The sequence below is a fragment of the Ochlerotatus camptorhynchus genome, unplaced genomic scaffold, assembly GCF_037179485.1.
Source record: "Ochlerotatus camptorhynchus isolate MF236.1 unplaced genomic scaffold, CSIRO-AGI_Acam_v1.1 ptg000432l, whole genome shotgun sequence".
In the NCBI taxonomy this organism is placed as follows: Eukaryota; Metazoa; Arthropoda; class Insecta; order Diptera; family Culicidae; genus Ochlerotatus; species Ochlerotatus camptorhynchus.
The window spans coordinates 534,360-678,538 of NW_027040918.1; positions in this window are offsets into that span (position 1 = coordinate 534,360).

The window sequence follows — 144,179 nt, forward strand, 5'->3', positions numbered from 1 at the left end:
CTATGGCGGTGGTTCCCCACCTATTTACGACCTGTGAGGGCCTTTAGCTGAGGGCACCATCAGAAGTTTTTTCTGTTCATTTGGAAAGGCAGACATATATCAATGCTTTTGAGGTAGGATTCTGCTCTAAATCCGCACAGCCGCTAATATCGTGGGTTTGGCAACAAACTACGACTGTTTTGTGATGTGTATCGATTTTGTTAAAATTACTACAAACGTTCGAGTACCGTACTTACCTTGCCAATCAGACTAAGGCCTTGTTGTCCTCTGCTGTCCGAAGAAGTCGTCTCCACTCTACTTGATCCATGGCAACAGTTCGCCAGCCTCGTAGTCTGCGAAGGGTCCGCAGGTCACCTTCTACTTGGTCGATCCACCTTGCCCGCTGCGCGCCTCTTCTTCTTGTTCCTGTATTTTGTCTTTGATGCGTTGATGGCAAGTCCAATCCGTCTAGCTTCAGCTTTCAGTCTGATGTACGTTTCCGCCATCGTCTCAAAGCTCCATGCCATGATGTCAATGTCATCGGCGAAGCCAAGAAGCTGGATGGACTTCCTGAAGATCGTGCCACTCCTGTCTATACCAGCTCTTCTGATCACACCTTCTAACGCGATGTTGAATAGCAGACACGAAATCCGTACTCTTGCATAATCTGCCATAGTTGATCTCGATCGATTGTGTCGTATGCGGATTTGAAATCGATGAAAAAATGATGTGTGGGCACGTTGTATTCGCGGCATTTCTGCAGAACCTGCCGAATCGCGAAAATTTGGTACGTGGTAGCGCGGGCACCCATGAATTCTGCCTGGTATTGCCCCACGAACTCTCTTGCAAATGGTGACAGGTGGCGGCATAGAATTTGGAAGTGTACCTTGTAGGCGGCGCTCAGCAGTGTGATCGCGCCGGAGTTGCAGCAATCCAACTTGTCGCCCTTTTTGTAGATTGTGCATACTACACCTTCCATCCACTCCTCCGGTAATATCTCCTCCAACCAAATCTTGGCAATTACCCAGTGCAGCGCTCTAGCCAGTGCTTCACCACCGCATTTTAGTAGCTCACTTGGTAGTTGATCTATACCAGTTGCTTTGTTGTTCTTCAGCCGACCGATATCCTCCTCAACTTCTTGAAGTTCAGGGGCCGGTAGCCTGTCGTCTTCTGCGCGTGCTCCAAGGTCTGTTGCCGGGCCACCTTCGTTTTCTGCTGCTTCACCGTTGAGGTGTTCGTCATAGTACTGCTTCCACCTCTCAATCACCTCACACTCGTTCGTGAGAAGGTTACCGTCCAAGTCCTTGCACATATCGGCTTGCGGCACGTACTATTTAGCTTCTCATAGAACTTCCGTGTGTCTCGCCCGTGCTGCATTCTTATCCTCTACTAACAGTTTGCATTCGCCGTCAAACCAGTCATTTCTTTGGTTCGGGATTGCAGTACCTAGTGCCGCTGCAGCAGTACTACCTATAACTGAACGGATGTCCCTCCAGCCATCTTGAAGAGAAGCTGCGCCAAGCTGCTCTTCCGTGGGTAGTGCAACTTCCAGCTGCTACGCGTAGTCCTGGGCAACTCCGGCGTCCCGTAGTTGCTCAATGTTGGGTTGCGGCGTTCGACTTCGACGGGTGTTATGCACCGTCGAGAGTTTTGAGCGCATGCATACTGCAACTAGGTAGTGGTCCGAATCTATGTTCGCACTGCGGTACGTGCGGGCGTTGATAATGTCGGAGAAGAATTTCCCGTCGATTAGAACGTGATCGATTTGGTTTTCTGTGTGTTGGTCAGGTGATCTCCAGGTGGCTTTGTGGATATCCTTGCGGGGGAAACCACCGAGTACCGAGTCGCATCGCTGAAGCCGTGAACTTCCAGCCTTGCGTAACCTGGATTGAGAACGTGTCGAGGAATACGTAGTTGAGTGGGAACGGTGAGGTTTTGCTTGAATTCCTGCCAATTGCTTACAAATACTGGTGGGACTGCCGCGTCCCAGTCGAGTTGGAGTTTCCATAATCCTTGGAGCAAAATCTTTGCCTTCGAAATGGTCGGTCCGATGAGACCTAGTGGGTCGAACAAACTGCTGATTTGTGACAGGATTGCACGTTTCGTTAACGTGGCAAACTCCGTCCACTTCGGTTGCTTGAAGGAAAGGAGATCGGTAGCAGGCTCCCATCGTAAACCCAACGTTGTGACGGAGGCTTCATGGTCCAAGTCGAGTAAAGTTTCAGTTTCCCGAAGCTCCTGTGGAATGGCATCAAGAACGGTTTGGCTGTTAGAAAACCATTTCCGGAGTGGAAGTCCTGCAGAAGCAAGCAGTGCGATAAGCTCTTTGCAGGTAATGGCGAGAGATTCCGCGTCGTTAGAGCCAGTTAGTAGATTATCGACGTAGAAGTCACGACGAAGCACTGGAGCTGCTAATGGAAATTGCTGTTCTTCGTCATCAGCAAGCTTCTTTAATACTCTGATCGCCAGAAATGGAGCACAGCTGGTACCATAGGTGACAGTGAGTAGCTGGAAGATCTGCAGCGGAAGATCGGGATGATCGCGCCAGACAATGCTCGTGAGCGGTTGGTCAAGTAAGAACACAAGGATCTGCCGGTACATTTTCTCGATATCGGCAGAAGCGACGAATTCGAATATTCGGAAGCGCATAACGATCGTGACCAGGGTATCTTGAATGGTGGGACCAGCAAGCAGAACATCGTTCAACGAAAGGCCAGATTTCGATTGACATGAGGCGTCAAAGACTGTTCGAAGCCTGGTCGTTGTGCTGTCCATCTTGATAACTGCATGGTGGGGAAGGAAGTAACGATGCTTGAAATTACGCTCATCGGGACTGATTTCCCGCATGTGTCCTAACGCCAAGTACTCGTGGATGAACTTTTGATACATTGCCTTCTTCTCTGGATCTCGGGTTGTTGGGTTTCATGCTTGAATCGAAAGTACCTGATGATGTCCAACTCCGACGGCAAACGGTTTCTGGGCAAATGCTTTCTCGCAATACCGGTTATGAGATCCGACTAGAGCTTGGTTTTTGGTGACATGATTTTCTTTTTTGGTTCAGCTTGCTACGGCAATCAAATGGAAACTAATAAATTGTGTGATCCCTCTCCGCTCATATATCCTCCTATTGAATTGTAGAAACTTCGAAAAAAATGTTATCAAGTGATTTGCAACAAAGTAGGTGATTTGTATTTAACGATTTCAATGATAGTTTGATTTGCTGGTGGACATACTGCAAGTATTGAAATTCTGAACTTTTCTTTCCACAGTAAATCACAAATAACTTTTTAACGGTTTAAAATAAGGTTAAAGTATCCTGAGCAAAGTTTTTGCTTATAAAATATCCCATATTTCTGTTGCATTTGATTGATAATAGCGCAATTTTTGATACCCACTTTTGATGATTGAATGCAGTGATGTACAACAAAAAACATAACTTTAGAGGATTTGAAAAATTGTAACTAACAAATTGGACACAGAACATGCCGTAGCAATTTTTTCTTTTATAGTTTTGACCCTTGGAAATTTAAAGAACTAAAAATATTTATTGGATAATAGCAATGAAAAATTGACTTTTTTCGAAAATCTCGTCGGGGCGACCTCTAAACAACATTTCCCAGAGTTGCTGCCATACAAAAGTTTGTTTGTAACACCCTTAGCTATCATTTGGAGGGTGAGCCCTCAGATTTCCAGACGTAGTGCAATTTTGTGACACCCTAGTGACCATGCTACAACATCGAGAGGATAAGAAATAAATAGTTAAATAATACAACACTAGTTTTTCTGACAACATCCTCTGACCTGGCTGCAAGATCACCTGAGAGTAGCACTCCAGAAGAGTTGATTGATATCCCCGAGCAAAACACTCATTCCTCCCAATGGCTTCTAGCGTGAGCGGCACCCGTTTCCTTTACTGTCTTGTCAGGACACGTCCATTCCTGCCACAAGAGAGCTAGCAAGTCCTGGTACCGATCTGTCAATTAGTGTTCTATGTGGACTCGAGTTGCAGTGAAAATTTAGTGAATTGTGAAGAGTATCTACAGTCGCTAAGGAAGATGAATGAGCCATTTGTAGTGGATGATGTATCATTGGTCGTTGAATATGAAGGACAAAATGAAAAATGTAATCTACCTTCCGGCCTGCGTGGAAACTTGCTGTCAGTGAAAATCCGTTATTAGTTATCCGAGTCAGGAATCTAGTTGCAGTCTTTTTTGAAACAGAACCGAAGACACGTTGAAGCATGAAGGCCAAGTCATAGAAAATTCGTATCTGAGGGGTAATTTTTATTAGCTTGAGCTGGTTGCGGACCCTGTTACACTAACAATCAACCTGTGTACGCCGGAGGTAAGTTCTATTTGGCATAGTCGTCTTGGTCACGCGAAACAGCAAGCAATTGTAGGATCCTGAGGGAACTCTTTGAAGACGCTTCACAAACGGAATATTAAAAACTCACACTTACTGTACACTTTACTAAGGGTTCTTTATTTGCAGCCGATCGTAGCTATAGTTCATTCTCGACTGACCTGTTGTCGGCCTCCTCGTTTCGTCATAACCTCTCTTAGACATATCCTCTCACTCTCTCATGATTCCTCACTATTCACAACTCTACATCCTTCTCCTACTCTAACCAAAATAAAACATCTCAATAGCAATAATAAGAAAAAAAAATCAAGTGTATCGTTTCGGTGTTCTCTTTGTTCGAGTAGGACGTTTCTGAGTTGGGCCCCTATGTTCCTTGAAATCGTCATCGTCATCTGGTTTCTTCAATCGCTTCAATGGCTGGCGCCGTTGCTCAAGGCCCACTGCATCCTCCATGTTTCTTGGTTGTTTTCCTTCCGTGGACAAGTGGGTGGGTTGCTGTTCCGAGGGTTGACGGGAATCTGTAGATGAATCTGAGAAAGTATTTGATGGGGAAGATGGCCACTTTTTTAAGTGGGCCACTGGTCGACGGTACTTCACTCCGTCTTCGTTGGCAATAAGCGTATCATTTCCGGATCGTGCGAGGACCATGAACTTCTCCATTTTGAAATTCGGCTCGAGTTTACCGGATTCGTAGTTCTTCAGCATCACTGTATCTCCGGTCGTAATCTCGGACTCCCTGGCATGCCTACGCTCATCAGCATACAGCTTCCCTTGCATTTTTCTAATTGCATCATTATCTCGAACCTGTTCGTCTCGTCTCCAGTTAGGGTCTGTCCGCAATGACGGCAAGAGATCCTTAACTGGGCGTCCTGTTAACAATTCCAGAGGGGCTTTTCCCGTAACCGAGTGAGGAGTAGTATTGTACATATACACGTATTCCTCAAGAGCCTTCCTCCAATCCGATTTAGTAACTTTGGCAATCCGTAGTGCCTTCAGGATCCCCTGGTTCTGCCGCTCGACTAACCCATTCATCTGGGGCCAATACGGTATGGTTTTAACCAATTCGATGTTTCTGCTACCACAAAAGCTAGAAAATTCTTCACTTGCAAACGGTGGCCCGTTATCTGAACGAATTTTTTCTGGTTAAGTGTGGTCTTTGAAAATTTTCTGAAGTGCGTCAGCTGTTTTGGACGCAGTTGCACCCTTCTTCTCTACTACTTGAAGAAACCGACTATAGTAGACTACTACAACAAGAAATGTACCGCAATCTTGAGCTGACAGAAAGTCGATGGCAATTTCCTGCCAAGCTCGGTCGGGCATTTCCATACATGGCTACCACACGTACTGTCGAAGATTCCTACGCATAGCAACAATCCCAGGATGTCCGCGGTGAGCAATATCCAGTGCTCGCCGTCTTAGTTTTAATGGCAAGATTATTCTATCCTCACGTACAACGATGCCGTCTATGAAACCTAACTCTTTGCTGAAAGCTTGGTACCGAAACAGATCTTTTGGCCAATTTTGCGACTTCAAGGCTTGAATTACAGTACCCAGTATTAAGTCCCGAGCAGTCTCGTTCCGAATTTTCTCCAAAGTAATAGCCACTGGGGATTCTCCGATTGCACAAAGGAAGTGTTGTGTATTTTCATCAAATGCTGGATCTTGTTTACTACACAAGCGAGATAATACATCAGATATATTTCTCACCCCACGAATGTGCTTTATTTGAAAATCGTAAGGTTGAAGGCGTAGAACCCAACCTTGGGCTATTGAGCAGGCGCGTCGTCCGTCTCTGTACTTTCCTTGGAAAATATATTCGAGTGTTTTGTGGTCCGTAAAGATCGTAAATCGAAGTCCAAACAAATACAAATAATACCTCTCCACTGCCCATACAACGGCTAACGCCTCGCGCTGTGTCTGTGGATACATTCGTTCGGCATTCGTCAGCCCCTTGGAAGCGAAGCTGATGATTCTAGGTCTGTTTGCATTATCACGTTGAATTAACACTGCCCCTAAACCTACTGGAGAAGCGTCCACGTACAGCTCCGTGATGTCTGTAGGATCATAGAATCCCAACTTTCGTACTTTGTTTGTTAGCTCATGTCGAAGGTTTTCAAACGCTGCACGCTGGCTTTCCTCAAAAGCATTAGTTTCCCCGCGAATCAACTTACGTAGTGGTTCTGTATGAGTTGACAAATCTGGTATAAAGTGTCCGCAAAAATTAACAAGTCCTAAGAAGCTTCAAACTTCCTCTTTCGTTTCTGGAATTCGGAAGTTTTTGATTGCTGCAACCTTCTCCTCGGATGGACATATTCCCAGGGCGCTCACTTTAAACCCTAGTATTTCCAGCTCTCTTACGCCAAAAACGCACTTTTCAAGATTCAGCTTAGCATTGTTGTTCCTCAAGACGGTTAGGACTTTGTTTAACCTGATGTCATGTTCTTTTTGGGTTCTTCCGGCCACAACAACATCATCTATATATATACTACCACTCCACCGATATCAGCCAACAACTCTGCCATCACCTGTTGGAAAATATCCGGTGCGCAGTTTATTCCAAACATAAGTCGTTTAAAACGCATCAAGCCTCGATTTGTCATAAACGTTGTTACGTTACGCGAATCCGGATGAAGCTCCAGGTGATAGTAAGCTGAGGTCATGTCTAAACGTGAGAAGTACGTGGCTCCACGGAGTTCGTTTAGGAAGGTTTCGATTACTGGCATCGGATAATGTTCCCGTTGAATTGCCTCATTCGGGTACTTCATGTTTACACAGAGTCGGACGTCATCTTTGCCTTTGGGCACGACAACCATCGGTGAAATCCAATCAGATGGACCTCTAACTGGCTCAATAATATCTTGGCGCAGCATCTCCATAATTTTATCGTCAACCTTATTCTTCATAGGCTCCGGAATCCTAAGATATGCAATCTTCCTGGGAGGAATTGGCGGGTCAACGGAAAGCTTCTCCACAACATTTGGGAATTTAGGAAAAGGTTCAACAGTTTGCTCTACATGTTGAACATCCAAGCCAACTTTCAACACATTCAACTCTTCAGCAGTTTTTTTGCTTAAGAGCGACTTATTGGCTCCCTCCATTACGAAAAATTCTGCGTAAGTGGTAGGCTTTGAAGGATTGATGGAAATTCGTGATTCAAAAATGGCCACAACGCGAAGAGGTTTCTCGTTGGCGTATGAAGTGAATGTACGGTCACACATAGCATTCCGTTTGAAAACAATGACTTTGTTCTTCTTTAACTTCTTCCAAACCTCTTCGGTGATTGTATTGATTGCCGCCCCAGAGTCAATCAGGAACTCGACGGCTAAATTGTCTAACATGCACGTTATGATTCCATTGCTGTTGGAGTGTAATTCAACCTAATAAAACAAGGATCGAAGTTAATATTTCTTTATTGAGTTCACAACTATGTTTATCTTCTTCACCAGGATCCTACAAACCCTCATCGTAAAAAATAAGCAACTAGTTTACCTATTGGATGTCCTCCGGAATCGGGCGACGTGGCAGCTCCTCGTTCCACTCCTCCAACGGGTCAACGGCATTAGCTTCTTCTTTCGGACGCTTCCAAGTATTCCGAGAACCATAACGCTTGTTCATGCCACCTCGACACTTGCGACTGAAGTGGCCGATCTTTCCGCATCTGTTGCAACGTGCCTTGTATGCTGGGCAGTTTGGAGTATCACCCCAGGGGCGATACGATCCGCATCGATCACATTCATTGTTCACCCGCCTTGTACCGGATTGGAAAGCTCGATCTCTGACTTGACCTGGCGGTGGTCTACGAAACGCTGCTCTTCCACTCCACTCTTCCTTCACAGCTGCAATAACGGGGGACTCATCCATTGATACCTTGGCCTTCTCCTTCTGCTGAACGAGCATCTCCTTGTTCATGGCATAGTTTGTTAGCTCATCAAGGTTGAATGTTCCTTCTATCTCTTTATCGCGAACACGTTCGTCAGACGCCCCCATCGTCACCTGCTGCAAGATCTCAATTTCTTCCGCAACCTCAATAAAAATTGATTAATCGGTTCTAGCTCAGCTTGTTTGAGAGTGCGGATCTTTTCGAGCTCGACCCGAATATTCCGTTTTCCAATGAAACATTTCATCAGTTTAAGCACGGCGTTATCATACTCAGGTGTTTCCACCGGCATCAGTGGTATCATCACCGGTGCCGGATGTATCTCTTCTGGGACTGGGCGCAAATTATAGGAAATGCGCTGTAGTCCACGACCTCCACGAGCTAGTAGCAACACTAGCTTTTCGTGCTGCGATTTAATTCCTTTCATCTCCAGAATCAGCTCGAAAGAACGATGCCACTCTTCCCATTTCCTTCTGAGGTCCGATGAGTCGACTGCCTCGTTGAAGGAATGAAGTGGCCAGACCTTATCCTCCATGATTCTGCACAACGAAGAAAGCAAAACAAAAGAATTAAGTTAGTAGTACCCATCTATTGATAACTCGGAAACGATTGACGACACTTCAATGCTTTATTGTGAACAATAACATAATATTCCTATACAACAATTTGAACACACACACTAACGTTTTGATTTTGTTTGCTATATGCTTGGCTGCGGATTTACCCAAAATGCTACTTCCAGCGAACTTTAGACGAAATATTGATAACATCCGTTTGACATGCAGCTGCTTGTTGCAGTAGCCACAGTGCAGGAAAATTTTCAAAGGTGCACAATATCACTTACTAGTTGTTTCTCAGGAGAGTGCCAGGTTATATCGACTTAAAAGAATTCTGTCTAACTAGGCTCGTGGTATTTGTGCTACACTGGTTTGTGAACTCACTCTTCTCTCTGTCAAGCGTGCTGTGGTATTATTCGGATTCAATTTCATTCGATTTCACTCTTACAGCAGCACAGGTTTTCTGCGAGGGGGGCGACACATCTAAATCTTAATTCTAGGTGCTCAAAAAATCTCACACTAGCGAATACATCTTCGAAGAATCTTCTTTCATTTCTCGCATCTACTGCATCTTTTTGCAGGAAATCTTCAGAATCTTCATCAATCTTCTTTCTATCTACTCAGCATGCGCACAGCTAGCCATAGCAAAACACAATTTTTCCTGCATCATAGATAGAGTCGTCCCCCTCGGTTTTCTGTTGGGCTCTATATATACTTTTGCATCGACGATCAGTTGGCTCCTATTTCCCCTCACTGCAGACTTTTGCCAAGCTCAATAATGACTTTCAAGCTTTGATGTATAGGTACACCGATGTCAATCATATAAGGTCTGGAACAACAAGCAGCTTGCTGGTGTTAGAAGCAAAAATGTTGTAAACATTGCTGAGCAAGCGAATGCCGATGTCACGGCAGCACAACATTCCATACTGCAAATAGCAGACGTGTCGTCACATAAAATAGCTGTTTCGTGTAAAAATATAAACATTGCGATGAAATACGACCACCACTAGACATTTTCACATTTCACTAATACCAATAAGCCGGTTGGGCCAGACCTTGTATAATTGACATCGTAGGTACACAACTACACTCAAGTTCTCTCCCCTTGTATAGTTTCATCGGACTCGTTGCGTGTGTGCTGCACATTTCTTGTGGACTCACTTCATCTTTCTCTCTCATCTCTCTCTGACATGCTTCGATTTAATCGGGTTCACTTTTCAGATTCGGTTTCTGCCGGTCTCAAAATTGCTATACGCTACGGTGTGTGTGTCAGGCCGATGACATAGTAACGCGGAGCGTCGAGCAACGCTTGTTGTTCGCGTTTGCTGAATTTCAATAAAGCGTCGAGTGATGCGTGCTATGACATACTCAACGCGTTTTTGAAAGCGCAGCTCGCATTATTGTCAGTCAAAACCGCTGGTTTCCACGCTAATTCTAAATTACCCAATTTTGAGTACAATCTACAAAAATACCGTGTAAACTAGGGAACTCAAAATTGATTGCTAAAAGTTGGTACTAACAAGATGGCAAATGAACAACATCGGTCAGATAAGCGTCGATGTTGTCCATTTGTTAATCCATTTTATATTTAAAATTTATTATTTAGCATTTAACATTTAGCATTTATCATTTACCATCTTACATTTAATATTTAACATTTAAAATTTGCCATTTAACATTTAAATCTTAATATTTAGCTTTTAACATTTAACGTTTATCATTTTACATGTTAAAGGTAACCTGTAACAATAAACATTTTACATTTCGCATGATACATTTTACATTTAACATGCTCCATTTAACAATTAATATTAAGCATTTAACATTCCACATTCATATTCAGCTTTTAACATCTAACATTTAACATTCTCATTTAACATTCTCATTTAACATTTACCAATTAACATTTAACAATTTACAGGTAACATGTAACATTAAACATTTAGCATAAATCATTTAGTATTAAACATTAAGCGTTTTATATTTTACAATTCACATCTAGCATTTATTATCATTTAACATTTATTATTTAACATATTACATGTAACATGTATCAATTAACAATTTACATTTAACATGTAACATTTAAAATTCAGCATTTAGCATTTGACATACACATTCATCTAATATTTAACATTAGTAATTATCATTTAACATGCACATTTATCATGCACATTTAACATTTAACAATTAACATTTAACAATTAACATCTAAAATTTTTACAATTACCATCTAACATTTGGCATTTAACATTTAACATTCAGCATTTCACATATAACATTTAACATTTGGCATTTGAAATTAACCAATTTAATATTTAACACTTAAATTTATCATTTAAAATTTAAATTTTAAAATTTCAAATTTATAATTTAGCATTTAACATTTAACATTGACAATTTACATTCAACATCAAACATATTACATTTAACATTTAGCATTTATCCTTTAGCATTAAGCATTCAACATTAAGCATACAACAATTAACAAATAATATTTAAAATTTAACATTTAACATTAAACAATAAACATTTAACATGTAACATTTAACATTTAAAATGTAACATATAACATTTAAGATGTAGCATTTAACATGTAACATTTAACATGTAACATTTAACATGTAACATTTAACATATAACATTTAACATGTAACATTTAACATGTAACATTTAACATTCAGCATTTAGCATTCATCATTAGGTAATGAACATTAAGCATTATAAATTTAACATTTGAAATTTAGAATTTATTATGTAGTATTTAACATATAACAATTAACATTTAACAATAACAATATAACACAGTTTGTTTAACATTTAATATGTAACATTTAACAAAACAAAAATGCCGGCTAAATTTAAAATGTACTTAAACTTCTAGACTTCCGATCTACCGATATTCATATTCAGTTTATAGAATTCGACCGAAATCGCAATTATCTAGTCGATCACCATTTAATTTCAATGGCACTACAACAGTCTTTTGCGTGCACGCGCGTGAAAACACTCCAAGGAGTGCTTTGACGCTACTGCAGACGCATCGCAACGCGTTTACTATGACAGGTGGAAGCGTTTCACCAAGCATTTTGCATGGACGCTCATCAAAGTAGCTCAGACGCACACGCACACGCGCACGCGCACGCTTCGCGAAACGCGTTACTATGTCATCGGCCTCAGACTCAAACAGAAAACTATGTTTGCTGTGATCTCACCGGGCTTGTTGTATGTGTGCTGCACTGTTCAAGTAGACTCATTTCACCTCTCTCTCTGACGTACTTCGATTCTATCAGACCCTCATTTGTTGTAATGTGGACCGTACACGATGGCTTTTATTGACAATAATCGTATTGTCAATACATTTTATATTGACGTCAATACATCGGTATTGACAATATTTCTGTATTCACAACAGTCAATCGGACTTATTATTTTTTTTTCGCTTCGGCCTCTACCGGTCTCAAGCTAATCCATGCTACCGTTGTGTGTATCAGACTCAAACAGAAAGCTCTATTAGCTATGATTTCACCGTGCTCGTTGTGTGTATATGGTATATCGGTCCGATTTTTTTTACCTCGCTTCGGCCTCTACCGGTCTCAAGCTAATTCACGCTGAGGTTGTGTGTGTTTGTGTGTGCTGCACTGTTTTTTGTGGACTCACTTTCATTTACCTCTGGTGTGCTTCGGTTCGATCGGACTCTTACTTACTACGACGGTGAATCGGACTCTCTTTCCCCATGCGCTTCGGCCTCTACCGGTCTCAAGATTGCTTCACACTCAAACTACAATGCATAAGTACTAGACCTTTCATTGTTCCTATATTATCAGGATCCGTCGGTCTCGTGGAGTGTGTGCGTGTGCTACACTGTCTAGTGGACTTAGTTATTCTCTTGCCAGGAGTACTGCGAAGAAAAATACCGGGTTGAATACTCCTGTGTGCGTGAACATGTCAGTGCCTCTATCCAACTCTACGTGTGTAAATGTATACACAATCGGATGTTCACCTCTATGCCCAACACACTGGATAAATAAAATGGCGGCATGGTTGTAAATGTACCATGACTCAAAACATATTACTTATTAAAATGCACTCTGATTTCAAATTAAATAGCGCAAACATCATTAACGCCACACCAATGACAAATTAAACAAATGGCTTCACAAACGGAATATTAAAACTCACACTTACTGTACACTTTACTAAGGATTCTTTATTTGCAACCGATCGTAGCTATAGTTCATTCTCGACTGACCTGTTGTCGGCCTCCTCGTTTCATCATAACCTCTCTTAGACATATCCTCTCACTCTCTCATGATTCCTCACTATTCACAACTCTACAGCAATGAACATTCTAGTCCGAGACGGCTAATACATAGGTGTAACAGTCGGAAGAAGTGTTAGTTTGTTTACTTAAATGAACCATGCCCATTTTTTTATGGCATGTTTGCTATACGAAATGCGCCTCGTGTTTATTGGCGAATTTCACATCAAAGATTGATTAATTGAGTAGGAAATCAGTTTGGCACGGCATTTGTGACCAGCATACACCTTCCGGTAGTATGAAACAGGTCAAAAACTGTTCAAATCCGCAGATAAAATTTTTGTTTTGAATTTCTGTATAGCAAAATAGTGAACTTTTCGTGAACATTAACGGCAAAGAACTCACCAACACTGGGAGACTGTGAGTTCCTGCCCACCTGTTCATTTTCCATCGTGATTCTAGTCAAGCATGAAATGGTTACTGGTATCAAAGGGAAGCTGAAGGACATCGGTTTTTGAGACACGTGTGTAAAAGAAAAGCAGTACAGAGATCCGTTTAACAGCAGCCATGAACGAGCAACCAGTCCCCGGGAAAGAGTTCATTCCGACGTCTGTGAACCGATTGATCCTCTAGGCTGGGATGGTTTCCGGTATTTCGTGTCCTTTATAAACGACTATAATCAAGAACAAGTCAAAGGTATTTGAATGTTTCAAAGATTATGAAGCCCTCGTGTCGTCTTACTGGAATCTGAAATTAGGCAAACTAACTGTGGATCAAGGAAGACCGTATTGCTCAAATGGCCAAAAGGAGTTCTACCAACAATCAATACGAAACTAACGATTTTAAATTGGCTCACCACTTTAGTAGCCTATTGGTCCCAAGCAAACGATTAACGTACCCTATTCTAGTTGAAATTCTATTACTACACTATGTTTGTTTTGATTCGCTATGAAAGTTTGACAGATAACATCAGGGGTGTGTGGATTCATGCAGAACATGCAGGGGTGAGTGAAATAGCTTGGGACTGCTTGGGACCGTTGTTCTGGTACTGAGTGAGCCAAAAATAATAATGATTTTCTTCGGGACCCAGTGGTCTTAGAGTTACCTCTATGGTTCTACTGACTGCTACCTGATCAACAGAAGTTCAACAGCTGCCATTCCAGAGAAGATAACACCAGCCGAATGTTGGACGAAAGTCAAAACAGACATTGGTAAGCTATGAATTTTTGGGTGCAAGGTCCTTTCCTGGGTGCCTTATCAGCAGCGTTGCCAGGTCATTTTCAGAAAAATCTGGACCTGTTGAAATATAAAATCTGGAAAATCTGGAATGCTCTAAAAAATCCTGTTTTCAACATAATGCTACTGAAATCAAAGTGATGTGTCAATCTCCCGTAAAAATCGGTTAGTATGATCATCTAAAATTTATTTAAAGTACTAGAATGGTTATGAATTACATATTTAAATAAATTATTTAAAGCAAATAACTTGTTAACATTGCTAAATCATCCAAAAGTTGAAAAGTATTGACACAGTGTGCTCAAAAAGTTTAAATATCCATTACGCAGTAGTTCAAAAATTCAATTAAATGTGGGTAAAAACTGCAGAAAATATTTTTGTTCTTTAAACTGTAATTAAAAAAAAAAAGAATGAGAAGTAAAGAAGTAAACAAATTTTATGGGATGGATTTTTTAACTATTCGTTGATGAAGTCCTTACTATTTGATGCAGTACTAGAATATAAAATTTTCAGTTCTTAATGATTCTAATATTACCCTGAGGTTGATCAGATTAACAATTTAATTCTTGACATCATACAACACACAACACCCAATAGACCCAGTAGGCAATTTTATTTTGAAGCAAAATTCACCTGGCTGAAGTGGGAATGTGGGGCCTCGTAGCCTAGTTAGTAAAGGCACGGTATTACCAAGCCGGAGGCGATAGGTTCGATTCCCGGTCCAGTCGAGGGAATCTTTCGGGTTGGATATTTTCTCGACTTCCCTGGACATAGAGTATCATTATGGTTGCCACACAATAAACAAATTCATGCATTGGTATTGGCATCAAAAGCTCTCAATCAATAACTGAGGAAGTGCATTTAGAACACTAAGCTGAGAGCACGCAATAAGCTTGAAATACGAATAAGAAGAAGAAGCGAAGCGGGAATCAAAGCCTAACATCGTGGTACTCACACAAAGTTTACCTAAACTACGGGTAATTCCATTATTCGCATGACCATTACGAATAATTTTATGCCAAATAATAATTTTATTATATTACTAAAATGAAAGTCTGATAGCGTCATTTTTGAAGTTTCAGGATCTTGAAATGATTATAAATTCCGGAATTTCTATTTTTCCTGGGTCCCAGATCTTGAAATCTTTTGTTAGACTGAATTTACTTGGAAATCTTCACAGGTTATCTTCACCTTTTTTTTAGTTCCACTTGAATGATCCTAGAATTTTTTTTCTCCTTTATTTAACGTCGGTCTCTGTTACGCAATCTAGTGCCAATCACCGACGGACATCGATTGCCATCCATTGATGGCAACCGAATATGCAGGAAGGCAGCTTCCACACCTGCGTAGGATATCGCACCCATTCAACACACATGGGCTGGGGCCAACGGCTTTACTTCCCTTCCAAAGGAAGACGTGACCAGAGATTTTTATACCTCAGAAAAATCCCACCGACCTCGGCTGGGGATTGAACCCAGACCCATTGGGGTGTTAAAAAGCAGTCACGCTTAATCCTAGAATTTCATCATACTTATTTTCTTGATTCCCGTAACATAATCTTGATAATATCCAACCTTTTCCAGTAACAGTTCATAGCATTACCTCTTGTAATCTCTTATACATCACTCTCCAATTCCACAATTTCCTCAAACTGGTAATAATTCCCAAGAATTGGCATAATGTTGTGTCCAGTTTTCCCTATAAAATTCTTAAAATATTCTTAATAATTTCCTTGGTGCACTCTTCAGAATAACCGTCACACTCTTCTCAGATATATCCGATAATTACCTTTGAACTGCTTTGTAGGTAATTATTTTGAATTATGTTGAAATCTTCTTCAGCATTTCCTAATTACTCAATAACCTTGCCAAAATGGCCTTGAAAGTCTTCCAGAAACTGCGCATAATTCCGTTAAAATGTCTTAAAATTTTATTAAAATGAATCTCCATAGAAACATTGAAGAGAATTCCATTGAAATTATTCTCACGATTCGTATTAGCATACTCCTTAAGTTTCATCATAAGAAATTTCTATGATTTCTCTTTCGGATTGTAGGGAAAATGGCTCTAATGTTGGCCTATGGATCTAGGATTGGGCCCATCGCTAAAAATCTGCTATTTATCAATTTAATCTAGATGAACGCGTCATTGAGACGGTACTCATGGATATTTTTGGTCGCTATTGAAAATTTAGTCGATTGCTGAATGTATGCATGGGCCCAAATTTGGGGCATGTAGCCCTACATTATATCCATTTCCCTTACATTCGCAAAATCTCCATGCAATTGTCATCACAGTTGACAAGACAATTGACACCGTCTTCAACCGGACAACACTAGACAACGGACAACACACAACACCCAGTAAACCAGTTGGGAATTTTCCAGGTTGCCAAAATTTGCACCGGCTGGAGCGGGAATCGAACCCTCACTTCGTGGCACTCACAATACGCCTGAAAGACGGGTGACGCCGCACGACTACGAAGCCCAAAAAGATGGATGGAACTCTTCTCAGAATTAGCTTGAAGTTCTTCTTTTGATTTCACAAGGAATTTGTCTCACACTTCACTGTGAACTTTTTCGGAATTACCTTAAAATTCCAATAATGTCCAATGTTGATGGCCTTCAATAATTAAAGTAGCAAATTTGGATTTTCTTTTATTAGATGGTAAATTAATTATAGTGATATTTTTAAAGCAACATGTTTAAAAATCTGGAAATATACGTGGTCTGCCTGTGTATCTGGCAAGGCGACTAAAAATCTGGAAAATCCAGATAAATCTGGAATACTGGCAACGCTGATCTCCATTACGTTGTCCGATCATCCGGTCGCAGTGCCTGCAAGAATGTTAAGCATGACGGTAGAAAGATAGGGAGAAAATCCACCTCTTGTTCCTGCTTGCCGCTAGCCACGCCGGATGACAGCAGTGCTATTTTATAACTTTACAGATTCAGACAGAACGATGTACAACCAAGCGGTACTCGATTATGACGACTGCGTTTGGGGAAAACGTTTATTTCATGAAAACAATGATCAAAATTATCACTTTTAATTTGTATAGTTTTCAAAAGTTTCTTTATGGAAAATTGTAAAAGTATTTAATTTGGCAGATTCTTAGAGCTATTTCCTATCAATTGGTGTATATGGATTATAATTTTATCTATAAATGACAAAGTTACAAGCTTTCAAAACCTAACACTATTTCCCCACACATTTTATTTTATTTGCAATCCAGTATAGTCCACAAAGACGCAGTTCTACGTAAAAACAAACGTTTAAAATTACAGCAGTGTATGGTTAAACATACAAAAAAAAAAGAAGAATAATCTCGCTAACAAAATCTTGTTTCAGCAAGTTCCATCCTTTAGCCCTCACACCCCACAAACCACACGATGACAAATTATGCCTTCTGTTTCGCGCTAGAAAAAGCCAAAATCACAAATCACATAAAAACTCACTTTCCTCACCCAGCATCGTGCGATGAACGAAAGTCAACATCGTCACGCCAGAATGCCACTCGCGACTACACATTACCATTCAAGTTGTTCATGGTTTCAATATGAATGATACATATACGAAATACATATTCCACTCTGGTTCCGAAATGTACGCAAAAACCACCCATTAACCACCACCCAAACCTCAGCACCTCGCACGCCATTATTCTGACGATGCTGCTCCCTCTGCTGCTGCTGCTCGGTCTGTACCGCGAATCGACAGTAGGCGAAATCCTATTAGCATAAATCGCGGTTTTTTTTTTCTCGGAGATAACAGAGAAAAAATCTCGCAGTGGTTTTCCTTTCAAATGTTGCAATCCATCTTCCAACCCGCATCATCATCGGCGGGGGCTGCGGTAGACGTGTAATTGTGTGAGTGTGAGTGTGTATGAGATGTTCAACAGCCGAGAATGGCTTTCAATTTATGAGGAATGCTCTTTGGTTGGGTTTATTGGCTTAGAGCTCACATTCACTTTATTTATTCAGTTGGGAATCGTCTGTTTAGCTGAGTTTTCGCGGAAAATCAAAATGTTGACCTTTAAATCATTCAACATTTTGTGCAATTATGTTTGCTCCAAAAGAATTCCAATAAATTCGGCTCCCTCTAGTTTGGGTGGATTGAAAATTCAGATGGCATTCCTCCCTCCCTTCTAATAGCGGAAAATGAGGGTGAACCCTAGGATTAACTCCGAATCCCGGCCAGACAGATAGAGGTTTCTGCCTGGGGTGGGATCCCAGCATTGGAAGTTGTTTAAAAATTCAATTTTTGCCCCTCGCTTGCCCCATCCCTTCCGCAATCGATCGAACATAAATCAAATTGGTTCGCCACGATTCGAACAGAAAAAGGCGCGTGTACTTCCCGACCAAAAATTGCGATTCTATGCGAAATAAATTAGCGCTAAATCCCCTTCCCTCCCCCGGTCGGTTCGCGCGGGTGATGAGGGTACTATTGGGGAATGTGGCTTAGTTATCGATTTGGATGTCTCTCTTTCTCGTTCCTTGTTGGCCTCTGAGCACAGCCCAACGATGTCGATAAAGTTGTTGGAGTAATTGGTATTTGAAGTGTTGCTAGCATCCGACACCTCCCATTCCTCCTATTCATTTATTGATCTTGGTGGCACAAACACCTACCTACTGTTGCTTTTCGGCTGTGTGAGTATGCGGAAGCTGTGATCAAACTGTAGTACGCGAAGACTTTTAATTGGAAAATTCGGATGGTGATTACACCTGCTATCGAGTGGGATTCCTTGGCAGCTCGTTTTGGCTTCGCGGAATTCGTTTGCTTTCTTGCAGAAGTCTGTTTTAATGAGAAAATTTGATTTAAATATTATCCCAAGGAGATGAATAATGAAGTGGAAGCGGTGTGTAGGAAGCCTTCTGAGGCGTTGCGTTTGGTGGATAAGTTCGATGGAATATCCACCGAGGAGGAAATCAAACAAGAACTAATGGCATTGATTTAATGCAGTATGAGTGCTTTCGCTTGATTCGCACTAAGCCATTACTCCGAGAATGCAAGGATGCAGGTGAACAACAATTTAAAAGCAAATTTTCATTATGTCGAAAGTAACATTCGCACCGATCCGAGAAAAAATAAATTTTTGTTTTGATGACCGAAAAGTTATTCCTATTTCCAATTAAACAAATAGGGGAAATGACGGCTTCGGCATAACAGACTATTTCCGGCAACCCAAATTGAAACACTATTTTCACTGGATTTTTTTACGAAAACACTTCGCTGAATGCATGCAAACGATTATTTATGCTTTCAGCTTCAATTTGACTATCTTTTTACCACTGAGAAAAAGCAATCTAGCAGGGTTTTCTTGAAATGAAACACACGCTCTACAAATTGTAGCTGATTTCAAGTTGCCGATAATAGAACAGCAGATTTACATGCAGTTCAAATGGAACGGTTGCCAAAGAAAAACTGGTTGCCGACAATACTCGCTCACTAGAGAAGATTGGAGCTTTGTAAAAGCGTTTCAAAACAGTTTTTGACAATTCTTTCGACTGAAATTGTTAGAGCAGCTGGTAGCAAAATATTGTAAACAAACCAATACTGCATATGTGTGCGTTCCATAGAGAAAAAGGCTATAGAAAGAAGGTCGCTGCTTAGGTTGCCGAGAATACGTAAATTCCCCTATATAATCTCATAGTGGTTAGTAGTTTTTACACTTTAAGCAGGATTTTAATCATACAAATGCTAGCGATCTTCTTGCTAAAAAATCCTGTTTTTTTTTGTTAAAAGTTATTATACGTCGTTTGCAATTGTAATTGTAATTGTAATTGTTCAGTGTATAGACTGTACCAACCGCTAAGTTGGCTTATCTAGGGACCCACCCCCTAGTCTATACACCTACTGTCCTTCCCGCTGCACTCGTCAGCTCGTGCGATACTCTTGACACACATGGGTGGTCGTATCCGGGTCCTTCCCTGGGTAGGCTCGTGTCCGTCCAGGTTCTGGTACATTAACGTATATCTAAGCATGGTAATTATAATTTACAACTCACCTTTTGATTATAAATGTCGGTCATGCTGTAACAATATGAATGTTAGTGATCATTATTAGGTGTGTGCTGCAATGGAGTAGTAATTGAAGGAAATGAGGTTCTCATGTGGCTTATAGGTAATTCTAAGATAGGTAAATCATGCAAGCACACACCTATTAAAATTCTTATTCTACTTACCAGTTCCGTCCAGTATAAATTGGCTGTTTCCAAATGGCCTAATCCTTTCTGACTGCTTACTCTCTTACGTTTTCTCGCTTTTTTCCTTCTTCCTATTGAAAATCTGGCCTTGTTCCCATTTGTTCTCAGGTAGGTAATATTGGTACATGAGAGGAAGAAAGAAATATAACAAGTTAAGTGTGAGCCGCATGCGTTGGTTAGTCGTTTGTGTCATGGTGTTGTGTTCCCTATTTTATTTGCCTCTATTCAGCTCTCAGATCGACTATTGTGGATGAGAAAAAGAACCTGTTCTCTCGAATGGTATTGAAGACACTCTGATTCCTGATAGCGGTATAAAACAGCTTCAAGCTGCAAATTTATTAATCATAAATTGATTATCTTAAAGCGGGGTTATGAGCAGTACTTCAAATTCAGTGCGCTAATACTATGAACAACAATTCAATTTCGATTAGAATTTCCCCTCAATGTTCAGCCTGTGCGCCACTAATTAGGAAGTTATATTAATAAACTTAGCAAACTAATAAATTAATACAATTACATCATGGAAGGTATTCTCTGCCAGACAATTTTAGGTTAACAACCCTAGAGTAGAATGAAGCTTACCTATAGGTAAGCAATTTGTTTAGGTAAATATTTTTACAATTAATATAGTGTAGCGTAATTAATTACCTCAAGTTAGTTGGATAAATTGTTGATCAGTAGGTGGATTGCAAATCTCCGTTTAAATTAATTTAATTAATTTACTCTAGCCAATAAACGTGAATATAAATTATTCGGAACGCACTTGTATTCTTGTATACTTGTATTCTTCTCTGAATGCTATTGATTCTATGACAATACAAAGCTATCTTACGTTATCTCTCCACTGAACTCGTTTCGCCCGTCAGATCAGGGTTGCCGATCTGCTGGCGGTGTCAACATCCTCCCCCCGATGGAACCTGTGTTGGTTCTGGTTCCATCAACGCCGGTTGCATCCAGCACAGCCAGTTTAGACACTGGTCGCCTAAATATGCCACTCGATGTTTGAACAACTGCTTGTCTAACATTCCCATCTTTGCCAGTTATGACCTCCAGTATCCGACCTCGTATCCACTTGTTTTTTTCTGGTTTCATCCAACACCAGTACCAGGTCACCTACTTGGATAGTCTTCGTCTCACCAAACCATTTCGTCCGCTTCGTGAGTACTGGAAAGTACTCTTTAATCCATCGTGACCAAAATCGATCCAACTGCGCTTGAATCATGTTCCGTGACTGCTTCAGCATCACACTATCGCTTGTAGTTACACTGGATTCCTGCTTCGATCCAGATGAACTCCCGAGCAGGAAGTGGTTAGGAGTAAGGGCTTCTTGTTCCTCGGAGTCCAATGGTAGATATGTTAAGGGTCTGCTGTTCACTAAAGCTTCTGCTTCTACCAGCAACGTATGCAGAGATTCGTCATCCACCCGTTCATCATTATACGCTGAGGTGATGGCAGTTTTGATCGACCGTACCATCCGCTCCCATGCTCCTCCCATGTGTGGAGCACCAGGAGGGATGAAACGCCACGTAGTTGTGGTACTCGTGAAGGTTCTGGTCAGTCCAGCGTTGATTTGTTCCCGCAAAACTCTTTCAGCACCCTGAAAATTTGTGGCATTATCGCTATGAATTTCTAAAGGTGCACCACGTCGACAAACAAAACGGCGAACACTTCTGATACATGCCCCAGTGGTCAAGTTGTAGACCACCTCCACGTGGACAGCACGAATCGTCAAGCACGTGAATAGTGCTACCCAACGTTTGGCATTGCTCCTACCGATCTTGACGAGGAGAGGTCCAAAATAGTCCAGCCCTACATAACTGAAAGGGCGTATGTACGGAGATAATCTGGCTGATGGCAAGGCTGCCATTTGCGGAATTTGAGGGGTTGCTTTCTTCATCCTGCAATATTGACACTCTCTGGCTACCTTTCTCACCTGTGCTCGTAGGTTCGGAACATGGAAGCGTTGGCGAACTTCATTAACTACTGTCTCGTTATTCGCATGCAACAGATTGCGGTGCTGTTGATCGATGATCAGGTGGGTTAGGCGATGCGATTTTGGCAATATTATGGGGAACTTAAGGTCCCTTGAAACCCAAGTAGCTGCCCCGATTCTACCATCCATTCGTAGAACGCCGACCTCGTCCAAGGCTGGTGTCAGTTGATAGATTTTGCTGGTCTTGTCCAGCGCATGCCGTTTGGTATCAGCTACATGTTGATTCCTTGCTAACGTTGCCATCTCTTCCGGGAAACACTCCCACTGTACCAAACGCATCAATGTTCCTTCAGCCTTTTTAAGCTCGCTTTGTGTAATATCACCAGTTTGGCGATTGGCGTTCCGTTTTGAATTGCTGATGAATCGATGAACGTACGCCATGGAGCGATGCAAGCGATTCCAGCATGAAAACCGACTGACATCGATGATCAGTTCTGGGATGAACACCTCATGATGCAAGCAGCACGATCGAAGCTCCTCTTTGTCAGGTTGCACCAGATGATGCGGTATCTCCCAGTCGATCCATTCATCCTCGGGTTTACGAAGGAATGCTGGTCTACTAAACCAGATACTACCGGAGTTGAAGAAAGGACCAACTCCCCATTTCGATGCTTCGTCAGCGGGATTCTTCTCTGATGGCACCCATTGCCATTCCATTTGTTGTGTGCATTCCTGGATTTCACTCACACGATGTGCCACGAACGGGTGAAATTTCCAGGCATCCGCTTTGATCCAACTTAACGCCACTGTCGAATCAGTCCACAGGAACCGCTCGAAAACCTTGACTGTATGACCTTCTACGACGAATTTCATAAGGCGAGCGCCTTGCACGCAGGCTTGTAGCTCGAGTCTAGGGATGGTCATTGGCTTTAAGGGTGCAACCTTCGTTTTTGCTGCAACCAAAGTAACTTCTGCTTCCCCATAGGAATTGACGATGCGCAAATATGAAACGCATGCGTAAGCAGCAGGACTTGCATCGATGAAAGTGTGGATCTGAATGTCATGCAAGCATTCTCCAGAGATATTCCGGAAGTAGCTGCGTGGGATGCGTACCTCATCAATACTCTTGAACATTGCGGTCCATTCTTGCCAACGCTCGAATGACGATTCAATGATTTGCTCGTCCCAACCTGATCCTGAACGCCATATGTCTTGAAGGAGAATTTTACCGTGTACTACATACGGTGCTGCCAAACCAAGTGGATCAAACAGTGTCATCAAGCATCTGAGCACCTGTCGTTTGGTTGGTACCGCGCCGCTTACAATCAGTCCAGTGATATCCGCTCTCATCTCGGTAGAGTATTTAAGCTCGTCTTTCTCCGTAAGCCACCGCATGCCAAGAACTCGCTCTGTTTCTTCGCCCTTCAACACAAGATTCTTCACCACTTTCTCCTTGGGTTCTCCAAGATGCAGTGGAATATCTGGAACGTTCGATCCCCATGCTCGAATTTCGAATCCGCCACTTTTGTGGATGGCTTTCACCTGTGACGCCACCTTTTTTGCTTCTTCGACAGTCAGGAAGCTATCCAGATAGTCGTCCACATAATGGCACTGGATAATTCCTTCTACGGCCATCGGGAAGTCCTGGATAAACCTCCTCGCATTCACGTTTTTAACGTACTGAGCCATTGCCGGTGAGCATGTCGCACCAAATATTGCGACGTCCATAACGTAGACCTCCGGTTGTTTGCTGGGATCATCGCGCCATAGAAAAAGTTGGGCGCACTTATCCAGTTCTCTAATCCCCAACTGGTGAAACATTTCCTTGATGTCTGCTGTTACCGCCACTGGAAATTGCCGGAAACGGAACAAAACATTCAGCAGCGAGGCGAGTTCGTCGGGGCCCTTAAGGAGAAGTGTGTTCAATGAGATGCCATCTACTTTAGCTGAAGCGTCCCATATCAAGCGAACTTTTCCTGGTTTCTTAGGGTTCACCACTGCCCCAAGCGGCAAGAACCAGGTGCGACGGGGATCAAAGTTGGCCAATTCTTCATCTGAAGCACGATGCGCGTACCCTTTCGCCTGGTATTCCTGGATCTGGCGCATAATGTTTTCCCGCAGGATAGCATCCTTCGCCATTCTTCTCTCCAAGCACTCCAATCTTTTCACCGCCATACCGTAGCTGTCCGGAAATTCCACGTTGTTATGTTTCCACAACAAACCCGTCTGGTATCGCTCTCCGTTCCATTGAGTGGTTTCTTGCATGATGTGCTTTGCTCGTTTGTCATCTTCCGTTTTCTCCTCAGCTTGCTTACCTCCGATCTCGTCCAATGCAAAGTATGCTTTAACAGTGTTGCTCAAGGCATCGTCACCTCCGCATTCGCAGATGTGGTAGCTGTATGTTCGAACATCTTCTTCTTTTCGACCGCCATAAACACTCCATCCTAGTCGGGTTTTCACGGCCGTGGGACCACCGTTTTCGCCTTCCCGTGTCTTCAATGGTACTGTCAGTTTTAAGTTATCGATGCCGATCAGTAGCTGAGGTTTAGCGTCGCGATAACCTTCTAAAGGAAGACCTTGAAGGTGGGGAAAGTGCTGCTTCATCGCCTCCACCGGAAAGCTCTGTGTAGGTAGATCCAGTGATTCAATTGTGCCAACGTCAGCTACATGATATCTTTTATTCTTCTTCAGTCCGGAAATTTCGAAAGCGACGCGTCTCGAGTTCCGTTCTTCCCTTGTTACGTTGCCTGTCCATTTTAGGCACAAGGGTTTTCCGTAGCCAGTTACCCCTAACTCCTTTGCCAAGCTGTTTTCTAACATGGTGAGTGAAGAACCCTCGTCCAAAAATGCGAAGGTGCTGACGGACTTAGATCCACTGTGCAGGACAACAGGTACAATCCGAAACAACAACGATGGAAGGTCTTGTTGATGAACGTGATGTTGCTCAGTCGAGGTCGACACATTCTGCGCCGTCTGTGGCCTCACGTTCGAATGAAGAAGCGGATGATGACGTAGCTGACAACCGTTGATGCCACATCTCTTATTGCTGCGACAGGATCTCCGTCCATGCCCAAATAAGCAGGTTCTGCATAAACTTTGGTTGTGAACCCTTTTCCAGCGCTCGTCAATCGATAGCGCCTGGAACTCCTTACACTCCCTGGCTCGATGTCCCACCTTCCTGCATACAGTACACTCGATACTCGTAAAAGCATCAGCTACGTTTCGATCTTGTCCCTGTTCATTTGGATTCGAAGTTCTTGATTCCGTATCAGCATGAACGAAGCTACGATCTGATTGTTTTGGTTTCTCGCGCCGTTGTGTTTTGTCATTGCCACCACTGTACGATGATACGCTACACGCATCCGCAACAATGTCCTCCATAAATATTCCGAAGGTTTGCAAGTTGTCCACACCATGCTGTTTCCTGAAGCCTGCCCACTTCATTCTGTACTCTGCTGGTAATTTGTAGACGAGATCCTTTAACAACGTTGGGTTGGAGAGATGGTCCAACAGTTCTGCCGCCACAATATGCCACATAGGGCCTGGACAACCATTCCATATTCGATGATTGAGTCGAGCTTGTCAACCATTGGGTAATTTGTAATTAGCTTTAGTAGCTTTAATTTTTTCGACAAGCGATTCTATCAACAAATCGGATCGCCCATACCGCAATCGAAGTGTTTCAATCACGTTAGGCACAGATGCAGGAAGAATCAACCGACTCCTCACGGATTCCCATGCTGCACCTTTTAGACAGCGTTGAAGACGGATCATATTTTCTCCTACGCTGTAACCGCATGCATCCGTGGTGTAATTATAATTACTTGTGGAGACAGGCCAATCGGCTGGATTGCCTGCAAAGATAGGCAAATCTCGTGGAAGTATCTGACGGGCTGCTAATTGCTGGGGTGTTGGTCCTGCATCACCCAGATTCGGTAGGTATGAACTCGGTGGGTCTCGTACCGGACGTGGTGGTACCGGATATGATGATTTTCGTATCAGGCGTGGTGGGTCTAGAAGATCTTCACCTGCAGGATCTGGTTCACTAGGTCTTTGATTGGGCGTTGACGATGGATTCCGTCGTGGCTGTTCAGGCACTGGTACAGTACGACGTCGTGAGTTCAACCCGGGTGGATCCTCTCTTTTTTCCCGTGGCTCAGGGGGTTGTGTATTTGGTAACGGTACCTGTTTTGTTGTTGGATCAGGCTGTTTCTGGTTCTGTTGGTTATCAGCCGGCAACGTTTCCACTGGTGTATCGTCTTTATGATTCTTTGCAGGAACTTTCGGTTTTGTTCCCGTCGGTCGAGTCTCTGAGGGACCCTTTGATTGACGATTTAACTGCTCTATACATAATCTCAACTTCTCCTGCAGATCTTGTATGTGTTGCATAGTCGGTTGCGTTTGGTACCGATCTGATAACCGTTTATCCTTAAGTTGGGAATTGACAGGTTTCGGGTTTGATGGATGATCCTTTTCACATTGATGCTTCGTTGGAGCGTCTTGCTGGGACTCGGGCTTATCGTTTCCCGTTCCTCCCACTGCGCCTTCCTCTTCGATGTCATCGTTCACTGGATCCTTCACATCCGAATGTTTATCCACCCAATCATTGGTTTGTTTCACTTGGTCCCGGGTCGATACGCCAGTTTTCCTACTAACCAAACTGCGATCGTCATCGTCTTCCCCGATGGTGCTCTCCAGAAGCTTATATTTCCTTCGCAGGTACTTCTGCTCCGCTCTCAAAGCGATCTGCTTCTTTTCAAGTTCGTGTTCTTCAGCCAACCGTTGTAACTCTAGCTGCAAACGAGCCTTGCAACTGGATGTTGTCGACTGTGCCACCTCTGATTTGGCAGGTACGGGCAAACACTTTGAACATACCCAGTCACGGTGTGCTACTGATCCAGAGACTCCAGCACAAGAGTAGTGCCACCAACTATCGCAATTATCGCACTGCACAAAGTCGTCAGCGGTGTAGAGTTTGTCGCAGGCTACACAGCCGGTGGTTTCATCCAGATCTGGCGTTCCATCGGAATTGGTCATAATGAATTTCTTGAAGAAATGTTCTCTCGAATGGTATTGAAGACACTCTGATTCCTGATAGCGGTATAAAACAGCTTCAAGCTGCAAATTTATTAATCATAAATTGATTATCTTAAAGCGGGGTTATGAGCAGTACTTCAAATTCAGTGCGCTAATACTATGAACAACAATTCAATTTCGATTAGAATTTCCCCTCAATGTTCAGCCTGTGTGCCACTAATTAGGAAGTTATATTAATAAACTTAGCAAACTAATAAATTAATACAATTACCTCATGGAAGGTATTCTCTGCCAGACAATTTTAGGTTAACAACCCTAGAGTAGAATGAGGCTTACCTATAGGTAAGCAATTTGTTTAGGTAAATATTTTTACAATTAAGGGGGTATTCCCGATCTTTTTTTTCAAAAAATCAAATTTTTTTTTTTCACGTTTTTTTGTACTTTAGACTATATACTTTCATCCCCCCAAGCCGTTTTCAGATCAGCGAATTCGGTGTCCAGGCATAGCTGACTAATGGTAAGAACCCCCAAATGGTTTTAACTAAAGTCAAAACTTTAAACGCGTTTTTCTCGAAACCACATTTTTTTTATCGGGCGAAGATTTTTCTCAGAAACTATAAGAGATATTGACTTGAATATTTGCGCATTTTGTTCCTTATTAAATTCTTTGGAGCTTCTCCCACTTTCAGCCAAAAATATTAACATTTAACATTGTTTGAAGCACCTTAAAGCTGAAAAAAGCGGGCTAAAAATCGCCTGTTTTTTCATCTGGCCGCCATTTTGTTAATTTGCAAGATTTTTTGCTGCCAACGGGAGAAGCTCCAGAGAATCTTATGCAGATTATTAATTTCATCACGAAATCTGTTTCAGATGAAGCCGTTCCGAGAAAAGTCTTCGCCCGTCCAGGCGTTTGCGGCGAACAGGGGTCTGTTTGCCGCCATTTTGTGACGTCAATAATGTCTTTTTTTATGTCGAAAAATTTTTATTTGTAAACTTTAATGTTCAATAAACAAGAATCCCAAAGAGTTAGGCGCATTACTATTCATTTTCCTTGAAAAAAATTAATTGAAAAACAGGCCGAAAAAAGGCAAAAGATTGGGAATACCCCCTTAATATAGTGTAGCGTAATTAATTACCTCAAGTTAGTTGGATAAATTGTTGATCAGTAGGTGGATTGCAAATCTCCGTTTAAATTAATTTAATTAATTTATTCTAGCCAATAAACGTGAATATAAATTATTCGGAACGCACTTGTATTCTTGTATACTTGTATTCTTCTCTGAATGCTATTGATTCTATGAGAATACAAAGCTATCTTACGTTATCTCTCCACTGAACTCGTTTCGCCCGTCAGATCAGGGTTGCCGATCTGCTGGCGGTGTCAACAAACCCATATTTGGTAACCTCTCGCGAGCTGCAATGCATAAGATATGAATAACAAACGAATCTAGAACGGGGCTTACACATATAACATTTTCTAAGACTGATCATGATTAATATAGTATGAATAATGAGAATTGTATGAAGAAAAGACGATTCCAAAAGAAAGTTCCCTATCAATAAAACTTTTACTCTATGCTGATATGAGTTATTTCAAAATGTGCATCCATACTCAAAAACTATACCCGACCTCTACAAACTGTACCGAAATCAGAACAGCTAAACTACTCGGTAAGTTTTTGGCATTTCTATTTAATTGTATGAAGCTATCTCACAGAGACCAGACGTCCAAGTTCGGTCAGAAACTTATGTAAAGTTAAGTGGAAACATTGCCGCTACGTAGCGCTAGCATCTCCTGATTTCCTCTATAAATTTATCACTTTCGACCAATTTGGCGCTAGTATCGATAAATTATCTGCTGAAAATTGCCACTTGCCGCTACCAGCACTTAGTATCTAGTGTAAGTTTTGCAACGTCAGCGCCATCATGTTGTCAAAGATGGTTTTTAAGTGGGGAAGTTGCCGTTAGTGGTGCTTAAGTCGAATAGGAATCTTTACACAAGTTTTTAGAAAAATTTTGGAGCCTCAACGTCTGTTTTCTGTGGCTTTCTTATATCGAGCTCTTTTCAGCAATTGCAACATGTGAATAATGCAGAACAAGTTTAAAATTGTTCTAGAGCCAAATTGGTTTTGAATGAAGGTCAAACTACAAACGAACAGCTCAGCCGCTCTGAACCCTATGAAAATTATGCTTTCCCAATATGGTACATTAGAGTGATGCAAAATTTGAAATTTTCGCTCCACAATACTTAAACGATTCCAAATAGGATCCTGAATAACCTCTCAAAAGTTGAACCCATTTGGTGAGAAACTGAGATGGCACAAACCATTTGAAGTTTGTATGGGAATTACTATGGTAAAACCAATATTTTTGTTCATGTCTATCTAATAATTCACCAAATCGGTCTTTTTCAAAAATTTTCAACTGTATGTATAGGAAATTTTCCCAGCTACAACTTTGCTCAAGACCACTTTTTGATTAAATGCAAGGATCGAAAGTTATCAATGGTTCAATGCGCTGATGTCTTATGATCATGCTCATTCAACTGCTCAGCAGCAGGCAACATTGGTGTTTCTGGGGCGTTGAATAGGACACAAAAATCATGGCTACTATGTCACACTGCAAAATACAGTGTTGCCTACAGAGCAGCTGCTTGATCATGTCATAAGTTTACCAATCTCTTAAATAATTAATAACTTTTTCCTGTCTCCTTTTACATAGAAACGATCTTGGGAAAAGTTGTAACTGAGAAATTTTTCTATAAGAATGGCTATCGAACTGTTTCGCAGCTCAATATGGAAAAAGACTAGAAGGCAATGAACAAAAAAATAAGATTTCCCATAGTAATTTACATATAAACATCAAATGGCTTGTGCGAAGTCTGTTTCTAACCAAATGAGTTGTAACTTTGGGAGGCTAATCAGGACCCGATTTGAAACCATTTAAGCACTGTGAAGCGAAAAAGTCAAATTTTGCATCAGTCTTATGGTACATTCTCTCACTATAAACCTGTCATTTCTAGCCTATCTGAACTATTTAATAAATGGAAACCATAACATGGGTTACGCTCCTCCTAAGCGGGCCCTCCGCATCCTATCTCTGTCTGATCTCAAATGCCAATGGTTTGAATGTATCAATATATACATTGGAAATGACGTTCAATCAAATAAACCCATACCCCGCTCACTTGGCCAGGCTTCAGAATCGTCCAGTGGGCAGTGCGTTCTACACTCCAAGTTACCTTTCTTTCAAATTTACCCCAAATTTTAAATTTTACCCTTTTGAGTGTTGATTAATCACAATGAAACATTGTGACAGAGCACGGACTTGAGGTTACTAGAGTATTAAATAATCAAGGTCCTATTTAGGATTATATCTGAAAAATCCAAATTTGGCCAACGCCCACCAAAGTTATTATACGTCGTTTGTTGTCCCATAATGATACTTAAAGCAAAGTGTATTTAATATGATATTCTGGAGAATTATCAATCCAGTCTCCTTCCGCGCAGCCCATATATAATTTTATGACTACCGAAATCATCTTAGCAACAAACAGTTCGATTTATTCACTTTACTAATGAGAAAGCCAAACGACGAACGTGCGCTTTTCACGGGTTTCTCTGCGCTGTTACTTAAGACAAACGGCATCTCCATAGAAATCGGGTGACTTAAGTAACATCGAAAAATATTTTGATCGGAAGGTGATTACGTCAAAAATAAATTTGATTGGTAAATAAATTTAAAAATGGGAGTGAGTTATATTCGGACAGAATATAGCGTAATAGCAGGATTGACACTGATAGCTCGATTTTGCTTACCTTTTTTATCTTCAACGTAATGAAAATTTTCTCTTGAATTATCCAATTCGATTATCAAGTGACACCTCCTTGATTTGTTACTTAAATTTGACGCTTCGAAAATAAATTATTATGTTCGAAAATCTCTCTATTGTTGATCGTCCGAAAATTCACCCCTTGCCTGTCAGAAATAAATCTGGTAGAATAGCATGTTTATTTGAAAAATTTTCATCAAGTACTCAACACCACTTACTTATGTACTTGACACTGATGAAGTCTGCAAGTAGTAGACGAAATACGCGGGTCTGTCAAAAGGTATGCTTGCCATGGTTATTTGGGTGGAGGTTCACGTCTAGTGCTTTCCCTAGGAACCTTTTGCGGCTACTAGTTACCACCCGACCAATCTTGGGCGTATCCAGCGAGGCATCTTTCATTTTGGTGACGAATCTCTCAATAGAACAGAACTACACGTCGAAAATGTGGCATCCGAACTCGGAGAACCGGGCTTTTGGGGGCAATTGTCAACACCGAACAATGAAACTGAAGCTGCGTCGTAGATTTTGGAGGTTAGGTTCAAGGTCAACGGAGTCACTCAAGGCAAACCCAGGCAAAACACGATATATCACTAAATCATAACTTTATGAACACTTGATACTAAATTTCAGCATACAAATTAACAAATTCAAAGGAAACAATGTTAATTCGCTGACGAAAAATACGCAGTAAAAGAAAAACACGCTAGCTTTTAAGCGCGGCTTACTGCAATCAGAAAAAAAACTTTCTGTTGTTGATCGTCCAAAAATTGACTCCTTGCCTGTCAGAAATAAGTCTGGTAGAATAGCATGTTGGTTTGAAAATTTTCCATCTATCAAATTGATCAGCACACTCAAAAAGCTCTTCATAAAGGGATTACTTTATCCTAGTGATTTACTGGTAAAAGTACGATAAAATCTTCATGGGAAACATTTATATTTGTTAGTTTTTCCGAAATCTTCAGCGAACATTTCATTATTGTTTGACGCAAAAACATTTGTTCTACGATGACTCTTTTAGGAGTAATGAATTTTCAATTTGTGGGATGTCCAAGTTTATTGGAAAATTTCAATGTCTAGGGATCCCTGTGTTTTCCTCTTAATTTATTCAAACCTCAAATCGTTTTTAAATGCAACAGCTCAGCATACCTCATAGGAATCCAAAAAATAACGACCTTTTTTTTGTAAATAAATTTATTTATCAAGGCTTAAATGCGAAAGCTTTGCGGAGCCGAAATTCGTTTTTCTTTTTACAATGTTTCTTAAAAATAGAGTTAGTGCAAAGGGTGTCCGAATACTCGAGGCTACGGGCTATAATCTATTAAAATGTAGGGAAGGGATCAAGGAAAAGGTACACAAGGATGCGATTGATATATTTATCTACACCGCCGTCTACTGGCTGTTTTTCGACGATTGACCATGGGAGATGCAGTGCGGTGACGGGAAAGTGGGCTTGATCTCTCTCGAGATGACTGGTGGTGATGGTTTACAACTGCAACGAAACATAAAAAGAGGGACTTGGGAAGGGACAACGATGAGAAAACAGAAACTAAAATTGATACACGAACAGACAAATCACTATCACACTCTCAAACGCTAGTAATGTTAAACGTTAAAGTTGATGATCGACGAAAGCATTGACCATTTAGAAGCTAGTTGCTTCAAAAGAGTATTCAACATTGGAATCATCAAATCAATCATGTTCCTCATGGAGTCAGACACATTCAATATTTTGAGAATGCCATCTACAATAACAGAAAACGTTAACATGGCTGCATGTTGTCCTGGCTGTGGAACTGGAATATCCGGAGCCTTGGAAGAAGCTGAAAGCCGCGGAAAGTCTTTATCAACATCAAATGGTTTGAAACCCGGTGGAGGGGCTTTCGGAACATTACCGCTACGTCCTGGTTTCTTCAAGATGACTCGAGGTTCAATACGAGAGGCCTCCTGAGGCTGTTGCGTGATAATTTTGGATCGCTTCCTAGGTGGGAAGATGGAGTAACTGATCTTAGGATTTCCGCGATGGAACGCTGCGCCCAACCTTACAAAGACCGCTGGAGTTTTTCTCCCTGCTGTTTGTATCTTGGACAATCAGTCTTACTTTCAAAATCTCGGTCACGGCTGAAAAAAAATAATCAGATTCTTTGAAATCTAATGAACATTCAAAGCCTTTTGTTTGCGTTGGAAGAAGACAACCCACGGGCCTTTCGAGTCTTCTGGGTTAGCTTTAGAGTGGGGGCAGATGATGTTCTCGGAGGAACAGGTGGAGCAGGGGGCAATGGAGGAACTGGTGGAGAAGGTGGCTGTGGATATTGTTTAACCTTTGGATGCGCTCCGGTGAACTTATTGGTGGCTGACCCATCACCACCAGAGGTATTCATTGCCTCAGAAGAAGGAAAATCCAGCAGAGGATTCTCGTCGAGCCGGAGATGAAACAGCATCTGGCTGAAAATCTCCTTAATAAAGACAACCAACCAACCAACCAATCATCGTCGGGGAGTGAGATTCCCCCGCCATCATCTAAAACATCCATTGGAGTACTCACGTACCACCACAACAGATTTACCTCAACACAAATTAAAGGGAACGAAAATAAAACCAGTCGCACAGCAATAATAAGATCTCAGCAAACATTTAATTTATTTGCTGAGATTCAGCAAAGCATTATCCGAGGCTCAGCAATCAACTTTTGCTAAAATCTCAGTGAAACTTATTTTTGTCGAGATTTGCACAGCCTAGCTCGAATCTGATTGAACGGTAGGAGTCTGAATGATTTCCTATAAAGGCGCAAACGGTAATTTTAAATGAGTAATCAGTTCCAAATTACTCATGACATCACTAGGTTGTGGTTTACATTAAAGCTGTTCAGATGGATACGGCATATTGGAAGGTGAACAGTTGAGTTCAGAATTCGTCTTTGAGGTGACACCTAGGGGTGGTTACTTTACACACTTGTTTGCGCCACCTTTTTTTTCTCAGTGTACCCTAGTGTGCCGCAGCTGGCACGACAGTGCCGAGAAGTAATTTAACTGACTTTTGTTTGCTTGTGAATGATGAATTGTTTGGCAACCCGGTATTTTGACAGCTCTTGATTTTGTTTTGTTTTTCGAAACCTGAGACTCCTTTGACGACGACGATTTTGGGTGGCCGGAGCCGGAAAGCGACAGCGGTGAAGAAAGTGGTGGACGCTTTGTGGTACACACTTAGAAATACCTTATATTACACGTGGCGGAATCCATCTTTGACATAAAGGATGAGACGTAAACAAACATGTCATGTTAAATTAAGTGATCCGAGACTGAAAAGTTCGAAAGTACGTTTGATTGAGCTTAATTTTGCGTCTATTATGACTGAATTTTATGTCAAAATTGACGCTCGTTTATGTCAGTCTCAGAGCATCTAAATTTATATCATTTTTTCTGAGTGTGTAGTCACAACCAGGCATGGAAAATCATTTACATTCATTTCATACATTCATTTACATTCATTTGCCTCTAACTTTTTTTTATCAACAACATTCAGCAAAATGATGTATGGAACTTTTGTAGGTTTTGTTATTAACTACAACTTTTGGTCATAACTTAAATATGTGTCTCTTATGCATCACGAACTAGAGCGAGCAGAACTTGTTACTGTTTTTCAGTGAATATAAAGGGTGTCCACGATGAAATTGCAACACACAAAATTGATTCGCAAAATTCGAGTTTTCATCCGATTGCCATCAAATTTTCAGGGATTGAGAAATAACTATTAAACTTCATTTTACCATTTTACTCGTATTTTATTTACAGTCCATACGCAAATGCCCGCACCTTGGCCTTAACCCCGGCCATAAGATTCTGCACAACCTGTGAATCAACCGTTTTTTGCATGTAAACCCATACTTCGCCCATACTTTCTTCAGTTCCTCGACTGTCTTCACTACCTTAGGTCGTTTAAGAAGGTGTTGCTTCATAATCGCCCAGTACTTCTCGATGGGGCGGAGCTCCGGAGTGTTGGGAGGGTTGAACATTTTCGGCACGAAATTGACCTTATTGTCCGCATACCACTTCAGCACGTCCTTGGAATAGTGGCATGAGGCCAAATCCTGCCAGAAGATTGTTGGGACGTTGTGGGCCTTCAGGAGAGGAAGCAGCCGCTTCTGGAGGCACTCTTTTATGTACACCTGTCCGTTCATCGTGTCCTGGGTCACGAAAGGTGCACTCCGCTTCCCGCACGTGCAGATGGCTTGCCAAACCAGGAATTTCTTCGCAAATTTGGACGTCTTCTGAGTGCGGACATGCTCCGGAACGCTGAACTTATCCTTGGCCGTGAAAAACAGGTTGCCGGGGATCTGTTTGAAGTCGGCCTTCACATATGTTTCGTCGTCCATGATGCAGCATTCAACTTTCGTCAGCATGTTGAGGTACAACTTCCTGGCACGGGTTTTGGCGGACTTGTTCTGCTTCTCGTCGCGATTAGGGGCCTTTTGTACCTTGAACGTTCTAAGCCCAGCCTTAGTTTTGGCCTTCTGGACAAAACTTCGGCTTAGGTGCAGCTTCTTAGCCACATCCCTAACGGAGGCGTTCGGATTTCGGTTGAAGGCCCCAACTACGCGGTTGTGATTTTTGGTGTTGTACGGAATACTTTTTCCTTCACTTCTGGGCTTCCGATCGGTGGTCAACCGTTCCTCGAACCGCTTAATCACTCGCGACACCGTGGAATTCGCGATTCCCAACGTTTTAGCGATAGAACGATGCGAGAGATCCTTGTTCTCGTGATGAATGCGCAAGATTTTATGACGCACGAGCTGTTCTTTCGACTCCATTTCCGCGAGTTTTGATCACAGGACTTTAAAACTTGCAGGATGTAAATAATGCACTATGAACTAAATCCACCCAAATTTTCATTAAATTCTACCCAACGGTTAAAAAGTTAGAGCAATTTCATAGTGTGGCAATTTCATCGTGGACACACTTTAATATACAATCACTGATCAAATGATTTTCCATGCCTGGTCACGACTGTCGGATCTTTGAAATCGAAGAGCGCTAAGCGCAAAGCCATTCCAAGCGACGAACAGACGAATAACACCAACGGAAGATCAAAGCTATGAAGCAGCTGTACAAACCGCCGACGGTAGAAGAAATCGATCGGTTGAAGGAAACGGAATATTTCTACCACTCGAATTTGTTCCGGCTGCAGGTGGAAGAGGTGCTAAGCGAGGTGAAGGTGAAATTCAAGGTGTTAAATTACATTGAGCGTTGGTTGGGCGACTTCCGGAAGATTTTGAGGACGGTAAAAGATGCGGACAATGAACGATCTCTGAAGGATGTGGATTATGAAGGGGTTGATTTTCCGCTGGCATTTCCCGACGGGTTGCATGTTCTCGCCAAGAAAAGCTTCAAATTTGTTCAGCAACGGATCGTGCACCATATTGGATCCAGTCGTTTGGGAACATCTTATTGCAAGCCACTGAAAGTAGATTTACTGCTGGAGATTCCGGACCAGTGTTACCGGAAGGAAGATTACCTCAACGTTATTACCTTACCCGCAAATTGTCACCTAGAAAGAAAATCGGCTCAGTTTCTTGAAGAGTATAGTTCAGAGAATGGAATGAACTAGAATCTTGGAATACTCAAAATATTGCAAAATGGCGGTAACTAGGTAAATGATTTTTTTTTCAAATGCCCGCCATTTTGTCAAATTTTGAGATTTTTCAAAGATTCTAGTTCATTCCATTCTCTGAACTATACTCTTCAAGAAACTGAGCCGATTTTCTTTCTAGGTGACGATTTGCGACCTTTAGGCTGCTCGCAGTTTTGGGAAGTACCCGCCGTGCAGCCGCCATATTGGACGCCATTTTCGATTTTTGGACTTGAAAAAAATTCCCAGTTGTAGAGCAAGAATGAATAAAGATTTGACAAAAAACTCAGGTCTCTAACTCTTACCCTGGATAAAAAATCCAAAGTTTAGGTCAATTGAACCGGAAATCCCCCTTAACTCACATGAAGAGAGCACATTTCCTGTGCCATCTGGCGGGCGGAAGCATTGGATAAACAGTGAAAGTATTCTTTGGCCAGTGGGATGCTAAAAAAAGACTTTCGATGAAAAAACTGCCAACATACAATTACATAATTTATTTAACGAAGTTAATTTTTAATATAACCAGATTTTACATCAGCAATTATTAACAGTAAAATATGGTAGCATAATGAAAACGACCATTTTAACCATCACTCGTCGGCACCTTCCCCTTCTTCGTCGAACTCTCCTTCCTCGTCAGTCGTCGTCTCCTGATACTGCTGGTACTCCGAAAATTTCCTGAATCGGCGATCAAGGTGGATGACATTTTCAAACTTATGTATGACTCTACGTTGTATGGCTCTACGACGGTGGGGCAGACTTTGTGCGATGGATCGACGGAGAACGGGTTCATGATGCGATCTTGGTATTCTTCTCGAATCTTCGAGATCAGTATCGAGGACAGTTTGCTACTGAATTCCGCCAAAGCTACAAAAGATTTAAAATTAACCTGACCCAGTTTCACCGCCGAGCGAGTGCGTAAGCTGAAAGTCCTGCAGGCAATCGCAACCCTCGGATTCGTTACGGACAACATCCAGCACAGAATCCACCAATTCGTTGATGTAGTGTGTTATAGTGGTTATGTTGAGATTGATTTAGTGGTTGTTGCTATGCAAGCGATTGTCCTGATTTTTTCATGTACCTACTTCTTCGGACAGGTATACTTTGTGAAATTCAATTCGATTTTGAAGAATCACTGGCCGGACTTGATGGAGATTCACGGTTGTGGTTTGTAAATATTAGATTGTATTGTGGCAACATCAATAACAAATTATGACACATGCACACTGCGCAGGTGCAGAAAAAGTACAGTGTTGCCAGTAACTTTAAAGATCATAAAAATTGTAACCGTGGCTGCCAAACAGCACCAATGACTGCGCCCGGGTGTGCCCAAGTTTGATTTTGACACATTTTGACACACCAATATTTGATTTCAAATTATTTGCTTAACTTGACATGTTGAACAGGAACAAATCCGGACACGAACATTTTGTTGGGGTTTAAAAATACGTTTTTGATTTGTTTTCATAGTTCAATACAACAGCTATACATTAGGAGGTATAATTGCATAATTTTAAGACCATTGTTTGCTCGAACTTTTCTTCGTACACGGCCATCATCTTTTGCACAAGCTCTGTTCCCATTTGTTTGGCTGCAAAATTCCATTTCCGCTTGAAATACTTCAGATCAACTGCAGTTTCACCCTTTTTCTTCAGTATGCGCTTCCTCAATTGCTCTAAGTTCCGGAGTATCGATCGGAGTATCACTGTGACGCCATTTTCGCTGTACCACTGTTTGGTGGAATTTGAGTAGTGGCAGCTTGCCAAGTCCAGCCAGAATAGGCAATCCACCTCATGTTGCTCCAAAAAAGGCAATAGTATGTTCGTAGGCACTCGTCCTGGTAAATTTGTTGTTTCATGGTCCCAGAAATAACGTAAGTTTCGCTATCAGCATACAACTGCAGATAAGGTACGTTTTGGAGAATTTAGACTTCTTTTTGATCTATTATCAGATTGTTGGGCGACCAACCGTTAAGTCACATAGATTTTATTTATATCTACCTCATGATTTTCAGAAATTATGATGGAACAAAATTAAAATTTATGATTTATTTGTCCTAAAGAAACATAATCAAAAAGGGGATATTTTTGCAGTTGACATCATACTATAAATGCAAATCCATGCATATCCTGCAAAATCTCCTTAGTAAAGACAACCAACCAACCACTAACCTACCTCCAAGGAATTAGACGATGCAATAAAGTTGTCAACATGATTCGAAATGCATGAATAAATGCTGTCCTCAGTTGGTGTCATCCTGGATTAACACAGCTGCACCGGTTTCAGCAACGAACATGTCGTCATCAACGCCACCGAAATGTTGTTAGTGATAAAACAAATTTAATTAGAACCGCATACATGGAGCACTGATGTTGCGCTCAGTTTCATCCAAACGGGATTGTCTTGGAATTCGTCATAATCATTAACAGCAGCAGCATCATCGTCGTTTTCGCCGTCGCCGTCGTTGTCGTAAACGCAGACCACAGCATCGTGTGCTCCAAGCCTGGTCCGTGCATGGCTGTATTTGAAAAGTTCATCGAGATCCGCATGCTAACCTATGGAAGGATTAGGCTTCACCCCACTGGCCAAGGTTTTCCGGGGATCTCTTTGCTAGTCATCTGCGTTTCATGTTCGTCACCTTTCTGAGCTCGCTCCCGGTTCGGTCCCGGAAGTTCATGTGCATCGCATTGCAATGCCATTTTCGGAAAACCGCTTTCCGTTGCTTGCTCGCTGCAAAATGTATGTACGCTGCATAATATGTACGCTATTTTGAAGAGGATCAGTCGCTTTCTTCCTCCGGCGTTTATCTTGGTGTTCCCCCAAACCGCCAGTGCGGCAGATCCACAGCCTTGGGATCCTTCAGCCATCCGTCGATGCATAGTAGGCGGTGCTAGGCTACATACATACAAACATACACACACACACACACTAAATGCAGCACAGCAGCCTTCGCAACAGCAGCAGCATCGTCGCCGCAGGGAGTTGGGAAATTTCATCCCAAACTTAGTAGACTGCGTTAGGAAACGAACAGGAAACCAACGCCGCCTGGGATGAACAGGTTCCCCTAATGCGAATCGTGCCAAGTAGAGCGTGAAGAGTTTGGTTTCTGTGCGGGTGTGTCTCTCCCCCGCCCCCGGTCCATCCTCGCTTGCAAGCACAAATAACACATCAACAAAAACAGCCAACGAACGACAGATCGTCAACAGCCATCCTCGCGTGAAGAGCAAAAAATATAAGCGGATGTTCAAACGAACAAACATAACATCATTCCGACATGTTTTGCTCTCAGTAAACGAGAAGCGGAAAAGATAACAGGAATATAGAAAGATAAAAGCGATTGCTCGATACTCGAAACTATTTCTAAAAAAAAAAAACGTTTCCAAATTTCAGCGCAGGCATTTCTCGGAATAAATTGGTCGAAGAAATTGATACATTTATTCTCGCTGTTATTTACTTGAGCTGAATACCACAATCTCCCGAACGTTGCTGTAATCCGAGGGGCTTACTTTCCCGCTTCATCGATTCCCATGTAACTTCTTGCCGAGTTTCATTCGACCGACGACGCCCCTGCTTCTGCCCCGTGCCCGTCATCGTTGCGTGCTCCTAAAGATAGATATTCTAATCCGAGATTTTCTTGTCTTGTACGGCTGTTGTCTCCTTCGCCCTCTTCAAAACTCCGTCCGACTCTAATCTCGGGTGGACGAACCTGGCGAAAAAGTTTCTTCGATGGAAAAGTTCCCGGCCCAAACGGTTTTCTTTGCTGTTTTCTGGTGTTTCATCATGGTTCGTCTTGGTCGCCCGGTCATGTCACCATGTAGCTAAGCTATAAATGACGCTGCTGCGGCAACGAAAAAAAAAAACACGCAACCGAAACTAATGGCCCTTCCATTAAAAAGCAATATTAAGCCGATTCGATTGGGAGCGAACTTTGGCGGCGACGTTCTATTCGCTCATCTAATGGAATGATGCTTAAACAGACGTCTGTGGGTGGTGGGGAAATTTGTGCGTTGCTGGGAATATTATTGAGGGGTCACCGTCTTCTTATGATTGTTATTCTTATTCTTCGCATTTCAAGCTTATTGCTTATCGCATATTGGCTTATTGCGTGGTCTCAACTTGGTGTTCTAGATGCACTTCCACAGTTATAAATTGAGAGCTTTCGATGCGTGTACCATTTTTGCATTAGTACACTTGTGTGGTGAGTACAATCATACAATCAAACATCTCTAAACAGTTGCTCAATAGATACAAAAAACATATCATTCACACTATGTTGCACCCAAGTTTCAAGAAATATAATGTTTTAAGGAACTTTTATGCAACAAATACAACGCAAGTTAGATTTGTTGCTCAAGTGTTTCATACAATATCACGTAGCATATAACTTCAGGCCAATTTGAGTGTAACATTCTTGCTCCTCCCATTTTATGCATGATTTGAGAAGTCATCCAAGCAGTATATTGAAACAGTTGAGTTCCATTATTGAGACCTAAAGTAAATCAAGCAACAAACTTGAAACAGTTTCATATCACGATGTATTTCTTGTACCATTTAAGGGATATATGGGCAACATAAATAAAAAAATAAAAAATTGAAGATGTTTTCTGTGTTGCTTGGGATGCCCAGGGAAGTCACTCATATCTCACTGATCGTTAGGTGTTGGTTTCCGTCGGTGATTGGTGGTCTGATATTTACTAAGCCACCTCAATAATGCTTCATAGAAGTCACCTAGGATCGTCGTTTCCTTCGATTTGCTCTGCGGAAGTTGCCTTCAAGAGACCCGTTTCGTCTTCCCAGTTATGAAAGTCGATTCCAGTTGATCGATCTAGAACCTCTTCTAATTCGTAGTGATACTTCAAGGGCTCTGCTTATCGTGGGCAGCTTACAGGGCAGAATAGACTGCTTTGTCGCGCTAACTACAGCATGAACGGCATGCGATCGGTGGCTTACAGCGAGTGTTCAACCGGGTTTCAGTAATATTTGACTTCGACCTGCCACGACAGATGCTACGCCGGCATTTTGTTTCGTTTTTATCTGGGACTCCAAAGCGTGAATGAATAGGTATTTTGTTATGTTGACGTTACTATTACCAAGTTACTCTTTTAAGTCATCATTGGGTCCACATTGAACCTGTTGATTATAAAACATAATATTAAATTGGATGAAAAATTACAAAGGATAGTTCTATGGGGTTGTACGCAATGGTGACGTAGGACTACGTGGTCTTGTATAATAAATCAGTGCCAACATTTCAAAGGGGCGTAATTGCATTTGTAAACAATGGCTTTAGCCATCGATTTCTCGTGAATTAAAGCTCACTCATGAAAAATAATGACACCAACAGGTAGTTAAATGTTTCCACTACCAGCTAGCATTGTTATTTTGGAGGGGTGAGATTACATTCGCGAGAAATTGACGGCTAAAGTCATTGTTTACAAAAGCAATTACGCCCCTTTGAAATGTTGGCACTGAAATGTTATTTGTTAACTGTAGTAGGAGTTTGTGTTTTGTGTAGGAATATCAATTTGGGCAAGGTTCTCTCTGTTTATACTCTTTAGTATGACGCGCTTGACATATTTAGATGGCCCACAGCGGTTCACGAAGAGCTACTGATTCCAATCAATAGCAGTGCGGCTTCTTCCTCCTTCTATGAATGCTCATATGGGCTACAGCTCGCTGCTTGCAGGTAGCCTTTCGTTGTGTACTGGTGAACACCACCACTACCACTCGATGATTGCATACACACATTTAGGTGAGATCGGATGGAATTCAACTTTGAAGTCTGTGTTTGGGAAAGTACTTTTCGCAGGAAATCAGTGATAATTTTACTTATCATAGCAACAATTCTACATCCGTGCAATATTCAATAATGACAATAGTCATACATAATAATGTTCAATAGTCATAATAGACGTGAAATTTAGCTCAATCAAACGTACTTTCGAACTTTTCAGTCTCGGAGCACTTAATTTTATATGACATGTTTGATTCCGTCACTTGTAAGATAAGGTATTTCTTAGTGTGCAATAAAGAAATCACAGACGTAGTCCTACGTAAAAAAAAAAGTCGAGGCATTTGCAAAACTGTTGAATGATGACTTTTTTCCAGTCGTTCTATATTCATTTTTGTGGTTACTACTTTGTTTACTCCAAAGTGCAGTTAGTGCTGGTGAAAATAAACATGCAAAGTGGACTCCTAATAGGACCTGGTGGACCAATGATCCAATCGAATGCAGAGAACAATGTGTTTATTAAGTCCTAAAAAATCCTTATATTTTTTTAGATTCTCAGGTCAAATGAACCATCAGAACTAGAACTTCCATTTTTCGGTGGTTTCCACCATCCCGGGATTCGGTAAATATCTATTTGAAATCCCGGGAAATTCCGGGATCCCGAGAAGTGAATAAAGATAGTAAATTGATTTAATATTCGTATGTTTCATCTCCTTCGAAGAAAGATCAAAAATAGGAGATTTCTTCAATACTAGGGACTCCAGATTTAAAGATTTATCTTCATTTTGAAGACATCTCATGATTTGTTAAGTTGTTTCAAGACATGCGGAAGCTGAACAGGCTTCTGATGGATTTTTTTTTAAATTTTAAGCTGGCATATGAAGATTTTTGTTAAAAAAGGGGGGGGGGAGGGGCATAATTAACAGGTGAGTATCCCGCAGTTCGGCCCTGGATCTCTAGCTGCATTGAAAAAATCAACTTGTAGTAGGTTCAATATCATTATGATATTGATCTTACCACCAACCAATTTGTTCTGAACGGCCGGAAGTCCAAGCTGTGCACGGGATGCTCAAAGGGTGATACGGTCAAAATTTGGTCAATATCAACTTGACGTATTTCTTTCAATTTTGCATTTAAAAAACCTGAACACCCCTCATTTTGAAGGTGTGTGTGTGTAGAATGTTGCTCCTATTTTGATTTTGGAATTCACTCTTCAGTTGTCAAAATGCCGTCCAAGCAAGAAGAGCAGCGTATCAAAATTTTGCTCGCGCATCGCGAAAATCCGAGCTACTCGCACGCAAAGTTGGCAAAATCGCTAAAAGTTGCCAAATCAACCGTTACAAATGTAATTAAAGTGTTTGGGGAACGTTTGTCGACAGCCAGGAAGTCTGGATCGGGGGGAAATCGAAAACCGGAAGCCGCTGAGACGACAAAGATAGTTGCCGGTAGTTTCAAGCGAAACCCTAACCTCTCTCTCCGAGATGCCGCAAATAAGCTGGGTGTATCGTCTACAACCGTGCATCGAGCCAAAACACGAGCCGGACTATCGACTTACAAGAAGGTAGTGACTCCAAATCGCGATGATAAACAAAATACAACGGCCAAAGCGCGATCCCGGAGGCTGTACACGACGATGCTGACGAAGTTTGACTGCGTGGTAATGGACGACGAAACCTACGTCAAAGCCGACTACAAGCAGCTTCCGGGACAGGAGTTTTATACGGCAAAAGGAAGGGGAAAGGTAGCAGATGTTTTCAAGCACATGAAACTGTCAAAGTTCGCAAAGAAATATCTGGTTTGGCAAGCCATCTGTACCTGTGGCTTGAAAAGCAGCATTTTCATAGCTTCCGGGACTGTCAACCAAGAAATTTACGTGAAAGAGTGTTTGAATAAACGTCTGCTGCCTTTCCTGAAGAAACACGGTTGTTCCGTACTGTTTTGGCCGGATTTGGCATCTTGCCATTACGGCAAAAAGGCCATGGAGTGGTACGCCGCCAACAACGTGCAGGTGGTTCCCAAGGACAAGAACCCTCCCAACACGCCAGAGCTCCGCCCAATTGAGAAATACTGGGCTATTGTCAAGCGGAACCTAAAGAAGACCAAAAAACTGCTAAGGGCGAGCAGCAGTTCAAGGCAAACTGGTTTTCTGCGGCGAAGAAGGTGGACAAGGTGGCTGTACAAAATCTGATGGCAGGGGTCAAGCGTAAGGCCCGGCAATTCGGATTTGGAAAAGCGGAAGCCTAACTGAATATTTTTCCTAAATTTTATACTAATTGAACTTGAAAAAGAAATTTAATTTGATTTTTTAAATAAACGATTTCACCGATTTACACGCGTTTTCCCTTGACCAAATTTTGACCGTATCACCCTTTATACCCCATCTGTTCACTATGCCCTTCTTACCCCTAAATGAAGTTTTTGACTTCATATTTTAAGCTCCTTCCTGAATATGTTGAATATGAATAATGTAACTAAAATCGGATAGTTCAGAATAAAACTTGATTCAATTGAATATTCACAGGCAGGGGTTGAAACGGTTGACGTTTTTTACTACACTCGCTTCGTCGTCGTGAACGACAATCTGTTTGTATTCATACTCTCATGCTCTACCGTCGTCTCTCTTACACAACACAAATGGTAGAACAACATTCGAGGAAAAAGAAAATTATCAAATAACTATCATATGACATTTGTGATTTCATTCTAATTCCTCAATTTGGTGTGAATTAAACCATTTCTGATCAAAAATATTATTACTAGGTCATCGTTGCTTGCTTGTTTCAGAATTCACACAAGCACAACATCAGTAGCTCTCATTATGAGAAAAACTTAAATGCATACATTCGTGACGGTCTTCGGCAACAGTGTTGTATGACAGAGCCCGTCATTTGACATTTTAGTTTGGTACTGTAATTTGATAGCTCGTTTTGCAAGCGTCGGAAGCAAACGCAGTCGATTATCACAGAAAATGTGTCGACTACGGTGACCACTTACAAGACTGCTCACAGAACTTCACTGAAATATTCGATTAGCTGGAGATCTTTTGAATACTTCCTGATCCACGTTCAGTTTTGGGAGAATATCTTCATAATAATACTTGATCAACCTGAAGCCTTGAAAAAATATCCAGAGGACTTTATTGAAATCTTCGATCCGCTGGAGATCTTTTAAGTACTTCCTAGCCGATCTGCCATCTTGAGAGAGCCAATTGGATGTTTGACCAGTTTAACCTGAAGTCTTGTAAAATATCCAGAGGTCTTTAAATCTCCGACCAGCTGTATATCCTTTAAATACTCTATAATCAATCTTCCGTCTGGGAAGGATGTCTAAAAGACGTCCTTTGAATTTTTGAACACTTGCAGATCTTCAGAACATTACTTGATTTAGTTGGAAAGTCTTGAATAATATCCAGAGATATCATCGCAAATCCGTGAATATCAGTTATACGAAGATTCCTGTACTTTCAAGAAGTTTCTTGAACTTAAACTTAGTTCCATGAACTCAAAACCTATATAAAGTTCCCTAAATATGTAGAATATTCGACGAAATCCTGCGATTTTCCGTTAACTTCTTCCCAGTACTTCAAAGATTTTTCCATAGCTCCATTTTTCGATAGGTACAACTGAATTGCTGCCCAGCTTGCTGAACTTTCAAATAATTCATGCGATGTTCCGTAATCATCGTCCACGAGGTTGTTTAACATTTTACGAAGTACCCTGAAGATCTATGATGGTCCCTGAACTTTAACGAAGTTCCACGAACTTTTATGAAGTTCTCTGAAATCAAATGAATGTCTCTTGACATCTAAGATGTCCACTAATGTTACGTGATGTAATGTTTGTCAGCCAAATTTTACACACGCAATCCCGCCATACATCATACACGCGAATTCGGAAATCCCGGAAATGTCACAATCCCGGGATTTTCATCCCGGAGCATCCCGGAATGGAAGCTCTAATCAGAACACCGGTGACACCAATCTGTAAATTCGTCATTCGACCCGCTTCAAGCTGCAAACCGGGTCGAATGACGAATTTACAGATTGGTGTCACCGGCTAATCAGAACACCGGTGACACCAATCTGTAAATTCGTCATTCGACCCGGTTTGCAGCTTCAAGCTTGCTGCCCCGATTGTTACCGAAGAAATTCCAATCAATCCTACCCGCAGGTCCTGCTCATTCTTGAAGTAACATGATCCTGAATAAGATCATAAGAAGAATGGCGAAAAAGCTAGCAACAGCTGTCCGATCGGAGAGAACTGGGTGCCAACCCTATATGGAACAAGCTCGCGTACTCTTTTAGAATGATGCCAAATGCAGCACCAAGCTGAATCTTAAGGCAGATGGAGTAATTTTTGTCTGAGGCTGCAGCATACTAAATGCCGACTGCATCACCAGGTTGAGGTTTAATTCCAAAAAGGTGCCTAGAATTATTGAATGAATAGCAATTATTTTCCTCAGCCAATTTTTGTCTTTCACGCAATCAGAATTAACATTGGAATTAATTTTATAGATTCAAGCAAACCTGAGCAAAATCAAGCTTTAGAATCGGCGTTACCATTATTAGCGAGAGAGGACTTCAGGTGCTGCTGAGAGCCGAAGGTATATCATCACTACTACTATTGATTCCGGAACTACTGTCGTCGTGGCCTCGTCGAATTTGAACTACTGGTTATTGAGGGTTCCAGAGTTCTCTCCTGCTACTCTTTTGTTGTTAATTTCATTTGTGTCAGATTTGGTAGCGTTCAAACATTTGCCGCTGAACTCTACTTCCGTCTTTAGCTTCTGCTGGTTATAATCCTCTTTCACTAATATTTTCGGTAGTTCAACGTTCAGTTGATTTGCTGCAAAAAAGTTGCAATTAGAATTAGGTTATAGATTAGATTCCGACTGAAGACTACTTCCAGAAATGAACAACTGGGTTGTCCATATAGTGGATGTGATAATGGTAAAAGTGTTGGCAGGAGATTTGGTCGTGCTGTTGCTGCGAACATGATCATGCCATGGCTGTTTCACTGCTAACAATTGGTGATTGTGTTTCTGGGATTTTGTTTTTCTGCTGGTTGAATCAGTAGATCAATAAACACGTTCAGTTGGTTCACTGTGAAAAGGATGGAATGAGAACAAGTTAGTGTCTCACTTTCTACAACATCTATGAAAGACCAACCTTTTCGAGTGTAAACTGCAAACCATCAACAAACTTGTCAACACAATCAATCACGAAAGTCATTATAAATTCAGGGTTGCCAAACTAATGCGATGTTGACACGTTAATTGGCACACTTCAATATGATCGGCACAGTGCTTGGCACAGCTTTCGGCTCAGCTAAAATGCTCGGCACAGACTAAGGTTTGCAGAGTTGAATACCGCTTGGGTCCCCAACAGTTGTGTCAACTTTGGTTATGATATAGAGTTATTGACATTCCTGTGCTCTACCTACGATGACTCCCGAGTAATTTAGCATTTGAATTTTTAGCAAAGTTGTCTTCAGATAACTTTTTGAACTTTTGAAGACGCAATTTTTGCACGGCAAACGTGTCGAAATTTTTACCGATCACAAATTATTACTTATGAAAGTTGTCCTTTCAAAATATTCAAATCTCTGGATGGGGAAATCATTAAAATATCTTTTAACGACATTTGAAAGGAGTATATTATTCTATATTACTTCAAAAAACTTGAGATATCTTATAGTGTCACTTCTATTGATTACAATGTGTTCATTTTTAAACAAATCCAATAACTTTGAAAAAGAAAAATGTGTCTCATGAACCTTCTAACCTCTCTCATAGATGACATTCATGAGATATTCGAGTTTAAAGAGAGAGTGCTCAAAAATTTAATTTAAGGTACACCTTGATCAAATTCTGGAAAATTTAACTAAAATGAAAATGTAAAGGGACAGAAAACATGTTTCTGAAGCAACGTTGCTTATAATTGACTTAGCAACCATTTTGGTTAAAAACATTCAAAATAAATAGTCTGGTTATAAATATCAATTAATGTTAGGACCACCCTTTTGTTGACAAGTACGTAAAGAAGAAATTTTTTTAGCACAAAAACTTCACCGAAGGCACGAAACGTTTAAATATTAAACAAAAGGTAATAGAAATTCTTTTTAATATGTCTTAAGGCTGCCCGTAAAAGCCCTATTTTTCGTGTAACTTTTTTAATAAAAAAAATTATCATGAAGGTCATCTTCGAGAGACATTTTTAGACGCATGATTTGTTATAAAAACATCTCCTGTATCTCTGAAGCATGGAGAGAGCATTGGAGAAAGCACAGGTCTGATAATCGCAACGTTCGTGGTTCGAGAGTCCCCCAGCAGGCGCTTTTTTCAGCATGATTAATTTCACTCACTAATACACTCCACATTTTCCTTTCTCCATTTTCTTACATTGAACCGCAGCTCGGTATATTGCATCTTTGGTTCATGTGATCTCCACTAGCATCATCTGATGATGAATCCCACATAATTGTACACGCAGGCAAAAGAACGTAAAAATCCCATAACAAACACTTATGAATTTTAGCCATAAGAAATCATTATGAATTTCATTGATTTACTTATGAAAAATAATGTTGACAAAAAAAAATTATAAATCGGAGCAGACTGGATCTGAACCATGGACGTTGAGATTACGGAGTTCGGGTGTTGACCACTCGTCTTTCAACACTAAGGAAAATGGAATGGCTAAAGGCGTATAAGAGCTACGTTATTTGAGACGAAAATCTTTCATAAGTAGCGCTTATAAAATTCATATTTGTCGTTCATAAGTCGAGTCTTATGAAATTCTAAAGTCTATTTGCCTCAGTGAAAGCGAATCTTACATCCCCTGGTTGGGTATAGATCTCCAATTTTATGATATACATTAGAATAATATATGCAATTTCAAATGCCCCTAAACCTCATCTCCTGATCAGTTCTCCGGTTCTAGCGCTGTATCCAATTATCATGAGGCTCCGTAACGTGGGTAGATCACCTTTTCGTGGTACGTTACGGGATGTAAGATCTACCACCGATTCCTAGTCCTGACTACTTCAAACTAGGGGAACAGGATTTTTCAGTAATCCAAGGAACACATCTTAGTCCTTGTTACTTTCTATGCCTTGTTGACTGTACTCCGAGGATGATCTTGAAACAAGGAAAAAAATGAGTTAGTTGTCTTCATCTATGTGATTCCTAATCTTCTATTCGTTGTTTCCTAGTTTTAAGTGGTTAAGACTAGGGTTCTGATGCATGGTCATACCTTAATTTTGTTGCTAAGGAATCCAATTTTGACTGACAAAGGGGCGCACCTTTGGAGGGTGTTTCAACACTCCGAAGGGTATAAATAGCAGGACCTTTTAATTGGAGTCGGATCCTTGCGATTAATGCAAGAGTGGCAACTGTAAAAAAAATCGAATACTTCATCATTTTTCGATAGTGATAGAGTAATACGACATGCACTAAACTAAGGACACGGGATATACTACAATAGATCAATTTACTGGTCGCAGTAGTGTTAGGTCCCGAACAAAGGAAAAAAAAATATCACGAGATCAATAGCAACAACACGGCTCAAGCAGGACATCGTCTGCTATAAATCTATTACCAGAATGTCAAGGGCCTTCGTACAAAGCCCACTGCCTTGAAATTAAGTTTATCAAGCTGTGATTACGATATTGTAGTTTTTACAGAAACGTGGCTCCAGTCTGATATAACTAGCGCGGAACTGCCCTCAGACTATTTTATGTTCGGATGTGATCGTAGTGAAACTACCAGCAACAACACGAGATGTGGTGGTGTCCTTGTTAATAGCTGTGAAAACTGGGCTGCACTGTACTGAGGTTTCCTTGGTCGATTGTAGGCAACTCGAATAAATTCCTGTTCGTGTGATATTTCCTAAACGATCGCTGTACGTCTTTGGCATTTATCTTTGCCCGAATTCCGATGCAGAGTTATACTTGGCTTACGGTTCAGCTGTCCAACATGTGTCTGACTGCTCATCGGACATGTGTTTGACTGCTCATCGGACATGTGTTTGACTGCTCATCGATCTAACATCGAGTGCTTCTAGTGAACAGGAACTCAATCTCACCTACTCTATCTCTGCGTGCGGCTTAGTACAATTAATTTCTTTGCAAACCCGAACGGCAGACATCTCGCTCTAGCATTAACAAATGTTCCAGATGAAATTGAAACATCGCAACCACCGGTCATGCCCATCGACGATCATCATCCACCGTTTATGTTGATAGTCACGCCTTCCATCAAATAGAACCTCATCTGGATGCTATCGGCTTGAATATCAGACGCTTTTTCATCTGTCGATTGGGAGACATTCTTGTGCGGACTGTTCTACGGAAAGCTTAACAAAATGCTTCATGCAAATGTTTCTCGTCGTCGTCGCGTCTCAAGCATTGTTAAAAGGAAACCTTGGTGGACGGCTGAGCTGCGTGCTGAGGAAACTCAGTACTGAGCATGACTGACTGCTCGAGGATGCAACTCTGTTATTGCCAGATCAGCTATAATTACACAGAGAACCAATGGACGTTGCAAATTAAACCCGTAGGATTTGGTAGGTATGTTTGTAAAAGCGACAATTACCGCCTCTACCCTGAAATTAAAACTTCTACCAGATGAACTTGAAAGATTTGGTTATCTTTTATTAAATTATTATAACATAACGTACAACAAATCGGGTCCTACCGTGCGCGAACATAATGGCTTATTGAAATCTAGCCCTCTTAAGTCAGCATATTTAACCATTAAGGTGATTCCGTGAAGCGTCCAACAATGGCCGTCATTATGGCAGATATGCCCTTCCAGTTTTCTAGAGCACAAATCTCGGGCACTGTTGCGACATCTGTAGTGAAATATGAACTCCTTGTGACTACGAAATAAACTAGCCAACGAGCTAAAAATCTCCCTGATAAATCTTTAAGGAAAAGGCTGTGCTGCAGTACAGAAAAGTTTCATTTTCATTGTTATAAGTTTTGTGAGAGCTGATATTTGTGCACTTTAAATTTCGAGGTGATAATGAGACTGAACAGAAATAAGGTTTCCTCAGCGATTCTTCTTGATAGCTTCTGCTATTTACATTTACATCGAAAAGTAGGCATGAGGAAAGTTGTAGCTGAGAAGATTTTATATAAATTCAGCTATCAACAAAATTGAATAAACGCTCGAATGCTATCCTTCGACAATGTACCCCTCTAGCCTCAGGTAAGCCGCGTGTATTCGGCCCAACTCCTACTAGACATAGAATTAAGTGAGTTTTGCTACAAACAAATCTAGATAGAGCTGGAATTAGGGCGTAACTGCTTTTGTAAACAATGATTTCTTTTGATGATTTCGAGAAAGTTAAGGCTTGCCAACGCCAATCAACAACACCATCGGGTAGGAGAAGACTTCCCCTACGCGACGGTTATGTTTGTTTGCGTGAGCGTGCCTTGATTTCATATAAATCATCGATAGAAGTCATTGTTTACAAAGCCTGCTACGCCCTAATTCCAGCTCTATCTAGAAATAACAATGAATTATCGTCTCCGGAAAGCTAACGCGATTGAGCTTTCCAAATAAACGAACTAGATTCTAAATTTGCACAAACATGATGAATTGTTAAAAAGATATACACGAAAAAAATTGTATTCTAATAGTAATTCCCATTAAAGTTTCAAATGGTTTAGTCACAGTCAGTTTTGAACTAGAGAGTTTAAATTTTGGAAGGATGATCAGAATCCAATTTAGAAACCACTTGCACGGAGAAAAAATGTAATTTTTTGCATCACTCTAATGTGTAGTCTTCAGTAGTGTCCTGACTATAGACTTTTTGAAATCAATCCCTCTTAAGTAATTATATGGAAAATAACCATATTTTAGTCGATGAAACAAGGTAGGCACTCATCTTATTTCCTTTCAAAGGTAAGGGAGCAGATGTGTGTGCTGGTCGAAAGATCATATATGATTACCTTTGTATGGGTCCCCTCACATTGCTCAATCCCAGGCAATGAGAAGGCGGACTCTCTCGCAAAGGTGGGCGCGCAGGAAGGCGAATTGTATGACAGGCAAATTTCACACGATGAATTTTACCATTTAGTGCGTCAGAGTACCTTTTCGAGTTGGCAAACCGATTGGGACACTGGAAATCTTGGACGGTGGTTACATTCAATTATTCCTAATGTTTCTTCGAGAGCGTGGTTTAAAGGCTTGGGCTTAAGTCGTGACTTCATTCGCGTGATGAGTAGACTTATGTCCAACCACTACTCGCTAGATGCTCATTTCAATAGAATAAACCTCGTGGACAGCAACATCTGTCGGTGTGGAAACGGTTACGATGACATCGAACACGCAGTTTGGCAATGTACGGATAATGACGCCGCCAGAGAGCGACTTTTGAATACCCTCGAGGCCCAAGGAAGACAACCCTATGTTCCTATCAGAGACGTGTTGGCAACCCGTGATCTCTGCTATATGCAGTCCGTTTATGTTTTTCTTCAAATGTCTAGTATAAGAATTTAATTCCTTTTGTCTTTTGTCTCTCTTTATTAGTTTTTGTTTGTCTTGTCCCCCCGTCTCGATGAGTCTCATCGTCGCCCACTAGTCACCCACCATAGCCGGTCGAACTCCGGACGAAGCTAGTACAGCACTACCGTTCATACTGGCGACAACGCTCTGATGAGACAACGAAACCCTACCCCAAGCTCCTCCCCTGATCCTATCCTTCGAAAATGTACCCTTCTAACCTCGAGTAAGCCGCGAGTAATCGGCCCAACTCCTACTAGACATAGAATTAAGTGAATTTTGTTACACACAGTGAACAATGAATTATCGGCTCCGTAAAGCTAACGCGATTGAGCCTCCCAAATAAACGAACTAGATAAAAAAAAAAAAACCATATTTTAGTTGCTCTTGTGAGTATTCCACGTCGTTTAATTAATTTATTTTACTTGGGTAAGCTCTATTTTATGGTTATTTATATTAGGAATCCCAATTCAAAACTTTCTTCCTGAACTTAAGTCCCCCTCCCTTTTTTATTATAGTCACTTTAACACTCTTGGGTCATTCGTGACTTGTCCGGGGTGAGGTTTGAACTCGTGACTTTAGCGTGAGTGGTATGGATGTTAACCACTACGCCGGGGTCGCCCCAAGTGAACTTAAGTTTTTGTTCTCCATAACATGGGAATTTAAAAATTAGCTTTAACCCAAGAACATTCAAAAGGCAAATCTGAATTTATCATGAGCGTCATCAATGGAGCAACAGTTATGCAGAATGCCGACTGTCAGGTCTTTCACTGAAAACAGATAAGTATATAAAAAGGTAAAAATATAATATAGATAGAGATAAAAAATAATTTGCACTGTGGTAATTTACAAACAAACGAAACCGCCCTTCCGTTCCATATGATTAACTTTGCAAAAGTTCCACTTCATTTGTTACGATCGCTCCCCTGGGAGAAATGGCCCTTCTTTCGTTTAAGATTCAATGAACCAGCCATGACAAAGTGCCCCTTGAAGCGAACAACTTTTGGCTCCCCGTTGGAAAACATCGGAAAATCAGTCCAAAATTTCACATCCCCACCACCCATTCATGCATAAATACCGAGAGAGAGAGAGAGAGAGAGATAGTCTCAATCCCCTCCCCCTCCCCGGGCCAAAAGCGAGGAATACTATTAGTGTCAAGGTGGATTTATTATTCATTAAAATCCTCGCACGAGATCTGAATTCCATTAATCGGTCGTGCTCTTTTTGGCTCGAGATGCTCATTTTCTGCTTCGCAGGAGAGAAGCCAAAAAAAAAGATCCTCTCCAATCGCACAGCTTTAAATCTTATGATTTATACCGTCTGCAGTAGCAAGTTAAAATTCCTAGCTCTTCTCGGTGGAGTGTATCCAATTTTTCCACTCTTTCAATCACACGTCGAGCGCACCCACATCATGCCTGGGCCTTGGTTCAGTTGAAAGCAGCTCCGATTGGGGTCCACCAGCTGGCACCCGTTTCAAATGAATTATAAATGAGTGCATGAGTTAATAATAAAATACTCAAGTTCATCGAACCAGCAAAAGCAGCAACAGCAGAAGCACCGCTAGTTCTAGTAGAGTGAAAGAAAATCAGACCGGATATTGAAGCAATCGAGACCCCCGGATGCGACACCGGTGGAGCGAAGCGAGTAGAGTCGTACCTGGCTGAAACAGTACAGGAATCGAAAAATCTTGAAGTTGCTTGTATCTCGTACCTGATGCTAGACGTGAAACCCGGCAGCTGCTATGGATGGATTTATTATTTTTCTATGCAAATGTCCTGGAATTCATCTTGGCTCTGACGTGCTTGAGGAAATGCTAATTTTTCAACGTCAAGTTTGACTTTGACTGGGGGGGAGTCAATTCGGAAAGTCTGGCACCAAAAGAGCGGTTAAAGACGGTGAGTTTACTTTGCATTGAGTGCCAACGTGAGAAATTTCACTGTTAGCAACGGCTTATCGTGCGTATTTATCAAAATGTTTCACATTCAACTTTAGAACCTATGGAATCTACACCGGTGTGGGCGTAATTGGTGCATTAGGAGTGATTTGTTTTGGTCGACCAGTGATGGGAATCGATGGTAAAAAATTAACGATTACAATTATTTGACCACGATAGGTCTCAAATGAGTTAAACAACAGCTGATTAAGCTATTTGACAGTACTTTGAATCCAAGATGGCGGCTATGAGTTTTTAAAAAGCTGACCGATACCATACTATAATGGTATTTTTGGAATAGGGCTGACCTACGTCTACAAGCCGAAAATTGATGTTCGGCTCCATTTTGGAATCCAAGTTGGCGGCTTTAAGTTATGGACACGATTGACGGAATCCTTTTTCCATTCAATTTACTTTACCACTTCGCATTTTCTCGGGACTGCTGGCGATCTATTTAATGAACGAAGTTCAAAATTTATTAAAAAATGTGCTGCAGAGAAGCAAGCATCGCGTTTAATTTTCATACCTGTATAACTTCTGGACGACGAGATTAGTGCCAGTGAAACCGCGATGTGGAGGTGTTCCATGAACCTTTTCCTAAAAAACTACTACCGTAAACTGAAAGGAATCTTATTAACATTTGACGTTGTTTGATGACTTCTATTCGAAGGCATCCGAAATACTGTCATCTTATTCTTACTCGATTTTAAAGTGGTCGTCGACTGAGGTAGGTATTAACCCGTAAAAGCCCGGGACAAACTTTTAATTTTTAAAAATTTGTTTCTCAGGAATGTCATGACCGATGAAATTAATTTTTTTTACATCATTCCGGTGCTACCATTCAGGCCCCTCCCTCTTTGTTATATATTCTGTATGTGTAAATCTTGTGCGAGCATAATGTCAGACATTCGGCATAGTAGGAATATAAAGGCTGCATATGATGCTGGTCTGGAGAAAGAGCTGAGTACTCATACGGAGTTGCTGAGGAAATTAAAACAAGAGATTCTGGAGGACTTGAAAATTGAAATTCGGTTCAATTTCACGAAGTTGACCAATACTGCTTCCATCACTCCAGTTTCCTCCAGACGGTCTGGTTTTTTGTCAAGAACCATAGGAAGCCGGCGGTTATTTACAAGAAAGGACATTAATGTACCAAACCTAATGCGTGCTACTGGCAGTGATGCAAAATATCATGACACTCACGTGACACTCGTCTTCGCATCAACCGACTATCACTTACAGATCGTTTTGTCACGCAGTGAGAGTTAGAGCCATGGCAAACAACAATCACCAGTAATGGTCGCTGCTCACAAGCAAATCGTTACACTCGCTGCTGATAATGAAAAGCACAACGAAAACAGTGAAGACTTCTGCAGTACGATCATAAGAAAAAGCGAAACGACAGAAGAAAATGAAAACAATGCCTTCGTATTCCAAGTTCGTCTCGGCAGGCGCGAGTGTGTGAGTTACAAACAAAGCAGGCAACATTACACGGAAGCTGTTGGGCTCACTCACCAACACACTCACATAAGCAAGCAAAGCAGCAACTGCTTGAAAACGAGCACAGATGAGTGTCGTGATAGTCAGGAATGACCAGATCGGCGATGGATCACAACAGAAGACGAGATTCACCAGTTGCTTTTTACTTCTTTCGTCAACTTGATGGATGGTCATGGAGAGAGCTTCGACGAGCGCATTGATAGGAATGTACAAAGCGTTACTACCATCAGCTGTTTGATGATGGTGATTGTGATAGGTCGCAACTCTGGTCAGCACCATGTCTTTCATTTCTTTCAAAGTCGGTGTCTCAGCAGATTTGACGTCAAAAGCACTTTCGTCCTCTACATGGCCCAAAGGAATGCTATTTCGTAAATTCGTGGACAACCGCAGAGTCGAAAATTTTTGGAAGCCTCAAGGATTGTTACAAATAAACACACCGCAAACAACTCCAAAGTCCGCCAATTCCAGTCATCAATCATCTATGACGGAGTAATATTGCCGAGTCAGGAACTTGAACCTCAACACCGCATTTTTATCAACCGATTACCGTGACGCTCTCTCTGTACCCCAAAATGGTGAGGACCACAGGGGAAAGAGTGTCCAACATAGCTCGGGTCTTCACAAGCTCCTACCTCACACTTCCACGTGTTGGATGATGACAGCCAGTATATGCCCATATATATGCTGGTAGCGGGGTGTGGGCAATGTCATCACGATTAACCCATATCGTGATGATAGCAAGGCTGAGGAGGTGCGAATCGTCGAGCGTCTGTCCACCAGGAGGTGCGGCTCAAACAGCGTCTGTCTGACATCCAGCGGCTGAAACAAGAAATGTTGAATCGTGTCAACTAAACTTAAGATGGCAGCCCCATCAACACGATGTAGGTATCGCGACCCTGGTACTGTCACATACTGAATTATAAAAATACTCAGAAAAATTAAGTAAGAAGAAGAAAAAACGAACGGAATTTTCGGCAACTGACCCAACGGCAACGAAATAAGGACAATGAATGGAAACTCGGTTCTTGGAATGTCTGAACGTTAAATGAACCTGGACGAGTGGGCCTTCTGGCCCGTGAACTGCAAAAGGTGAATGTGAGTGTTGCTGCTATTCAAGAAGAACGGTGGCTTAGATCTGGAGAACGTGAATTCAGGGTGGTAGATCCTATCGCCAACACATCGTTCAAATACCATATCTACTACAGCGGTGGCGATAGAGCAGAACACGGAGTTGGTTTCGTAGTGATTGGGAAACAGATGAAGCGGGTTATGCGGTGGAAACCGGTTAGCGAGCGCATCTGCGTTTTGAGGATTCGTGCAAAATTCTTCAATTACAGCCTGATCAACATCTACGCACCGACTAACGATAAATCTGATGACGTAAAGGACACGTTTTTTGAAAGCCTGGATAAAACCTATGATGAGTGCTCTAAACACGACGTGAAGATTGTCATCGGAGATGCAAACGCCCAGGTCGGAAGAGAGGAATTCTTTTGCCCAATCATTGGAAGAGAGAGCCTTCACTCTGCAACGAATGATAATGGCCTGAAGCTGATAAACTTCGCTGCTGCTCGTGATATGGCCATCAGTAGCACCCACTTTGCACGCAAGGATATCCGAAAGCACACCTGAAGACACCCTAATGGCGAAACTTGCTCCCAGATCGACCACGTGTTGGTGGATGGTCGGCATTTCTCGGATGTCGTAGATGTCAGGACCTTCAGGGGTCCTAATATCGACGCGGACATCCAGCGTTTGACAGTAGATGGTGTTGTTGCAGAGTACCACCAGAAGCTGAATGAGCGGATAGCGGAAATCAACGTGAACGAGAATCTCAACAATCTGTGGGAAGCTGTCCACGGAGCGGTGAGCACAACAGCACAATAGGTGATAGGTATAGCTCAGAGGCGCCCCCGGAACAGGTGGTTTGACGAGGAGTGCCAGCGAGTGACAGAGGAGAAGAACGTTGCCAGAAGCCGGATGTTGGTGTCTGGTACCCGTCAGAACAGAGAGCGGTACAAGGTAGCAAGGTCAGCCGAGAAACGAACCCATCGCAGGAAAAAAAAGGCAGTACGAGGAACGCGTGATTGCTGAGGTGCAAGAAAGTATGGAGCAGAATGATATGCGAAGGTTTTACGCAACTGTCAATGGCGTGAGGAGTAAGACAGCACCGTCTCCCGCCATGTGCTATGACCGTGAAGGTAATCTGCTGACAGATAAAACGATGGTGGCTGCCAGGTGGAAGGAATACTTCGAGACGTTGCTGAACGGAGAGAACGAGAAAGCATCTACAAACAGAACACACATCGACGACGATGGTCAACAGTCTTGTAAGCGGTCACGGTAGTCGACACATTTTCTGTGATAATTGACTGCCTTTGCCTCCGACACTTGCAAAACAAGCTATCATAGTACAGTACCAAACTAAAATGTCATATGACAGGCTCTGTCATACGACACGGTTGCCGAAGACCGTCACGTATGTATGTATTTTAGTTTTTCTCATATTAAGAGCTGCTGATGTTGTACTTGTGTGAATTCTGAAAATAGCAAGTAATGATGTCCTAGTAATAATATTTCTGATCAGAAATGGTTTGATTTACACCAAATTAAGAAATTACAACGAAATCACACATGTCATATGATAGCTATTTTGATAATTTTCTTTTAGCTCGAATGTTATTCTACCGTTCGTGTTGCGTGAGAGAGACTACGGTAGAGCATGAGTGTTCGAATACAAACAGACTGTCGCTCACGCCAACGAAGCGGGTGTAGTAAAAAACGTCAACTGTTTCAACCCCTGATGGTCAAGCTGTGGAACCACCAATGCTAAAAGAGGTGAAAAAGGCGATACGAGAGCTGAAAAACAGTAAGGCTGCGGGGAAGGATGAGCTCCCGGCCAAACTTCTCAAACACGGAAGTGAGCAGCTGCACCAGATGATCCACCGTATACTGCTCAAGATATGGAAGGAGGAAGAATTGCCCGTTAGTTGGTTGGATGGTCTCGTTTGTCCCCTCTATAAAAAGGGACACAGACTGGAGTGTGCCAATTACAGAAGAATCACGCTTCTCAATTCGGCGTACAAAATATTATCACGTGTTCTGTTCAACAGATTGAGACCGCTTGAGGAATCCTTCGTCGGCGAATACCAGGCTGGATTTCGTGAGGGTCGATCAACGACGGATCAAATGTTTATCCTGCGTCAAACCCTTGAGAAGTTCCGGGAATACAACTTACAGACTCATCATCTGTTCATAGATTTCAAGGCAGCGTACGATTCAGTAAAGAGAAACGAGCTATGGCAGATAATGCAAGAAAACGCTTTTCCGACGAAACTAATAAGGCTGATTCGTGCAACGCTGGATGGTTCGAAATCATGTTTACGGGTTGCAGACGAGATTTCGGCCTCGTTCGAGACCTTAGATGGGTTGAAGCAGGGAGATGCTCTTTCGAACTTGCTATTCAACATCGCCCTCGAAGGAGCGATTAGGAGAGCTGGCGTGCAGAGGAACGGTACCATCATCACAAAGTCGCACATGCTCCTTGGTTTTGCGGACGACATCGACATCATCGGAATCGACCGTAGAGCAGTGGAAGCGGCGTTCGCGCCTTTTAAGAGGGAGACAGCGAGGATTGGTCTCACGATAAATTCTACTAAAACGAAGTACATGGTCGCCGGTAGAAAGCGTGGGAGCAATAGTGGTGTTGGTAGTGAAGTGGTGCTAGATGGCGAAAAATTTGAAGTTGTGGACGAATTTGTTTATCTTGGTACTTTAGTGACGTGCGATAATGATGTTACCCGTGAGGTGAAAAGGCGTATTGCAGCCGCGAACAGGGCTTTCTACGGGTTGCGTAGCCAGCTGAAGTCCCGTAACTAGCGTACGAAAACGAAATTCGCGCTGTACAAGACGTTGATTCTGCCGGTAACCCTTTATGGCCACGAATCGTGGGCATTGAAAGTGGCCGATCGGAGAGCTTTCGGTGTCTTCGAGCGTATAGTGCTACGAACAATACTCGGCGGTAAACTGGAGAATGGCATCTGGTGGCGTCGCATGAATCACGAGTTGTACCAAGTATATAACGACATGGATATTGTGAAGCTTATAAAACACAGTGGGATGGACATGTGGCACGAATGCCGGAAGAGCGTCAAGCAAAGTCAATATTCAGCAGGAAACCCGGAAGAGGACGTCGGCTTCGGGGTAGGCCACGCACCCGTTGGCTTTGTGAAGTTGAGGAGGACATTAGGTCCTTGAACGTCCAAGGTGACTGGAAGCGATTGGCTCAGGACCGAGACCAATGGAGACGGTTACTTCTTTCGACGCAGATTTGAATTCAACGAGTCGTCGTCCATCAGGTACTCAGGTAGAGGTACCGGGACGCTCACTTGCCACTAGCATTTTAAAAGCCCCTGATCCCCTCATCACAGTCGAGCCTCTCCCGCCATCGACCTGCAGTTTGACCTGTGTTTGAATCCGGAAACGGGATCTTCCAAAATCCAACCGCAGGCAAGTATGATCGCTTTCTAAATAATTCCGTCCCTGATACGATTATCACTTCTGGTCGAACTTCAACAATGAACTCCTTCGTGATTGACCCATGTTGGACACCGGGACGCACGCCTGCCATATGTGTTATGGAAGCCCCTAATGCATCCATCACAGTCGAGTTATTCCTGCCAGCGACCTGCAGCCGTCCCTGTCCTGTGATTGGATTTGATGAAGGGGTCTTCCAAAACCCTATCTCAGGCAAGTACGACATTATTTCGACCAATCCACTTCCTGAAATGTATTATGCCTACTACCGATCATTTCCGATAAAAGCACAACCTGCTTTATTCAACTCGACACTCGGACGCACACTTGCAACTAGCCTTGTGGAAGCCCCTGATCCTATCATCGCAGTCGAACCTATGCTGCCAGCGTTCAACAGTCGTCCCAACCCTGCGGTTGAGTTAGGAGAGGGGGTCTTCCAAACTCCAACTGTAGGCAAGTATAATCAGCAAGCAACAACTGCTCTGTCTGAAAAATTCTTGGTTTCCAGAGTGCCATTGTATATGTCTGCTCCTCGACAATTGTGGTCTGAAGATAACATAAACAGTATACCAGCCCCACCATACCAGAAGCTGAGACGCTCCACAAAAAATTCACCGGAAGAAGCATCTAGATCCTCTGATCTAGTCCTGCCGAAGATTGACGACTTACACCATTATGATGAATCAACTTCTGTTTGTGTACTGGGACGCACTGCCGTTGGCATCATGGAAGCCCCCGAGCCCCCCGCCACAGTCGAGCCATTCCCGCCAGCGACCTGCAGCCGTCCCGGCCCTGTGTGCGGGCCTGGTAAGGGGTCTTCCAACCACTGGTTTACGGCAAGTATGAACTCGCCCATGTGAATTCAACTGTTGATCCGCCACTTGGTTTCAGTTCCTCTTCGCTTCGAGCCTTTCTACGCCAGGTGATCTTTCGCTGCCTGATAGTTCACCGTTCTCACGGCTCGCACAGAACCCTCTAGCGGTTTACGAGTCTCTACTATCAGAACACAAGGGGGCTCATGACTAAATTGGACAATGTTTATCTGGCTGTGCTTGACGGGGAATATGACGTTTATGTATTCACGGAAACTTGGCTCGATGGGAGGGTCAATTCAGTGCAACTCTTTGGTGACTCTTTTACTGTCTACAGATTAGACCGTAATTCATGCAACAGCATTCGTATTCGCGGTGGTGGTGTCCTCATTGCTGTTTCCAGCGCTTTCACCTCCTGCATAATCTCCAACGAACTATTTACTACAATTGTAGCGGTTTGGGTTAAGGTCAGCCTCACTTCGCGGAACATCCTCATTGGAGCGGTGTATATTCCCCCTGAACGTCGACATGACTGCACCACAATGCAGCTTCATCTGGATGCTATAGAATTTGCATCGTCCATGGCTTATATAACGGATGTGCTTCTTCTGCTTGGTGCTTTTAATCAGCCTGGGCTTAGCTGGTCACCCTCAGGCCAGGGTTATGCGTTTCCAGATCCGATTGCATCTTCAACTACTCCTGCCAGCCGCTTGCTTGTTGACGGCACGGCTTTTCAGGGACTGAGCCAGATAAACCTTGTTGCAAATTTCCACTCTCGTTTTCTTGACTTGGTTTTTGTTAGCGAAAGTTCACTTCTGGACTGTGTCGTCGCTGAAGCGCCTGATGCCATCGTTCCTCTTGACAATTTCCACCCTGCTTTGGATATATCTATCACGAACGGATCTCAAACTCGTTTTGCTGAAACCATGACTGCCACTCGGCTCAATTTCCGGAAGACCAATTTCCGTTTGCTGAGACGTTCCTTGTCCCGGATCAACTGGAACGTGTTGAATGACCTTGACATCGATACAGCAGCCGCTCGCTATAATAGCCTTTTGCGCGACTGTGTTTGTGCTTCAGTACTGAAGTGCCAACCTCCAAGAAAACCGCCTTGGTCTAACGCTACTCTCCACAACCTGAAACGAGTGCGATCTAGAATTCCGGATTCCAGATGTTCTGGATTATGGTTCCAAATGTTCAAATTTATTATCTATCATAAACATATCATAATCCTCTCAACCTTTCCCCATCCTTAAATTGTAAAACAAACCTCGAGACGACCGCCAGTAATCGGTTAAACCTCCTGAACTCTAGTTTTGAGATTCTTATAGTAAAAGAAAAAGAATATATCGGCTCTGTAAAATATATTCGACTGAGCCTGTACAAATAAACGAATTAAAAAAAAAGAAGCATATCAACGGCACACAAAACGACGTCCATAGAATCATATGGCCTCCGTAGAACTGGTTCCGGATATTCCAGATCATAGTTCCAAAGCATCTCTCACAACCACTTAGAAACGACTCCGGATTGTTGTTGCATATGATCAAAATGATTGTCTCTCATGATTTTTTTTTAAACTAGTTCATTTATTTGGAAAGCTCAATCGCGTTAGCTTTACGGAGCCGATAGTTCATTGTTCTTTGTTTGTAACAAAGTTCACTTAATTCTATGTGTTGTGCCCTGAACCGACTCACCTTCGATGACGTAGTGGATTGGTTTGAACAGGACTCCAACACCTAATTGCTGATGCAATGGAACGATCTTTATTTCGTTAATAATCCACCATCAACTAAACCTCGCAGCAGCAGGTAGAGTTATCGTTCCCGGACTGAAAATGACCGGTGGTCTGTTCGATGACCTGTCCTGACTATCTTCCTTTTTCGATGCAGAGCAGCGCAACAGATCCAGATAAGCTGATCTGTTGCGAGAGAAGTGACGTCATGGATACCGATGGTCTGGAAAGCCAGGTCGGCACTCTTATCGGTAGTGAACGTCATCTATTTGATTCTCTCTAATATTAAATGCTATCTAAGCCTAACAACAGTGCAATATAAATACATGAAGGAACAAATAAACCTAAACTGGCCTTTCGAAGGATATCCCTTATTCTATTCGATGGGTGCTATTCAGTGGATGGTATATAACAATAGCCCAGACGTAAACAACTCTGTCTAGTAGTTGCGCCGGCAGACTATTGAATTCGTCAGATGTTATCGATGGCAGGGTTGTAGCCAACCGGGAACTTCGCTTCCAAACACTATGTCTAGTAGGAGTTGGGCCGAATACTCACGGCTTACCCGGGGTTAGAGAGGTACATTGTCGAAGGATAGGATCAGGGGAGGAGCTTGAGGGTAAGGTTTCGTTGTGTCATCAGAGCGTTGTCGTCAGTATGAACGGTAGTGCGGTTCTAGTTTCGTCTGGAGTTCGACTGGCTATGGTGACCAGTGGGCGACGATGAGACTCGTCGAGACGGGGGGACAAAACAAACAAAAACTAATAAAGAGAGACAAGAGACAAAGGAATTATATTCTTATACTAGACATTTGAAGAAACACATATACCGACTGTCTCTCATGATTACGACAAGTGAAATATCAAATAACATCCTCATGAAATATGACCAATGACACTCAAAACATTAGGCAAAGAACCATCAACCATTGGCGTAGCTGATGGGAGTGCCAAGGGCCAGGCCCCCTGCAGAATTATCTAGCCCTCCCTCCCAGACCTTTTGGTTTTTTTGTCAAGCTTTTCAAGTTCGCTTTTACTAGATTTTTTAAAGTCCTTTATGTTGACTACTGTTCTCTGGGCTCAGGGCCAATTTTTAGAGCCTGAAGATGTCTTATTATGTCATCCATTAAATATCGATATAATATAATATCAAAATTTCTTCTTCTAAACCAGGACTTCTAAACCAGGAGAAGACATTTTGAGAAATCATATTATATCGATATTTAATCGATGGCATAATAAGACGTCTTCAGGCTTTACAAATTTGCCATGAGCCCAGGGGTTTTTATTTAACCTTTGGGATATTCGTTAATCTTCAATTACTTCTAAGAAGTTTAGAAAACATCGTAGAAATTGAGGAAACTTATTAGAAAATCTGGGAATTCTCGTAGAAACAAGGAACTTGGAAAAGTTCTGAAAACTACGTAGAAATGGAAACATTATTTAAGTTTGAAAAGCTTTGTATAAGCTAAGGCAACATTATTTTATTTCAGGGAAGCTCATTATTGATCGGGAGCCTCTATATAATTTCAGGGAACTTTTTTGAAGCCCCACGGACTTGGAATAGTTTTGAAAATTACGTACAAATTCAAGAAATTTCGTTCGTGGAACTTCGCGACAAATCAACAAAAGACGTAGAAATACAGCAAACTTTGTAGCATTTTGAGGAGCTGCGTAAAACTTCATATAAGTGTAAGGAATTTTGAAAAAAAAATCAGGGAATTTTGTAGAAGATCTAAAGATAAGTTCTAAGAACTTCAGGGATAATCACTTCAGTATAGGGAACTTCGTTGCAATTTGGCAGAGATCTTAATTCGATATATCTCCGTGAACTTCTGGGAGGTTTTGGTAACTTCGTTAGAGCCATTTCCCCTGTGTAGAATATGTGTATTTGATTCCGGAAAATATTTATTTCTTATTTCCAAAAAGAGCTTGATGTCGTTGGCATGGATTAAATATGAATAACAATCTACGCTGGATCTCTATTTTTTGAACAAATGAGTAGAATTATTCTGCTATATGTGACTTCTAAATTGATTTACTGCTTTGTACCATTGGATTTTAAAAAGAGTCACAAATTGTTGATATATTGAAAGGTCTTGGCCAACAGAACAACAATGAAGAAAACAGCAACTTTGTGTCTAGCAATGGTCCAGAGATATCGACCCAGCATGTACACTACATTCATAAGAGCACTTGTATCACCTAGCGAAATAATTTCAAACTACACTGTCCACAAATCAAAAAGCTTTGGCCTACTGAACAACATTGCAGAAAACAGCAAATTTGTATCACGCAAAAACCTCATGATTTCGTCCCAGTATTTAAAAGAACTTTATAAGAATACGAGTGTCACATAGCGTGAGGATTTCGAATTTAATTATCCACAAATCAAAAAGCCAAAACTTCTTGAACAAAGTTGCAGAAAACGTCAACTTTATAACTAGCAGGGACCTCGAGATGTCGAACCTGCATGTACACAAAGTTTACAAGAATAAGAGTGCCGGATAGTGATACAACTCCGAGCTGAGATGCCCTCAATTCAAACGGTTTTAACTTCCTGTACAACAATGCAGAAAATACCACCTTTGTGTATAGCAAAAATCTCGACATCTCGATCCAACTTTTGCACGAAATTCATAAGAACACTAGTACCACTTAGTGAGAGAATTCCGAAACAAACTGTCCACAATTCAAAAGGTATTGGCCTCTTGAACAACATTGAAGAAAACAGCAACTTTGTGTCTAGCCATGATATGAAAATCATAAGAACACTTGTGCTGCCTATCGAGAGAATTCCAAACTAAATTGTCCACAATTCAAAAGGTTTTTGCTTGCTGAACAGCATTGCTGTAAATAACAACTTTGTATCTAGCAGGGATCTCGACATGTCAGCCAAAGCTTATAAGAATACTAGCGCCACCTAGTGAGAGAATTCCAAGCTAAAATGTCCTCAATTCAAAAGCTCTTAGCGTCATGAACAACATTGCAGCAAACAGCAACTTTGCATCTAGCAACGATCTCGAGATGTCGACCCTGTATGTACATAAAATTTATAAGGACACTAGTGCCATCTAGCGAGATTATTCCGGGTTTATAAGTTGGATCGTGAGATATTGCATGTTTACAAGTTTCAAATGAAAAACTACAAAGGGACAGCTCCATGGGGTTGTACGCAATGGTGACGTAGGACTACGTGTTCTTATATTATAAATCTTATTTGTTAACTGCAGCAGGATGAGCTTATGTTTTGTGTAGTAAAAGGAATTTTAGTGGGGTTATCTCTGTTTATACTCTTTAGTTTGACGCGCTTGACATTGTCAGTGATGCCACATATACAGAGTTATTTGTAACCATACAGTTTTTTTTCTCAATATTTTGATACAGATATCTGTATATACAGATTGCAGATTTTTGCAAAAAAATACAGATTTTCCAAATGAGGAGAATTGTTTTTATATTCATTAATTATTATAAATAATCGCTTAAGCAGCTTAAATTCAATCTATGAGCATCGAACCCAAAACGAAATTTTCACTGAATAACATATGATTGTATTAACTTCGAGTGGACTTGAAATCTTTTGAATGGACTTCTGATGATCAGATGTTCTGATGTTCCGTTGGAAGGGATATTAGTTTCCCATTATTTTTGTTTAATTAACCATGTCCAATGGTGACAGATACTATATTCAATTAACTATATTTTTGTCAAATTGGTAAACAAGCCATTCTAGCAAATCCAGAAAATTTTCAGTCGGAAGCAGATTTGTCTCTCACTACTACTGGAACTTAATGTTTTGTATTTTCAGACTTGTAGTTAAAAAAGATTACACAAACTTGAGTAATTTTTCCAGATTCTTAAAATTGAACAAACTTCTTGTGAACTATGAATGAACTCAATGAAGATTTAGGTAAATCCACACTGACACCATAATAAATAAATTAATCAGATTTGTTTACAGATTTTTTCAGCCAGTACAGATAAATAAGATTTTTTCGCGATGAAAATACAGGTTGAAATTTAAAAAAAAAATGTGGCATCACTGGACATAGATGGCCCACATCAACTCACGAAGAGCTACTGATTCCGATCAATAGCGGTGTGGCTTCTTCCTGTTTCTGTGGGCTGCTTGCAAGCAGCCTTTCGTTGTTTACTGAAGAACACCACCATTCACCACGCGGTGATTGAATAAACACCGTTTGGTGAGACCAGTTGGAATTCAACTTTGAAATCTGTGTTAGGGTAAGCGCTTTTCACAGGCAATCGGTGAAAATTTTAACTATCATAGAAACAATGTTACATCCGTTAAATTTACAGAAGATTTTTTTTTAAATGCAGTCCTAATTTAAACACATTCGTAGAATAAAAACCCAATCGATTGGCGTATTCAGAATTATCCGACGTATTCGCGACTGACTTAGGTTTTTGAAATCACACCCCCAATGTTGCCTTCAAGTACATGGTATGTTAGATTTAAACATATCTAGATAGAGCTGGAATTAGGTGGGGAAGTCTTACCCTACCTGATGGTGATGTTGATTTCCATGGGCGAGCCTTGACTTTCAAAACATCATCGAACGAAGTCATTGTTTTCAAAAGGTGTTACGCCCTAATTTCAGCTCTATCTTGATATGGGAACAGACATCCGATTGATGACGTTGACAAATGTCCAGAGAATACTATTTTACAATTTTATGGTGGGCCTGAAAAGGACCGTTTTGTCGTGAAGGTTGAGTAATGCTGAGCCATTAGGGTGATAAACACAGATGAGGCTGGTGAGCTGTATGTTGTTTGGAATTAGGGTGACACGCTTGGCATAGATGGCTAACAGCGACTCACGAAGAGCTACTGATTCCGATCAACAGCGGTGCAGCTTCTTCCTCCTTCTATGGATGCTCATGTGGGCTGCAGCTCACTGCTTGCAGGCAGCCTTTCATTGTGTACTGGAGAAGAATTTTCAACGCCACGCGCCTAAAGCACTACTGCTGCTGCAGCTGATGCCGACGACCGGACACCACCACAAACGGGGATTGGATCTGAATCCGATCAGCGCTTGAGGCCAGTCTTGGTAGCTCGCGGTAGCACCACCACCCACCAGGCGGTGATTGAATAAACATTTTTGGTGAGACCGGATGGAATTCAACTTTGAAATCTCTGAAATCGTCTTTTGAAGGCAATCGGTGATGATTTTAACTATCAAAGCAAAAATTGCACATTCGTAAAATTTTCAATAGTTAAATTTTGAAAAATTATAAAGTCTTAAGTTAAACAGATGCGTGGGAATATATTTGATCGATTGGTGATAAATTTATTGAAATTGGACCAGGGGCAACTGAGTTAATAACGTTCAAAATCTTTCATAATTTTGTTACACGTTCCATTTTCGGTTATTACAAAGTGTACCCCCATATAGAAATCACAGACGTAGTCCTACGTCAAAAGCCACTTTGTGAGAAAATTTTGAACAAAAAAAATACATTGTAGTAGGGGAAATGACGGCTTCGGCATGACAGACTATTTTCGGCAACACAAATTGAAACACTATTTTCACTGGATTTTTTACGAAAACACTTCGCTGAATGCATGCAAACGATTTTTAATGCTTTCAGCTTCAATTTGACTATATTTTTACCACTGAGAAAAAGTAATCTAGCAAGGTTTTCTTGAAATGCAACACACGCACTACAAATTGTAGCTGATTTCGAGTTGCCGATAATAGAACAGCAGATTTACATGCAGTTCAAATGGAACGGTTGCCGAAGAAAAACTGGTTGCCGACAATACTCGCTCTCACTAGAGAAGATTGGAGCTTTGTAAAAGCGTTTCAAAACAATTTTTGACAATTCTTTCGACTGAAATTGTTAGAGCAGCTGGCAGCAAAAGATTGTAAACAAACCAATACTGCATATGTGTGCGTTCCTTAGAGAAAAAGGCTATAGAAAGAAGGTCGCTGCTTAGGTTGCCGAGAATACGTAAATTCGCCTATTGGTCTTTTTAATCTTATCAACATTGGTTGGCCACATCGTTCTATCTAACACATATCACGAGAATTTTATTGTATAAAAGTTGAAAAAACTAACTTTTCTGCACACACTATCACCACCTAGTGAGTTAATTCCGTACTAATTTGTTTTTCCTTGATTTGTTTTCCGTCGATCTTGTTTTCCGTGCTGAGCACCAATGCTATCGACCCATCAGCTCATGAACCCGGGACCAACGGCTTTACTTCCCTTCCGAAGGAAGGCGTGATCAGAGATGTTATGCCTCAGAACATCCCGGCGGCGCCGACTGGGATTGAACCCAGGCCTGCTGAGGTGAGAGGTAGTCCGTACTAAATTGTTTACCAGTTGTTATTGTTTAAGAGAACAATAGCCCATAGAACAATATTGATGAAGACAAGTTTAACTTTTGAGTTCTAGTTTCTCGACAGTAATCAAAAATGTAACTGATCTAGTTACATTTATATAATATAACATAAATAGTTCACTGAGAATTAATGGGCTTCAGAAGGTCTGGGAAAGAGTTTCATTATTATTTTGGAAAGAAATATTAACTTCAGGAAATTGTGAGAAGATGTTAAGGGAATAATGTGATTTTCATGTTAGTTTCAAGAACTTCAAAAAATAGCAGGATCCTCAGCGAAGAAAAGTGAATTTCTGAAAAGTTTGGGATTTTTAGGAAGTTTCATTATATTCAGTGGAGTCCAAGTACTTCAAGGACGTTTAGAGATCTCCAGATCAGTTCCATTAATGCAAGGAACAGCTCCAAGAAATGATGAGATATTCCGCAAATTTAGGAAACTTCATTGATGTCCAGATAAGCCCAGGAAAAATTCGAATTTTAGGTGAAGTACTGTTATCTTTGTGAGTTGTGAGTTTTGTGAGAGTTGACATTTGCGTTTTTGAAGTTTCGTGCTAAGGCTACCTTACAGTATCACCTTAATGTTGCGCGGTAGAGCCACCGTCATATGATTCGAATTTAAAAATGGTTACGTTTCCCTTTTAATGGTTGTCGGATTTATTCTGCAATCTAGAATTTCCCGCCTGTTGGAAGTACCGTTTTAAATAAATTCATAATTCCATTTTTAAAAGCTCCTTACAACATATTGTTCACTTCTTCTAACTATCCTCGCAGATTTCAAGAGAAATGGCGCTTAATGACTCAATGGACGTAGTTTCGCTTTTCCCGGTTATGAATATTTAATTTCCCTCCACTGGGTGCAACAGCATGAATTTCAATGAAATTGGTGGCGATTTGCGAGTGCACGTGAAATGTCCACTGCCCGCCATGTAGAGTGTAAAAGTTCCCGGAGCTCTCAGGAAATCATAACCGCGCACACTAGCTAACTGTTTCCCGGACGAAAAAAAAAAAACACACACACACACAATCACATCAGCGCTCGAAAGGATGACAAAAGAGTTATAACTTTTGCTTTTCCTGTTTCCAGGTCCTGCTCTTCTGTGTAGGGTAAATCTGCCTTTCATGGACCCTTTTCGTCTTAAGCAATTGATACTCATACTGATGCAAGTATTGACGACGAAAATTTTGATAAACATATTAACGCAAAATCAAAAAAGTTTGTTGAAGATTTCATGTTTCAATACTTCCCAATATTGATTTAATAACAGCAGCAGATGCGGCCTGTTTCTCGCCTACTTTTGTCAAGGTTGTTGTGATTTGACTCAAATACAACAATGTTGGTAAGGAGCAACCCCCCTGTTTTAATGACCCCTCGAAAATATTGTTGTAAATATTGACATTTGACGAACATTGACGAAACTTCTTTCGCGTGGAGTGTTCTTGAGTGAACCACTTGTGAATTAGTTCAGTTTTACTAAAAAAAAAATCCGTTGGAAAACTTGTTCAACACCTCATATTTATCGGATTCATGGGAAAAATTCAAGCGTAACTATTCAATATCGACGTACCTGCTTTTGTAAACAATCATTTCAATCGACGATTTGTCTTAACTATCTTTCCCCTACTAGCAGGTGTTGTTAGTTTCTGGGAGTGAGCTAGCAGTGGCCACAAATCGTCGATTGAAGTAATTGTTTACAAAATCAGATACGTTGATTTGAATAGTTACGCTTGAATTGATTAAATACGTTTTAAAATATGAAGAGCAATAGCTGATATACAAAGGATCCAAATTAGGGCATGAGATGTGTATGCTTCCTTTAGTGAACCATTTGTTTCAGAAGTCAATTTAACAAGTAAAGTATAAACTTGCACCTTATTGAAAAACATTTTCTGAAACAATAATTAAAAGTTCATGCTACTAGGGGGTTCAGAGCAGTGCTGAGATTTGTCATTGTTAATATCAGACTTCCGCGCGATATTGACAAAATTGTTCGTCACATAGTTACTGAGTCATCACTGTGTCACATTATTGTTATCCAAGTAGTTCCAAGTAGTCATTTAATTTCGATACAAATTTAGTTAATATAAAAATCTACACATGTTCGTCACTGACAGCATTGTAATTGACAATTGACATGGTTTGCCTTGACTATGACTATTAGCTCAAATGAGTGATCAAAGCAGAGTTGTCAATATCACCGTATATTGTCGAGATTTTGCAGCACTGGTCTAGAGTAGCCCAATTTACCCTACCTAGTGTAAGTCAGTGAATAGTTGCCAAGAGTAGAAGGCAAAGTTTTCGGAAAATGGAGTCGCACAGAGATTGCAGAGCGGGTTCAAACAGTGTGTCACATTCGCGGGATGCTAATGAATGGCAGAAAGTTGGCTCCGCGGCTAGCACGTGGAACTTTCAGGCGCTCTTTTGTCCCTTGGTTGTGTCCGGTGGTGGTCCGGAGGCATGAAGCGAATTTAATCAAAATTGTTCGGCAAGTTAAAAGTCTCTCGTTTGGGTGCGTGAAATGAGCAGCGCGCTTTGCATTCGCTGTTGGTGGAGCTTTCTTTCTGACAGTTGACAGCGTGGTTGGGATCGGAGTTTGTCGTGTTTGTTATTAACTGGTCATTAAAATTAATAGTCAGTTGGTTTTCGCGTGATTCGCCATAACTTAAATGGACACTTTGGAGTTTTTCCAAGTAGTCGCATTTATTTTCGAGCACCGAGATGGCAACGGAACGGGCGCTAATTTACCTCATGAAGTCACCCAACTGGCAATAAACGGGCGCTTTAAATCGTGCAGTAAAATATCAAAGTGCAGAATGGCCGACTTCACGCCAGTGCCAATTAGGATCACGTGCCATGGTAACAGTTGAGCACGAAGGATAGCTATAGTGTCTGTCAATTAATTTAATTGTTGTAGCTTTACATATCTCGCAGCTTTCATCTCGGCCATTCTATCCCTTGCAACCTCAGAGAGGGGAAAAAGGGATTCTTTTTCCAGAGATTTGATGGTGTTGTGATTTCCATAAGCTTGTGCTCTTTGTTTTTCCTTTATTCCGGTGGACCTTCTCGGAAGTTACCCTCTGTAAATCCTAATAATTTTGTCACTCGAGCAGCAGTTCAGAATGCTTCCGGATAGCATGGAGAATGGTATTGCTTGACTTGGCGGTATGACAACCCGCTTTCATCTGCCGGGTGTTTGATGGTGGTGGTTCATGGTAAGCAAATATTTGGATGACCAGCCCAGCAGCATGCACTGAAGTGGAATGCACGTTCAATAAACTGGATCCGATGATAAGCGCGCTGCAATCAAAATCCAATTGAGATTCATTCGATCCTGAAACCTGAACAGCGCCATCGTCTTCGTATTGGTAAACGATGTCTCTGCACCCTGTTCGATGCGCTTTCAGACAAGAGCTCAAGGGTATGCTATATGAAAGTTGTTATGGTCGATTGGCGTTGACAGCGACTCTGTAGCTATTTACTCCTATGGTAAAATCCATAAGCGCAGAGACGAACCAGCTCAAGGTTGAAAGTCTCTTTAATAAAGAAAAAAATCCATAAGCAAACGTCAGACTGTGCGTTAAACATGGCGGACTTCGTATTATCCTTTCACTCCATCGAAAAATCTCATAAGAAACTGTCAATATTTTCTAGAAGAGACGATTTTTCGACGGTGCCGTCAACGCCAACGCCAACCTTTGCGGACTTCGGTTCTCGAGAAAATGACCTTACAAGGTTTGTTTACAAAATGGAGTTAAGGCCATTTCAATTGTTGGTCTTGATTTACAAAAATTAGCCACTTCTCCGGGGTTACCATGAAGTTTGATGCATCGCATAGCAGCCCTATAGTACCAATTAGAAAGCATTCAGTCATCGTAGGGCAAGGAGCTTAAAACCTTAGTCGACTACGATAGAACTTTCTAGATATATTATTCGTTATTTCCACGATTTAAGTGGAAACCGGAAATTGGAAGGTCAAACACAACCCTAATTGCTGTTGTATGCAGGAATGATAAGCTTGTCTTCGTATCGTATGGACAATTTTTACTCCGTGCAAACCAAACTTTTCCTCATTTCATGTCTCGCAGTCCGAGAATCAAAGCAAATCCAATCAGAGTGAATTTTGGCCCGTGGCACTTCCACGACCGACGACGACGACGACGATGATGACGAGTGAAACGGAACAATTCAATTGGCATCAAGGTCCTTCCTTCTAGATGTTGGGTGGTTAGTTTGTTTTAGTTACAATTTTATTTCGTCTCAGTGGCATCGAATTTTGTGATGATCGCTTTTTTTCTCAATGCGTCGTTCACGTCGTTGTCGGAAAATGCTCATCATGGTTCATCAGTACAGCTGTAGGTTCCATTTCGTAATCAATGAAATTGTGATGTTACAATGTTGTCGCAGTCGGTCGTTCTTGGAATTGAATTCGATTGATGAAAGAGATACATACCCACGTCTACCGAGCTTTAAATGCGAGTGAGATGACAAAGCGATATGAAATGTCCAGGAAAGATTCGATAGAAATATTCGATTTGCAAAAAAATCAGCTGCTTAAGAATGAAATTAAATCAGAAGTCAAATCAATAAAAGTGGGAAAAGTGATTATTGAGTGAAATCTAAACATATTTGATGAAGATGTATTCTAACATAGTGTGATTTAGGTTTCCATCAGTACGAAGCTCTATTCCAATAAAGCCTTCAAAGTTTTCGACAACTATTATGAACCGTAGCCGCAGTGGTTCAGCTCAACACGAAAGTTGGCCATAACCTCAAAAGTGATTCCAGTGTATGTATTAGTGTCCCAGCAAATTTAATGAAATGTCATAGTAAATCAGTGCGTAAAAAACTAAATTGCATATTTGTTTTGACAACATAAGCACAACTCAACATGTACCTTTGATGCTACTTTATTTTTGGCTTTTTTGAAAAAGTAGCAAAGACATATCTACTTATATCTATCGATCTTTCAGAAATTTCAAAATGGATATTTTTGGGATGAAGTGTCATACTATTTGCCATCATTAGTTTTCAAAAATGAAAAGAGTCGATTAGTGACAGTATTGTATGAAACCGATGATTTCAGTACTAAGCACTGACATTATAAGACGGTTCCCTTATTAATGCTTTTAGCACATACAAACAGGGATAACACAGGAAATTTGTTCATCGAACACACGCATTGAACGGTCAATTTAAACGTTTTTAGTTGGTAGTACCGCTACTTGTAGCGTGCATAGTCAATAACCCTTGCGTTTGACATTTACACACTACCGTCATCTGTTCAGCGAACTACCCATCGCAGTATACTTAACAACACCTTCATTCGACCGCCATCGATATCTTGGCTGTGAGTGGTGATATCGCCCACCGAATGTCATAGAGTCCCCATCTTCATCACCCGAGATGACTATACGGTCGCGCCGACTGAGAGTTGGGAGTGTTACGACAAATCCATCAGAAACATTTGCCAAGAGAACCCCCCGCATAGCCTGAACGAATTCACAACAAACATTATTAGAGCAGCGAACCTGGCCCTTCCCAAATCCCGGTCAAATCCCGTGCCTGGATTCTTGCATTGGTGGTCGCCTGAGACGAAAACGGCAATTAAAGCCAGGCGCAAGGCCAAACGCCTACCGCACGGGTATCGCGAAAAGGAGGGGGGCATTGAAGCCTACCAGGCTGCCAGAAACCAATACCGTCAAACCATCCGCGAAGCAAAGGAAGCGAGCAGGGAAAACTTTCTGGACGAAATTAACCTACGCCAGTCATCCACCGAAACGTGCCCGAGGCTTTGCCCTCCGGGGCCTGAATGGACTCTACGCGAGACCCAGAAACAATTGCGAGCCTCCTCGGCGACTACTTTGAGTCACTATCCTGCATTGAGGCCTACAACGATGATTTTAGGAACCGTAACGGCGAATCCACCTCCAGCATCAAGAACGTGACCATCCCCGATGACGACGATACACTCACAATTAACAGCCCCTTCACCATGGACGAATTAAACTTTGCCTTCAGAAAGAACAAAGGAAAATCCTTCGGACCGGATGAGGTTGGATACCCGATGATGCGGAACCAGGCATGGACGGATCGTCGGCTGCCTGACTCCTGGAATCACAGCCTTATCGTCCCCATCCCGAAAAACCTCGGCCCAGAACTATCGCCGAAGGATTTCCGACCGATCTCCTTGACTAGCTGCTGCAGCAAAATAATGGAGCGTCTTGTCAACCGGAGATCAGCGAGCGTCCTTCAGTATAACAACCTACTAGACCACCGCCAGCATGCTTTCCGCCCTGGTCACGGAACTGGTACATACTTCAACAGCCTTAGCCAGATAGTATAGGAGGCACTCCGTGGGACCAGCACGTCAAGGCGGCCTCCCTCAATCTGGCCAAAGCCTACAACAGAGCCTGGACACCCCAAGTACTACCGCGGCTAGCCAGCTTCGGAGGAAATATCCTCTACTTTTTGAAGAATTTCCTGCAGGGCAGAACTTTCCAGGTGACTTTCCATCCTCGGGGCCACGGTTGACTGGAACTTCCGGTTCCACCTTAATGATGTCAGGACTAATTGTCGAACACGATTGAACATCCTCCGCTCCCTCAAGTGTTCACTCGGCTGTCGACAGAAGCAGACCACTCTCAATGTGTGTCAAGCGATTGTCTGTTTACTCGGCAGCAACCATTGTGTGGTCCTTTTCATTGTTCATCATCAGCAGTTCTTTCAGTCGATGCGTCGTCGACTTTGGAAAGCAAGCGTTTCGTGATGAATGTGTGAGTGCTGACCACGTTTTGCGTCCATTGCTGCAATGGAAGTGCCCTGACCCCCGTTGGCCAATCTGCCATACAATGAAACCACTGGAAGCGGCTCCCGTTCTGATGGAGGAGGCTTATTGGATAGCGGAAGATAAAATGTTTATTGTGTTGTACCTTTTGACTATAGTTTTAGGATGTATTGTATAGTGAACGATAATCCTCGGCACTGTAAAGTTAATTCGGTTGAGCCTTATTAAATAAATTAATAAACAACAATCCTCCGCTCCCTCTCCGGGCCGCACAAAACGAGCAACAGAGTCATCCTACTAAGTCGACTAACCTACGGAATAGAGCTAATCTGTGCGTCCAGCGATTCGGTCGTTACCCGAGTAGCATCAGGCAACACGAATTGTGGCCGGACTTCTGCCCTTAACACCAGCCGAAGCCGTCTGCATCTAAATTGGAGTGCTCCCTTTCTGATATTACATTTCGGAGACAATCTGTACCAGAGCCGTGGGCCTCGACGAAAAATTAATCTGATACGGAGAATTTTATCTCCTCACCGAGGGGAAAGGAATCCTCTAGGAAATAGCTCACCAGGAGCTCCTAGCTCTACTGGAACGGAACCAGAGAGTGTGATGTTTCCCCCATCTGAGTGGACAAATCCATGGCCAAGCAGTTCCGAGCAGGAGGCAACTCTACGAATTACTACGAACAACTCTACGAAGTACTACAATCACGATACCACAACTACGAATTCCGTTTCACCAACTACTCCAAGGCAGGAGGCAGGGTCGGCTTTGGAGTAGACGATGAACAGACCTCACACTTCTGGAGACTCCCCGATCAATCCTCGGGATTCTCGGCCAAGACTGCAGCCCTTCATTACGCAGCTTCCCTACCGTCCTCCTCTCCACTGTGTGTACTAACCGACTCTGCTAGCGTCCTCGTGGCACTGGAATCTGCCACCGCCCGCCACCCTTGGATTCAGGCCAAACAATATCACACCCCTCGGCTCCACTTTCATGTGCATACCGGGATACTGAGGAATTGCCAGAAACATTGAAGCAGACCACCTCGCAGCCATTGGACGAAGTGGTCGACTCGCCAAAACTTCGGTCCCCAGATAGGACCTGAAAATATGGATCAAGTCAACCCTCAGGACGGCATGGGACCGCGAATGGTTCGCCAGGAGAGACCTCTTCATCCGGAAGATCAAAGGGGGAAACCTTTGGCCGCTTCGCTTGTTTACCGCTTTATCTGTGTGGATGATGTGGCATTCGTTGTTGATGAACGTCGTTGGGGGCAGTCCAGAATCTCTGTTCTTTCTAGTGCGAAGCGGTGTTGGTTATCGGCAGAATGATGCAAGAGAGCAGTTTTCTCTTTTAGCCGGCCGATTTCATAGCAATCGGCGTTACCCGTGCTGGAGATTTGCCACATCATCAACACAGACAAACCGGTAATCAAGCTAAACAACCGAAACGATTTTGACAGTTTGAGTACAACTTACGCAGGAATATTACACACACTAAGGAAAACTAAAACAAATCAGACAAATGGTATTTACCAGCCAACTTACACCCTACAGACAATTTGAAAAAGAAAGTAGTGACCAATAGCTTTTTCGTTTTTCGTTTTTTTTTTCCTTTTTCCTGTTTGATAGTAATTATGACAATTAACTAAAACGTTATTTTTTGTAAATCACCAAACTTGTAAATTGTGAAACGTCTTAAGCTATGTGACAATTCTTTGTAGATCGCTTGAAAAAGATGGAATGTACCATTGAAAGCCGATAAAATTTATTTACAAGCAGTCCACCAGTGTGTAGCATTACGATACTTAAACTTAACTTAACTTAACTTAACTTAAACATAACATGGTAAACTTATTATCTCTTCAAATTTCCTAGAGCGCAAATCATGGAAACTATACCAGCAATATTTCAAGTTTTATCAAGGTTTACAATCCATCAATTCAAGTCTAAACCATTGTGTAACGTTTCCCGTTGAATATCATTTTATTTCCGAGTATTTTTCTTCATTATCTGTAGTAAACACTTAAAAGCACTTGTTTAGATCACTTTTTAAATGAAAGGTCCCTCTTCGAAATGCAAAAAATGACAATAATATTCATGAATTTGCTATAAATTATGTCAATTTTAAATTTCTAAAGAGTCTTTTCCAATGCAAATTTAAATTAATGAAATAATTCGATGGTTCTCTCTGGTATTTAATTGAAATGTTAGAAGGCTTTCAAAAGTAGCGAAAGGTTAACCTTTGACAGATTTGACCTTAAGTAGTATTTGTAACTGAGCATGACTAATGAAATTTGAGGGTTCAGCTAAATCTTTTTGATTTAATAGTGCATTTCATTTTTGTAGGCATCATAGAGTGGAAGTTAGTCTCAGTGCGTCTTCATTTATTTTATTCCGTTATTCAGATACAGTTCTTGATTGGTAATACCACAAGAGGCGAAAACTCCACTCTTGTGTGGTTTCATAAAAAACCTCAAGCGTTCAACAGATGCTTTTTATACGGGCTTAAAGCTCTACCCAAAAAATAGACGGCCATTTTACGTTGCGTCACGCCCAGCGTAGTGCATGTGCACACTGAAAAAAGTTTTCACTTAGTGTCTATTAGGAAAACACATAATATTTTTCCAAACACAAAAATAATGATTTTTATCTGAATATCACATAACATCAAAATTTCTGTGTGAGTTATTATATAAACTTCATTGGACACATAACGTTCATGTGATTTAGTGGAGCAATTTACAATTATGGGATGACATGAAAGTTATGTGAAATTCACATGGATATTTTCCACTTGTTATGTGATTTATTTTATGAGTGCAGGACCGCCTTACATTGGTAGCTAAACGGGAGAAGTGGTCTACCCGACCTGCTGTGCGACTCTCGACGAGGCTGTTTCATTTCGTCCCGTGGTGGCTGTGTAGCAGAAACAGAGTATACGAAAGCCATCCGGTGAGGCTCGTTGGCTCCCTCTTAGAGACGATCCGGTAGAGTTTTGGAACCCCAGCCGACGCCCTACTCCGCATCTTTAATTCGGCCACTTTGCACGGGCGCACTACTCGCAGACGCCGGTTGTTCAAAACTGCCTGTACACCACGGCGACCGCGAAACATCGCACGCTGTTCGTGTATCCCTCGACCGTAGTCACCGGAGCGAACAGAACGAACAGAAAATGCTGAGCAGGTATGTGAATCATGGCCAAGTACACACACTACAACACTTACACTCACATCCCATGAATTTACGAAAAAAGAATAATACATACATGAATTCAATTTGCCAAAACCATAGCCCTGTGGTAGTTAAAGTTCACCCAGGTATACCCTTGCGTTACGTTTCACCTTGTTTTGATCCAGAGTTCACTTAGCACCCATCCACATTGCTTCAATCGGAAAGAATTCCGTCATCTTGATCGGTTAAATTATTCGTTACAGTTTGGCTGCGTTCATAATCCAGTACCGTTCAGAAATACCCCCTTTGAGAACGTCTCTCATGCTAAAAAAATGGAAGCGGTTGCATCCAAGACACGACCGTAGAATTAACGTAGGATTACGTGCTCGGTATAAATATTCGGTGACTGTGTTAGGGAAACCAATTTTCTCCATCATAGAAATGACTCGTATTCGTGCACAAAACGCCCGGAATTTTTGGTAGCGACGAGCAACTGAATCCGATCAGTAGCAGTGCGGCTTCCTCCTCCTTCTTCGGTGAATCGAGTTCGGCGAGACCGGATGAGATTCGATTTTGAAATCTGTGTTAGGGAAAGTGCTTTTCCCAGGCAATTGGTGATAATTTTAATCATCATAGCAACAGATGCACATTCGTGCATTTTTTAATAGTGACCTTTTTAAATTGATGAAGTCTTAATTTTAACAGATTCGTAGAAACATTTCAGAATTAAAATCCATCATCTCTGGTTCAAAATCAGACCATCTTCATACCGCCACCGACTATGTTTTTGAAGTTGCACCCCCAATGTTGCCTTAAAAATACATGGTATGTTAGATTTAAACTTATGGGAACTGACATCCGTTGATGACCTTGACAAATGTCCAAAAAATACTATTAACAAATTTATGGTGGTTTTGAAAAGGACCGTTTTGTCGTGATGGTTGAGTAATGCTGAGCTATTAAGGTGCTCAACACTGATGAGGCTGTCAAGCCGTTAGTTTGTTTGGCTATCCTGTGTACAGCGAATCCGATCAGTAGCGGTGCGAATTCTTCCTCCTTCTTTGGTGAATAGACGCTCATGTGGGCTGCAGCTCACTGCTTGCGGGCAGCCTTTCGTTGTGTACCGGAAGAACAATGCACTACCGCTACTGATGATGATGACGACTGACACCACTACACACGGTGATTGAATAAGTACAGTTCGGCGAGACCGGATGAAATTTGATTTTGAAATGTGTGTTAGAGAAACGCTTTTTGCAGGCAATGAGTGATAATTTTGATCACTATTGCAACAGTTGGACATTTGTGTAATTTTCAATAGTAACATATTGAAAGTTGACTCAGTGTTCATTTCAGCAGATTTGTAGAAAAATTTCCAATCGATAGGTTTGTTTAGAATTAAAATCCATCCGATATTGACAGAGTTATGAGTGGTCAAAGCCTGACCACTTTTCGTAACGCGGTTGATTTTTGTTTCATGAAATTGCACCCTCAATATGTTGCCGAAAGACGTAATCCTATGTCAAAAAAGGTTAGTCGGGCAAACTTAAAAGAAACGACCAGTGGTCTCTCTAATCCGATAGTTTGCAACGTCTCACTTAGAGCATTCAACGGACAGTAACAATTGTCGACAAGACTTCGCTCAGACCAAAATTGTTATGTGGGTATGGCGACTTCACGCATGAAATTGCAAATCCGATTCTCACTCTTCGAAGGTTAGCGGAACCTTACAATACGAATCAGCTCCTTGCAATTAAGCTAGTTAAGAACGAACAACAGTTACAATGGATCGAACTTTCTGGACGCAGTGGATTTATGTTCCGAACAGTTTATACGCTTTGCATGCTCAACTACAATGAAATGCCGATTCTGTCATAATTACGCAATCTAATAAATCCTCTTTCCTCGATTCCCATCAGCCATATTTACATTATCAAAGCAGGAATCGAAGAGCGGAAAGGCTATTACATACGACCAAAGAAACAGCAATCATATATCAACTGAATCGAAGACGGTCACGCTTGTAGGCTTTGGATTGGTAGTCTTTGCTGCTTCAAAGGCTCTCATTTCCGATCTGGAAATTGACTCCAGTAGTAGGATCTTTCCCCACATAAGACACGACTGGCATGACATCATCTCTTATGTGGTCGATGGGGTGCCAGTGGATAGAAAGAGCGTGTAATTTATGAAGCAGGAGATTTTATTTTTCACTCCTTAGGTCAGCGTGCGTACCGCTGTCATAAGCCGGAAAATAAATGTGTTTGAAGCATGAAGTTTAAAAGTGGTGTGTTCGGTTCCGAACGTTTAATCTATGTATTAATTCTCCCTACACTCCCCTACATAAACGATTTGCACTGTTGTGAAGCGAAGCAGACTCCTCCCAGTATCGTCAATTCCACGCAAGAACGAGAAGTCAACTTTACACAGCTGTACGAATGCAGAAAATAAAAATGTATAAAAGCAAACCATTTCGCGCGAAGCGCATCACTATTATTGTAACTGCCGAACGAGAAACATCAAATAAATTAATATTCAACCATCACCAAACGAGCATAATTTCATCCTCATGTCCATTGCCACTGGAGCACACGATCGCTGCTGTTGATATTCGCTGCCATACAGTCCACATTCTAGCCGTTGCACCTGGAGCCAACAGGAAGGTCAATAGCGTCCCGTCCGATCGATCCGATTCACAACTGGACCCCACCCGTGGTAATCTAGTGTGAACACCGGTTCGACTTCCCTACCGGACACCCTATTGCCTTTATCCCCGACGCTGTAGGTTGGGAATTTGTTGGTTAGCCAAGTTGGATCGTCCTAGTTAATTTTCGCCCCGGATCCGTTTACATGTGCACCGCACATAGTTTGGTCCATCTACCCGGATAGCAGCATCGGTGTGTTTGCCCGTGTGTGGATGGATTGATGAGGAAGAGTTTTGTGGCTCTGGTGAAACTTTTTGTGCTAAACCACGTCCGAACATGTATCGGTTGGACAGTTTGTGTGCCTAGTGAGGCTGAAGAAACACGTCCGAACAAGTTTCGGCTGAACATTTTAGTAGTGTTAGTGAGCCTAGTGAGGCTGAAGAAACACGTCCGAACAAGTTTCGGCTGAACATTGTAGTAGTGTTAGTGAGCCTAGTGAGGCTGAAGAAACACGTCCGAACAAGTTTCGGCTGAACATTGTAGTAGTGTTAGTGAGCCTAGTTAGGCTGAAGAAAAAAGTGGAAACGATCAAAAATGACCGAATTAAAGACGCTTGTGCACCTTCGGGGCCAAGCAAAAGCCAAAGTGACCAGAATTCGGAAAAGAATCGAAGAATTGGCTGAACTCGGCGTCGTGCAGCTGACCCTAGCACAGCTGAAGGTGTATTCCCGAAATTTGGAGGCACATTTTCAAGAATATCTTAGACTACATCATCAAATCACCGGCCTGTTGCCACCGGAGAAGATAGATGACAACGACGCTACGTACTTGCAATTTGAATCCCTCCACATTGAAACCTCTGCGTTGGTGGAAAGTCTAATTCAAGATTCGATCCCGAATACCGCACCTCCCGTGTCCCAATCCTTGAGTAGTCAGCCACCGCAAATAATCGTTCAGCAACAGCCACTTCCGGTTCCCATCCCTTCCTTCGATGGAAAACCGGAAAATTGGCCAAGGTTCCAGCAAGTGTTTTCGGATGTGATGTCAAGGTCCAAGGACTCCAACGCTGTTAAGTTACACCACCTTGAAAGAGCACTAGCGGGTGGTTCCGCTGTCAAACTTATCGACCCAAAGACGCTTAGTGATGGAGATTTCGTCCACGCCTGGGAGTTACTGCTTGACGTTTACGATGATGAAAGAAAGGCAGTTGACTCTCATATCTACGGCTTATTGAGTCTCAAGCGGATGAGCAAGGAATGTTCCAAGCAGCTGAGGGAGCTTTTGAACGAGGTAACCCGCCACGTGGAAGGATTAAGGCTGTTGGAGCAGAACTTGGAAGGAGTTTCCGAAAGGTTCGTTATTGTCGTCCTATCCGGTGCACTGGATCCGGAAACGAGAAAGCAGTGGGAAGTGACCATTCCCCATAAGGAGATTCCAACGTATGATGATACCATCAAGTTTTTGAAGGAGCGATGTTCATTGTTGGAACGTTGCGAAGTTAGCCAACCGAAGTCATCGAAGGAGTCAAACCTGAAACCCTACTCAAAACCCCAACCAGCAAAGTCATTCGCTATGGCTACATCCGTAGCTAATAGTGAAGTGAAATGTGATGTCTGTAGTGCAAATCATCCCAATTTTAAGTGCGACAGGTTTGTTTCTTTGACGGTACCCCAGCGGAGAGTTAAGGTAAGAGAACTTAACCTTTGTTTCAATTGTTTGCGGAAGGGCCACCTTGCTTCAAAATGCCCTTCAGGAAAATCTTGCCAGGAGTGTCAATGTAGACACAACACTCTACTTCATGAGCCCAAGAATCCAAAGCCCGTTGATAGTTCAAGGCCCATTGATAACCCTAAACCCATAGTTGAAGGTCTAAATCCCCAGCCTGAACCAAACCAAGTTGTCTCAAGTTCCCAAGTTATTCCTCTTATTGAAAGTGTTTCATCGTTGTCCAACTCAATTCATAAGGTTCCTTTGTCGGATGGCACGCTTTTGCTAACGGCCATGGTTGATGTTCTTGACAGCCGTGGAAATCCGCATCCCTGCCGTGCATTCCTCGATTGTGGTTCCCAACCACATTTAGTTTCCCGTTCCTTGATTGAGTGTTTGGAAATTGACGAAGTTCCCACCCATGTTGAAGTCGTCGGAGCAACTGGTAAACGATCAGTGTTGGACAAGAAAGTAAAGCTTTCGTTTCGTTCTCGTTGTATGGATTATGAAGCCCAGATTGAATGTTTGGTCACCAATGTGGTGACTGGCCCTATTCCTAGTAGAAAATTGGATGTTCGTTCTTGGAGTATTCCTCCAGGTTTAGCACTTGCCGATCCTTCCTTCCACATCCCCGGACAAGTTGATCTCTTGATCGGAATTAAACTCTTCTTCCACTTGATGCTACCCGGACAGTTAGTGTTGGGTAATGATTTTCCAATTCTTAAGGAAACCCGTCTGGGATGGGTTGTTGCTGGTGGTACTGAGGATATTGATCAGAATCAGCATTGCTATGCAGCCACACTACGTCCGCTATCAGAATGTATGGAAAGATTTTGGTCTGTCGAGTCCATTGAGGATGCGGATGCCGTATCTAAGGAGGAGCAAGATTGTGAGCAGCTTTTCAGTTCCACTTCTGTTCGAAACCCTGATGGTACCTACACTGTCCACCTTCCGTTGAAGGAATCTGTAAGTGATCTAAGTAATAACCGATCGTTGGCCCTAAAGCGTTTCTTCATTTTGGAGCATCGATTCAGCAAGAATGCCGATTTGAAGGGTGCTTACGTTGATTTCATCAACGAGTATAAATCGTTGTCCCATTGTAAGGAAGTTTCCGAGGTAGATGACGTCCCTGGGAAGTTGGTTCACTATTTACCTCACCATGCGGTCTTGAAACCAAGTAGTTCCACCACCCGTTTAAGAGTTGTCTTCGATGCTTCGGCTCGAACAACTGGTCCATCTCTTAATGACGTTTTGATGATTGGTCCGACAGTTCAGCCTGACATTTTTTCACTAAACCTGCGGTTCCGTACACACCGTTTTGCATTAAAGGTTGATGTTTCAAAAATGTTTAGGCGAATCAAGATAGCTGAGCATCATTCTCCCCTTCAGAGGATTTATTGGAGGGAAAACCCTGATGACCCACTTCAGATCCTAGAGTTGACAACCGTTACTTATGGAACAGCCAGTGCCCCATTCTTGGCCACACGAACATTGTTGCAGTTAGCCCGTGATGAATCTCACAATTTTCCAATAGCTTCCAAGGTTTTAGAAGAGGATGTTTATATGGATGACGTGGTATCAGGAGCTGATACCATCGAGCAGGCAATTGATCTTCGTTTGGAGTTGACAAACTTGTTGAACTCTGGAGGCTTCCCTGTTCATAAATGGTGTGCAAGTGACCCAGCCATACTCGATACAGTACCTGAGGAAGACCGAGAAAGGTTCTTACAGTTTGAGGATTCAGATGTCAACATGGTTATCAAAACCTTGGGTCTATTATGGGATCCAGATGAGGATATTTTCCGTTTCCATTGCGAATTGAAGTTACAGTCGTCGCCTATCTCAACCAAGCGAGTTGTCCTCTCTGAGATTGCTCGAATATTTGATCCCTTGGGTCTTATTGCTCCGGTGATTGTTTTGGCAAAGGAAATCATGCAGTGTTTGTGGAAAGATGGTTTGGGTTGGGATGACTCATTGGAAGAAGAAGTTCTGCAATCTTGGCTTACGTTTAGAGATTCGTTGAAGTATATTGATATGGTCAAGATTCCCCGCTACGTGGGATTGACGGACGTTAAATTCGTCGAAATACATGGATTCGCTGACGCTTCCAACCGTGCTTACGGAGCAGCTGTTTATTTGAGAGTTGTTTCTGATACCGATGTAAACATTTCGTTGCTATGCAGTAAATCAAGAATTGCTTCCTTGAAACCTTTGACGATCCCTAGAATGGAATTATGTGCCGCCGTATTGTTGTCAAAATTGTTTCCCAAATGCATCTCGTCGTTGAAAATGGACATAAATCGCGTGTATTTGTGGTCCGACAGTCGTATTGTACTCGCCTGGTTGAAAAAGTCTTCCAGCCAGCTTGAAGTCTTCGTCCGCAACCGTGTAACGGAAATCAATACTGCAACCGTCGATTATTCCTGGCATTACGTTCGTTCTATCGAAAACCCAGCCGACATTGTGTCCCGAGGACAGCTGCCACAGTATCTTGCAGTAAATGATTTGTGGTGGTGTGGGCCATCATTTCTGAAAATGCGTCAGTGTGAATTCGCAACTCCGGATCTACTCCCAGAATCTGATTTACCCGATTTCTGTCCGAGCATGCCAGTAGTCTCTGCTACCATTGTTCTGCAAGATGTTCCGTTTCTTGAAGCTTTCGGCTCATTTCGAAAATTGCAAAGAGTGATTGGTTATGTATTACGCTTTGCGAACAATTGCAGATCAAACCGTGCAAACCGTGTGTCTTCCGTTCATTTGACTGTTCCCGAATTGCGAAGGTCGATGATTGTTGTGATTGGGTTAGTTCAACGTCTTGAGATGCCGGACGAAAAAGGCCTTATTTCGTCAGGAAAGCCTAGTCGTCGTTTTGCGATGCTGGATCCTATTATTGTGGACGGTTTAATAAGAGTTGGTGGTAGGTTGGATAGCTCCCGTTTGCCGTATGAAGCTCGTCATCAAATTTTGCTTCCAAATAAGAGCATAGTTAGTGAACTTCTCATTCGTGATATGCATTTGGAAAATCTTCACCTAGGACCGTCTGGATTAATGTCGCTTCTACGTCAGAAATTTTGGTTAATCAACGCTAAGTCTACCATTCGTAAGGTATTGAGAAAATGTGTGACATGTTTCCGTTCTCGCTCTCGTTTTCTACAGCCTTTGATGGGTAGTTTGCCCGAAGCACGTGTTGTTCCTTCCACTCCATTCTCTCACACCGGCGTAGATTTTGCTGGACCGATATTCATAAAGGTCGGTCTACGAAAAACCGTTCGAACAAAAGCCTATATTTGTATTTTCATTTGCCTTGCTACCAAAGCAATTCATTTGGAATTAGTTTCCGACTTGTCGTCAGTAGCTTTTATAGCTGCATTACAGCGTTTTGTCAGCCGTCGGGGATTAGTGGTAGAAATCCATTCCGACAATGGCACAAATTTTGCTGGTGCTAAATCCGATCTTCACGAACTTTTTTTGATGTTCCGTGATGATCAAGCGAAAGGAAAAATCAATGAGTTCTGTTGTGCCCGCGAAATTGTTTGGAAATTCATTCCACCTCGGTCACCCAATTTTGGAGGATTGTGGGAGGCTGGGGTGAAGAGTACAAAAACCCATTTGCGTAAAATTCTGACCAATGCCTCTCTCAATTTCGAAGAATTCTACACTGTTCTCACGCAGATAGAAGCAGTACTCAATTCACGTCCACTTTTCGCTAACTCGTTAGACGCCCATGAACCATCTGCCATAACACCCGGCCACTTTCTTATTGGTCGAGAATTGGTTGCTATTCCTGAACCTACTCTTGAGGGAATCCCTGTAAACCGTTTGACCCGTTGGAAATACTTACAGTCACTTCGAGAACATTTTTGGAAACGTTGGTCATCCGAATATCTCAATACGCTACAAGCTCGCACCAAATGGAAGAAGAGTTCTTGTAACGTTGTCCCTGGTCTTATTGTCCTTCTTAAAGAAGATAACTTACCTCCACAGTCATGGAAATTGGGCAGGATTTTGAAGGTTTATCCTGGCAAGGATTCAGTAGTTAGAGTAGTAGACGTGCAAACATCTGCTGGGGTATACCGTCGTCCAGTTTCTAAAGTCGCACCACTTCCCATTGAAGAGAACAATCAAGCTCTAGCATCTACAGACCCACATAACATGCCGGCGGGAGAATGTTCGGTTCCGAACGTTTAATCTATGTATTAATTCTCCCTACACTCCCCTACATAAACGATTTGCACTGTTGTGAAGCGAAGCAGACTCCTCCCAGTATCGTCAATTCCACGCAAGAACGAGAAGTCAACTTTACACAGCTGTACGAATGCAGAAAATAAAAATGTATAAAAGCAAACCATTTCGCGCGAAGCGCATCACTATTATTGTAACTGCCGAACGAGAAACATCAAATAAATTAATATTCAACCATCACCAAACGAGCATAATTTCATCCTCATGTCCATTGCCACTGGAGCACACGATCGCTGCTGTTGATATTCGCTGCCATACAGTCCACATTCTAGCCGTTGCACCTGGAGCCAACAGGAAGGTCAATAGCGTCCCGTCCGATCGATCCGATTCACAACTGGACCCCACCCGTGGTAATCTAGTGTGAACACCGGTTCGACTTCCCTACCGGACACCCTATTGCCTTTATCCCCGACGCTGTAGGTTGGGAATTTGTTGGTTAGCCAAGTTGGATCGTCCTAGTTAATTTTCGCCCCGGATCCGTTTACATGTGCACCGCACATGGTGCCCTTGGAGCCGACCGCCTGCCGGGAGTTGAACTGTTTGGGTTTTCTGGTCTATTGAGAAATCGATTTTTAGTGCTGTGAAATGTTCGAAGGTTACAATTTCCTGTTCGACTGCGAGGATTTTTACACGAATAAATTCCGCTGCAGATGGGTTCGTGGAAATGGGATGGGATATCCTACTTAGTAGCTGCCGGTTCAGGAATTTCCGATGCCATTTGCCGGCAAGGCGAAGTAGATCCGAGCATGGGAAATCTTCATTCAGAGCACCTAAATGGCAAACAAGTTCATCCAAGTGGAAGCAGGATCCAAGCAGTGCATTGTCCCGGTTTGTGTATTGTTACTGTCTACGATGGGTGGCCCGTGCCCGTACTTGGCGCAAGTTTGGCAGAAAATGCTTCCCTGCTCCGTCCCAGTCTCAGCACCGCACGCCACAAGGTCGGAAGCACTCAACGCTGAAACTTATCCACTTAGAGCTTGTTTCTTTCCAGGAGCTCACTTTTAACCCTTGCCAGCGTCTTTCGGTCACACACTTTCTGCATTCGCCCTTTGTTGGACTGTGTCAAGTAGTTTTAGACTCAGCGCGATTTCTTCTTCGTTCTTATTTTTTTGTATTCTTTACCAGGGCCGACAGTTTGTCTGCCCACCTTCTCGCTAGAGTGGCAACGACAAGCGAGCATTCAAAAGTTTGCTTCCTGATTGCATTCTTTCCGAATAAGTGCTACGTAGCATTCGTGATTTCTGCAGTGGCTGTTGTTGAGCAAAACGAAAAAGAACAGTTTGCAAAAATGGCTTTAACAAAGTCTTTGCTTCTATCCAGCACAACTTGTACGTATTCCTGCCATCCGGAAAAGAGCCGCTCACACAAATTGGGCCCAGCTCCGAGCAGGCACAAAGAGGGGAGGTGGCCAAAAGTACAAACATATCATTTCCATTTAACGACCCAAAATAGCTTGTACCTACTATTTTCTTTATCTTCTAACCGTTGGCTGCTGTCTATAGAAAGGGGGGAAAGTACGCAATTTCCGGTTTACGTTTTGTAAGTTCTTTTTCGGTTCTAGCATTGTTTGGAAAAAGTATTGCACTACGGATCATGAGAGCCAATGTTGGTCGATGGATCCATCAATAAAAATTTAATGTTTTTCAATTTTGCTCTAACTCGACAAAGAAATTGGCAGCCCGCTCTCAAATTTCAATGAAACATGGTGGGTGTATAGATTTCGTCTACTTAAGCAACTTTACATACTTATTTTCTTTAGAGAACGCTAGACCAACATTTAAAAAGGGCGGAACTATTTTTTAAACATTTTCTTCAAAAAAATATTACACAATAATTGTCCAATATTTTTTTAATGATTACTTTATTTGTACAGGCTCAATCGAATAAACTTTACAGAGCCGAGTTGTCATTTTCGTTATACATTATTACTGTCTTATATTTAAAGTTAAAAGAACTGGACCGAATACTCGCGTTTGTCTCGAGGTTAATGGAGATTTACAATATTTTGGATGGGAAAAGGGAGAAGGAGGCTTGAAATTTGATGTACGATACAAATATTTAATTTAAGGTCAAAGAATGATAGACAGATAGACAGATAGACAGACCGTTTTTCTATAACTATTTTTTTTAGTGTAGATATGGGAAATATTGAAATTTTGATACCTGTCTTGAAAACTGTCACTGCAGAAGTCACGAAATGATTGATCATAGTAACCCTTTTTATTTTATCACTTTCGAATCGGATGCTCACTCAAGCAACGTATTCGACAGTTGACAATGAAAGTTGGTCACTGACCTGTCCACTCAATTAGTCGTGCTGTATACAGTCTTCTTCGTAGTGAGTGTCAGCAGCAGCAGCAATTTTTCTATCAATCAGTGTTCGGGAGTAGCCTCACCCTACCCTAGCTACGCCACTGTCGTTTGTACAGAAACTCTCCCAAACTCTCACAACGTAGAATCGAACCATCTCTCCTCTCGTACGGACATTACCACAGAACCGATAACAGATTGGATAGGTAGCGATAACGATCGGGACTAATGACGTCACTGCGGTGATCGTCTAGCAGTGTAGGGATCAACAATTATAATATATTTAGGAAGAATTAGTTGGCTCTGACTCTCAAAGAAAGATGGATAGAGTAGAGCCACAAGGATTTAATGTGTTATGTGTGTTGTGTACGTTTGCGCCTACATCCGCTCTTATAAGTGTGCCCAAGAAGGTCCCACCCCAGAAACGGCAGTGCCTTTTATTACCCCCCCCCCCCCCCAACGGTGTTGGGAAGGGTCCGGTAACCCAACAATCAGTATTCTTGACATTTGTTTACCTATCATAGATGATAATCGTGACATTCATTTTTCCTATAGTAGCCTCCGGTTCTAGCGCACAGTTGTTGTGGCCACTCACTCCTTCAACACCGATTCATATAATGGCGATGCAAAAATACATTTCCTGCCGAGGAAAACCACAGGCGATCTACAGCGATCGAGGTACCAATTTCATTGGTGCAAAGCGGGAGATGACGGAAGCTGAAGAATTAGTCAACCAAAATGAACTGATGAGAGAGTTTGTGGATGCTGGAACAACCTGGGAGTTCCTGCCTCCCTCTTCTCCGCCCATGAGTGGTAGCTGGGATGATGGCAATCCTACCAGCACGGAAGCTGTTGGACGAGATCTTACGGAAACTGCTGACTGAAATCGAGAACACAGTGAATTCCCGCCCACTGACGCACGTTTCTGTCGATGACGATTCAGCTCCAGCCTTGACGCCCAACCACTTCCTTGGGCTCTTCCAATGGAGTTAAACCGCTCAGCACCATTGATGACAGCGGAGCAGTGACAGGACAAAGTTGACCATTGTCCCAAGCCCAAACTAACCGGTTTTGGAAGCGTCTGGTATTGGAAGCGACTACTTGCCCGAGATAACCCAGCGTACCAAGTGATTCGTACAAACGAAGCCGATTGAGGTCAACGACGTTGCGGTGATAGCGGACCCAAAGATGCCACGAAACTGCTGGCCGAAAAGCAAAATAATCTGCACTCAACCTGGAGAGACGGCCAACCAAGATCAGCAACGGTGAGGACATTGACCGGGGTCTACGAGCGTCCTGTTACCAATCTAGCTGTTCTAGACGTGCGACGCGAAGTGGAGTAAGCTGACCAGGTAGTCAACGTACCTGGGGGGAGTGTTGGCGTGTTAACGCAGGTTAAAAGGCTTGCTAAAAGTATTTCGCAATTACCAACGAATTATTATCCTAAATATCTAAATTCCTTATAGCTAATTTCAAAAATTATCAGGTTAATGATAAAATCAATGATGAGTGGATTGCACATTTCCTAAATTTATTATAGTACGGTGAATTAGTACTGTAAAGAAGAAGTATAAACATACCGGCACGCAAACGAAGCACATAGTACGATACTAAACGTAAGTTCATGCATGAAATCATGTTAAAAATAGTGCAGGGACTCGGGATATTTTTATTTTTCAATTTTATAAAACTTTGGCATTCCACATATCTGCCATTCTACATCAGGTCACATGGCCACCTAAAAACCAACTTGTTGACAAATATATAGAACAGTGAAACAAAAAGAAGAGGTTGAACGACCGTAGATTAAACGTAGGATTACCCCAACAAATAATTTGGGTTGATTAACAGCTGAATAAGCCATTTTTTAGCTGAAGAAGCTTATTTTTGCCTGAATAAGCTATTATTTAACATTCAATGTTTGTTGGGACGTGCTTGGTATCAATATTCGGCAACTGTGTTAGGGAAACCTTTTTTTCTCATAATGGAAACGCCTAGTTTTGACGTAGAACTACGTCTTGTTTTCTATATGGGGGTACACTTTGCGAGTACGAAAAATGAGCATGTAACAAAAAGGGTCAGGTTTTGAACGCATATATCTCCAAAGCATAAGTGTTAAATATGTCATGAAATATGCCATCCAACGGGGGCTTACTCAAGTAATTTTGTGGCATATAGTACAAATAGTGCAAATAGTTAAACAACTACGCGATTTAACTAAAATTTATAGCATCAAAATTTCCCATACATTTGTTTACACCATAAGGTGTATTTCCTAACAAAGACATCACATTGTTGGTCCCAAACGAATTAAGCCGTTGTCGCATTTGCCAAGGCTGCCTGCAAGAGCGCTCTAGACAGAGTAGCAGTGATGAAGCCACGCTGTCACTGTTTGGGTACAGTTGTTCATCGTGAGAAAGCATTGTGGGCCACCGTCATCAAGCACGTTGACCGTCATGTCGAAGCTCACCCAATCTCAAAGTAGCTCACCGTATCCGTGGAGGTCAAAGAATTCTCCAACCACGACAAAGATCGAACAACCCGGTAATGTGCGTCAAACCTGCCGCGTCCAGAAGAATACAAACCTGTGATAAGTGGCGTCACGATATAGTGCGTGATGTTCATCGGCATGCAGCCGGTTAATTTGCTTGCCACTCGACAGACGACGATGCTTATCAAACCAAAAGTGTCCTTTTCAGGGTGACACAAATAATTCCTCTTAAAGAGTTAATTTTCATAATATTTCTAGAAGCAAAGCCCGCCTGAAAAAAATTCACACAAAACCGTCTTTTTCGGGGCGCCTATATTAATTTTACTTGCAAAGAGTTGATTTTGACAATTAACCATTTTGTCAAGCTTCTGAATTCATTTTCCATCATGTGTTACTGCTGTTGTTTGAAGAGATGAACTAGCCTCAGGCTAAAAATCTCTAAAATAAAGAAAAAAAAAAAAATAAAAATGCTGTTGTTTGAATCTACGTAATTGTTCACTCCTTTTATTGTACACAGAGGACAGTGCAGTGCAAAACTTGTCTGGTACCTCTATATATGCATTTAGATTAACATTCGAAGTCCCTCTCTTTTTACATATTCTGCACAAAAAATATATCCAAAGTCTCTCCCTTTTTACACACAGCATACTTTGTGCAGAATATGTCAAAAAAAGGAGGGACTTCGGATGTTGATCGAAATGCATATATAGAGGAACCAGAAATTTCACCACGTGTTCCAACCTGATTGAATAATGGAACTAACCAATCACGTGTCAGCAGCCACTATGTAAGATTGGTGTTGTCGAGCCGATCCTCATGGGATCCACCAGTCTTGCGGCTCTGAGATCCAAAATCCGGGACCTGTTTCAGGTCATCATTAGTTGGGAGCATTACAAACCCCAACATCGTGATGTTACGCAGTGTATGAACTGCCTCTCCTATGGCCATGGCACCAAAAACTGCCATATGAAGACAAACTGCGGCAAGTGTGCTGGAGTGCTGGAACTCACTCAACTGCGTCCTGTGAGCAAGTTGATGACATAGAGCCAACGTGTGTCAACTGCGGTGGAAACCACCAAGCCTCTAATCGCGGATGTCCCAAGCGAGTGGAGTTTATTAATATCCGTTGGAAGGCTACAATCAACAACCAGCTCGGTCGCCTTCGTAATCATCGTTCGCCTCATGTACTCACGGAAGTCCAGTACCCAGCTCTACAGTCCCTTCGACATGTTCCGAACTTAGCCCCACTTCCGCTCAACAACAAACAAGCCAATCCTGCGAGTATCCAAATGGTTCAGTCGGACAGTTCAGCATCGTCTTGCTGCTGCTGCGGCCCAGCCAATTCCAGGTTCATCCACCGCCCCTGGTTTATCATACGCTGGTGCTGTCTCAGGTGAACCTGTCGACGATTCTCCGTTCACCTCGGAGGAACTTGTGACGCTCGTGGCCGAGGTCATCATCATCATGCGCACATGCAAAACTCAATCTGAACAGTTTCATGCTGTCTTGCCCCTTGTCACTAAGTATGGACCGTGAAGCCATCAAGATCGTAAATTGGAATGCTTGCAAAAACATCGAGTTTGTTGATTTTCTCAACGAACGGCACATCGACATAGCCGTCATCACCGAGACTCACCTGAAGCCCGAGCTGAACGTCTTCCTTCCCGACTTTCGGTCGTAAGGCTTGACCGCACCAGCTCCGGGGGAGGGGGAGTGGTCATCGCTGTGAGACGGAACATCAGCTGTCGGCTACACCAAGCTTCCAGCTGAAAATTATCGAAGCCATCGGAGTTGAGGTGAGCACATCGCTTGGTCCAATCACCATCATCGCAGTCTACTGCCCCAAGAAAACCAACATTAGGGTCGGATCGGCCGCACACCTCCAAAGAGACATCATCAAACTAACACGACGGCGACAAAATTTCGTCATCGCTGGCGACCTAAACGCCAAACATCAAGCCTGGGGCAATAGTCGGCGAAACCAGATCGGCACAATATTATACAACGATCTGCAGGAAGCCCACTACAACCCGGACTCAGGATGTGTCGATCAACCCGGTTGAGTCGATCCGGAGCTCATGCCACAATCGACATCTTCATCAGCAACATTGGCGATAACATCTCTCAACCTATCGCCTATCAGGAACTGAGCTCGGACCACTATCCGGTGGTGGCCGAAGTAGGTTCCTCGGCCAATAGGTTTCAAGTTTCCCGGCGAAATTACCATCGTGTCAACTGTCAGCAGTATCAGCGCTGTGTGGACACAGCAATCGATTACGACGTCCTACCGGAGTCGTTCGAAGAAGTCGATCAGTGTCTGAAAACCATCGAAGAGGCGATATCCCGTGCCAGGGAGCAACACGTACCAGCATCCAGACAGGTGATTCATACTCTGAACCTTGACAGCCCAACCAAAGATCTTATCAGGCTCCGTAACACCATCCGTAGGCAGTATCCATCTTGATAGCACTCCCATTGAATGGTCGAGTGAAGTAGTCCACCTTGGTCTCACCTTCGATAGCAAATAACTATTCCGATCCCATGTGGACAAGACATCCACCATCTTGATCAGGTCACTCTACCCTCTGATAAACAGGAAGTCCACCCTGTCCCTCAAAAACAAGCTTGCTGTCCACAAGCAGATCATTCTGCCAGCTCTTGAGTATGGTATGCCAATCTGGGAGAGTTGTGCTAATTGCCACCACCTAAAGCTTCAGAGGATCCAAAACAAGATCCTCAGAATGATCATTAACAGTCCACCGCGAACTCGTAATTCTGAGATTCACCACCTGGCCGGTCTGGAAAGGTTCAGAGTCGCCTGTCTGCGATCAAACCACCAGATCATTCGTGATTTGGCAACCTAGTTTAAGTAGTTAGGTAGGTTCCTGTGCTCAAGTAGGTAGGTTATTAAATTTTTAAATTCAAACCAAAACAAACCCATAAAGGGTATCCTGTAAATTAGCGCTAAACGCAATCATCACATAATAATAACCAATCAACAAGAACAAAGATGAAGAGCCAAAGATTAACCAATTGAAATGTTAAACCAAATGTTGAAACATAAAAACCAGAAAATAAACGTAAATTTTACTACTTTTTTAGCAAATCCTCATTCTTGTGCTTTTGTGATTACATAAGCGTTGGATAGTCCTTACTTCTATGAAGTAGCATTAGCGATTATTGAAAAATTTGAAGTTTTCTGGCAATTTCTAAGCATGTCCCAAGTAACATTGGAAGCTTTATTGGGGTTTTAAAGCATTCCACAAGTCTAAATCATGGTCTACAGAACCCTCATAAAACCGAAATTGTTACTATGGATGAGTGCACAGTATAAACGCGATTCCCGAAAGCGTGCAAAATCATCCAAAGAGAGCAAGGACCGTAGAGAGGTAACTTTAAGACCAGAAGGTCCGATGAAACGTGCTCAACGTTTTGGCACAGCTCTGGTACTCTCTTCGGTCCCAAGCTAATCGATGCACTCCTCGAAACATAGGAAAGTCCACGAACCCCTCATTTTATCTGTCAAACTTTCATAGCGAATCAAAACAAACATAGTGTACGAATCAAAACGGCCGTTTTCAGAGCCACCACAATTTTCAAAGAAAGAGTTTGGAATATTTTATAACGCAAGAATAATTACACATCAACTGAAAAAGAATCTTATTAGTATTAAACGGAAAATGGACATCGACCAATTATTGCACTTCGGAAGAAATTCACGGAGTTCATAATAATATCGGGAATTTTAAATAACGTTCGTTCAACATAGTTTACATATGTGAGCGTAGGCCTATGTCAACTGTTCGTACAACCCCATTGAGCTGTCCCTTGTAGTTTTTGGATGAAAGAATTACACATATTAGTGCATAAAACCACACGGAATTTGTGGTGTATTTAATAGATAATAAAAGAAGCGAAATGGAGGAATTTCTTGCTAAATTTTTCTAGTCGCGAGATATTCGCGATCAATCATATAAATTCGAGATTTTTTGCTTTTCCTAGTGACGTTCTTGGCAAAGATGGAACACAGCGAAGAGCAACTGTAGATCAGTAGCAGTGCGGCTTCTTCCTCCTTCTTCGGTGAATCAAGTTCGGTGAGACCGGATGGAATTCGATTTTGAAATCTGTGTTAGGGATAGCGCTTTTCCCAGCCAATCGGTGATAATTTTAATTATCATAGCAACAGATGCACATTCGTGCAATCAATAGTGACCTTTTGAAAATTGATAAAGTCTTAATTTTAACAGATTCGTAGACACATTTCAGCATAAAAATCCATCATCTCTGGATCAAAATCAGACCTCCTTCATGTCGCGACCGACTTTGCTTTTTGAATTTGCACCCACAATGATGCCTTAAAAATACATGGTATGATAGATTTAAACTTATGGGAACTGACATCCGCTGATGACCTTGACAAATGTTCAGAAAATACTCTTTAACAAATTTTTGGTGGTCTTGAAAAGGACCGTTTTGTCGTGATGGTTAGCTAGTGGTGAGCTATTATGGTGCTCAACACAGATGAGGCTGGTGAGCTGTATGTTGTTTGGAACGAAGGTGACGCACTTGGCATTTGGCTATTTGGCGTACAGCGAATCCTATCAGTAGCGGTGCGACTTCTTCCTCCTTATTTGGTGAATGGATGCTCATGTGGGCTTGCAAGCAGCCTTGCGAACAATGTTCAACGCCACGCGTCGAAAGCACTACCGCTGCTGCTCGGTGATAATTTTGATCACTATTGCAACACTTGGACATTTGTGTAATTTACAATAGTGCTATATTGAAAATTGATAAATTGTTCATTTTAGCAGATTTGTAGAAACATTTCCAAGTGCTTGGCTTGTTTCGAATTAAAATCCATCCGATATTGACAGAGTTATGAGTGGTCAAAGCCTGACCACTTTTCGTAACGCGGTCGATTTTGGTTTTTTGAAATTGCACCCTTAACATGTTGCCGAAAGACGTAATCCTACGTCAAAAGAAGACTGTTGAACGGAGAATACATTTGAAATCCGGATAGTTACTATCCGCCTGATAGCCATCTCAACGGTTTCTCAGCATGAACCATAATCTTCTTCTCCCTCGAGCGTACGTGGTATCGAAATACCAAGCCTTTCTTCCGCGAAGAAACTCTCCACCAGGTCATGTAGACCTTTCAACTCCTCGCATTCACAAATGTGGAACGACGGTACATCATTGATCTTAGCAGAATCACCGATGCTGCCCAACACAGTCCAGCCCAATCTGGTTTTCGTAGCGACTGGCTCCTGTGCTGCTCTTTCTCGCCTTCTCAGCGGAATAGAAAGACGCACATTATCGAGCCCGATTAAGATTCTTGGAACGGCTTGCTCGTAGCTCTGAACTGGCAGTCCCTCCAGATAAGGATAACCTTTTGCAGGATCCCCGTACCGAAGAGTTTGTACTGGTAAATCCAATCCCGCGACATTTCGGACATTTTCCAGTGTAAACCTCGTACCACCAGATGCGCCGGAAATCTGTAAGCTTATGCGACGAGACGTAGACTCACGCCGCGTGACATTTGCTGTCCAGGTTAACCATAAAGGTTGAACTTCTCCGTCAATGTTCAATTGATCAGCGATTTCTGCATCCATCAGCGTCAAAGATGAACCTTTATCAAGGAAAGCGAAGGTTTCTATCTGTGTCCCCACCCCATACAACGTTACAGGGATGATACGAAATAGTGTGGAGTATTTTACTTGACGATGAACAGAAACAACTGCCGGAGATCTGGCCCCTGACTCATGGGATTCCGGGAGACCCGGGTGTAACATTGCATTATGGCCCTTAGAACAACCCCCTACGTCACAAACCCGTGTTGACTTGCATGGTCACCTACCGTGTGCTACCAAGCATCGTCCGCAGAGTTGGTGTGTTTGGGATTGAATCCATGTCGACTGCGAGATGTTGCTGGATTTTCCAGAGGTCGAAGCACCACTGACTGTCCAGGTCGAGATGCAATCCTTGCACGTTCACTTGCCAGTGATGCCCTCAGCCACCTCCGCACACGTACAAAGGTACCAACGACGGCATTGATCGCAAGCTACCATTTCTTCTACATGGTTGGGGTTTTTGCACAACTCGCAAATGCACTGAGGTATCTCAGCATTGGCCTTCGCCGCAGCTCGTGTAGTAGTGGGCATCGTGGATTCGTCCTCTATCTGACCTCTGTGTGGTCTAACAATCCGCTTTGGGCAACTACGCTCTGCTACCACAGAATGTGCAGAATTCTTTAAAGATTGTTGTCACGTCGAAGTATAAATTAGGAAACACAGTTCTTTTAGCAATTCCTTTGCCTATATTTTCAGCAGTAATGCTTTGAAGAATTCTGGTAACCCTATTCGCCTTATCTACTTCTAGTGGACAATTGTGCTCGTGGTTTATATTTCGATTTTAAGAGGATAAGCATTAATATATAGTTCAATATTTAATCGATTAGGATAACAAATTATCTGTGTTTGTGATAAGAACAAATTCTAGTTTTCAAATACATTTTAAATCTATAATAATCAATTTTATCAGTTTTATCAAATCAGTTTTTTTTTTAATATAAACAACGTACTGAGCCGCAGGGGCTTCCCTTAGCTCAATCGGTAAAGGTGCAGCTACAAAGCTAGACCATGCTGGAGGCGGCTGGGTTCGATTCCCGGTCCGGTCTAGGAATTTTTCGGGTTGGAAAATTTCTCGACTTTCCTGGGCATAGTAGTATGATTGGACTTGCCACACAATCATATCAATGCAAAAATGGTACAGGCATCGAAAGCTCTCAATTAATAACTGTGGAAGTGCATCTAGAACACTAAGTTGAGAGCACGCAATAAGCTAATATGCGATATGCAATTAGCTTAAAATGCGAAGAAGAAGAAGAAGAAGAAGAAGAAGAAGAAGAAGAAGAAGAAGAAGAACTGAGCCGCACAATCCAACAGGGTTTTCCTTTCTATCCCGCTCAATCATTCCCCTTGGTAGTGCCCATCAATCTACTCATGACCTGTCGAGTTGACAGCTAGTTGGATTCGGGAAACCTCAATTCCCTATGAAAATTAGTAACGGGTTTAGTGGCGCTCGTTACGCTTTCGCCAACAATTTGTCTGAAAATAATTTTATTGAAAAAAAAACTGTAGTATCCGGATAGTTGAAGTCCCAGCTCTAGTTAAAAACAGCATAACACACAGAAGCGAATGATCGAGTTTTTGGTTTAACTGCTAGATAACTAATAAATGAAGCATATTTTTTTTTATTTCCCGAAAAATTGGTAATTTTCCAACAGTGCCAAATGAAAAAAATGTGAGTCCACTTAACACTCCGAACACGATGCCTCCGTTAAAATGTGTTACGGCAAACTTGCAATGTTTGAAAATCATAGCTTAGCCATTGAGTGACAAACTTCAAATGTACTGGCATTTTTTGAAACTACATACTTGAAAGATTTATTCGATTGATCAATTGCTGAGCAATGGTTTTTCAAACATTACCAATTTTCCGTTACACATTTTATCGGAGGCAGCGTGTTTGGAGTGTTAAAAGATCGTTTCGCTGTACTGGCTCTCCGGTTTCTCATCCAAGGCAAAGTTATGAATCCAATGGTAGTAGACAACCAAAATCCCGAAACTCGGTTGTAAGATGGTTGAGAACCACTGACATAAAACAGAATCATAAATTAACCTAAAGGCCATCCGCCTCAAAATATGCTTCGCATCCAATATGCATAACAGACAACTCAATTACAAACATGTGACACTGCAATAGCTATCGTTCAATTCTTTCACTCGTCACCTCCCGCGTAGGCTCCGTCCTCGGGTGCACTCGAACAAAAGGGTTTCAAATTGCACTATCGAGTAGGGCCAATGCCATCCAAATTTCTCTGACTTTGCAGTCTTGTAATTGGTTCTCCAGCCGTCTCTTTTTCTCTTACTGTTAATATAGATAGGCAAACATTGTACGAATCATATATAAGTAAGAATCTTTCAATAAAGAAAAGACACTTCAAACTTACTTCTTGACAAGCAATCTACTGCGAGTCATTAGGTCCGTTCTGGTGGATACCGCTCTGGTCCACTATAGTCCGGATACCTATTCGTCTCCGAAAAGACCTTCTCCAAGCTAAGTAAATGAGAACTTGCAACACGGTTTATGAGTTTCTACCAGTGCTGTAAATTCTCAAAATCATTTGAACATTTTTGATGAAAATGAGAAAAGTAGCTATTCGCTATCAAAGGGGACCTCCTCCGAATGGGTGATATCAGTTGCTTAGTCATTTGACGAAGGCATGGATCATGCTCATTTGAAAAACGCTATATATCATTCAATTGAGTGTAACCTACACACAAACGGAGCTCTGGTCGACATTCCGGCGAAAAAGCTAAGCCAACCCGACACCAACCTGACTTCTATCAAACGCCAACCCGATGTTGACGCGACATTGACCCGACATGAACCCAAAATTAACCCGAAAACAACACGACATTGGGTCGACATCGACGTTAAATTAGCTCTACATTGATCCGACATCGGGTCGACTTGTCTGTTCGGGACCATTTTGCTGGATTTCTTGCATACTCCACTGTCGTATATCAAATGATAGTGAGTGACTCAATTGACAGTGACAATGAGCTTCGAATGAGAAAGGGGCTCTTCAAATTATGGTCATGTGAGAATTCGTTTACACAGAATTGATTGAATGGTTGTATTGGTTCATCTTCAATCGAATGATATGAAAATTTACAGCACTGGTTTCTACTACTTATCATGAACATGCTGGCTCTTTTCGTTCCGCTCCAATCGTGCTTTCATTTTGACTATTTACTTAACATTTTTCTCATGTCAATCCAATCCTGAGATAGAGCTGCTCTCTTACTTCCGGATTCTAATTGGACTGCACTGCTCGATCATTAAAAATTACTACCAAATTGCATTATCCGCAAGAAAGATCTCGGCCTCCCTAGCAGGTGACTATCATACCAGATAAAAAATTTACATATCTAACGAAAGCACACACACACACATTCGAAAATGCAGCAGCATCCAAAAACCACTGCTCCGATAAAGTTGAATTCCACCGAATAACCATCGACAGTTTGCATACAAAATCAATTCAGACATCGCATTTGCTTCTTACTATTAGTGCAAGTACATAGAAGAAAAAAATACGTACAAGAACAACAACTGGGATGTGCTTCACATTTTCCCATTTAACTTGCTCACAGCCCCGAAAGAGCAGATAGTGAAAGGGAGAAATGTCCCGAAACAGAGGACAAACTTTCTATCGATGCTTTTCTCCTCGAGCGAATGCGCCGGGATTTGGTTCGGATTCAGATTTCTATTCCCCACCCCAACACATTCAAATCGGTTCCGAGCCGTTTGGTTGAAATGAAGGAAACAGCTGAATCGGGTGCTCGCTGCTACACAGCACCTACCAGGAGGTTTGGAAGGCAAAATCGAATGCCGCCCCGCCCGCCGGTTCGATGATAATGAGATAAACATTGCGGGAAAGTTTTTTCATTACTATCGATTTTCATTATTCCCGGTGATGATTTGGTTTTCTGTGGAGGCAGAGATTCGATCGTTGTTGGTAATATCGTGCCCCGAAGTTTGCCTGAACTGGTGCAATATATTGTCCTGTGGCATGGTTTTTGTTCGATGCCCTTTCCACACCTTCGGACAAACTTTTTTTAGCCGGCCTGCCTCACGTGGACCAAACTTTGGCGCTTTGTTTTCCCGTACGTGACTAAAGTGCAATCGATTTTCCAGTGGCAGTAAAGCTGCTTCCAGCTGCCGATGGGTCTAAGTTTCCCGCGTGATGTATCGGAAAAAGTTTCCGGTTTCGTTTTGCAGTTCACTGGTTCATTATTTTTTTTGTTTTGTTCAATCAATTAATTTCGTGCCACCCTTCAGAGCTGACCTCGGTCGTTGATTGTTTAATTGATTTCAATTGCATCTCGATGCGCATTAATATTGGCTGGGAATGTGTCTGTGTGTGTGTGGACATGGCCGATGGCCTCAGGTGTGGGAAAGCGCACGCCTGCAAAACTACCATCCCCAACCTGCTAAATGAGGTGACATTATTTCAATATTTTTAATTGGCAGAGAACATCCTGTAAACATGAAAGAATAGCAGCACCATTATCGAGCTTGGGGAAATTGGTAATATTGAAGTTTAATCGGAAACAGCAGCAACTGCTTTATGGCTGCGGGTGGTGAAACAGTCATCGTTCGAAAATATGCAATCACTCAACCTGGTACTTTTATTACTGTTTGCTGGTACCTACATGCCAATGCGCCCTGCGACTTCTGCAGCAACTGTGGCAGAACTTTCCTCGGGCATTGATTGGGATGGTGGTAATTATGGTGGAAAAATTAATGCAAATTAATTGGATACAATTGTTTATTAAGCTTTCAGTGGCTGTGCCGAGGAAATTGTATGTTTACATCGTTGATGTATCTGAATATTAATGCATGTTAAGCCTGCTCGTTTGTCAATGGGTCAATTTAGGGGAAAAGGTTATTTATTTAATTACATTGAGTAGTTTGTAGTTTCATTAAAAATATAATGAATTGCCATTTGCGTAAAAGTTTTGTTGAAAAAAATAAGTGTAAATCAGAGATGCCAGATTTGCAGACGTGTCTGTGAATTTCTAGACTTATATTTTTTTAACAGACATTTTTTTCATTACAGACATTTAAAGACTTTTTAGTTTTTTTTCACAGATATTTACAGATTTTTGTATTCAAAGGAACATTTTAATATTAATTTAGTTACACTGTTTTACATCTTCAATCAAATTACACGTGCGATGCATTTTGCAACAGTCATTAGAAATTCACGCGTCTTCAAATCCACCACACGAACGAGCTGTCACTGTCAGGGCGTCACAATATCAGCTTCAATCGACCAATTCGATGCGACGAAGAGACTGCTGGCTTTCTTTTTCTGTTAAAGTCGAACAGCTTCGCAGCATTCTAGAACCTCAGTCGGCGTGCACAAACAAATGTTCAATCGCTTGTCTCTCTTTCTCCCGTCGCTCCATTGGTCTTCCTTTCAAGCTTCGGTGAAACGGATGAGCAAAAGAGCGCTCGACTTTGATAGTTTTCTCTTTCATGAAACACATCAACAGAGGTTTCATGACGTATATGACGGAAAATGAAATAACACATTTAAAGCATTTCTCACGTGAAAACACGTGAAGATTACACGTAATATTTTTAATTTATCTTCCATCCATATATTTATCTAAAATAAATGATCAAAAACGGGACATTCAGCATTTTAAACAAATTGAAAGAGCGGTGATAGAGTGTTCGTGAGAGGGGATTGAAAGCCATAATGAGGTTCGTTTAACTAGAAAATCGACGTCAGTTACATTGAAAGCGATGAGCAAAGCAACGACGAGAAGTTTCACAGCCAGCCTTTCCTTCTTAGCGTCCTGCTTTTTTATTTTCGTTTCTTGCTGATAGTCTAGCTAGGCGTTATAGAAATGAAGCGTCGAACCACCACCACCACCAACGTAGAGGGCCCACGCGAGTTCGAGAGGAAACGTCAACCAAACCATTTGTTTACATAACGAGAAAGATTTTTCACAACGCAAACATTTTTCATTGAACATTTTGCCAATTTCCATCAGTAATTGTCTTATTTTACGATTTTCCACACATCTGAACTGGTTTGCACCTAAACTATTCACACACGAGAAATCCGGAAGATCATAAACACTAAGGCATAATTGGAATTTTGCATGTTTCTCAGATGAATCTAATTATCAGGAAAAGTGAATAAGTGTTCCGCTTCCAAGGTCTCACGGCAAAAATTTATGCTCACAACACTCTTTTTTCACGTTCTCATATTCACCACCAGAGGTTGAATCGATCGTTTAGTTTCTATTAAAAAAGGCGCTGTGCTGCCATGTTGTATTCAAAACGAACATTTTCCATACGATTTGACGGTTTGTTTGGATACGTCAACTTTAAAGGCCCAAACGCAATGTAGGCGGAAGCGGAACGGAAACGGAAAGTTTGACAGTTGTCACAAATGACATCAAGATGTCTAACCGAAGTCGATTTGATACTAACTAGCTTTCAATCCGACAAACACGGTTACTCAGATCGGGCTTTTCCGCTGCCGCTGCCGTTTCGCTGCCGCTGCCGCTGCCGTTCCGCTGCCGCTGCCGTTTCGCTGCCGCTGCCGTTCCGCTGCCGCTGCCGTTCCGCTGCCGTTCCGCTGCCGTTCCGCTGCCGTTCCGCTGCCGTTCCGCTGCCGTTCCGCTGCCGTTCCGCTGCCGTTCCGCTGCCGTTCCGCTGCCGCTGCCGTTCCGCTGCCGCTGCCGTTCCGCTTCCACTGTCATTGCGCTTGGGCCTTAAAGATATTGATGTCATTTGTGACAACTGTCAAACTTGCCGTTTCCGTTCCACTTCCGCCCGCATTGCGTTTGGGCCTTTACTCTATTCCAGCGAGGCTAGATCTGCGAGGCTAGATCTAAAAAGCGTACAAACGGTCAGATTATCGGGGATCCACGGTACTGCTGAAAATTCAACAGCTAAGGAACTACCGAAGACAAAGCTACCAGCTGGAAGTTGGTAAGTACATTATAAGCTACTGAACTTTGAAAATCTTATTAATTCTTAATAGTAGTGCATTTCCAGCCAATGTTTATTGTTGGTTGTGAACCAATTTACAAAAATCATTCAAAAGCACTGTACGCGATGAACGCTTCCAATAGGAAAACGAACGACGTCATCGAATGGCGCATCCTGATTGGCTGACGCAGCCGATGAAAGAATATAAAAGTAAACAACATTGCATTTCATGTTTCGCTCGATCTCAGCTCTCATTCTCTGCTTGAACGTCAAGCAGTTGAGTTCGGTCTTTGCTCGCTTTGTCGAGTTGTTCGATAAATCTATAGTTTGTTACAAACGTTTGCAGATATACTGCACGTCGCGTCGTCAGTAGTGTCGGTCGCATCGCGTGATGGGAAGACAGCGCTCTCGGAGCCGACTTCGTGAACAAGCGGAGAAGAAGAACAGTGGTGAGGGTAGCTCGGTACCTACCTCAAATAGGTACGCTACTCTGCCCACCGATGTTGGAAATACCAACCCAGTCCCGGTGAAGCGGACGAAAAAGAGGAAGAAGAACCAAGGTCAGTCCGATGGTACGAGCGGACGCGACGATGTTACCGCGACGAACGCCAGCGACATCGGTGATTTCGGCGACGCCGTCGAAACCGAGAATTCTGCCGGCCCGAGTGCGGCGAAAATCAAGCTTCCTCCACTGGTGGTGAAGGTAGTGCCACTCAAGACGCTCATTGGCGATTTCGCATCGCTGGGCATCGCAGCTGAGTACAAGATCAGCAGGATCGGCACTAAGGTGATGCTCCGGACGAAAGCGGAATACGAAATCGCAGTCAAATTCCTGAAGGATTCCAATGCGGAATACTTCACGCACGACATCCCCGGTGAAAAGCCCTTCAAGGTAGTCATCAGGGGTCTACCGGATGTTGATCCCAAGGCGATCGAAGAAGAACTCAAGGACCGGTACAAGCTGGCCCCAATCGCTGTCTTTCGGATGACGAGGCGAGACGAAAACGTGAAGACGTACCCGGATTGTCTTTTCCTGGTGCACTTCCAGAAGGGAACGGTGACGCTGAATGCGCTGCAGGCTATCCGCTCAATCTACTCCATAATCGTACGATGGGAGCCATACCGTGGAGGCCATCGCGATGTGACCCAGTGCCAACGATGTCTGAACTTTGGACACGGCACTCGCAACTGCAACATCAAGCCACGCTGTAGCAACTGCGCTCAAGAACACGCCACTTCCAACTGCCCTGCGGATGGAGCCGTGGCGTTAAAATGCGCCAACTGTGGTGGTGCTCATCAAGGTTCCGACAGACAGTGCTCCAAACGCGAGGACTTCAAACGCATCCGAAAACAGGCGGCAACTAACAACCAACCAGGACGCAAGAAGGACAAAGTCCCGGCATTTCGGACGGAGGATTTCCCGCCCCTTCGTGCTCCTCAGCAAAGGCAAGTGAATTCGCGGGTGCATTCCGCTCAAGCAACTTCCGGTGATTCTGCTGGCCAAAGCTCTCCATCCCCCCCTGGATTCTGGAGACAACCAACAGCGCAAAACAACAACCCCGATCTGTTCTCAGCGGATGAACTGATGGAAATCTTCGTCAACATGTCCGGTGCTCTTCGTAAGTGCCGCAATAAGCCCGAACAGATCCAAGTGCTCGGTAAGTTCATCATCCAGTATGGCGTCTAAACCGCTAAGTATCGTCACCTGGAATGCTTGCTCTGTAAGAGCAAAAGAGATTGAGCTTGCCGACTTCCTCCGCAAGCACAGCATCGACGTGGGCCTTCTAACCGAGACCCATCTAAAGTCCGGTGACAGCTTCTGGTTGCCTGACCACAACATTATCCGGCTTGATCGCACCAGCTCCAGGGGGGGTGGTGTTGCGGTCGTCGTCAAGAAAGGAATAAAATACCACACTCTGTCCCATATCCGCACCACTATCATCGAGGCCCTTGGTGTGGAGGTGGAGTCGTCGACTGGATACGTCCAGTTCATCGCCGTCTACTGCCCTCGACAGTGTGCCGCCAGCAGTGGACTAGCGGCTAAATTCAAGAAGGACCTGTCCACCATCACCCGTACCGGTTCCCGCTTCGTAGTTGGAGGAGATCTGAATGCTCGCCATGAGGCCTGGCGGAACTACCAGCAGAACCAGAACGGTCGTCTCCTGTTCGACCACTCACAGCATGGGCTGTACTCCGTTTGGTTTTCGGATGAGCCAACATTTATCTCACCGGCGGGCAACCCATCGACGCTAGACCTGTTCCTGACAAATATCGGCTTGTCCAAGCCGGTAGCCTTGAACGAACTCAGTTCCGACCACCAACCGGTGGTGTCTGAGCTGGGCTGCAACGTGGCTCCTGCTTCAAGCCTGCGCAAGGACTATCATCGCGTAAACTGGGCCCAGTTTGGACGCGTGGTAGACAGGCACATCATCGACAACCCGCCACTTGACACCGTGGAGGACATCGACCGAGCGTTGGAGGGACTCCACCAAGCCATAACCGTGGCTGACGAGGCGTGCATCCGACGAGTTCCTGTGAGGGGTAAGTTTATTGCTATTGATTCCCACACCCAACTCTTAATTCGCCTGAGAAATGTTCGTAGACGCCAGTTTCAGAGGACTGGAGATCAAGCGATGAAACGTGAAATGGCCGATCTGAACAAGGAGATTGCTTCCAGAATGGTCTCACTCCGGAACGAAAGTTTCGGGCGGCTTGTCCAGAATCTGGACGACCGCTCCAGACCATTCTGGAAAGTTGCCAAGGTCTTAAAGACGCACCCTAAACCCATTCCGCCACTAAAAGATGAAAATGATGACGATCGGCTCATAATCACCCCTCAGGAGAAAGCAAATGCGATTGGTGAGCATATTGCCAAATCGCACTTGCTTGGCTCCAACATCCAAAGTCCGCTCGAAGTTCAGGTTGAGCAATGCGTACTCAACTTTGATTCCTCCCCTTGTGCCATCCCTCCGGAGGATAGAATCACAGTTGAACAGATTTGCTCAGCGCTGAAATGCACCAAAAACATGAAGGCCCCCGGGTTTGATGGAATATTCAACCTAGTGTTGAAAAATCTCAGCATGAAGGTTCACTCTCTGCTGGCTGCTGTCTTCAACAGATGCTTGGAACTGCACTACTTTCCAAGCATCTGGAAGACAGCGAAAATCATACCTATCCGCAAACCCGGGAAGGACCCAACGCTAGCTTCAAGATACAGACCAATCAGCCTCCTTTCAGCGCTGAGCAAATTGTTCGAGAAACTCATTCTCAATCGTTTGCTCAAGTTTGTCGAGGAAAATAACATTCTCCTTCCGGAACAGTTTGGATTCAGAAAGGGGCACTCTACCAATCACCAGCTAGTACGGGTGATGAATAACATCCGAAGTAACAAAGCTGTATCCAAGTCCACAGCCATGGCCTTGTTAGACGTTGAAAAGGCGTTTGACAATGTTTGGCATGACGGACTTGTGTACAAGCTTTCTAACTTCAACTTCCCATTACATCTGGTTAAAATCACCCGTAACTACCTTCAGCAAAGGTCGTTTAAGGTATCGTTGAATGGTTGTCTTTCAGACACGTTTTCCATCCCTGCAGGAGTCCCGCAAGGCAGTCTGCTGGGCCCCTTGCTCTACAGCATTTACACTTCCGACATTCCTCCCCTTGGAGACGGTTGCGTGTTTTTCCTGTTCGCAGATGATACCGCAATAGCCGTCAAAGGAAGGATGCCTCGCGAAATAACGAACAAACTTCAACGATGCCTTAACGCCTTTGCTGATTATGCCACCACGTGGAAAATCAAAATCAATGCTTCCAAAACACAAACAATCATGTTCCTCCATCGACAATCACCCAAACTAAAACCGGCTCCCTCTTGTACTGTAATCATGGATGGCACAAGGGTTGAGTGGTCCGCCGAAGTAACCTACCTCGGGATGTTGTTTGACGAAAAGCTTCTATTCCGCTCGCATGTGGAGAAAACCGTAGTCAAGTGTTCCGCCTTGGTTAGGTGTCTGTATCCGCTGATTTGCCGCAGATCCCGCCTCTCAAGGGTGAACAAACTGGCCGTCTACAAACAAATCATAGCACCTGCGATCCTCTACGCAGCTCCGGTGTGGGAATCATGTGCACAGACTCACAGGAACAAAATTCAGGTAGCTCAGAATAGAGTGCTGAGGATGGTTCTTGATCGTCCTTTCGACACTAGAATAACAAATTTACATGAAGAGGCAGGCATTGCCAAAATAGATTCCAAAATTAACGAAATTAAGACTAAATTTGCACAAAAATGTAATTTATCAGAACATGATTTGATAAGCAATTTGTATATAGTAGGTTAGGTGTACATAGTAGTTGTAGGATAGTTGTAGTTGTAAATAGTAGTTTTAAGTAGCCTCCTTTTTCCAATTCAAATCAAACCAATCCCACCAAGGTGGTCATACTTTAAAATAGGCCTGATAGGACTAGGAACTGTAAATAATAATTAAAATCTCAAATGTACTAAAGTTGAAAAGACGCATCTGTGTCACTTAAAAAATTCATACATGTAAACCACACAATCACAAGAAATAAAGATCATTTAAATGGCAAAATTTCATGTTTCATTCAGTATCCTGCATTTAGCCATTGAAGAGGAAGCAGCGAATAAAAAGGCAGAATTGAGAACAGTGTCTCATTCTTTTCGTCCGAGAACGGAGATTTCCCAAGCATTCGTGCTTCGTCCAGTTCCTGTTCGTTCATCCACTGGTTGCATGTGGTGATCGATTCATCTTCCATAAGTTCCACCTAGTGGACAACGCGTTTGTTGATATTCATCAGTGCTTGTTTATCCAACTCAAACTTTTCGAAATCAGAAGCGATCAGCAGAAGGAAAATAATCAAATTCATTAAGGGCTAAATGACTATTTCGAATATTGTCAATGCTATCCCCAGAAACGAAAACCTTGATATTATCATCAATTCAGCATGAAACAATAATTTCCCATCGATCTATGTGTAAAAACCAAAACGACACGTCCTTCAGCAGTATATTTTTGTAAAATGAAAACAATCATTTTGCATTTGATCCTGAAAATAATCCCCACGAAGATGAAGATGAACATTGATATTAACAACATCCAGCCACGAATGGGCAAAAACAAATGTTGGTTTTGATCTCAGAGGTTGCCTTGATCAAGAGAATGTCAAAATTCAATTTTATGCAGGTAGTTGGTCTATCTGTTAAGGTTGTCGTCATTTTCAGCTAAGTTGAGTGTAGATGATTTGAGTTGAGTTGAGTGTAAATGATTTGTATCAGCACTGGTAATGAACATTATTTTTGTCACAAAATAACACAAGTCATAATTTTGTCGTTATTTCCTTCTGGTCGGGAGCTTATGAGAAAATGTTTCACATGAAAATGAAATGAAGAGCTAGATTACAGAAGCTTTCACCATTCAACTTCAACGGCTTTACAAGCTAATAATCTCCCATGTTCACCTGGAAGAGTCAATACCTCGGAACTTGTTAGCACTTATCTTGTTTTCATCAGAAGTGTTCAACTGATGCCGCTATAATGCTGTAAACAGCCCGATAAAGGCCCACAAACTATAAACAACTTCCCACACAGCTCGAACGTCGTCGTCTTCCTATGCACGGTGCTAAATGCATACCAATATTGCGAACATTGTTGAACATTGATTACCATAATTGCCACCGACGGTGAGAAGACGATGTGCTGCCTCTGAACGGGTTCGTACAATAGGATGCTTGCAAGGAGGCAACATCTTTGAATCGAGCTCTGCGAGAAAGGTGCATCTTGCACCCTGTAGCCCGAGATGGCAAGTGTGTATTACTAGCGTTTTCGAAGAATGTACTTAGGCACACTAAGAACGCCTCATTTGAATTCCGATCCTTCAATATCGGAACATGTAAGAGTCACTTTTTTAACTCAAAACTATCACGACTGGCATTGAACTCACACCAACTGAGGTGTGAGACATGCACAAACTCACCAGTTCATATACCGAATTTCCGTTTGATGAAGTTAATTGTGTTGTCTCGATTTTCGTTCACGAATGGTTTGGAATTCCACCATACCAACGTTTGGCACACGCACTTTGATGTCGACGATACTCATTTCCTGCACAGGAGCTCCGTTACATTGCGTTTGCAATTATTTTGAACTTTGCAAAATCGTTGGATTGCAGAAGACCCAAAAAAGCAAATCGCAATAATTCGCTCTCTTTCACCTGGCCCGGTAACATCATCAACGTCGTTATCGTCTGAAGCTGATGGAGATAGTTACTCCCATGTCCGACGAGAACAGTCCACCGACGACGTAAGCAAATCCGGTGCATGGATTGGATCGGAAATTGGAAACGACATGGAAATCGACCAGTTGCTTGCCCCGTCCGGGGGGGACAATCAAGGACAAATCCTGCTGATTCCACACTAAAGGCACTAGCCAATAGAGATATACAGGCACGATTCCGGAAGATGTACCACTTCTAGGCAGGAGATTGGAATGCAGTGATGCGTTAAATTGAAACAGACATCGAAATAGGCTCTCAAGACCATGGAACAAGTCAACGACAACGAGCGGCTTGCTTAAATTCGGTCCCCATCACCGTTGTAGACTTTTGATTTGGAAAATATTTACTCAAAGCTTGACTAAACATTGACTTGCAATGGCTGACTAACTGAAATATTTTTAGATTTTGGCACTTCCGGAAAGTGCGGAAAGACCGCGTTGTAAGCCCAAATCTTTAGAAAGGTAAATTGTACACCGTGGCGTTTGTCTGAGAAAAGTCGCTTGTCTTAATCGACTCCCAGTCAGCCACCAGCCCAACAACAAACACCAAACGAGGCAGTCAGCAAAAGATAAGCAAAACAGTCTCACCGAAAAGTGAAAGCAACCGAAAGACTTTTAATGCCAAGAGACAATATTGCCCTTCTGCAAACTCTCGATTCCGTCTCATTCGACGGAAACGGGGCCTGTCCTATTTTTCCAGCAACATCATCTTCTCCATAACCGTCGTCTTCGTCATCATGGCGTTTGAGATACACAGGAGAAAGCGTTAGGTAATTGTTTGATCTAATTTACACCGACAGAGCGCTGACTCTGCTGGGTAAACGGAGCTCGGCGCGTCTTCCGGTGATCCGGGAGTTTCTTGGGATGATGGATGATGATACTTCCAGGAAGTAGCAAATCAATTGGTGACGAAAATGTGGAAATTTGATACGCTTTCAAAAGGGTAAAAGGGAGTCCCTTTCCTGCATGCCGGAAGGGAGATCATATTTCAGTGCGGGCATGCAGATGAATTTGTTCTCCGGTGTAGTGCTTTACCGAAATTTGGGCGAAAGTTATGTGGCATTCAGTGAGGAAGATTGGAACTTTTGATGGCTCGTTGGGATGGAATTTATGCACTGCAGCAAGTAATTACCATACGATAAAATTTATTGAACTAGAATCAGGTTCAGCGAAGGATTGTATTTAGATCTATCAGCTCCAGTTCGTGGCATCCTTACTGGAATTTGACTACATTCAGTTGGAATCATTTCTATGGAAGCTAAAGTGAAGTTTAGCAGAAGTAAGTTTAGAAATTCCATTGTGGCACAAATTTGAGTAAATTCTAAGACACAATGCCAAGAAGACTGGATACTTTGCTAGAATCCAAATGACAGGCACAATAGCGCTGTGCTCGAGCGAAGGGGGAAGCAACGCATAGAAAATGAGCAAATGCACTAATGTTTCTTTTGAGGTTGTAATCTTGGCTATCCAATTCGTTCAAGGCATTTACTTTTCCGCGCAGATGACGCGGTTGTGTCTGTATCATAGTGGTCGTATGAGAAAATGGAGAAATTGTCAGTCTTCTAGATATGCTGTCTTCGGTATATTCGAGCTGACATGGACATTTTATCTTCGGTGTTATGCAAAAAACATAAAGTAGAGTTTTATACAAGTTTAAAGTAGAACGATGATATCCTTCAAGAGGCACAGTCTGACGAAGGATTGTAGGTTCTGTTTTTTGATAACATGAAAATGCTTATCTAAACAAACAAAACCTTTCTATGGTATCAGCTGACGTTTATACAGTCAAAACTGAAGAGCTTCATCACTAGAGAGCGTGTTTCTATAGAAAGTTTTTTGTGAAATATGAATGTTAAAAATGAGTGGTCGAACTTATCGACTAATTGATCAATTTATGATTATATATCACTAATTCATCAAGCTATCTAAAGATAAGATGCTGCTCTTCGTCGAACATTTCAATATTCATCACACCTTTTCAGGGAATTATATAAATTAAACACGATTAATAAATATTTGCTTAAAAACTATTGTAAAAAAATTCTTACAGAACCGACGATTATGTGACAACATTTCAAAGGGGCGTAACTTATTTTGCAAACAATGGCTTTAAAAGTCGCTCAAAATTAACAATACTAACTGGTAGCGGAAACATTCTTCCACCTATTGGGGTAATTAATAATAATTTTCATGCGTGAGCTTATATTGGCGAGAAATTGACGTCAGAAGCCATTGTTAACAAATGCAATTACGCCCCTTTGAAATGTTGGCACTTAATTGTTCTCGTCCTAAGAGCTTTAGTTCAAACCAGAGACGTTGAATAGAGACACGCATAGACTGAAGCAAGAAAAACCAAACGAACCGTCAAATGCTGAACCAAATAAGCAAAGTTAATAAACATTACTGTTCGCTCAATTCACCAGAAAGGAGTATTGTTCTCAACGATGAAAAAAGTGTTTAATTATTTTCACGAAATATTTTATATCTGTTATTTATTTATTTATTTATTTATATATTGTCGATTCAATTAAATAGGGGAATTTACATATTCTCGGCAACTTAAGCAGCGATCATCTTTCTATAGCCTTTTTCTCTACGAAACGCAACACATATACAGTATTGGTTTGTTTACAATCTTTTGCTGACAGCTGCTCTAACAATTTCAGTCGAAATAATTGTCAAAAACTGTTTTGAAACGCTTTTACAAAGCTCCAATATTCTCTAGTGAGAGCGACTATTGTGGGCAACCTCTTTTTATTCGGCAGCCTTTCTATTTGAGCTGCGTGTTAAACAGCTGTGCTTTCATCGGCAGCTCGAAATCAGCAGCGTTTTGTAGTGCGTGTGTTTCATTTCAAGAAAACCCTGCTAGATTGCTTTTTCTTAATGGTAAAAATATAATCAAATTGAAGCTGAAAGCCTTAAGAATAGTTTGAATGCATTCAGCGAAGTGTTTTCTTAAGAAAGACCAGTGAAATTAGCGTTTCAATTTGGGTTGCCGACAATAGTCTGTCATGCCGAAGTCGTCATTTCCCCTACTGAATTTATTAGTGAAAAAAAAACAATTTTGAATCGATACGTTTCATTTAGTTTTATGGCAATAAAAATAATTGCGCTGCAAGTGAAACAGTAAACTATGACAAAAGTTATACTGTCATGGAGCGACTGTCATCTCTCGTCTTCGCTTTATTTTTGCAAAATATTGCCACGCTCTTAATTTTTATTCAGTTCCGGTCGAACGTTCAAATTTTCTGAACAGTATTGCGGCACTGTATGAAAGTCATTTGAAGCCACTCGAAGAAACATGGTTGCCAGTGACATTGCTAAAAGCTCCCTCAAAAACCGTGTGTAGGGCTCCATACCAAATAAACACACCTTATATATTAACAACCTTGCCTTTAAATATAACATACCTGATGATTGAGAGAACCTTGGTTAAAAAAGAGCGGGAAGATGACAGCTGGGGAGTTTTGGAAGAAGAACGGTAAAAAGGGTAGAGAAAGGAGGACTCGGATGGAAAAGGACGCGCATCAGATAGTCGGAGCTAACTAATCCCAATAGAACTGAATACCGGTACCGGACGGAACCTAGGAAGGAACTGAAGGAACATCCTTAAGGAAGTGTGCGGATCTAGGCAGAGCCTCTACACCGTGCTGCTGTTTTGACAGAAATTTTCCTTGCGCGTCCCTATCAACGTCCCTGGTTCAAACATAACCTGTCACGATAATCGTTGTTGACCTCAACCGTATGACGTAGTGAACTACATGATATCATTCTTATTTTCTTGCCAAATTATGTTTCGTATTTCAGGAGCAAAGTAGGCCGTACATTGAAATTTACGTGTTTTTTTTTTGTTGCTGCTATTCTTTCGCAAATTTTTCTGACTGCTAAATGAAAATTTAGTTTTCTCGAAAAATGTCAATTATAAGTTCTTTACATATGCTAACGAGCGAAATATGTATTTGCAAGGAAATAAAATTTCTTAGTGGATGCACTTTCCTCCCAGATAGAAAAGCAACACATATCAGATTCAGCTCGGAAAGAGCTGCACTCAATTGGGTGATGGGATTATCGACCGGTTTGGCTCCACGAAAGTCGTCCCCTAAGGCCACTTCATCCTTGTTGCGTGGTGACGGTCTGGGACAGAACCACAACGGAAGCAGGATCCTGGCTCTCAGCGAGGCTCTGGGCAGCGTGTCCTTTATCGGAACAATTGTAGCATCGTTATTCAGAATCGGAACCACCCTTAGCCTCCGGTTTGTTGCGTGCCGGATCAGATGGAGTATCGCGAACGTATTCCTCGGAGCTGCGCATATCGTCGGGCTAATTGTTTCAGTTGCCGAATAGAGCACGGAAACATCGGCGGAACGATCACGGAATCCATCGACGAATAACTGTACGGTCTGGGCCTCGTCAATGTCTGCACGTGAAGCAATCTCTTGGATCTTGAGGATGTATCTCATCACCGAGGTCTTGCTGCTGATGTACGTGGTTTTCTTCAGCTTGTCGACGATTTCTGCCACCGTGAATGGGTGACTCTTCCACGTTGTGCTCCTCCGCGTTGCCCTCTTCTTCATTGTACTCCTCCTGGTTTGCAGCGTGATTATCCGGATGGTTGTCATACAGAGCTCACAGCTGTCGAATGATTGCTGAAGCCGGAACCTCAACGTCGTGTGCCTGCAACCATTCCTGAAGCTCTTGCGTGTTCATCCGGTTTTCCATACTCACCGAAAATTCTTCTAAACAGATCGAACTTGTGGAGTCGGTCAAACAATTAAAACACGTGGTTCACTTTTCTTTAACTTTATATAACGTGGTGAGGGTTGAGCAGCGTTGCCAGAATGGTTTAAAGCTTTAGGGTTTCAACGATTTTGAAAAATCGGTATTTATCGGTATTTACTATTTTAATTAATTTTATACTTTTGCCGTTTTTTAAAGCGAAAATTTTTACTTTAGGACTATGCCGGAGAATTCCAGAAGAAAACTCCGGGGAATGTTTGAATTAGCTTCTGAAGGAAGCTGAAAATAACATCCAGAGAAAGAAGAAAAAGCTCTCTTAGATAAAAGTTGAGGTAAGTTCTGAGAGAAGTCGGAAAAACATCCGCGGAACTTCCAAGACATAAATTGAGAAACTTCTGGCGAAAATTTAAACAAACTTTCAGAATGAAATCGGATTTCACATACAAAGGAAAGCAGAAAAGTTTCGGATATCTGAAATAAATTACAGCAGTAGCCATTTCTAGGGGAAGCCAGAAGAAGCCAGAAGAAGTAATTCCAGAACTAGACGAAATAAATTTCTGCGAGTATTTTAATTTAACTTCCTGGAGAAGACGGAAGAAACTTCCTGGAGACGCTAGCAAAAACTTCCTAAGGTAGATTGGGAAAAAAATCTGAGGGGAAGTCGGAAGCCAGAGCGCTAACGGAACAGTCGAAAGAAACAAGGACATAATTCTGGAAGAAAGAAGCTTCAATGATCCAGAAAATTTTCCAATGGTTATAAAACATTTCTGAAGACCCCGCAATGCCCCTGAAATTTTTGGAACATTCCTGAAATGTACTTAGGAATATTCTATATTTTCTCTGAATTCCTAACAAAAGTTCTTGTAATTTTCCTTAAGTTAATAAGGCTGTTTTGGAGTACTCTGATCATCTTTGAAACACTGATTATAATGAAACTACCGGAATATCTCTAATTAACTTTGAAGGTCTCTAGACTTTCTTGAAGATTAAGAAATTTCTTTCGCAATTTTCTTGAATTTACTGTAACATCAACATTGAAGTTCTCTGATCTTCCCGATTTGTCTAATTTTTAAAAGTTATCGACACTGCCATTAATAAGCAAGGAACTTCCCATAAATGTTCTCACAATGTGCTAAAGCTCATGTAACGTTTCATAAATTTGCATGAGCCCTTCGGAACATTGCTGAAGTTTTCGGAACTCCTTTAAAATTTCAACGATTTCCTTGAAATTAAATAATCTGTCCTGATGTTCTCGGAACTTCCTAAAGTTCTCTCAATCAGTGTTGGCAAAATCAGAAATCAATTGATATTTTTCCGCTCGCTTGCGCTCGCAATATCACACGTGATATTGGAACAAAATATCATGCTTGATATTGATTTTACAAGTTCCTTTGATATTGCAAGACTATTCACAAAGTGCAAACATCAAGCTGAGAGTTGACTCGACACAAAAATGATTCCGTTGCACATCGTTTTCTTAGAAAGAGAAAATATAGTATGCTATCTCGTTTTACTCTTCACCGATGGCAGACACGAAGTGACTGCTGCCAGCCGTTATGGAAGTTTCGGTTGCATTCAAGTGGGAAGCAAAAATCATGAAACTCAATCTCACCACAGTTTGTTGAGATTTGCAGCTGGTGAGTTTTGTTAGCTTGATATTCCGAGCTGCGATATCACAGCTTGCAAAATCAACCACAGTTGTTTGCTTGTTGATTTTTGTCTACGAAAATCAAACGTGATCTTGAGCATTGGTGATATTTGATTTTTTTGATATTTTCCCAACTCTGCTCTCAATTATCCTGAAACTAAACTGTCCTGAAATTCTTTAAATTTCCTAAAAGTTTTTTGAACTTGTGAAGTATTCAAAATATATATGATGTTTCTTTAAGTTCACTGGAGTTCGCTGGACTTTCCTGAAATTTCCGGGTTTTGAATTTTACCAGAAGTTATTGAAACATTCTTTAATTTATTGAAACTTACTCAAAAATCTGGAAGCATCCCTGAAGTTCCGGGAAAGTTGAAAAAACTGGCGAGAGAAGATGGAAGAATCATTCGAGCGAAGGCTGAAGAAGCTTCCAATGTAAGTCAAAAAAACTTTCCGAGAGGAATCGAAAAATAATTAACGATGTAAGGTGGAAGAAAATTCAGAAACTTAAATAATGTTTAAAAATTATTTCCCAATTCCCCCTGAATTACCAGAAAGTGTTATCGATTGTTTATCGATTCAACATTGAAACATTAATGGACAGAGTATCCATAAGACATTTTTGATTATTTTTTTTTTTTTTTAGAATTTTAAAAACTCAAAATTTAGATGTTCAAAAAGATCCAAGTCTCTCACAGTAATTTTCTCCGAAATTCTGAGCGCGGGCAGGCAATAATTATTTTGATTATATAAAACCTCAAAAATCGGTATTCTGAGGAACCTCATTTGTATATCGGTATCTAGTTCGGAAATCGGTATAAATACCAATAAATCGGTATATCTGGGGTTGAGAAACAATTTTTTGCTATTTACAAAGTATTTTCCATGCAATTTTTCGGTATATTTCTTTGGAATTTTACCTCTTATGTCATGCTGGTCAATACCAAATTTTGGTATCAGGTCAGAATTAGATATTCATTAGTTATTTTCTCCTGCTCGGGATATGTATGCGTGACGCTGAGAAAATGCTAATAGAAGCTTGATAATGCGTAAATTTCCCAATAAGCAGAAAGGGATTTTTCTGTGGATAATTTTAAAGGAGATTCAAAAAATATCTTCAAAGGGAATTCCGATAATAATATCAAAGAAATCGTATTCTGTTGACAATAAAAAAATAAGGAGAAGAAAAGAAAAAAAAAATATCAGAAGAGATTTTTGGGAATTTTTGAGGAGAGTGTTGAGTTTAAAGAAAATTTTAGACAACATTTCAAAAGAATCTAACAGTCAAAAAAGTTATAGAGGAATTTTAAGAAAAATTCCGACAAACATACGTTTGCATTTAGAAACATCCAAACTAATCTTCATAAGAAGCTGGCTTCGTTCAGAATAATTTGAAGCTTCTTTTATAAGTTTATTCTAAAAGTTCCTTTTGGAGGCTTATTCTAAACTTTTGCCCGTCGCCCCGCTCCTCTGACTTAAAAATAACAAGTGAAGGACAGTAAGTATGACTACACACTTAGAAATACTTAATTTTACACGTGACGGAATCTATCTTTGACATAAAGGATGAGACGTAAACAAACATGTCATGTAAAATTAAGTGCTCTGAGACTGAAAGATTCGTTACTCGACTAAAAGTACGTTTAATTGAGCTGAATTTCGCGTTTATTATAACTCAATTTTATGTCAAAATTGACGCTCGTATATGTCAGTCTCAGAGCACCTAAATTTACATGAATTTTTCTAAGTGTGTAGCTACGCAGTAATGAATGAATTTTCCAAGGTTTTTGGACCAAAATTAAAAAAAAAATACAATAGTGCTCTTTAATTTTACATAAAATATGGACCATAATGATATTTGCTATGGATCATTCTCAATTTTTAAGTGATTTTCAACGGGGTTTTGAAGGATCATTTGGAGGTTTTTTTAAGGTTTGGTTGTCATTGAACTTGTTTTTGAGTTCTGATGTAATTTGATGTGTCGCATGATGGGTTTTGATCTTAGCCAGAAACTGGCCATTGCCTTGAGGGTACCCAGAATATAGCCGGATGAGGAAAATGTGATCCTGGACAATCGATTTGGTTGTCATTGATCTTGTGATGTAATTTCATTTGTCGCAAGATGGGTTTTGTTCCTAGTCATGAACTGGATATTTCCTTAGGGATATCCAGGATGTGGTCAAAGAAAGGCAAAAATGAGCGGACTTATCAAGTTTCTAGTTCATTTCACAGAAGCTATCTTTCATTAGAATTCATAATAATTGATTAAAACTCGACATCCCTAGTAACAATTCCCATGGATTTGCCGCCATGCTGCTATACTATGACCATTATTGTCGCCCTGTTAATGTTATAGATCTAAAAGCATAATACCGTGTAGGATCATAAAACACTTTCCATTCCCATAATTTTCCTTTCTGCTGATGGTCTAAATCAAGTAAGTAAATAAACTCTGGAAATGAGTAAAATTTATTCTCTAGCCGATCCCCAGCAACACAAAGAGCAATGCGTCGAAGAAGGAAACGCCACTCTGCGGTAGCTTGCACTGCGCGAGTAGAGGACATATTTTGTCCATTCCCAATCTGCCACAATGGCAGCTCATAAAGAGTGCGGGGGGGGGGGGGGGGAACCTCGGTGAGTCGTATTATCCTAGAGGATAATACGGAACCAAACAACAACCAGCTGGTGTCGTTTCGTTTCGTTGCCTTGTTGCGCTACAACAATTGTTGTGTGCTTTATTCCTCTAGACCATAGACATAGAGTTTCGCCAAGTTTCCCTCCGACCAACCGGCTCAGTTGTCATTAAAAGCGCCATTATTACTTTCATAAGTCGTTACAACCGCAGTAGTAAACATAAACGTTCCACTTTTATTGCTCTTGCCGCTTCTTTTGGCACCAGGGGCTGCTGGAAGACAGAAAGGGGGAGCTCATGAGTTTTGACAATGTCAACTTTTCGAAAAAAAAAATGGGGAGGAGAATGACAGTTATCTTTTATTTCAATGACTACAAACTAATGGACGGTATTGATGGGAATTTGAGTTGTTTGTTGACGAAGTTCGGAAACAGTTCAGCCCTGGCTACGCTATCAGTTGAACCTACAATGTTTTATTTATTTTCACTTATGATGGTTGAGTCAATTTTCAGAAGCTTTGAATGGGCCAGTGAAGGAAAAGGATCTTACTGTCTGCTTCCTGAATTACAACTATTTCCCATGGTATTTCGAATGCTTAAAATTTATCAACTATTACTTGGAATTTCCTACCTCGTCCAAAACTTAACATTTCTCTTCAATTCCCATTCTGGACCATATGTTCCGACTGGAAACCATCTAGGTTCTCGTCCCATTAAACTTTAATCCCATTTCCAGACACCGAGCATAATGCCTTCTGTTATCCTCGTTCGTTAACACGAACGGTCCAACAAGTTCGCCGGAAAATTCTGAGGAACAGTGCAAACAAAACCCGTTCATACACATGTCGGTACACATTTTCCCGTGCGGTGTGAGGAGGTATGCACGTATATCCAAGAGCAAACAACCGCACTCGGTGTAATAACCCTACATTTTTTTCCACCTGTCGAGTTCGGTTTTTCGGAAGCACTACAACTGTGAGTATATTTCAAGTGCAGTTTGTTTTTCCTTCACTTAGGTATGTACGTAGCTGCCCAACTCCTTGCTCCCAAGGGGGAATTTACGAAACCAAAACTAACCGATTCCATTAGCGTGTCTGGAGCAGTCGTCTCGTTCTCGGTATCAAATGACTCCCCATGTAGGAGTACAAAAAAATCAACCTATAATCCTGCTTTGGCGAGGAAGTAGCACTTCCGGATGCATGCGCATGGATTTGGATAGAAAACAAGTAGATGCGACCGGAGGGGGAGGTTATACAAATAAACAATACTTTTCTCGGTAGAGTACGGAGTGCGTCAGTAGCACTGTTAGTCAACAATGTGCTCACCAAATGGCTTCGAAAAAAAAAAAATAATAATACAGGAACAACCCACCTTGGGCAAAACGACACAACCACAGTGAAACTGTAGAGAAAAAATGGATCTCACCACTCTTTTCGGAGGTGGCATAACGAATGGCAGAAACATGAACATATGAGAAGAGAGCGTATTAGCCTGTCAGGCTCGGGATAAAAAATGGAATTCCTGTAACCAGTGCAGAGTGTCTGATAGGAACATTCATTTTGACACCTTCCTGACGATAGTGTTGATGAGCAAGAGGCGGATGATGCTGATATTGGTCTTTGGATCTTTTCACCGATCCCGTGAGATTGAACTTTACTACAAATGGTAGCTGGATTCGATCATATTTAGTGGTATTTTTAATCGGACTGTCACATACCATACTAAAGGGCTAAGTTCGGCGAGATCAAGTTCACCCAAGAAACATTGCTAGTTTTATCGAGGTTTTAAAGCACTCTACAAGTATAAATCATGGTCTATAGAACCCTAATAAAACCAAAATTGTTACTTGGGCAATCACTGCTCTAAATTGGACACAGCAACCCTTATTCCAGAAAACGCTCTTCTTAATTTTGGACTTAATAATATATACTATCGTGGGTTTCCGATCTCGAAGAATCAGAGTAGGGTTGAGGCACATTTACAAGTTTGTCATGCAGAATAATCAATAAATAAAAAAAAAGCTTGTGGTATATCCCGTGTCCTTAGTTTAGTACATGTCGTATTACTCCAATACGATTAAGAAATGAAGAAGTAATCGGATTTGATACAGTTGTCATTCTTGCCTTTATCGCAAGGATCCGACTTTAATTGTAAAGTCCCGCTCTTTGCACCCTTTGGAGTTTTGGAAAACCCTCCAAAGGCGCCCCCCTTTTGCAGTCAAAACCGGATTCCTTAGCAACAAAATCAAGCAATAACACCGATAATGACCATGCATCAGAACCCTAGTCTTAACCACTTCAAACTAGAGAACAGCGAATAAAAGATTAGGAATAGCGCAGATGAAAAATAAGTACCTAACTCATTTTTTCCTTGTTTCAAGATCATCCTCGGTGGACAAAGCCAAGTCTTGTCACTATCAACAAGGCATTCAAAGTAAAAGGACTAAGATGTGTTCCTTTGATTATAAAACAATTCTGTTCCCCTAGTTTGAAGTAGTTCGGACCAGGCTTCGGTGGTAGATTTTAATGCCAGTAACGCACCAAGCGTTACTGGACAAAGCTTATCATAGAATGGCGGCCAGTTTCAAATACCGGTCTGATCGAGGATCATCCGGAAAGGAAATTTTCACATATCCACCTGCGTTCTTCCTCGGTTATTCTTGTTAGTCTCTCTGGTATGGACTTCGATGGGATAACCACAGGCCTTTTAAGGGATGTCCATATAATTTTGCTAGAAGTCCTAGTACTGCTATGAGATGTCAATACATATTAACCTCACATATTCCATCAAACCTGGACCGGTGTACGATTGCCTTAGCGCAATAGTGTAAGATTTATATGAACGGATGATTGCAGTATTCCACGAGTCCGATTTCAAGCACATCCCCGTCACCAGATCCGGTTATTTTGCAGACGCATTTCTGTAACCATCCTACTGTTGAACTAGCTCGTATCAAAGGACCTCAGCGCGATGGGTGGCCTAACGATCGGTGAACTGTAAGGCCTTGGTAATTACTGAAAACCTCATTCGAGGTTTTACTAAAAACTGGCTCGAGGATGTTGCTACGGGATCGGGAAGCATTTGATTGGCAACAGGTGGCAATTTAATCCATCATTGATCGGGCTGCGCCTCCGTTTCTGTACATCTGCAAGGAATCAGCACTTCATCAATCTGGAATCTAGTGGACGGTTCCAATTTGCTTGAACACCGTACAGGTTTTATGGCATTCACTTCCTTTTCCACGTCCCGAAGGGAAGCCGATTGCTTGCCATGAACCATGAGAGAAATTCAGAATGGAAACACAATTACAAAAGTTATAACATTCGGAGGTGCCAAACTCATCGAATATTGACTCCTTGATAGGCACACTTTGATTGACACCCCCAACGTTTGGCACAGTTTTTCACTGAGATCCAGCAAAATAAAATTCCGAGCTGCTCGGTGGTGCCCATCTCGGCAAAAAAATATTTAAGTGTGTAGGTTGTAACGCTGTGCGTTTGTTTTCAATTGAGTTGGCGGTAAAGATTGTGGAAAAGAACGGAGTTTGTAAATATTAGGGATGAGTTGTATAAGTTGTAAATATTAGGTAACGTGTGTTGTCATATAGGTTGTAATCTTGTGCGAAGAAGCTGGTTTGTGTCTAAGCTATGTTTTACATTTAGCTTTGTATATACATTTGTAAGGTTTTATAGCAAGCTAGCGTTTTTTATGGAACAATAAATAAGATGGCTAAAGAGGAGAATTGCTAAATACGCGAAAGAGATAGGATTCAAATGAACACATAAATAAGATGGCTAATCGACATATGTTTTCGCGCCATATCCGATCCTTTTATCTTGAAGAAAACCTGTGGTTTCTTGGGGAACAAAACTTCTAATCTCGTCCATTTTCGCTAACGAATCGGCTGGAAAGCAGATGTGTGTGACGCGGTTTTTAAGTTCGTAAAGTGGACTCTGTGAAAGTAATCTACGTACTCTAAGGTTAATTGTACTGTTCAAAGTAGTTGCGTCGCAGACATCTGCGTTTTTAGTGTTTTATCGTACAAAAAGCTCGTTCAACGGGCTTTTTTTGTACGGGCTGGATTTTTTTGACGAGTTCGGCAGTCATCATCGCCGGAACTTTGGCTTCGTGGCGTCATCAAAGCCACATTTTTCGTCCGGGAAGGACGGATCAGACCCGTGTGCACATCGAAGGCCCGCCTCTCGTAGGTAGTCAAACGGAGGAGAGTGTAGACGCTAAATTTCTGCTTAGCGAATTGTTTCCCGACGGTCGCCAAAAGCCGTCGGTAAGGTCCCCATCCCGTTACAACCCCGGGGACCGTGACATTCGAGAGCTCGGACCGTAGGAGTACGAAGCCAATCGCGTACCTCGGTTCGGATTTCAACCAAAGAGGAGAGGATTTCATTCCATCTCGGGCGGTCAAAGCGGAAACACAGTACGCGAAGCCGTGCGACGGTACGTTGGTCTCTCTCTTCCGCGGAGCGAATCTCCCGGGAAAAGCTCGACTGCGTCGATGCTCAGCTCTCAAGAAAGAAAATCGGAAGCCTTCCGTCCAGCCGCCACTACCTCCGCACCTCTAATTTCGGCCATACCGCACACGGGTCACCTTTCGTCGCTGCACGCCATTTCCGCAGCTAGCTCGGCGCCATTCCGAGACCACCGCCATCATCACAGGTCATCGGAAGGTCGACAGTCGCCATCGCTAGGACCTTGGTAAGGTCTCCGGCCGCCATTATCGCTCCATCCGTCGCCATCACCGCTTCATCCGTCGCCGTTGCATCGCATCGCATCGCATCGCATCTCACGGAACCTAAATCCTGCGCAGGTATGTCCGTATTCTTGTTTTCATGGCCATGAATTTAGTTTTTCCGTTGTTATCGGGTTTGTCCAACACAACACGAATGTAATTATCAAATACGTGAATATAGTTTGAATTGGTTGTTTTTTGTTGTAAAGTCTATAGTTTTCCTTCATACCGTTGCGTCTCTTAGCTGGTTTCATACGTCACTGTGTATTCCATTCGTAAGATCTCTCTCTATTCACACATATTTGTTTTTAACCCGATTCGTTGTGTTTTACGCTGATAGAGCTTAGCATTTTGGATCCTTTCGGGGTTGCTGGTTTTTCGTGATAAAAGGAAGTGCGGATAAAAGTGTTCATTTGATCTCAGGCGTTAGCGAAAATTCGGGGCTGATTCGTTGAGGGACTTCGAGAATCGTACCGTACGGGAGTCCTCTGAGATTTAGTCTCAAAGTGTCGGGCAAGTTTAACACGACCGGTGGTCTCTCTTCGTGAGAGTGGCGCTTAAGCCACCGTGTTTACAATTATCTCAGGAAGTTTTCCCGCACGGTTACAAGGTGTGTGTGCAGAGTTGAATACCCATTGCATTGAATTCATTTGCGAAAATGTCTCCAGACTCATAAAATCGTCAATAAATACAATAACACGTGGCATGAAGCTAATCGCATCAAAGAGCGATTTGAGTCGAATTTTTAGAAGTGACTTAATGGAGAATTTGGCATCGAGACTTTAGAAAAACTGTCATATACCCTACCCGAGCAGGAGAAAATAATCAATGAATATCTAATTCTGACCGGATTCTAAAACTTTGTGTTGATCAGCATGACATAAGAGGTAAAATTTTCAAAAGAATAATACCAAAAAATGCATGAAACATATTTTGTAAATAACAAAAAAATATATTTGGATACCTTTTCCGTCGATTTTTCCTTTTAATTCTACTACTTTTGTATCACTTTCACTTTAACTATCGTTTTGAACGTGTTCGTTTACTACTTGCAAACTTCTTCAGTTTCTAGTCATAGTCCATAGATAGTGATAGTGAAAGTAAAAAGTGAAAGTGAATTCGGGAAAGTGAAAGTGATACAAAAGTAGTAGAATTACACACATTACGACGTTAAAGGTATTCAATTATTCTACTAAAACGCTCATCAATCAAATAAAATTTTATTTGGATACCAAAAGAATACCTCCCCAGTAACCAACAAGCCCGTTAATCGCCCTTTTTGGTATACAAGGCTGCTTTAAGTTCGGAAACCCTATATTTACCTTATATCGCAAAAAGGGCGATTATCGGGTAGTTGGCGGGCTTGGTGGTTACTTGGGCTGTGCGGCATTGTTTTGGTATTGCAATTGCATAATTTGGTATTGTGGGAAGATTTTCTTTTGGTATTTTACCTCTTATGTCAGTCTCATCCATATCAATTTAAAGTATCGAGATACTCGTTCCTGCTCGGGTACAATATTCTCGGAACAACGACGACGTGTCGAGGTCAAAATTTGTTGTCCGTCGCCATTTTGGAACGGTTTTGCGATATTGTTGCCGGGTACTGTGTATCATTTCCTTGAAATGTTATAAAAATTTTTTACTGAAAAATAGGGAATTTTCAAATGTTTATATCCAAAAATTTAATTGCATTTGAAAGATCAGGATTTAATTTCTCCACAGTGAAAACCCTGTGAAGATCATTTTTGTTTAACTCATTTAATTCACTTTTTCAGATCGAAGTAGGCCGCAATGCGAAAATGACGTGTTTTCGTTTTGCTGCGTCGTTTTCGTTCTAGTGAAAATGTTATAAATTTACAATTTCATTTTAAGAAAGTGTTAATTTGAAAGTACAGAAGTGATGTTAAAAAGGGCATTAAGTGAAAATGTTCAAATTCTTATCCGTTGCATGTGGTGCCGACTGTTCTTACCTACGCCTAGTTACGCTCAGATAAGTTTATTTACATGTTCGTTCTTCTGTATTTCGATAGGAAATATCCATCTAATTAAAAACGATCATTTCAAAACTAACTAAATAAGTGTCAATCAAGTATTGCACTACTGCTTGATTGAACCTTTTCAGTACATTATCAATGGTGTATATTTGCATCGATTATGTATTGGAGCGGGGTTTATCATGTGTGATAATAGCTTCAGAATGCTTGCGTTCTTGAAATGGGCTATTGTAGCTGCGGTAGAGCTGTCATCTTCTAACTCCCGGGTTCAAGCTTCTTGCATTCATAAGAAATGATTGCTGGCAGATTTTATCCAGAATGCCACTGCCAGACAGTGGGACTTAGGCCAAGGACGAATCTTCATTCTAATCTACGATTCTTCATACTATTATTAACCTTTTTCACATGAGGACCTCCTATCGATCAGAATGAATTGTGCATATGTTTAGGATCAACAAACATTTTCAGGCGCAAAGGAGCAACAGGATCGAGCTGATAACGCTTCTTAATTCCAAAATCTGAAGACTGTTTTGAATAATACACGCAAACCAAAAATCTATTACAATGAATGTTAGTTCCAGTTCCTATCATCCTCTATTCATGAACATCGCAACGAATGTTAGGAATTGACCATGCAGGCGATGTAATGGTTTTTTATTTTTTTTTATTTCGTGTTCCATCTACGCTTTCAACTATACCAGTAAGCTTGTAGAACGACGCACATTGTAGAACATTGTAGAACGACGCACACACTTGTCTCGAATCTCTCCAGCAGAAAAAGCATACGAAGTCGAGCATGCGAGAAAATGAGCGCTTCATGTTTGCTTTTAGGCTAACCATATTCAGAAGCATGTAGAGAGAGCAGTGGAGAAAGCACAGGTCTGATAGTCGCAACGTCCGTGGTTCGAGTCCAGTCGGCAACCTTTTTTTCTATTTTTTTCGACATAATTAATTTCACTCACTAATACACTCCAAATTTTTCGGTCTCCAATTTTCTTACATCGGACCGCAGCTAGGTATATCGCATCCTCGGTTCATGCGGTCTCCACTTACATCCTCTGATGATGAATCCCACATAATTGTAAGCGAATCTTACATCCACCGGTTGGGTGTATGTTTAGGTAATGGGCAGCAACAACGGACAGATAAACTACTTACAGCTTCTATTTATTAAATGCTTGATATAACGATTGCCAGCAACGCCGGCTGGGCGTATCCTATGGCTTACCCTCCGTACTAACAAAAATCCACCCTTCCCGTGACACTTATGAGGGTTCGTAGAGTTCTCTGCATCTCTCTTTAGTAAGTGTCGGACTAACATTCCTCCCCTTTCCCCACCAGATGCAAGGACGTTGCCAGGAAAGCTCTGGTATGTTGGAGGGAGACGCATTCTTTATCTAAGAGGTACACACCAAAAAATTCTGAATTTTACTGGCGATGTAAACATCCATGCATGCAAACATTCATACATGTAAACTTCCTTTTCACGTAAATTAGCAACTTGCAAGAAATGTTGCAAACAAAAGTGGACAGTTGCATACAATATATGGGATGTTGCATGACATGTCTCATAAATTTACATGATCTATAATCTAAATTTGTATGATTTATGACGCTCCATTTATGTGCATCATAGTAACGGAAATTTACACTACTTTTTTTTAGCTGTGTAGTAATTAATCACAAATTACTATCTAACAGCAACGGATGAAGGTGGGTCTCCTTCTTAACAACAGTTTGGAGCTCGTACCACCTACGACATTGTGCAACCTGGTATATGCTATGCTATGCTATGCTAACTCATTTAATTCACTTTTGCAAAGGGCGTATTTTGCAGAGCAGTTCCACGCCAATTGACGAATCGGAAAAACTGAACCTTCTACGATTAGCATAAAACTTGGCATAATTGTTTGTTATGGGCAATGATTCACATTTTTGCAGAAATTCACCCATTTTAGATCTTGTAAAATTTCCAAAATGTTGCCTTCAAAATTTATCAAAATAAACTAGGTTGGAAGCGGATCACCTGATTGAAACAAGGGGTGGTCACTCTACATTAGACTGATGCAAATTTTTACATTTTCGCTCCACAGTGCTCAAACGGTTCCAAATCGGGTCCTGATTAGTCTCCCAAAATTTGAACTCATTTGAAAAGAAACTGACTTGGCACAAACCATTTAAAGTTTATATGGAAATTACTATTGGAAATCCAAACTTTTTGTTTATTGCTTTTTCGAAAATTTCAATAACTATTCTTACAGGAAATTTTCTAAGCAACAACTTTGAGCAGCATCGTTTTTGAGTCAAATGTCAAATTAAATTGTTATTAATTGTTTACGAGATTGATAATCTTATGGCATGATCAAGCAGCTGTTTTGTGAGCAACACTGTATCTTGCAGTGTGACATATTTAGTAGCCATGATTTTTGTGCTCTATTCCAAGCGCCAGAAACACCAATGTTGCCTGTTGAATAGTTGATTGAGCATAATCGTAAGACATTGGTGGCTTGAATTATTGATAACTTTTGATGCTTACATTATATTGAAAAGTGGTTCAGGACAAAGTTGTAGCTGAAAAAATTTTCTACGAGCTTAGTTATCATTTTTTAAAGCAGAGCGATATGGTAAATTGTTATATGGATATGAACACAATATTTGGTTTTCCTATAGTAATTTCCATATAAACTTCAAATAGTTTGTGCATAGTCAGTTTCTTTTCCAATGAGTTCAAATTTTGGGAGACTAATCAGGACCCGATTTGGAACCGTTTGAGCACTATGGAGCGAAAATGTCAAAATTTGCATCAGTCTACTCTACATACATACGTATTTGCCACATTTTTTCTTAGTATACCTCACGTGTGCCGAAGCTGTGCAAACAGTGCTGAGAGTGCCAGTCGTCGGACTGACTTTTGTTTACTTGTGAATAATGTCATAATTTGACAGTTCGAATGTTTTGTTTTGAATGAACATCACAACAAGCAGTGGTATCTGAACCAAGGCCATGTTCCAGAGGCACTCTAGTGGTCTAACTTACCCCACCGGAGGATCCCCTCGAAAAAGCGATGGAGTTCCTTCGACCACTGCAAATGCTTAGCATAGACATCATCGATACGCAACTGATGGCATTCGGAATTTATAGCCGCCGGGGCAAGCTGCTAATGTTCAAATCGCTGGATCTTTCAGGGATCAAAATCGGCTGTGGATGTACGGTTTCAGGTAGCCAAGGTCATGTACCTACTAAAGAATGCGTCGAAAAAGTTCTACCATAGAGGTAACTCTAAGACTAGAAGGACCCGAAGAAACGTGCTCAACTTTTTGGCTCAGCTCTGGTACTCTCTTCGGTCCCAGGCTAAACGATTCACTCCTCGAAACATACGAAAATCCACTAACCTCTCATTGTATCTGTCAAACTTTCATAGCGAATGAAAACAAACATTGTGTAGTACTAGAATTTCTACTAGAATGGGGTACGTTAATCGTTTGCTTGGGACCAATAGGCTAGTCAAGTAGTGAGCCAATTTAAAATCGTTTGTTTCGTATTGATTGTTGGTTCTACTGCTAAAGGTTGGCTTCTTCAGTGGTGTCCCGAGAAGCAGGTGGATGCATTAGCTAAGCGCTGATAAAAAGGATTCCACTAGCAATTGTGTTCACCTAAAAGCTGACTAAAAGTAAATTTGTACGCACAAAAGACCTGTAATTCGTGATTCAATAAGTTTAAAAATCCATTGATGGTTGCTTTACAGTACTTTTATTAAAAATTCGAAGTTACAGCATTAGATGTTTACATTTATCCAGTTCTAAAGAAGGCTCGAACCTTCCTCTTGATCAAACCCATCAGCGCCCGCAAAGTGGAAATGGACACGCAATCAGCGCATTTCTTCCATTTTTGCTGGATGTCCTTGACTGCCCCGCCACTTCGTCGAAGTCGCTGCATTGACACTGCCTAGTATTTTTCGATTGGTCGAAATTCCGGGCAATTCAGAGGATTCATTAGCTTGGGAGAAAAAATCGATCTTGATGAACGGCAATACACGCTTTCTCAGGCATTCTTCGATGTAAAAGTCAAGGTTGTGACAAATGGTTCTGTTTTCAGGCCGCAACTGCAAATCGCTTGCCAAATCATGGCCTTCTTCGCGAACTTGTCGGCAAACACGAACTTGAATGGTCCCGGCACATCCCAACGTCCAGTCGCGATGCACAACTTTTGACCGGGAAGCTGTTTAAAATCGAGTTTGACGTATGTTTCGTCATCGATCAAAGTGCAGCCCTTGTGTTTCGTCAAAACACGGTCGCACAAGAGCCTTGCACGCTTTTTGCCCACGGAATTCTGCTTCATGCATTGGTTCGGATGTTCACTTTGTTTGACTTGTATCCTTCCCTGGCAAGGATGTTCCGTTTGCTCATTAATGGGTGAACAAATTACTCATTAATGAGGAAAGCCAGTTTTCATCAAAATGAGTATTATTCACCCATTGATGGGTACTTTCAAGTTAGCGTGCAAACGCAGAGAAAGTCAGTGTTACCAGTAGCTTAACAGATCATGGAAGTTTCATACCATGGGTGTCAAACTGTGTCAATGAGTGTACCAGGTGTGCTCAAATCTATTTTTGACACAATGTGCGGAGTGACCAAAACCTTGGATCAAAATTACGTCTGAGATAAAGTTGTACAGAAAAATAAGGGTTTTCTAGAACAAATGTACAAAAAATGTTTACGTACTTTCAAGTAAAAATTAAAATAAATTATTTTAAACCTTATTCACTCAAAATATCCTTGTTGATTTTCTTATTTCTATTAACAAGCCCGCAAAAAATCCATGCGTTTGTAACGTTTAAAATTATAGACACTTAAAACGGAGCAATTTTTGTAAAATATTAATTTTTTTTAAAACGATTTTTCAAGTAATTTTTACTTACATAGCAACGTTTGAACCATTTAAAATTATTTTCTGCGTAAAAATACACAAAGCACCGTTAAATATTTGACCAAAAGTTCTTGTCCTACGATTTTTGCCAGTATTCAAGTGTCCATCTTTTTGATTATTCCAAAAGTTTGTATTGTTCATAATCTTATTGTTTAAAAAAAAAAACTGCAAAAATTGGAAAAGGACGTTTAGAAATATTTGGGTTTACAAAATAGTTTTTTGAATCATGCTTAGAATTTAAAGAAAAAACACAATTTTTTTTATTTTTCCCAGAGATCATTTTTTTCTCTACAACATTGGGTCGGACGTCATTTCGATCAGAACATAATTTTTGAGAAATGTCAAGATTCAAAATCGCCAAATTTTAGCAAAAATGGGAATCATTGTCCATAACACACAATTACGCAAAGATTCAATAATCGGAGAAGGCCGATCCCAAAAAAAAAAAATATCTCGTTTGGCCTGGAACTGCTTTTTTAATTCTGTATAAATTCGTTTGTTATCTTGTAAATAGAAACTGAAATTTCTTAGAAAGAATGAAACATTTATTTTTCGCATATAGGAGGTAAAAAAGAACCATGAGTGGAAAATCCATTCCATTAATAGAGCTTAGATGCTTCGCCAGGACTCCAAAAGTACTGGAACTAAAACGTGCATGCCAGCTGTGGTTCATTTTCGTGACAGGCTGGTAGTTTAAGGTAAAGGGAGAAAGATTTGAATTAAATAGCATACTTAATACTAGTGCTAATACTAATATAATACTAGTTGATGGTTATATATGTAGTAGATCTGAAATATGGGTCATTCCGCGCCAAGTGGAGGGAATGTTTATTTATGCTCGAATTCTAAAAAACCAAAGTTGTATGCTGATCGTAGCACCCCTCGATCAAGGGGCACATTTTTCATTTTACATTATGTTTTAGAAACCACTACTTTCTTTTGTTCATATCTCCGGAACGAATGAAGCTATAAATTGCATTAGGTATTGATATAATAAGGAAATTAGACAAGGAATCTAAATATGTAACCTTTATTTCTTTACAGTGTTGCCAAATATGTTTTGTTTTTGTTGAAAGCTTTAAATGCAATTTTCTGATAATAAATGTGGTTTTGTTTTCATTTTAGGGACACCATCGTGTTCCACATTGTTTTCTTCTGAAGAAACACTTAACGACACAAAGTAATTTGCGTAGTTCCTGAGATATTGCATATTGAATGAACGAAAGTCATAAATTATGAGGGTTATTTTTTTAACGTTTCCTCGTAATAAGATTCATGCTCATGACTGACTGTGTTAAATAATACTTAATGGAAAAAAATAGATATGATAAAACCAAAAAAAAAATATTATGCAGTGTTGACAAATTTAAATATTATTTAGTGGCTGAAAACTTTACACTAGTAATAATCTTAACGAATTGCATTATAAATTAAGACATTCCACTACATAAAATACTGTGTCAAACACTGATTGATTTGTTTCTTATATTTTATTATAGCAATGTAAAACATAAATTACAATTTACTTATTTTTCTTCTTAAGGCTTAAGGCATCCACGAAGTGGATGATTTCTTCCCATTATTATTCGAATCCACTTGCTTTGCACGTTTCGTTGCCACAGCTCTAAAAGCTGAACCAGTTGTGGCACCAGAAACAGTTTTCATAATAATGGCATCAATACCAGAAGGAGCTGCTGCATGTATTGAACGAATACCGGGAATAGATGCAGCTGATGCAAAACGGTGGAACAGTATTTGTTTTTCTTCGGAACAGATCTCAGATGACACAAATCTAACATTTGTATTGCAATTCTTCATTACCAAGTCATAGAGCTCCTTTGGCGTGTGAATAGTGGCTCCTTGTAAACTAGCTCGCATTGCCAACATCTTCAAAGTTCATCCCAATCCGTCGCTTGGTCCTCTGCCATGTGCCGTAACAAAGTAGTGTCACTCAGTGGGCATCCCAAATTTGATTTCGTGGAAAACCAGGGTACCGCACCATCGGAGAAGTACGAGATTTTGGACAACTGTGATACCTAGGATTTGAGATTCTCTATGAAATGGCGCTGGAAAGCATGAAATGTTGTTGTGCTGTGCTCTAGAGTATTGGACATTATGACGCAGTTCAATGGTGCAACTTTACTCTGGTGTACAGTGTAGGCAGCAAAAGTGTGAACAGTTGCCAGCAAATTATTATAATGAATTCCCTGTACACTTAAAAAAAACAAAAGAATAGTTTTCAGAGAAATCTGCCACTGCAACGACTTCACCTTCACGTAAGCTATGACGAGTGAATTTGAAAAACTCGGATTGTTTCGCTACAATATAGACGTGCTTTCGAACGGCTGGGATTGAAATGAATAATTCAAGATGAATTTTACCTGCAGATGACTAGTCATTATCCATGTTTTTTTTAACCGCCAGATGACATTGCACGCATACTTTCCGACCCTCGATAATTTTTGGCAAAATTCTTATTGTACTCGTCATGAAACCGTGCAGAAATTGGTTTCGAACTCTTGCGACGAATAACTGTATGAAGATTCAATGGGTTGCAGCACTGTCGTTGCATTGTCGCATACAGATCTCCTTATGGCTTAGCATGGCCATCACAAAGACTTTTCAGTTCCGTAACACCAGAACGAAGCTTTTAATTGTGTTCCACTGTTCGGGACCTAACACCACTTCGACCAGTAATTTGATCTATTGTAGTATTTTCCGTGTCCTTAGTTTAGTGCATGTCGCATTACTCCATCACTATTGAGAAATGTTGAAGTATTCGATTTTTTTAGAGTTGTCATTCTTGCATTTATCTCAAGGATCCGACTCTAATTGAAAGGTCCCCCTATTTGTACCCTTCGGAGTGTTGAAACATCCTCCAAAGGCACGCCCCTTTGTCAGTCAAAGTTGGATTCCTTAGCAACAAAATTAAGGAATGACACCGATATTGACCATGCATCAGAACCCTAGTCTTAAGCACTTCAAATTAGGGAACAACGAATAGAAGATTAGGAATCACATAGATGAAGACTAACTAACTCATTTTTTCCTTGTTTCAAGATCATCCTCGGTGGACAAAGCCAAATCTTGTCACTATCAACAAGGCATAAAAAGTAACAAAGACTAAGATGTGTTCCTTTGATTACTGAAAAATCCTGTTCTCCTAGTTTGAAGTAGTCAGAACTAGGAATCGGTGGTAGAACTTACATCCCTTAACGTACCACGAAAAGGTGATCTACCCACGTTACGGGGGGTAATTGTGTTTCTTGTGTGGTTTAGGGTGTCGGAAGGTGTTTATGGGTGTTTCTGCATGTCGACCTAGCTGTCAAAACGTTTATTGAAAATAAATGCTTGCTGGCTAGCATTACATCCACTGAATTTTGTTTTTGCTCTCTAAAAATTTACCAATTTAATCATGCACAGTGAAAGAACGGAATTCCAAAAATAATGCACACGTCTTCGTAAACAACTTACAAAAATTCAAATTCTCATCCCTGATCGTCATCCGCAACACCTATCTAAAAGAATGTGCTGTGTATGTCTGTCTGAAGTTCCACTCCGATCTCAAAAAGTACTTCCGCAGCCGTCGCATTCTCATGTCATGATGCTTGACATCCTGGTTCAAACCAGTAAAGTGCTCTTGAATCCATCCCAACCGAATCCATTGAATCCATCAAGCCCAGGTAACCAAACCGAGCACGCCCCTTTCTAAGCAATCTCTGGATCTAAATTTCGCAAAAAAAACGAACCTATTTGTAAGCGGCAGCTAGAAGAATGGATTTCTCTGATTTGGTATTGTGTATATGAAATCCACGACGAAAGGGCATCAAACACATTAGAAAGAAATATCTGTCTTCAGCTATCGATCAATAATTGATATGATAATTATTATCCACTTCATTCATATACAGTTACAGATATTCTAGCTTGTTGAATCTTGCTTCAAGGATCTTCTTTCCTAATTGCGGGGGTGAGGGCTACTTCTGTGTCCCAATTATTATTTTTTTGTGGAATCCTACCGATTTCTGGAGGTCCCTGCTTGAGAAAAAAAAATCAACAAAAAAAAAGGGCATCAAATGAATGGCAGTTCTGTCAGAAAAGATTTAATTGGTTCTCATGGTGTTTGAGTGTGTCGAAGAGTGTCGAAGAGTGTTTTTGATGTGTTTATCACAAATATCCACAAAAATATGAAGGCTTAGTAGATTCTGTTCCCATTTAACGTAAAGACCTAACTAAAACAATGAACCTCACGTAAAAGTAGAACTTAATGAAGGAATATGTGCTTTTTCGTAGCATCATGTCTCCGGATCTGAAAGATTGTAGATCGCCGTGGCTTATTCTGGTGTAAGGGGTCCCGACGTCGTAAAGGTATAGCATTAACTCCATCATAAGGGGTATGTTCTGATATGAAGGGCTCGGCTGCCTGAGTGCGCATGGAGTTTATGAAATTACCCTAGATTTTCTGCAATCATAAATTCTGAAGTCCTTTACTTATTTTTCCACTTTGTATTTTATCTCGGAAACCGGAATGAGTTGAATATTGCAATTCCATTTTTGTTTACGGGAAAAAAATATTCGGCCCTTCGGTGAAACATTACACTTCCAAGAATCATCTCCAATTCAATAATGGGTGTCCTAATTGCAACCACCTTTGGAACCATTCTGCAAACGAAGCGCTACTTAATTGTTCATTGCCAGCCCGGAACGATTCTTGGAAGTGATTATTTCGTCCGTGCATAGCCGGAAATCAGTCGGTTTCTCCTATTCTCCTCTAAATGATTCGATACAATTGCCAATGATGCCAGGCAAGTACGCTGCTAATGAATATCATCATGCTTTCTAGAAGCACGTGGGTATAAACCAAGAAGGCTAATTAGCGCGAAAAATTAATTGTGCTTCTAAACGGCCGCAAGTACCGTCGTTGTTCCGTTCAAGAGGCCGTTGTGTGTCTTGCAGCTGTTCTCATTTGTTTTAGAAATGTGTGCAAAAGAAATTCGGCCGGTGGTAAAACCGCGAAGGCTACTTTGGAATCATTGAAACAAGCGGGTCAATTGCCGTCGATGAGTATTTTGAGGCTGTTTTATGAATGGAATGCTTGAAAGCATAACTTTGGATCACTTCCATCAAAGATTATTTTATGCGTTGGCCGAGAACGTTCAACGATCGGTTTGTTTAATTTATCTCAAGATGGTGTTTTGCTACGATGGAGTAAGAGCATAATGCTGGCTGTAATTGAATAAAACACCATCACACATAATGGTCGAGGTGGCTGCCGATTTTGACCTCATCGTATTAAACAACGGTTGCCCCAACTTCACGCAAGGACAGATCGACACTGCTATCGACATCTCTCTTGCCAGCAGCAGAATTGTGCATTAACTGCAGTGGTCCTGTTCGGACGACCCATTAGGGAGTGACCACCGCCCAATTACCATCTATACTAGTATCTACAAAACTCAGAGGCTACCAGATAGTCTACACGGACGGCTTCAAGACTACCGGTAAGGTGGGGATCGGGGTCTCCGGTCCATATAAGACTTCCAGATATGACTTCCATCTTCTCTGCCGAAGCGGCAGCGATCTTTTCGGCCATCATGGAAGTAGATTCTACACGGAAAGCCATCGTCACTGATTCTGCCAGCGTGCTTAAGGCTTTGGATGCTTAAAGGATAGGTCATCCGTGGGTTCAGGGAATCCGCAACGTAGCAAAGCAAAATACAATTTTCGTGTGGATACCAAGCCACAGCGGTCTAGCGGTAATTGGAAGGGACTCGCTGTTTCTTACATACGACATGCCAGCAGCAGTAAGGAACGCCAAAAAGGCGAAATAACGTGCCTATGGTTACTTGGGTAGTCTAACGCATAACCTCACAAGCCCGGGCAACTTCCACACTCACTAAGATTCGTGCTCCGTCAAGTTGACGGTATACGAAGTATTCCGATTATTATTAATAAAAAAATCAGATGCATACGCTAAGTTTCCATTTTAATAAGTATTATATGAATCTTATAATCATTATATGATGCTCTTATAGAGATAATGTGATGACCCCATAAGAACTTTATGAATTGCCATTACATTTCATATGATTTACAGCTATCATGAAGGATGTGCAATATATCTGTATGTGATTTTCTAATGTAAAAAAAACATAGTGTTTTCAAGATGGCAGCTAGCAAGCAAACTTTATTCGCTGATCTCGTATTTCCTGACAATTTACTGGAGTTATTTATTCGTAGGTGTTATTTCTTATTTATTGGCGGGTAATTTTACATTTGTTATATTACTTGACTGTATAATTACTCTGTTTGAATAGGTATCGTGTTCGCTTGAGGACTTCAAGAACAGATTGAAATCAACGTCAGTCCAGTAGAAATAAGCAGTTCTCTTCGATGCTATTTTAGCTTGGTGGAAGCGCATTTTTTGTTTTTTAATATATTTGTATTTAAATACATATTTTAACAAAGTTTAATGATTTACAGATTGTTTGTGGTAAGAACGTTTCCGTCAAAACCAGAGCCATTTGAGTCAACAGAGCTCGAAGAAAAACAATTGGCTCACATCGTAGACACTTCTGAGAAACACGACGATCATCCAAGTACGCCAGCTATTGACAATTCTGGTCGAAGAGTGAAAGAAGAATTATGTGATGTTCCGTATTTCACATCATGCATTAACGAAACGCTTGTGGCAGCAGGATCGGATGAAAACGATGACCCAGTGATTGCACACGAAGAAAGTTCATACGTACGAATTTCTTTTTGCATTGGTACCAGCTAAAAAGCACGCGAAAAGCACAAAATTTGTGACAGCGATTTTAAAACCAACCTTTCTCGGGCAAAGTCTACTGCGCACCTTTTTCATGCTGAACGTAAAATACCTATTTTTACAAAACTTGTTGTACTGGGAACCGGCATAGATCATATCGACGGGCGCTTCTTCGTGTGCTATTTGGACATCTGTTATGAACTGCAGTCTCTTGCAAGAGCTTTTGACGTGCTGATCAAGCTATCTGTTGCTCTTGGAGTACCATACTCCAAAGTGTCCAAACTTTTTTGGCATTTCTTAGCCAGTTCTGCCTAAGATATCAAACATCCGGAATCTTACGCGAGTATCAATCGGCTGAATGGTTTTTTGAAAGTAGCTAAGGGTTTACTTTACATCATGTTCAACTGTATGTTAAAGAAGTGTAACCATGTTTTCGAGTCAGCAGAATCGTATCTGGATCACCTTAAAGAGTTGCACAGGGTACCAACTATCTATCGTTATGAATGCATGAAGTTGGATTGCCGTCAAATTTTTACCAAATATCATCCGTTTAGAAAGCACATCATGGGCCATTCCGAACATCGAACTGTGAATGTATAGTATGATACAACCAGTATCAACGATAAAACCAATGTCATAGATGAACACGTGGAAGCTACATGTGAAGAATCTCCTCATTCCAGTTACGATCTAGAACGGGATAATAAAGTCTGGAACGCGCAAAACAGGACAGGAGTTTTATACCGCATCAGGAAGAGGGAAAGTGGCTGAAATTTTCAAAACCATCAAACTATCGAAGTTCCCGAAAAAATATCTCGTCTGGCAGGCCGTATGCACGTGTGGTCTAAAAAGCGGCATTTTCATTACTACGGGAACCATCAATCAAGAGATTTACGTCCAGGAGTGCCTGGAAAATAGACTGCTACCATTCCTGGTCGGACTTGGCGATCTGCCACTATGAGAAAAAGGCAATGGAATGGTACGATGCGAACAACGTGGTTGTGGTACCCAAAGCCCAACAGCCCAGAACTCCGCCCTATGGAACGGTATTGGGCCTTGGTCAAACGGAATCTCAAAAAAAAAAAAAAAAATTAAAGGAGAAATGACGGCTTCGGCATGACAGACTATTTTTGGCAACACAAATTGAAACACTATTTTCACTCGATTTTCTTACGAAAACACTTCGCTGAATGCATGCGTAAAACTGGAAACTTTTATTTACCAACAATAGTAACGGTAGAGAAAAATGAGATAAATTCTAAGCTCATGCAATTTGAAGCAGACGTTGAAATAGGACAGGACAAAAACTTCCTTTTTATAATGGCTATAGAATTAAAAAAAAAATCGTTTTTAGAATCACATAATGTACTGCAAGCAATCATTTCACACACTGCAAAACAAGAAAAGGCTGCGAAAATTGTAAACTTCGTCAATGGAACTAAATGGCACGAAATCAAGCAAAAGTACATTAACGACACAGTGTTACCTATCTGGTTGTATACAGCTGAATATGAAATTAACTAAAGTCAAAGCTCCTATAGCAACAGACATGCTGTAAACGGAATTTATTACAATTTTCCGACTATACCAGAAGAATTTCAAGCAAAGCTAAGTCATATCTTTGTAGCAGGCATGTTGAAGAAAGTCGATGTAAAAATAGAGGAATTCCTTCAATTGGAATAAAACACAGTAGAATTGAAGCTTAATAACGAAACGATCAAAGTCAGATTTGTACTATGTCTGGAGACTGGAACGCGCAAAAATTTGTCGATAAAAAAATCGTTTCTTTCTGTCAAAATTCATATCACAAAAAAATCTTCTTATTTTTCTTTTGGTAGTTTAATTCACAAATTCAAAGGAAAAACGTTCGTTTATTCTTTTGGTTTGCCAAATCCGAAATGCCGTGCCCTCTGATTAACCCCTTCCATTAAATTTTACACAGAAATATACCAATTTGAAGTTGACCAATTTTTGCGTGTTCCAGACTTTACAAGGAGATAATTTTGGCATACATACAACTTTGCTTATGTCAAGTGGTTTTAACGCAAACTTCTACTGTCGGTTCTGTCGACGACCTAAAAAACTATTGAAGAACGATACTAAAGAATACGCTGATTGTATTCGACTAAGAGCCGATTATACAGAAGACTTAGATATTTATATGCATAGCAAGACAGGCATAGCAGGATACTTAGTTTTTAATAATTTACGATCATTTTACATAGTGGAAAACAAAAGCGTAGATCCAGTGCATGATTTATTTAGCACGGGTGTGAGTAAATACGGCTTTACTGAATAACTTGATTACTGCATTTATCATAAAACATAAAAAAAAATTGAGAAGCTTAGTTTGGATGACGAGCTTAAACTAATGCCAGATATATCACAAACTTACAATAGTAAAGAAAAACGCAAATCGCACAAACTATAAAACTGGAAACTTCATGTCTCTGCTCACCAACATGTATCAATATCTATTTGAAATATTAGAAATAGTTTGATACGAAGACACGGTTTATCTGGTTCTTCAATCGTGGGAAATATTGATATTATAGACTGTTCCAGAAAGTATAAGCACACTTTCAAAATAACAAAAAAGTCATGTTTTCTAAGTTTTAATAATTTTATTTGGCAAATCATATTTGTATTTGTATTTCAAATGATATTTTACTCTCGTTTAATCAACATATTAAATCATAGCCAAGACTCCTAACTTTTTTTTTCGAACATGACCCATTAGCTTCTGCATAGTGGTACTTCCCACCATTTTGACCACTTTTGGCCAATCTTTTTTGAATTTGTCCAAAATGTCCCAATAATGGGTTAAATCCCAAAAAGTCTCGATTGGCCGTGCCTCCGGGCAGTTCGGCGGATTCATGTCTTTGGGCACGAAACATACATTTTGACTTTTGTACCATTCTAAAGTGTCCTTTGCGTAATGACATGACGCCAAATCAGGCCAAAATACTACTTGACCTTCGTGCTGCCTGATCATCGGCAACAATCGCTTCTGGAGATATTCCTTAACGTATTTCTGAGTGTTCGTCGTCTCCGTTGTGATGTACGGACTAGATGTTTTACCACACTCGCATATTGCCTGCCAAACCATAACCTTCTTACCGAATTTTTCGGTAAAAATTGCCTTCTCCGTTTCGGGGATGTCCTTGCCTTCACTTACAGTATAGAATTGTGGTCCGGGAAGCGTTTTGTAATCTAGTTTCACGTACGTTTCGTCGTCCATTATTATACACCCAGAATTTCGACACAATAACGAATCGTAGAGTTTGCGGGCCCGTAGTTTCACGGACGCAGCCTGTTTTGGGTTCCTTTTGGGTTTTTTTTCTGCTTCCGGTATGTTTTTAGCCCAAGTCTTTCTTTGGCACGCATGACGTTACTCGACGAGGTCCCTAGTTTTTTCGCAACATCCCGAACGGAAGTCGCTGGTTTTCGTTTGTAGGCATCCCTGATCTTTTTATCGATATCCGGACTTACAGGACCGGATTTCCGACCACTCTTCGGCGCATCTTCAAACGTACCGCTCCGACGCTTACACCCTCTTCCTTGGCCAATTTTCTCAAGGAGAGTCCGCTCACAGCTTACCATTTGTGCACGATACTTTTTCGTTGTTCCGGAGTAAGACCACGCATTTTGACAGGAAACACAAAACTGAGCACTTTTTTGATGCTATGTCATTTAGAAATGAGCAAACAAAAGGACGCAGCCGAAAAATGTTGAAATATTTCATTATATTCAAAGTGACCGTTAAAATAAGGTGTGCTTACACTTTCTGGAACAGTCTATATATCCTTAGAAGCATTCCGTTTGACACCAATCATGGTACACAATATCGATAATCGCTTCTACTTTCGTAACAAGCCTAGTGTCAATGTGGAGTATTGGGATCTTAGATATAAGTAAGAATATCTACCATGAAAACAGGCTACTCTATGGCCTGGAAGGTAGCGTTACATGATCTGAAATGGCAAGCGTAACTTCAGTATCCTCACAATTCAAGACAACTCGGCACGAAATACGAACAGAGACGGTAACGAAATGGTAACCATAACAGGTAAATCCCCTTCCCTCCCTCCACAAACCGATGACGACCTTGCAACGAATAGGTACGCGACCATAAAATCCAAATGATTAGTAGATATTGTAATCCCAGGGAGGCCCCAGTTAGGCACCCTATCCTGTCAAAGAGACGCACCAGCCACTGCACAGTGGTCCAGAATGCAGATTTAGGGGGAATGATATGTTTTGAGCCTGAAATTAAAACTTTAGACTAAAAGTCTCTTCTACAAAGTTGTTTCTTATAGTTAGGCCCTCATTTTTATGACAATGAATTCTAGGGTGGTTCCTATTATCATTAAAATCAAAAATCTAACTTTTTTGTTTGAATAAATTAAAGTATACATTCTTCGGCAAAGTAATATGAAAATAACTTTTTTGTATGAAACTTACCTGTGCTGCTCTCGCTGATAC